The 102,810-nt window shown below is 40.0% G+C and overlaps 2 protein-coding genes across 4 annotated transcripts in view; one reads left to right on the top strand and one right to left on the bottom strand.

The window, feature by feature from the left end:
* The first annotated feature begins 386 nt into the window (after nucleotides 1–386).
* ccdc88ab (coiled-coil domain containing 88Ab) lies at nucleotides 387–63,629 on the top strand. The gene is made up of 36 exons (XM_053332727.1): nucleotides 387–449; nucleotides 583–683; nucleotides 10,909–11,017; nucleotides 27,138–27,207; nucleotides 33,734–33,792; nucleotides 34,639–34,722; nucleotides 34,821–34,961; nucleotides 35,997–36,169; nucleotides 41,284–41,365; nucleotides 41,919–42,077; nucleotides 42,300–42,446; nucleotides 42,667–42,811; nucleotides 43,462–43,640; nucleotides 45,095–45,232; nucleotides 46,922–47,105; nucleotides 47,203–47,333; nucleotides 47,500–47,793; nucleotides 47,996–48,178; nucleotides 49,096–49,374; nucleotides 50,037–50,161; nucleotides 50,577–50,715; nucleotides 51,404–51,580; nucleotides 51,680–51,841; nucleotides 53,061–53,338; nucleotides 53,605–53,748; nucleotides 53,897–54,083; nucleotides 54,320–54,465; nucleotides 54,611–54,703; nucleotides 55,042–55,244; nucleotides 55,951–55,956; nucleotides 57,576–57,653; nucleotides 59,370–59,606; nucleotides 59,752–59,805; nucleotides 61,613–61,702; nucleotides 62,045–62,325; nucleotides 62,736–63,629. The coding sequence occupies exons 1-36, from the start codon at nucleotides 387–389 to the stop codon at nucleotides 63,627–63,629; spliced, it is 6,015 nt and encodes a 2,004-aa protein (XP_053188702.1).
* A 6,859-nt stretch (nucleotides 63,630–70,488) lies between these two features.
* camk2g2 (calcium/calmodulin-dependent protein kinase (CaM kinase) II gamma 2) overlaps nucleotides 70,489–102,810 on the bottom strand; it is a 73,237-nt gene continuing 40,915 nt past the window's right edge. Inside the window, exons 6-22 of one of the 3 annotated variants that reach the window (XM_053332740.1) lie at nucleotides 101,504–101,576; nucleotides 97,015–97,117; nucleotides 96,325–96,408; nucleotides 96,135–96,229; nucleotides 94,646–94,768; nucleotides 94,047–94,130; nucleotides 93,891–93,933; nucleotides 92,991–93,050; nucleotides 89,379–89,419; nucleotides 85,193–85,273; nucleotides 82,281–82,325; nucleotides 81,023–81,077; nucleotides 79,042–79,146; nucleotides 74,955–75,030; nucleotides 74,727–74,821; nucleotides 74,118–74,369; nucleotides 70,489–73,136 (exon numbers count right to left, since the gene is read on the bottom strand). In XM_053332740.1, the coding sequence (XP_053188715.1) occupies nucleotides 74,137–74,369; nucleotides 74,727–74,821; nucleotides 74,955–75,030; nucleotides 79,042–79,146; nucleotides 81,023–81,077; nucleotides 82,281–82,325; nucleotides 85,193–85,273; nucleotides 89,379–89,419; nucleotides 92,991–93,050; nucleotides 93,891–93,933; nucleotides 94,047–94,130; nucleotides 94,646–94,768; nucleotides 96,135–96,229; nucleotides 96,325–96,408; nucleotides 97,015–97,117; nucleotides 101,504–101,576 (1,396 nt within the window). In that variant the 3' untranslated portion in view covers nucleotides 70,489–73,136; nucleotides 74,118–74,136. The remainder of the gene's footprint in view (nucleotides 73,137–74,117; nucleotides 74,370–74,726; nucleotides 74,822–74,954; nucleotides 75,031–79,041; nucleotides 79,147–81,022; nucleotides 81,078–82,280; nucleotides 82,326–85,192; nucleotides 85,274–89,378; nucleotides 89,420–92,990; nucleotides 93,051–93,890; nucleotides 93,934–94,046; nucleotides 94,131–94,645; nucleotides 94,769–96,134; nucleotides 96,230–96,324; nucleotides 96,409–97,014; nucleotides 97,118–101,503; nucleotides 101,577–102,810) is intronic. The other 2 variants (XM_053332738.1, XM_053332739.1) reach the window with 2 other exon arrangements.

The following is a 102,810-nucleotide window of genomic DNA, read 5'->3' as shown; positions in this document are numbered from 1 at the left end:
CACCTGGTACAGGTCTCATGTAGCTAGTCTATCTTTGCTTATTTCTGTAGATAAATAGCCAAATCCGGAGGCTTAATTTAGAGGCTGCATTTTTAGCTTTAAGGCTTTTTTAAAACAAACAAAACAAAAAATGTGAATTCTTACCTCTCTCCATGAAGTAGCCAAAACTAGCCTTTGGAAACAGTTGCAGATTGTGGATTAAGGTTTTTTTTTCCCTCCTCTCTTGACGTCTTTCAGCGGCTGTTAGCCAAAATGAGCGTCGATTTAATTGAATCAGCCACATGAGTGGAGTCTAAACAAAACGCCATACTGTATTTCTCCCAAGGAGTGCGCATTTTTTTCACCATATTTGCTGAAATAAACGGCGCCAGTTGCCCTGGAAAAATATGGAAAGCGAGGTTTTCACCCCGTTGCTGGAGCAGTTTATGCTCACGCCTCTGGTCTGCTGGGTAAGAACCCTAATTAGCTATTCAAATGAATCTTAAGCTCACTAATTAAACACCCCAGCCCTTTGAAAGCATTCATTTGAAGTGATTATTGATTATTTTAACACCTATTTGCATTGTTCCCATGTATTTACAGGTGAAGACAGCCGGGCAGCCTAAAGTGACTGATGGCAACACATTATCGGAATATATTGAATTAGTGGATGGGATTTACCTGAATGAAATCATGCTTGAAATGTAAGTAACTTAACACAGATTCAGAAATGTTACAGACCAATCCATCTGTCCTCTGCATTGGCTACTATGGTACCACTTTCAACACTTAAATGGATACATGTGCAATCTGTTTGCTCAATGTACTGGGACTAGTGCTGTGGAGGAGGGCTCACAAATGATACCCACCCTAGGGCTTTTAGTAGGGGGTCATCCCCTCATGAGCAAATTAAGCAATCCTTCAGGATCCTGAACCTCTGTCCAGCACTTGAAATTGTCTGCTGACGTGAATGTAGGCTACACACAATGGGACTTTGTATTGGGGGCAATAATGGGCCACACAGTCAGAAATCTTCGCAGACAGTTATTGTCCGGATCCCTGTGCAGGTTGTCTGCAGCATGCATCCACAGTACAAGGAAGCAGCAAGCGCCTCCAAAAACCTCCAGTAGTTCTGTTTTTATAGTCACCCTAGACTATCATCTGCAGAGGACTGGAAGACACCCCGCCCCTGGAAGCTGCAGAGCTCACATTTCCTGCTGTGCCGTAGATTAAACTAGAAATAGAAGCCTTAAGCTGTGAGAAACACTGGTAGCCGTACAGAATGAAGCGGCTAACATATCAGGCCAGCGCAGACACCCATTTGTTTGTTTTTAATAAGGTGTTTTGGCTGATCTCTTGATTGAGAGAAAGAGGAGGAGGCTGGAGGATGCTGATGCATGAGTTGTCACTTCTGTCATCTCCTAATGTGTGTGTGTGTGTGTGTATAAATAGCATGATAGAGGACAGGTTTCCATTCCTTTGTCTGGCTCCAGACTGCCCCTTCCCGCTTGCAGGCCAGTTTTTTTTCATATTTTTCCATTAATGCCAAACTCCACACTGTCAGCATTTACTCCTCGTGCTCGCCTGTCGAAGGATTGTTCAACAGAGCCGGCTCCCGGTGGGACTGATTTCCTCTTGCCAAGAGATTATAATGTGTTGCAGTTTCATTGAGCAACTTCTCATCACCTCGATTGTATGCTTAAGGGAAAGTTGTTGCACAAATCTCTCTCTGTATTTGTGCAGAGTTTGACCTAATAACCAGTGTGAACTGCTATTTAGGAGGGTTAAGCTGTAGCTCTACAGCATGAGGAGCAGATTAAACCAAACTAGCCTTTTCCTGTCTCTGGATGGTGTCCCGTTCTTCCTGCTCTGCCCTCTTCCACTGACCTCAACCTCCTGCTGCTCAACTGTGTCACTCTACTAAACCGCCTACCTTCAAGTTTCACTTCTCTTTCCCATGCTTGCCCCCCCCCTCCCCGCACCTCCAGGCTACTTCTACACACTAACAGGTATCCTTCAGAACAGAAAGGTGTTCAGTGAGTAATTTGCAAGTTCAGTTGGACCAGGGCATCTTTCCTCCTCCGCACTCAGCCTCTTCAAAATGGTGAACAATTCAGCAGTATTTTTAGAGTAATTTCCCATATGGGACATTGTATCATGGAGAGCAACCGGAAGGATATGTGGGGGGAAGGGAAGGAATGAGTGAGACAGCAAAGAATTCGCCAAAATGGTTAAAAACCATTTAACGAGCCAGGGGAAAAAAGCGAGAGGGTGTCACGCAAAATGCAAATTGAAGCTCTGGTTTCCCGAAGCTACACGGGAACACTACAGTTCCACTGAGATGTTCATCCTCAGTAGGATTTATGTCTGCAAATAAATTGAATGAGCTGGATGAGAATTTTCTATGGTTGGTCGAGTGCTGCTGTAGAGAACAGCCATCGTTGAGCTGAAATGAACTGTGACTGGCTTAGTGATCGCCTGACAGGATGTCGGGGATTGCCAGTCACAGCCAACTCTGTGTGTTAATATGTGTGTGTTTGTGTGTGCTCTCTTACATTCAGGGCCTCTGTGTCTGTGTGGGAGTATGTCTATCTGTGGGTGTTTTTTTGTGTGTATGTGCGCGCCTACATTTGGGTTCTGGAGTCGGGCAGCTGTTGTTAGTCGTCTTGCCCAGCCATCCTCCCACACAGAGGGCCTACAGTAATGGTCAGATGTTGTGTTAGTGTTGAGCAGTGAGTCTGCTCTTTGTCTGCCGCTCCCACTTTACCAGCGTTATGTGGTAACCTCCAGCAGACTCTGTGAGCTGAAATAGACTCAAGCAAAAGTGCATGTTTACAGCTCATGCATCTAAAATCTGCAGCAACTGTTGGGAGGGGTGTTTTATAGTTTGACAGCACCCATCAAAGACATATCTTCATTTAGTTTTTTTTACTTAACGTGGGATAATTCAGACACTGAAATGTCATTGAAACATGCTACATGATCCAATGTTGACTGAAATGACCACTTGGATGTTTTGTAATCCCTCCTTCCCTACCTCCATCTTTGCATTGGGTTTTTTCTCTCATTAAAAATAGCTTAAAAACCACAGGTGAGTTTCCAGGCTTCTTTGAAGAACCGTAGGTGATAATTAACAGGGATTGCATTTATTCCAAAACACACACACACTCTCACTTTCACATTTTGTTTCCGCCTCACCCCCCCTGTTGTGACATATATATTTGAGTGTTATTTGGCTCTCCACTGCTTGCGATTGATCCAGTCATGCTAAAAAGGGCTCCGCTGGTGCTCGCCTCCAGCTAGTAGCTGCTGTTTACACACACACCAAAGAAAAAAAGAAAAAAAAAAAACCCGCTGGAGTTTACTACACTGGTGATAGCACAGCCAAGAACCACACTTGCCTCCCACGATGGATGATACAATATTAAAAGATATGCACACATTAATAAGCGTTAAAATATTTTAGTCTCATGAATAATTATACTAATCTGACTTATGAAACCTGCTTTAAACATTTTAACTGGTGATTTCAGCTGTTGTATAATCTGCAGCATTGCTTTGTTGAGTGTCTGCGTCTTGCACCAAGCAAGAGACATGGCAGACAGGTTGGCAGCAGTTGTCATTGAGACACCATGGGAGAGAAGTGTTGGGAGACCCTGGGATTATCTAACGGTTTGCTGACACCCAGATGGCACCAAGCCTCCCCCCCTCCATTACTCCTGCCCCCACTGCCCTCTTCTGACTGACATTGCCTAGCCAATTACATTGCCTCCTCACTGCTGTCAAACCAATTAGTTTTTCCCGCTCAGCAAGTGGGAGCCAATTAAATTTTTGTCCGAGTGACGACTGTCCAGTTGAATTCTTTGCTTTCCTGCCAAATATTGTAGACCCGTGCTGGCTCGTTGGCCCTTTTTTTTCTTCTTCTTCTTTTTTTCGGTCAAGCAGTCAGTCTGTCCTCTGCCAGCTGTTGGAACGAAATGATGTGAGTGAGATGGACAGTTGCAGTAATAAAAAAGGAGATTTAAATGTGTCTAAATTGATTTTCTTCCAGTCGCACATTTCATCATTTTTACTGGTGCAGTGGGTTATAGTGTCTTTTCAAACCACATAGTGCATTGCATGCTAGTCTGACCCTATTTCACCCTGAAAATTCGTCGACTAACTTTTTTCTGTGCGTAGAGAGTTAAAACGTGGATTTTGAAAAGAATGCTGTTCGTCTTGTTCTTCACTTTAATATTTCCTTTGGCTGGAGTATTCAGACAGATCCATGCATGCCTGTACTGTAAATCTGTCTGAAAGGCTGCACACATGAAGATGAGAGTATAAATAACATGAAGGTAGCCTTAACCTTCCAGCATTTTCATCTGCATGTTTCGTGTCCTTACCAGTGGTTTTTCTATCAAAGAGTCAGTGAGTATGGATCTGTTAATGCTCAATGCAGATTTGAAACACTGCACGGCCCCTATTTTCTCTCAAGGCCACATTACAGTAAGTGCAGTGTGTAGGCTCATATACACATAATGTAGTCCTCACTAAGCATGTCAACACTTCTTTTCATAACAGAATTTGCTTTTCGACACGTCGTGTATAAACAAACACACTCAGAATTTAGCCAATGAGCTTTTAGGAGAGGGAGCAACACTGAATGACATCTATGTGGTTCCATTTGGTCTTTTGTTGAACATGACTTTCCTTTTCTGTACTGTAGACGGTCAGATGCACCATTTGATTTTCTGGTAACTGTTATACTAACATATGGAAGCTACATTATGTGTATGCTATGCTTTTTTATGGCTTTGTTTGTTCTAGTCGAATACTTTGAGGTTAGACAGCCATCTGGCAACATTTTATTATTACAGACTGAATGTAGAGGAGGCTGCGTACAAAGAGACACATGAGTCAGCTCTGCCTCAGTTGACATCCATGACATCCATTTTTCTTGACTGTCTTTGAATGAGAGCTCTTCGCTGTTTGAGAGACTTAAGTTATAAGAGAAACGGAGGCAGTCTAATGTAGAAATGAAGAGTTAACTGTTTTAATGTATGAATTATCAGAACTTTAGCTAGCTTCAGCTTCTCAATTGTGATTATTCCATGCTTTTCATTGGCAAACATGATAGGAACAAAATTCATGTTAATGGAGACCGTTTTTATCGAATCAAGCACAAGACACAGTTGATCTTAGTATGTGGAGTTCATGAAATATTTCTAAAATGTCATTTTGAATTAAATAGATTATTCCTGAATCACCCTGCTTCTCTTTTATCACCTGGTTTTGTGTCTTCCTTCTATCATTTGTTCTACACTTCTCAGCTCTTGTCATCCCTCTCCTTTTAAAATCATGTCTCAACACCTACTGCGGCCTCTCACTCTTTCCATCTTTTGTCTTTCTCCTTCACTTCTGTGTCTCCTGCTCTGTTCGTGCCTCACCTCTCCCACCCCACCTTTTCTCTCCTCTGTTTTCTTTGAGCAGCATGCAGAAGCCTTTGTTGGCGTTCTCCTGGGCTGGTTACAGCAGACATAGTTGGGATTCCAGCTGGACTAGAGAAAACGAGACAGGCAGATCTGCTGCTGGGATTGTCAGTCTATTCAGTTCTGCCCTCAACAGCCCTCTGCATCAAAGTGTAGAATCGGACATAAATGCGACCATTCCTTGTAATCATCTTTGTGTCATGCCATCCTCTCTGTGTGTGTCCGGGGATGTGTATCAAGTCAGACAGGAAACGGCAGCTGTGACCTTGACAGGACAAAACTTTAACAAGGTTGTGTTAATGTGAGGCACTTGAAACCCCAGAGCCAAGGAAACGTTAAACCCCGCAGGGACCATTCTAGGGCTTTAGACACAGGTTTGCCATCAGTTTTAATATCTGTGATTTATACAGTGGTCGACATTTAATGTAATCAATTCTTGAGATTAGTTGGAATTTCTGAGCTGCTCTAGCTTGTTTCAGGAAATAGCAGAGATGCTATTTAACTGGTCACATGTGCTGCATTTCGTTTGAGCACGAGTTGGCCACAACTGTTGAACATTGTGTTTTTGTATGTAATGATGCATGCGCCATTTATGCAACTGAATAGAGAACCAGGTCTTTATTTGAGACTTGCCATATTGTTAGAGACAGGTGTTTATTTCCAGTTTCCCATTTCACCCTGCGTTATATTTGACTTATTGGCCGATCTGTTCCCTTTTTTCCTGTGTTAATTTGCTGTTGTGCTCATTTGCTGTTAATGCAAACTCAACACTTCCTCAATCCGTTTCATGTTACAGGCCCTTCAGCGGCTCGGGGGGCAGAATCCCCTCTGTTCCCTGGAAGCCCTTCCCTCTGAAACATCTGCAGGAAGTATTGCGTTTCATTAATAGAAGCTTAACATTGAGAATTAGAAACAGTAGAATTATAGTAGAATTAATTAGTGACCAAGTAAAATATTTCTGTTAAGAGGTGAAACTTGGCATGAATAGGTTGACCTATTGAAGGAACTGTGCACCATTTTGACTTTTATTTGAGACATTGAATTTTGTTTCAATGCTTTATAGCTTTGAAGTGTTTGTTCTGCACAAAGTAATGCATCCAGTGGCTTCCATACGTGTAGCTGCAGTACCTATGGATACAGTGGCGGAGGAATGGGAAGAGGCCCAGTGGAAACAGAAAGACAAAAAACGGCAGAGAAACGGGCCCATGAAAATCCAAGACAAGGAAATGGGGTACAGAGAACCACATACCAGTGGTCAGATTCTCACTGGTCTGTTTATATACTACAGTTCCCAGGGGAAGAGGGTGGGGGGGTGGGGGTGAGAGAAGAGGATACAGTTATTTTCAAACATCTCAGCATTACAAACTGATAGTTGATGCTGTGTGTCCTATCCAGTGTAATACTTGGTATATTTGGATATATCATACTAAGATTAGTTGTATGATTGCAATATATGTTGCTTTGAGGTCATTACTGTCAACTGTATTTGTAAAAGTAGCGGTTTACATGTCTGTCTGTGCTCACTGTACTTGAAAGGTTCTTCTTAGAAAGGCGGTCAGTGTGTTTACATGAACTCTAGAAATGTGTCTGTTGGGTAAACACTTAAGCAGGGTTATCTTGCTTGCAACAAGGTTGTACTCGGATCACTCGAGATCTGATTTACAGAGCCAGATTACTCTTGAACTACTCTGACATGTATTCACCGTTGTCACTCAGTAAAAAAAAGAGTGGCATCAGTTATATTCTGTGAAATCCAGCATAAATATCATATAAATCTGTTGCATATGTGAATACATTTTCACATTATTATTTTTTTCCTCATTATTGACAGCCAACAAATCAAAGAAAAATATTGCCATCTTTATTTGTTATTTGATTAGTTGTGTTTCTACAAGGCAAGTTAATGGTTTAGCTGAAGTATTACTTTGATTTGGTTGAAGGAGTCTGGTGTTGTATCGTGTCATATTAGAACATAATGGTTAATATTTTGCTGTTTTAAGTGGATGTAAGCGTCAAACCCCCAAAGAATTAACCTGAACTGAACTGTTAACCTGAGCATGACTGCTTATCCTCTTTGCTGTTTGGCTATCTGTGTGTGTGTGTGTGTGTGTGTGTGTGTGTGTGTGTGTGTGTGTTCCTCTCAAATACACACAGACACAAACACACACTCCCCTGCTATGTTTGGACTGTTCAGCTCATAGGCTCTATCCCAAACACGTGGCCAAATGTAGCCTGCATTTTCTCTTTGTGTGTGTGCATTTACACTGCTTTCCGTGTGTGTGTGTATGTGCATGTGCCTGGCTGCCCATACTGACTGTAATGTAGCCTGTCATATATAGGTTAACACTACTCCCTAACCTACCCAGCCAATCAAAGCCAGAGGATGAGAGGAGAAAGGCCAGTGTCCCCAGGCTTTGCATAAGGCTGCAGTGCCTATCGACAGCACCAATAGTCCATCTTATTGATTGGCTGTCTGGCTGACTTGCTGACTAGTTGTCTGCCTTGCTGGCCATTCAGCCGGCCTTCTGGCTGTCTATCCCTAATCTATTTGTCTATTTAAAGTCTTAGGTTTACTGTATCAGCAGGAACAGGGAGGGAGGTAATATCTGGGATTTTGACCCCCATTAGGGTTCTAAGTCCTGGTATTTATTCGCTTGCTGATTCACAGAGAGAGGGGGGCGGGGTCGCCTGTCGCGTGCTTATATGTGTGACATCAGAGAGGGAGCCAACGAGGCGAGGGGTGGTTTGAATTGGATTGTGTGGCGTTGCTATGGTCTTGTTGCTGTGGCCGCCATGTTCTTGGCTGCCTCCCTGGTGATGAAGGAACGTGTGAATGGGAAACCCTTTTTCTGCTGTCTATCTATGTCTTTTTTCACTCTTCTTTTTCTCTCTCACACACAACTCATTCGCCGCATCACCCTCCTCGCCCTGACAGGATTACAGCCTCCTCTGTGCTTTTTAATTAAGGGGTTAAATAGACCCCCTACTATGGACCCTGAAAGGGGTGTGTGTGTGTGTGTGTGTGTGTGTGTGTGTGTGTGTGGCGGGGAGAGATGGGGAGGTCACATGACTGTTCATTTAGAGCAGTATTAAAGAGAACCCTGTGTCCTTCTGATTAGCATGAGTGTGTGTGTGTGTGTATCAGGGTGGAGGCTGATCAAAAGGCTAATTAACACATCCACATTGTGGACTCGGTTGACTCGAGAGACGAGGCTTTTAAATTTGAAACTACAAATTCTGCCCTTTTCTCTGTGTGACATAACATGTATTGTGCCTTTTTTATTTATTAAAAGTTGTATATAGGATGGTGTAGCAATAAAAACCTCACCCTAAAAGACCTTTCCCACTTTTTAAAATGAGTAAAGAGCAAATTCATAGTTGGGAATTTTAGACATTTTTCTTTATATGTGAGAGGCAGGTTTTAATAGTTTTTGTGAATTTGATGTAGGTTTTATTGATCTTAATAGAATAGTAACAGGGCTGCAGTGTGATTTATTGATGAGGAAGATACTGTTCAACTGGAAATCCTCTGTGACTGCAAGCATCCACATTGCTGAATGTCCTTGAGAAAAATGAAAAATCCTCCACCTTCAACCTCCCCTCTCAAGCAGAGCAATGCAAATAATATGCATAAGAATCTATGTTCTGTTTTTGTGGTAATAAGCTTTATTACAGACACAGACATGGTGGTGCAATCCTCAAGAGCACAGATGCACAGACATGCGCACACACACACACACATGCATGACTACACACGTGCTGCACACTACAAGCATGCATGTATGCATACATTCACAAGCAGCCATGACTCTCCTCCCCCACACTTAGTGGATGTTGACCTCCATATATAGGTCATGAGATGCACATGCTTTGAAGTCTGAAGTAAATATCGTGGAGAAAAAAAGAGAGCTGCTCTAACAGTGTTGATGTTAGACTGAAATTTCAGCCTCATGACTAGTGTTGTTTTCCTACACAGTCTCGTGGCAAATGTATCAAGCTAATTACAGGGATAATGGTTTTTTGGGAGACTGGGAGGAATTTTATTATTTTTTCCTTCTTGGGGTTGATGGATGGTGGACAAACAATGATATTTTTCAAATACATTTTCCATAGCATGTATAAAAGTTTTCGTTCTTTAAAAATAGTCTATGCATCGTTCATCAAGTGTGTTATTAGTGTTATTCTTCTACTGTGGAGTTGCCATCTATATCCAAAATTCATAGTTCATGGTGAGGTCCTCAACAGTCCACGACCCAAAATATATTCAATTTACCATCATGTTTGACATAAAATCCTCACATTCACAGCATTGTTGCTTTAAAATGACTGAAAGGATTATTCAGCTATCAACATATTTTTAAAGAATGTATTCATTGACTTATTGTTGCAGCTCTACTTTTAATGATTACTACTCATGCTGTCAAAGGAAGGAGTTAAGAAGCCATGTTAACTTCACTACAGTTAACACAAGTGATTAGATAACAAACACATGAATGGCTGCTTAGTACTGACCATGTTACTGACAGACACTTGACATGTCAGGCATTTCCAAAGAGACTCCGCTGACAAATGATCAGATAACTCTTGTTTTTTTTGCATTAGGCAACAAGGTAACAACAACTATCTTGTCAGTAAATTTACTGACGTGGTTTGAAAAAAGAGGGTTTGAGATGAAATGCGGTTCTGTATTGTAAAGGTAATTCCCATAGATGTGCAAATGGTAGTTAGGATCGGTTTAGATGGTGCTGTGTGTGTGTGTGTGTGTGTTTGTGGAATGTCTGCGGCTCACTAAAACATGTTGACACCCGCGATAACATCAGTCTTCATGCACGCTCCTTCTTTAAAGTCCCCTGGGGGACTCTCACTCAGATAAACACACAGCCTCTCTATTCTGGAAGCACTATGAAGACACCTCTTCTCTTTGATTCAGACAGATGGGAGGAAATAGGGAACATGGTTAAAGGTCAGAGAATTACTGAAATACGTCATTGTGTGTTGGAGCTCTGATGAATGATAATTCCTTTGAATTTACTCCATGAAATCGGCTCATATGCAACGTGAATCCTGCTCAGTTTAAGTCACTCCTGTTTTACCTATACAGCAGGTCTCTTGTAGAATTAGATGTCTGTGTCTATCTAGTGTGTGGATTTAAGGATTTAAAGGCCTCACAGATAGGATTTAACTCGCCAAATAATCTGATTTGGAGGTGGCCGAAAAACACTGTCTGAAACACTGGTGCCATCAGATTTATGGAGGCAGCCTTTTAAATGTGACTGTGGCTTCTTTAACATGTTTATGGCACTGACCCTACTCAAACAAGGGTCCTTTGTCACTACACTGCAAACAAAGCAACATGGTGTCAAACTAAAACACACACATACATTTTTGGTCCTTGTCTTTTCATGATATGGTTTGACTTTTTGTGCTGTCGTTAAATATTATGCTTATTTTTCTACAGAAATCCCAAGGCCACGGTGCAAAGGACCAATAAGAAAGTGAACAATGACCCCACACTGCGCATACAGAACCTTTCAATTCTCATCAGGCAGATTAAAGCCTACTACCAGGTAAGACATTAATTAATGCTTCACAAGATGCACAGTCAGGTATCTTGTTCCTTTTCTTGCTTCAGAAGTTAAGATTATTCAACAGTGTCCACGTTGAGGTGAATATCTTTTGCTGTTAAGTAGATCTACCGATGTGGGTAACTTGTGAATAACAAGTTCATTTGTAGCTTGGGTGGAAGTTAAGCCACAAATTAAGATGTACTTGTTCTCCTGTGTCTGTGTTGAGGTGGATTTCATTCAAGTGGTGGGTTAAGGTTAAGTTAAAGTGGAAAAGATATAATCAGACAGCAAAGTTGTCTCTTGCATACACACAGAACTGACTCCACACAAACACATACCACGTACAGACTTGTCAGTATAAACAGAGATATATGTATATACACTAAAAATGTGAAATACATGCAGACACGCAGGCACTGATGTGGCTCTCTGCTTCTCCCGCATACTCTGATCAGGTTTTGGTATTTATTTTTTGCTTCATTTACTTATCTCTTTTTTTCCCTCAAAATTTAGCCTGTGCAGCATTTTTCCTCTTCAGATTATGATCATCAGGCCAACATATCAGCCTTATTTTGGATTCAGTTTGTCTCCAGTGTCCCTGGAAGCAAACCAGACCACAAAATGCAGCTCACACAGCGTCAAATTCGTGCCTCTAAGACAGACTTGGAGAGTCAGAGAGATAGGAGGGCGATAGGAGCTTGCAGAGTCATATTGTGAAGTCTTATGTTATCTCAGCAGTGTTGTTTATTGCTTAGCTATCAGATAATCAAGCCCGACGCATGTCAATTTGCATTCTCACCACTTTTAATCATTACACAAGTTTCCTAATGACCTAATGTGCTGTAGAGAAAGTGGGGGAGAAGTAGGTGCTCCTTGATAGCAACATATCAGAATATCATCTGGTGGTAGTGATGCATTGATATACAATCAGCTAAGCCACATTCAGAGGAGGTCCGGGATGTATTTCCCTTTGCAGTACATGCATAGAGAACGCTACTGTTGATTGTCCAGGTCACAAAACCTGGATGAGGGTTTGCAGCCCGTATTGAAGCCTGGTGTCAGATAGTCTATGTAATCCTTGTCTGTTATCTTTCTCTGTCTGTACGACGAAGAGCTTTTGTCTTTTTTTCAGCAGAGCTCACAAGTTCTCTCAAGTGAGGGATCAGATGTGAGAGGGGCGAGCAATACCTGGTGTCTGCTGCACATTTGGACACAATCTTTATATCTATACAGTATACTGAGGCTGAGCATGAGCTGTTATCATGGTAACAGACCCAGTGAATCATGGGAAAATGGCTCAATCTGGCCTGACCAAGCTTTATAACAGCATGGTACTAGTTTCTCTGCGTTGGGCAAATTCATCTCTCAGACCGTACATAACCATGACATTATCATGTCGTATTATGTCACTCATCCTCACTGTCAGGTCATTTTGAAATGTCAGCTAAGAATAACAACATGTGGTAGTTTCTTCTGGTATCTTGCACAGCTCAACAATATGATTTCTGTCACAGTTGATCTGTTCTGTGGCTGTACTTGAGACGTTTAATGTTACTTTTTCAGTTTTTTTCACTCTGCTGTTATACAGTATTTCTTAAATGCAGTGTCACTACCCATACTGTGTATTTTTTGTGAAATCTATGAGCTTAACAAAATGAAACAATTCAAGAGAGAATATGATTCAGTACTTTTTTCTGCAGCAGTGTCTCAACTGTGTTTGTGATAACCCGGACTTGAGCGTGACCCAGCACGCTGTTGCGACAGTACAGTGAGTTTAGGAATGTTATCATGGCCAATCGGTCGCACTGACAGAGATACAGCTTTCCCACACTTCAGACTTTGGACTGGGACATATCCTTTTGTAGCTTTGCAAAGGCTGCATAAAGGCACGTTCTTATCAAGCAAAGTAAAGAATTGTAAGGAATTGTGAATGGAAAGACAATACATTTTAAGGCTTACTGTAGCTTTTAGTTGGATTGCATTATCTCCGTAACTGGATAGTGCTGAACTATAACCAAACAGATGTTAAGGATTTTGTTTTAATTTAATTCATTTAGATTCTGTATAATTCTACTGTTGTTTATAGTGCAAATTCTGTATTTTTTCATAGTTTTGCTCAGAAGTGAAGCAAGGAGTGTCACTGATTTGTAAATTGCTTTGTTAGATCTGCTTTGTTAACATCCTGTTAATCACTCCCAGGTCATCTTCTTTAAACAATCAGTCTATTGTGTAGATGTTATAAGTCCACTAAAGCTGCCCTAGGCTGCTCAAATAGCTACCAGAATTAGTTATCTGTCAGTGGTTGTCAGTGGCTGCTGGTGGATTAAGTAGTGACCAGAAGAGTCTGTGGATGATGAGATGACGGGCAACGTTAAGGACATTACCCAGGGCGTCTCAGTGACTTCGTTAGTGGCAGGCCTGCATCTTTACTGACCTGGATTCACCACGCTTATGTAACACTAAACTATGTAATACTTGCTGAAAAGAAAACCATGTAGAAAATATGAAATTATATATGCATTTGCCATTGAAAGCAGGTGTACATATACAAAGGAAGTGTAAACTTAACCATGTCCTTGTCCGTTATTTCCTGTTTTCTCACAGTTGCATTTTTAGCAATGATTTCATGAAACTGTACTTAAACTGGATTGAATCATTGTTTTAGATTAAGGTTTGTACTTCGGGTTCACTGAGTTAAACGTTTCTGATTTAACGTAGTTATTTAGGGATAATAATTACTTGATGGATCCTGACTGCTTTTATTAGTGTATTTTGTGGCTTTTTAAGTCTTTATTACAGCAGTGATGACAAACTCTACGAAAGACACTGGCACAGTGTGACTAGACAGGTGTTGTTTTCAAGACCTAGATGCAGGACAAGAATTGCAGTGTTTATTTAACACAGAAAACGAGGTAATCTAATTAAGTTGTTTCAGCTTTAGGAGGACAATGTAAACTGACAATGAAACTTGTTCGTCCACGGTGTCTCAGTAATCTTCTCTGTTCATCCCATGCCTTGCTCTGTTGACCCCCTGGTAACACTATTGTTCAGCCACTTGTGTCTGCAAACAGCCTCACAGAGACCACCTACAGGTTAAAACCGCCTTTTATTCCCCACTGTCCTCGCTGTGTGTCAGTCTGCCCCCCTTGACGGCCTTTTGGGGACTAACCAGCCACTGAATGTCAGTCAGTGAGCTGGTAATGAGATGGACCTGCCTGTTAAAGTGGACATTTCAGTGCACACTTAAGACAAAAACCAAGCTGTGTCATAGTGTGGTTTTACGGTCAGTTCTTTATACCAAAGATTTTAAGCAGAATGAAGACACTGACACAGGTTATTTAAAGTCAGAAGATGTCTGGTGAGATAAAACACTACCAAGGAAGAGACCAACTATGAGATAAGCATGTTTGACTGAGAGAGAGAGAGTGTCATCCTTTGCTCAGTTAGCCAGAAACAAGTAGACAGTCAAACACAGAGGTGGTATGAAGCAGACCTGTCCAGTCAAATAAATAAAGTGAGAGTCCTGATCATAATGTGGTCTGCCTGGCTGCTGTCAGCTGAAAAGTCCATCATGTTTGACATCAGTAGAAGAGGTTGTACCTTCTGCATTTCTCTATCTCTGTCAGTTTTATAGATTGTTACTTTTGAGACAAGACTCGGTTTGTAAAAATATGACATGTCATAATCAGGGGCCTCTCCACTGATGATTGTATCCATCTTTAGTTTCAGGGGAAGCCCTCGTCTTGCTCTGTCATGTACGCATAAAGTGTCCCACCTACACATGTACAGTAACATATTGTTTGTTTTTTGGCTCTGTACTTCAGCACGTTGGAGTAAAAAAGCAACAAAGACTTTGAGATTTAAGCACTGACTGTCAGCTTTAATCTGAGGGTGTTTTCTGCTGTGCTGTTCAAAAACTGGAGTGCCAGTGTCTAAAAAGGAGCTACATTTCCTACACTGTTCAGCCAAAAGCCAAAGTCTTAACACCCCTTGGACTGAAAACTCCTTAACCTATGTCATTTGTTCAATACAAATTGAGTGTAGAGCAAAAAACAACATTAAATGTGTCAATGTCTTATGGATCAGCCTGTACTTAACCACACACAGTTACTGATCTAAAGTCAATAAGAACTGGTTCTTATTGGGGAAATCAGTATGAAAATTGGCTTTAATACGTGCTTCTGTGGTGGCTCTCCTTTTCCTGTGCTTGTTTTGTAGCTTATCGGTTTCAGATTTCTAGAGCCATATGGATGGAGACAGAACCATTCAGGTCTGAGGCTAATGGACTTAACAGGTTTTCAATTTACTCTACCACTCAGCAATTTGGAAGAGAGCATGGGTCTAGTGGAGGCTTTGTATGGTTGGTTGCTTTCTGTGATTCAATAAATAGATTTCACATAAGTCTCTTTTTAATTAAATGTTCCCTGTAATCGTAGATCAGAATAAGTTAGAAACCACTCTCATTAAAGCATTTGGCTAGTGTTTTTTCTTTATTGAAGCTCGATTGAAAAGACCTAAAAGTAATGCAGCAACATGAGCTGGATTTATGTATGTGAAAATCAAAGTAATGCAGTGATGTGTGACCACTGGTGCCCACAGATGTGTTGTCTCGTCTACAAAAGCTTTAGATTTAATTCAGAGTGCAGGAGGTGAGGACTTTAAATTGAATTTAAGCTCTTGCTGACTCATCAAAGGATCTTCGGCTGTCAAGAGAAAACTAATTCATTAACCTTTTCGAACCATTAGAGGCACAGTTGTGGACCTTTCCTCTGACTTTCTTCGTCTCTCTCCTCCCCCGATGCCTTCCCACCACTGCTCTACTCAGCTCCTACTTTTCCACTACTCATTTCTGCCCCTTCACTCAAGTACAAAATGTAATCCTAGCAGCATGTGTATGCACGAGTGTGTGTCTGTGTGTCATTTTCCACATGGGAAACTCAAGGAGATCGACTTTGGATAGTTGTGAAAAGGGAATTGGTGCAAGGCAAGAAATTCAATAATAATAGTTTTCATTTTATGGTGTCAGCTCTCTTGGGCTGAGCTTGCATGTAAGGAGTGAGTGATTGAGTGTGTGTGTGTGTGTGTATGTGTGTGTCTGTCTGTTCAAAGTCTCAGTTACTGCTCTGGTAAAGTAGAGTGTGTTGGAGGAGTTCAATGTCTAGACTTTGATTTCAGAATATGGTGAAGAGATCAAGGTTAAACAGCTGTAAACCTGTGTGTGCTTGTCCATAATGAAAGTACGCTGTATTTTAACGTTACAGCACAAATAATGATTGCAGCGTCATTATTTTTGAACAGCAAGTGACACTAAATCTGCATGTTAGTAATTGTCTCATTTCTGCTTCCTGAGTTGTGATATCAACTTTTACGGTTACTTGCTCATTTCTGTTTTGTAGAGTCAAGTCCACTGAAGGTTTCATTTCTCTGCTGGTCAGTCCAAATATACTCTGGGCCTCTTTTTAATTTAGTGGCCTTGGTTTGGCATTCTTAAGGGGGGTGTAATATGGAGCTTCAGCCAGCTGAACTAAATTCTTTGTGCTTTTAGTGGATTTTCTCAAAGCTCGCTAAGTGATTCCTTTTGTCCTGGTTTATGAAAATCAGGTTTGGAGAGCATCTGTTGCCATTCAGTGTCAAAAATACTTGATGCCTTTTCCTCAATAAATAACATGGCTACTTTATACGTTTTACAAAGGTATGTAAGCTTCAGTCAGTTTTGTTGTGTTTTTTGCAGTGCTACACAGTTAAAAGTAACATTCTCTATGATCCCATGCTTAAAAAAAGAAAAAGCATTCAACATTAGTTTTGGAAATAAGAGCTGCTCTGTCCTTTCTGTGCCACTGCTTTGGTTTGGGGTGTGGCGTAAAGGCTGGTAGCTCTGTTTTGACTGTTCAAAGGCTAACAGAGGCCACCATTCATACTGAGGGTGTCTGGCTCAAAACTTTTGCAAGACTCTTTGGCAAAGCAATGAGAGAAGGTTGTTGTAGGATAAGTAATCAGGACTTTCTTAGCTGTTATCTGGTATCTTCTGTAGGCTACATTAATCAGAGACAAGCCTGAGAATACTTTGATGGCCCTGGGCACATTCAAGTCCAGTTTCAGAAACCATGTCAGGAAGTTTCACCGACCTTTCCAGGGTGTTTCCTGGCTCAGATTGGGCCTTTGGGGGGTGGTGACGCATGGTAAGCATGATCTGTCCATATACAGTAACAGCTGTGTCCAAAATCACTCCCTTATTCACGCATTCACTACTATACGCTAAATACTAGCTGTATGTTAGTTTTCACATCTTTAATATGTGGAGCATTATATTGTGAGATTGTTAGCAGAAAGTAGTGTACATGCCACATACACTGTTTTTTTGTTCCATTGTGGTAAATGCAGTGCACTATATAGTAAACAGGGACACCAATGAGTCTGTGTTACCTTATTTGACAGAAATCTGCGCATTTTCCTGTTATGTCTGACCATTTGATAAACAACAATATCTATTATGCTTGAGTAAATCCAATAAATAGAAGTGGTTAAAAAATATAATGTTATTACAACATCAAAGGGGAGAAGCAGTTAATTGCAGTGGTCACATATTGCTTCAAAACATCTCACACTCATATTTTTATTGACTGGATGAAAGGATCTCATAAGGCCATGGTCCGCCAGTGGCTGCCCTGCAGTACACGTTAAGGTGGTCATCCTTGAGCTGGTTCCTCCATGGTGTTTTCACCCGTTGACTAAATGGAGAGTGCAATTATTGTGCTATCAACAAATCATATTGACAATCATTTAACATTTTGGAGTGGGGCATACACTGTATATGATAGATTACACAACATGTTGTCTTTATTAACCAGCTTGAGGGCAGAGAAAAACGCTCAATGTGTTTGGTCTGAACAGGAGCAGTGAGGGCAACAATGGGTGCCAAGCTGATGGAGGGATAAATGACCGAGGCCTCGGGAGATAACAGCCAGAGGAGAAACTCCTTCAGTGATTTAGACTCCCAGCAAATAGTTTGGAAGTTAAACTTATGGCAGAGATGTTGTGTTGGATTGCATTAGAGTGCACATTCCTAATGAAGTGGCCGGTGTGTATTATATTTTTCTACAAACGTTCTTCCCAAGAAAGAATTTGTTATGGTGAAGAAGAATTCAGGAATCCAGCGACCTAACTTGTACCTCCTGTGGGGGATAAGGGAGTCTGGCTTCTTGGCTTGTTGACATAAAGCCTCACAAAGATGCTCTGTTACTGGGCCAGAGTGACACACACACACACACACACACACACACACACACACACACACTCACATGCATACATGCATACATGCACACACAATCTGCCGCGACATACTGTAGCTATTAATGCTTGTTTTTGTTTTTGACATGGACACCATCAAAAACAGTGAAAAAAGAATTTTCCAGCCTTCTTATTACAGCTTTTGCTTGAAGCCAGAGGTTATTTTTTATTGCCTTCAACTGGAGCTCTGTCAAAGTACACACATTTATTTTCTATATATCTTTTTTTATAAGTCTGGAATTCCCCATTGACTCCTTGTCTTGCTGCTTCTTTCAGCATCAGCCATGAGCAAATCAGTTTATTAGGGCATGTGCTCATAGCTTCAGGCCAAATGTGTGTTATCATGCAGACTCACATGCTAGCTAGTCTGAATGTCCTGTTGATGACGCGGCTAGCTAGTTACAATAGCTAGGTCTTTATGTATTTATCACAAAGCCACTCACACAACTTTTATTTGAGTTGAATAAGGGGATATAACTCGCATTTCAGGTATAAAAATGGTGCGACCATATCAGTGCTTAGTTCTAAGTAGCTTTGAGTACTTTCCTTCACAGCAAAATATATAAAATGCAAAAAATAGAAAAGAAATTATGATGAATGTCCCTAAATTCATGATTATATTTAAAAGGATTATTAATACAGGAGTGTTTATGTTACTGTCATTTAGATGTTATACTTGGTTTATTGTTAAATTCATGATTTGTCAAAACCTCAAGTTAGCTTGAAAACACTTTAAAATGTTCAGCACAATTGTATTAATAAATCCTATTCAGGGGTAATTGATTCATTAAAATCAAAGATAACTATGTCCTCTCATGCACTTAGGCGATTTTTCTATTTTTTCTCTTATATTGACATCATTCATTCAGAGTACATCATACATTATACATTATATAGCCTACCTAGTTCTCAAACAAGGGAAGTATTCTAGTACGTCATCCAAGTGTCATTTATAGCCACCCGCTTTCTAATCAGCCTCTTACTGTAAAACAAACCCTCACTTATTATCAGACATATTTGTTAAGTTATCCCCACTGTAACTTTAATATTTGAGTTTTTGTTTGTGAATTCAACCAAAAGTATTGTGTATGTAAAGTTGACTTTTTTACGATCATAAAGTTAGAAAAAGCAAACAAAAGCAAACAAAGTTAACATGGAACAAAAACAAAGCAGCCATGGTTAAAAATGTCCAGTATAATCAAAGGGTGTATACAAATCTAATATCTATAGTTAATCATAAGTGATTTCCACTGTATCATAAACCTGCCATTTATTAACAAACATTTTCCCACACACTTTTTTCCACATTATAAACCTCTATCATCTATGTATAGTAAGCGGTTCAGTATTATACCAGTTTCCTTTTATAACTGTCTCACTGTTTTTTGAGCTTTCAAGGCCTTCATGTTGAGTGGTGTCCCCGTTTACCCACCAGTCACATCATATAATCACAGCCTTGACTGGGAAATGAACATCGGCTCACCAAAATAACACAGTATGCCCGTATGTGTGCATAGATTTCTGTAAGGACTTACTTTGTGTGTTTTCTGCATGTCTCTAGCAAGAGAGAAAGTACATGTGAAGAGGAATTAGTGGCGGCTGTGATGTAGAGTAGGTTCCCATATGTTAAAAATGGGTGGTATTTTTAGGCACTGCTAGCAGACCAGCTTTATGAAGCGGAAGCTCAAAGCCAGGTTCTTCTTTTCCATCACTGATCTACAGAAAAACATCTCAGTTGTGTCAATATGATTCACAGCTCTGTAATAATAAAATAAAGAAAATGTAGGCCAAAAGAAATCTGCCAAAATTCAAATTTTTATCATGTCTTCATTCAGAAGACACATCCTTTAGTATACACAGTGTGGACAAGTTACAGTACCGAACCACATGACCTATCGTAGATTTAAAATGTATTTATTCTGAAGAGCACTTCATGTTTTTAATGCTACAAATTAGCAAATTCAATTAGCAAATTGAAAACAGTAGATTAGAGTTCAAGAGAACAATCAAGCTTCATTTAAATGATGCCCTTTAAAAAGAGAAATAATTACAATGACTTCAATTGTAAAGAATGACGTGTGTGTGATTGTGTGAACTTCTCTAGTTAGTGTGAAGCACCGCCCTGGGGTGGTGGTGATGGAGGGGGTGGTGGGTGTAGTGGTTCCCTGGCTCACCTGCCTCCACCTCTGAGACGAGCAGCAGGATGAACCCGTCCTGCCTCGGGCTCTGTTGTAAAAAGCACTCTAGCTGATAGATAACAGCAGAGAACAAAAGAGACAGGGGCACTAATGGCTCGTTTTCTCCTCCTCCTCACACAAGAGATGATCTGTCCATCTGGCTAACAGTAGACCCTGGCTGCTCTTCTCAGCTGAGTTTTACTGTTGAGCCGAGAGCAACTGTTGGAGTTTCTTCAGCTTGTACCACCTTATCTTTATTTCTTTTATTTAAAATGGTAATATAACCAGGAATTGCATGAAGAGTTGAACAATGTCCACAGGTTAATGCTTAATTCTCCATAATTCACTTCATGTGTGCTGCTGTGAGGCTTTTGTCATTTTGCAATAATTTGAACAGTAATTCAAAAGGAATTGTCCGAATAAAAAGATGAATACCCACTTTATCATTATTGATCTTTTTTAATGTTGTTCACACCAATAATAAGAGACTATAAATTAAAAAATCTAAATTGGTTTTATAAACAAGAGAGATGATGCTTGTTGATTAACGGCCTAATTCAGCTGCAGGTGGGCTCCTTGCATCCACAGACAATCACTCTTTAGATCAGTGATGTTGGCTTGTTAACATGCCAGTCCCTGAGCTTGAATAAAAATGAAATACAGAGCATCAGGCAGACAGATGAAAGCTTTTATTTATCCATCTAGGAACATTACTAGAGGGGTGTTGCTTTGCTCATTGAACAGCAGTGCACAAACCTCAGTTTTGAACAGCAGGAGAACTGTGTTTGCATTGATTCCGTTCATGAGGATGCAGTGAGGTCTGGTGTTAAGTGGTTTCTGTGTGTGTGTGTGTGTGTGTGTGTTAATAGTGACAAAAGGAGGAAGTGTTCTCCTTCCCATTGTTGGTGGTAATAACCTTTTCAAGTTCATAATCTCTGCAGTTTTTTCAGCAGGAGAGAAGTCCGCAATGCCTTACCCATGAGAGGGCGTGGGCGTGTGCTTGTGCGTGTGCGTGTGTGTGTGTGTGTGTGTGTGTGTGTGTGTGTGTGTGTGTACTGTACTATGTGTGTCAGACTCACTAGCATGGGGAGAATAAACCCATCTCCTCGTTTCTATGGTAACGCTCCATGGCTGCAGAATGGGTGTGATTCAGGATTTCAGAGTTCAGGCAGGATTTGTAGGCACATGCACTGATGCAGACACACACTCTCTCTCACACACGCACACACACACACACACACACACACTCACTCAGTAGCAGTACAATTAGTCCCCTGTTAAAGCTGTGCTGGTAGCGGAACTTGCGCTTGGTTGGATAGGTGGGAAGGAGTTGCAGGGAGGTGTGTGTGTTTGTGTGATGAGGAGGGCGGATTTAACACACGGAGCCCCTGTGAGATAGAAACACAGCAGCAGCGTTATAACCCTTTTCACTGACACCAATTTAAAACAGACTTCCACACATGCAGTCTTACCTGCTGTAGGTGCACACACACACACTACTTACCGATCTTCCGACCTTTACTGTCTGGATGAATGTGTGTTAGCACGTACTCGGCTGCTGTCTCAGTCAGCAGAATATTATCTCCAATGTCAGCAGACATCTATTCAGCCCACATTTGATTTAAGACAATAGAGCAGACTCCTTTCAGTGTGATAGTGCTCTAATTTTCTCTTTAGATATGCTATTTATTAAATTACCAGTCAGACGTTTCGACACACTTCATAATTCAAATGAAGGTGAAAGTGTGTCCATACCTTTGACTGGTACAGTTTATATTTGACTTAGGTTTGAATGTAGTTTACCAGAAATGGAATTTCCAGAAGGAGAATGAGACACATCAAGATGTTAAAGTATATCAGCTCTTAATATACTTTCAAATCTAACTATAAGATACTGTTCTGCTCACATATACATAATTACACATGTTAAACTTGTCAATGTACACAGTGTGCAATCTATTGAGTGAGTAAATTATGTTATGTTTGGCAAGCTCCCCTTTAACCAACACCCCATTCTATCAATCTGTCTAAATATCTCTGTGGGATGGAAGATGAGCTGTGAAACCTACTGGAATCAATAATACAGCAATATAGAGGCAAGAGCGGGTGGGGGTGGGGGAAGGGGAAGGAAAGATGTTGAGGGTAGAAGGAGTGGAGGAGGAGGCTCACCCCTGCGTGCCTCGACTGAGAAGTGATAGAATCAAAGCTGCATCACTCTCTTTCTGTCAATCTTCCCCTTCCCCCTCTATTTGTCTTTTTTTTCTCTCCATCCACTCACTCACTCCCTCTCTGTCTGAGTCTGGCCTCCTTTTGAAATTTTAAATGACTGCCCATTGCCCATTCCCCATGTGTGAAATGGACATTAGGTAATGAATATTGGAGAATGACATAGCGACTGAACCAAGGACGTTTGTGCTGTCACAGCTACAGTGAGGCGGGGAAAGCTTTTCCATTTGAAAGCAGCATGTGTGTGCGTGTGTGCATGCCTCTCAGTGTTTGTAGCACATTGCCATGATGTGCTCAGTGTGGCGGCTGGTCTCTCTCCTGCAGTGTCCATCATGTTTTATGTATGAGAGCTAAGCCTGCACTAGCTAATCCAAGAGGCATATTAGTCTACTGTAGTTTAGCTTTGTTATTAGCCTGCTGCTAATCCTCAAAGCATGTTATTCCCCTGCATCCTTAAAAAATTCAGTCCATTTGAGTAGCAATATACTTAAAAAGTACAGGAATTATCCACTTTTATTAACATGAATATAGATGGAGCTGGTTGGACCAGTATGCTTTTGCTTTGAGTATTGCCAAGATGTTGTACTGTGCACTATTGTGTACCATTAGTTAGCATTAGTCCTGTAATGCTGCATTGTCTTTTAACAGTTATAAAGTCAGATACAGAATAGAGATTGAAAATATGAGAAAATGCATCAGAATCTCATGATGTCCAAGGGTTTTATTTTATTTTTTATAGTAAACTCCAAACTAACGCCTAGGAAGATCAGAGAAACACAACAACAACAACAGACTAACAAGAGCAGCTCAATAGACCCTTGAGAAGGGAAGGAAAAAGGAATGAAAAGTCAGACTGAATAGCACAGTGTTGCACAAAGCTCAGGACTCTGCACAGTGCAGATAATTCCACTGAAAAACTCTATAAGCAGAAAGAGAGGAAACCAGTTGAAATGAATCATTTGGGAGTGGAACAAAAGTACAAAAGGCACAGTATTGTTCAGTCAAGTGTCAGTGTTATCATTATAGTTGGGTGGCAAGAAAAAGTATGACAGCCTGAAATGTTCTGCTTGCACAGCAAACACATGCTGCCATTGAAAGGGACAGGTGATGGGGAACAGTGGTTCAGAGCGGGACAGGTGGTCATTGGAAGAGAAAAGTGTGTGTGTGTGTGTGTGTGTGTGTGTGTTGTCACCAAACAGATCTAGTATGAGTTTTCTATGTATTCTCTGTAAAGTCAAGAAGCATACCTAGCAGTTTGTACAAGCTAGCAGAGATACAGTATGTAACAACATTGCTCTTCTTTGTATGAAAACAAAATGACCCTCATATCTCTCACTGTCTGGTTAAATTTAGTCTGTTCAACGAGTAACAAGCCAGCCTTTTTTTCTGGGCTTGGTCCTGGTCCTGCAGTATTGTATTACAACAAAGGTGGGTGATTGATATGGGATTGTTTCTCCCCATGTATTGATTAAAGGCTTGTTGTTTTTTTCTAATTTAGTTTTCTTTGCCCTTTAAAGTCTGGTGGTTGGTTTCTGCCCAGAGCTGTTGTCCTCATATCTACATGGAGCTTTGTTTGGCTGTCGGGCAAACCAAATGTCTCTCCCTGTGTGAGACACCAACTGTGGCTGTCTGATGATTCTGTCTGACGCTTGTTGAGTCAATCTGTCTCAGTCATCAGACAGTATGGCTGTTTGCTTGTTTCTAACTGGGACTTCCTGATATTAGTCACCATCGCTGTCATAGTCACTCTATATATCATCATTATTATTAGTGCTGTTATTGCCATCACTTTGCCATTTTGTTGAGTTCAGCTATTCTCAATGCATTTCTAAACATTTGGTTGCTTTACTTGTAAAACTGATAACAGTTATTAGAGGCTGAAAAAACTGTTATTAATGTTCTGTTGCAGGTTTGGAGATGCACAGCTTCTTTTGATCATAACACAATATAATCCGTCTCCCTGCATGCCCTAAACATCAGTGTAGACAGGGAGATGGACAGACAGGGCAATCGGGGTCATTGCTCTTATCACCACTGTCAAAAAACCATGGCAACCATGCTGCTAACCTAATACTGTGACTGTCCATCACTGTGACCCAAAATTTGACCTCTGCTCAAAGAAGCTTCCCCGTCTGTGTGTTAATGCTTTCCCCTCCTGAATATATTTAGTCAGCAGCTACAAAAGCTGCAGAGAAACGTTTTCTATGTGAAACATTGATAATAGTGTCAGTCCTTCTGAATTGAGACAATCTGGATTCATCCCAGTACAGATATTTTACAAACACACTGGTCACTAACTGCAAAACTCGACCCACCATCAGTGTTGACCAAAATTATAAAACATTTACAATTATGAGCCAGCTCCTTGTTTGTTTATTTATCAGACTATAGTACTACATGTGAGTGATCTGCACCGAGCATCTGTCACCCTATTCTCCACATCTTCTTATGTTGGCCATTCGTTTTCTGTCTCTGCATCAAATCAAACAGTCAACAAAGGTTTAGACCACAATGGGTGTCACAGGCCTCTGCTGCAAGCCCCTGATAAGGAGGGTATAGCTGAAGTTTTGCTTGCAACTGAACTGAATACATTTCCTTTGACGTTAAGAAACAATGTCGGTTCAACAACGTGCATTGTACACAACACAGGTAAAGGAGAAACTGATCATGAAGTAAACCTTAGCAAAAAGAAAATGCTATTTGAAGATGTAAACTTAAAACACATTTTCAAATATTTGCATTGAATTATATACTCCAGTATTGTAATACTTACCATATGGTCATAGTAATCATGTTAGGGGCCCGTCACGCTACTCAGAAGCTCATTTGTCATTCAAAGTTAGGTGCTAAATCTCAGACAATAATACCTGTGCTTCTTTCTACAGGTTAGTGAGAAAGATTTAAAAAAGTGTCATTTAGTAGATAAGTCTGTTACATGTAAAGAATATCTTAGTAAGTAAAGTGTTATCCTTCTGACTTGGTATTAGCCGTGGCAGATAACAGTGATTTACCTTTTTTGTTATTATCCCTCCAGCGTCTAGTTGAGGTAATTTAGAAATGTGTAGTATATTAGCTATACAAATTTGAATACATCAGTTCGTGTGTGTGTGTGTGTGTGTGTGTGTGTGTGTGTGTGTGTGTGTGTGTGTGTGTGTGTGTGTGTGTGTGTGTGTGTGTGTGTGTGTGTGTGTGTGTGTGTGTGTGTGTGTGTGTGTGTGTGTGTATGTGCCTAATCAAAACCACCAAATGATGTCAGATTTCCTACCCCCCTTTTACCTCCACCATGAAGTAATGCAATATGTATAAGACAGATGGTTACTGCAGGAGGACTTATACTTTACTTATATAAGCCTCTTTGTGATGACATCAGCAGTAACTTGCACAGAATAGACCAACCGTTGGGTCACATGAGTTCAGATTGCTCTCTGCCATCAGGTAGATATGAAATATTCAAGTTAGCTGACCCTCTTTGGGTTTGGAATTGGTTTAGAACTCCTTTTATAGGTTTGTATTTGTGGTATATAATACATCACAATATTCAATGACTATCATGGACCTTTTTTAAGCGAAAACATTTTATATCATATTAGTTAGGCCAGAGATTAGGCAGTATCATTATTTTAAAGGAATTTAAATTAAGGATTTTGTTGTTGGTACGTTAATGTATTGTGATATGAGTCCTGCCATCCATACTGGAGGTCTGTGTGTATGCGTGTGTACAAATGTACAGTGCATGTTTCAGTATGAGAGTCACAAATTACAGCTTATGGTTTCATTTTGGTTGCTATGATTGACATGTGAATGGGGGGGGACCCTGTGGCAAAAAACCACACCAACAGTGTAACCCACATAAATACCACTGTCATTTGCATCATATCACACACACACACACACACACACACACACACACACACACACACACACACACACACACACACACACTGGATGACCTCGCTAGTGCACGTTAGACCACCACTCCTGTGTACTGTAGGAGATTGATGCTGTTAATTTTGGTGTCCCTCGGCTGTCTTGATAATCTTTTGAAGTCTACACCTCACCCACACTTGAAACTTCTAACACTGTTAAAACGTACACCTCAGGCCTGGCATTCACAGTTACTTTCCTTGATAAGGGATTATGTTACTGTATTGATACCATTGGCCTTCCAATCCCAAAACCTTAAAGCCCCAAGGATTTTGGTTATAGTTGTGTTCCTATTACAATGCTGAAAATGATCTCAGATGAGAACCTTTGCTCTCTTGGTTAAATGTGAGAGGCTAATTTTATAGTCAAATATCACCCATACCTTAAATGTTTGAATCTTTGATTGAAATGTTGACCCAAAAAAAAAGCCAATATTCAAAGTTCTCATTTTTATATCTAATTCATAACTCTTCTTGACCATTATTTTTTCTTTGTTTGTAAAACAGGAGAATCTCCAGCAGCTGGTGATGATGCCTTTACCAAACGTGTTGGTTCTGGGTCGAAACCCTCTCTCTGGTAAGTGTCAATATACAATAATATGATATGTTTGAGTGATCCTGGCCACTGAGGATCAAATCAACCAGAATGGAAACCAAAAAAAGAAAATTTATACCTTCTCTAAGACCGCCCTATGTTTGAATCACATGGTTAACAAGCGTGGGTACAGTTCACAAAGAGGACACATGAAATCTTACTGTGTTACTTCATTAGGTTTCAACAATAGACTTGTTTTAATTATCCATTGCTTTGATGTTTAAAATTAAAAATTACTCCCTCTCTCTCTCTGGCTGTAAATTACATTTTTTCTTGCTACTTTCATTCTTTGTTTTAATGAGCTGTCATTCATAACCCACTCCATTGAAAATTAGAGATGATGTCAGAATTAAAGGGGACTTAAAAAAAGAAATAGGTTGGATTTAAGGACAAAATTAAAGTTTTTAATTTCTTCCAAGGCGTCATTGTCGCCTTGGCCAGAGTTCACTTGTGCTTTTATAAATCCTCATGTTCACCAAAGCGATGCGTTAAGACAAATCTGTAGACTTCTATTATCTAAAGTGCTAAATTAATTAAACCATTTTGCAGCGAAGCCTTAACCTACTGAACCCAGCCGTGCTATTCGATACGTCTGTGCGGCCTCAAAGCAACAGTAGTGCAGAGTTAAGTGTTTGAATTTCATGAAAACATTATTGAGAGTGCCCAGATCAGTTTGACCTATGCAGCCCAAAGTGCTACTTGATATTCCAGAGTAACCTTGATGAAGCCGCAGAAGAGAGAAGATTACTAGATGCAGGCTATCATTTAAGATCACAGTGCACTGGTTGTGGAAATAAGAGCTTTGAACATATAAAATGAGAAAAACTGCTTGCCCAGCTAGTTCAATTATTGCCTCTTACTGCAATATCTTTGCTCTAAAAACCAGTGTAAGGTCATTGGATTGGTTTGGAAAATTGTGTCCAAACAAAGGTTCATAGCCTTTGTGTACATCTCTGTGCAAACACAATCATCAGCTCTTCAAAGTGAATTATTTCCAGGCACGGCTCACAGACCCTGTTGAAGGATATCTGCGCCTTTTTAAACAGACAAAACAGCTTCTAAATCCTCATCCTCATTCAACTGCCTTTATCACGCTTTCACCACAACTATTGCTGTTATTTCTGTTTTCAATAGTCACAGTCGCACCTTTCACTTTTCATGCCTCTCGACTGGCATAAAGGGGTAAATAAATGAACAATAAGAGGCTGCTGTGAGTACACACATACACACACACACTGATGTTGACTGTTTCTGTGTCATGCACGGGTAACTTAGTTGATGGTTTACTGCATGGGACAAGAAAATATGTCAAAGTTTTGCCAAAGTCACAGTTAAAACAAGCTTTCATCTTTTTTAAGACTAAGACAAATAATCACCATGATCCTTGTTTATAGTTTATTGCAGAAGAAAACTATCTAATGGGTTATTTTAAGTATTTGTTCAACTACTGGTGATAACAACCATCTGCTCCACATTTCAGATCTCTTTTAAAAATCTTTCTTTTGGTATTTTATCCACTTCTGCTTCTTATAATAACACAGTCCAGTCATTGTGAAGCCTAGACGGATTCTTTCATAAACATAACTCCCAAAATAATGTCTGTTTGAATGTGCCCGTCTTTTTAAAAATCTTCCAGATCTATAGTATTATACAAGGGCTTCACACACGACCGAAATTAATATTGAGTGAATACTGAAGTTGACCTAATGCAGACAAGAGTGAAGGGCAGCTCCGAGCAAGTGGACTAGAGCAGGCAGAAAGCATTAGTCTGCATTCCTCAGGGTTTCTTTTGCCCTTTACCCTCCAGCTTGTCAGATAATCAGTCAGTCAGCGAGTCAGTCCGACCAGCAGTGGCTGTAGAGTCTGGATCTCTGGATCTCTGGATCTGTGGCTCTGTGGCGGCTGCCAGCTGAAAGTCATTGGCCATGTGGCTTTTATTATGCTCTCATTAGGGGGCAGGGGACGCCTCTGTGTATGTGTGAGTGCACGCACGTGTGTGTGTTTAGTTGGTGGTTGGGGGAGGGGTGTCTTCACAACAGTGAACAGTGGGAACGCACTGTTGCACCCCCAGGCACTGATTTACCCAAGACTGCCTTGTATACACGCACAGTGAGATGCACAGACACACACTGAGCTGTGCATGCAAGTAGTGTGTTAAGTGAGTATGCCTGCATACAGATGTCAGCACAGACACAGACACAAACACACACACACATGATCTGGTCTGATCTTCTAGAAACTGTTTTTTTTTTTCGTGATGAACTGACGGGTCTGTAGCTGCAGAAGCACGGTCTGCAATAAATATACAGCCAGTGACCAAAAGAAACATCGTATTCTCTTCACTTCCCCTGTGGAAGGAAAACACTGCACTGTTGACAGAGTGAGCCATATGAAGACCAGAGGCAGTCTGGATCTATTAATCTTTTCATAAATATAAATACATTTCATGAATAAATATGACCGAACATATGAATGACAAAAATAAAACATGATTTTGGATGAATGCACCTGTCAAAGAACAAAAATCCCTTTCAAGAGTAGCAACAGGAAAGACAGCTGTTTTTCACTGACAGCTGACAGAAAGCATAAACTGAGGCCGTGTGTGTGTGTGTGTGTGTGTGTGTGTGTGTGTGTGTGTGTGTGTGTGTGTGTTTTAAGAGTTCACCAAAAAAAATGAGGCCTTCTACTTTACTACTTCTGGAAAAGTTAATCTGTGTGTGTGTAGGCGAGTGGTCTGTGACTGTGGGTCTCTGCAGTCTGTTTTCTTGTGTCGAGAACAGACACAGAAACTGTAATTGTTTGTGTGTGAAAGGAGAATGATCTTCAGCACATAACCTCCTATAAAAAGGCTATTTGTTGATTTTACACTTTAGCTTCTGTACTGATTAAACAAAAGAGATACAAAATGTTATTTAGTTAGTGGTGTTAGCGTTAGTGGTGCTGGTAGGCAGAGCCCAGCTAGCTGTTTCCCTCTTCCCAGTTTCTGTGCTCAATTACGTTATTTACTGTAGCTTCATTTACTGTACAATAAATCATGCAATCTTCTCATCTGACTCGCAAATAAGCACATTCATAAAATGTGAACCTTTTCCATTGAGTGCTGGATTAGGCTGTAAAAGTTGAGACTGAGAAAATGAAGCTAAACTGGAGAAAACGCCAATATTATTTTTTCTTTTCTTTGCAATATGACCAAAACCTCATTTATCTATGAGGTAATATATATGATATACTCTAACCTGAGTTCAGTGTTCCTTGTGGAAAGGCCGACTGGGTTGCGTGCAGTGTTGCTCATGACACTGACCTAAGCTCCAGGCTGGCTGTCTTTGTTGTCACTCGACACCGGATCCTTACTTATAAAGCGCAAATGCCCTAAAATGAATTCAGGCAACTCTGTCCTCTGCTTCTGTGAGAGGGGTTGAATACACCCTGGCGTGCTGTCAAAGCAATATCAGACTGCTTGTACCAGTTTCATAACTGGCTCGCAAGTCATCGGGTTCAAAGTGACATTCAAACAAAACATGTATTTTTTTTAATGGACATACATGATTTACTTGGTCAAATGTTCAGGTTATTCTGGATTAATCTGGGGAAAAAATCACATCCTTAAAGAAAAGAGGGTGGTAGCTATCTCATGCGCACACACACAAACACACATTTTGTCCTCTTATTCACTCACATCCTCACATACAGATTAACAATGGCAGTGCAGGATGAGGGGTTAGTCACTGTCCCCCTGACCTCTTATTTCCTGCCAAGAGGATGAAGCTGGGAGGGAGGAAAAGAGGTGAAAAAGGAAGCCAAGATGAGTGAATGATTTGTAACAATATTTAAGGAAGGAAGGATGGATGGATGGGTGGATGTGTGGGTGGGTGGGTCTGGCAGAGAATAAATGGATAGATGAAGTGTGTGTTTGTAAGAAGGGAGGAAGAGAGGGATGGAGAAAAGAGGAGGCGACTGCTAGCAGAGAGATGGGAAGCGCCTCTTTGCTGCTGCTGCTGGAAGGAGATTTGTCTATTCTCAGCCCCTCTCTCTCTCTCTCTCTCTCTCTCTCTCTCTCTCTCTCTCTCTCTCTCTCTCTCTCTCTCTCTCTCTCTCTCTCTCTCTCTCTCTCTCTGTCTCTCTGTCTCTCTCTTTTTATTTATTTCTACAGTATTTCCCTCCCTTTGTGTTTATGTTGCTCTGCGGTGCTTTCCCTCTTTTGTGCTTTCTGCTTTCATCTCTCCCTCTTACCGTTTCTTCCTCTTGTTCTCCCTCTCTAGCTGTATAAATTATTTATCCTGTGAGGTTCCTTATCTTTCCTACCTAGCTCCACTGGATCCGCTGAGCTAAATCCTTTCCCTGACTAGAATAGGTTTCTGTGGCTCTAATAGAGTGCAGTTAAGCCTTGCAGCTATGAGAATTAAGTTTTTATCAGTCGTCTTCTAGGCTCAAATTCGCTCATATTTTCTGTAATTTTTATTTGATATCATGAATGAGGAATTAATGTTTTTCTTATATTGATTGAAGACAGACTGAGCTAACATCACCTTGATTGACACACCATGAAAAGTATTTAAAAGTACATGGTACATAACTGGTTATTTGTTGGACAAAATGATGACGTATGTTATATGTTGAATTGACTTTTAAAATGTGTTAAATTCAGCAAACCTTTGCCCAGATTTCTGATCATCAGCAGGCTGCAGTACAGCACTCGTCTAGACTGTATATGTTTTCTTTACATTCATTTAGCTATGGTGTCTGATCCAAGAGCTTGAAAGTTTCCTTAATAGCCAAAAAAATAAAATTCACCACTTTTCCTTGGCTGTAGTACAATACAAATCCAATTACAACTGAATTTTCATACCACAATAGAAATATTCGAAAATTAGCCAGTCCTAAGCAGTAAATCAACAGTGAAGTCACATACAGAAGAAAATAACCACTGCAGAGCTTCATTTTTCCACCAGCTGTAAGACAAAATAACCTGTATTACTGAACAATACAGCACAGCAAGTTTCTGTCCCGTAATCAGTATGTGTTCATCAAACCCTTAAATAATACAGATTCTGGACCAAGGTTGCAGTATGAGTATAACCTTGGTTTAAAATTGAAAAGATACCACATTAGGACCACAGGGAGGTCTCAGTTGCTCAGCAACACATTGACATGTGTCTCTATTGATTCAAGCGGAATGAGAGAAGGAGGATTGATTTGATTGTTAGGAGGACTCGGTAAAATTGATTGAGAGAACGTGTCAATTTTATATACTTTCTGTTTTGGCATTTCAAGCCCTCCCAAAGGAACTATGGGGTCGTCTTCCTGTTGCTCTTTAATTAGGTACTTTAAACAAACAATATAAAGTTATTCTATAGTTGACTGTAATATTGAGAAGTAGTTTTACTTTACTCAAACTTGGTTTTCATTTAAATCTTTTAGAAAGCTCCACAATGGGTAAAGTCATAGATATAAAATGGTCGGCTTCAGAGAGTTGTCTGTTGCCTTGTCTATGAATGTTATTTAACTGCTCCTGCTGTGAAGATTGCCCCATTAAACTGGCAGGCAAACAGACCACCCTGCACAGAAAACATGTTGGCTGTCAGTAATCTGGATTTATTATTATTAGACCCGGAAAGTGTTAGCACTAGCTGCCCCGCGGGTCACATGATGAGCTGGCTTATCAGACACACACACACGCACGCACACACTTTGCTCCAAATAGGGAAATCGCACGGTCCTAGTACAGACATAGACTCAGATGCATATACCATACCACTTAGTCAGTGTAACACACACATGTACCACCTGGTTTACTGTTGTTCAGCCCCAAATCCCACAGATGAGCTCAGGCCTGTTGAGCATGCTAGCAGCTGTTTGTGGGTTTCAGCAAGTTCTGACAATATGTCCTGACATGTGGAAGAGTACTGGAAGTTCATCCTGCCAAACTGCTGCTACACTGTGGAAAAGATTGTGGGCCTGTAACTAGAAGAGGAAATAATAACAGCCTGAGAATTTTAGCTAATTAGAGCATCCCGAGTGAATGTGGTTGAGGAAAGGTAGCACTTCAACCATGACGTAAATAACTTTAAATTTAAACATGTGCCCCAGGCAGATGCAAAAGATGCTGTAAGACTCCATCTGGACACTCTGCAGAGGAAACATTGGCTATGACCTATGACCTAATTTTATAAACATAATTGTTACAATGACTGTTTTGTAACACAGAGCTTTTTTAAAGTATTGTTTCACAAATAAATAATCATTGTCAGTTATCAATCACCGGATCTCTGTTTGCGGTCAAGTGCCCGAGGCAAACACTGCTATCAACAGCATGTTTGTACTCCTTCCTAACCCACAAAAAGTGACTGAACCAAATGTCAGACAAGATGAAATTGGAAACAAGACAGAATGAGAGTGGTTCCAAATTAGATGTTTGTTTGGTTTTCAGTCATTTTGTTTATTTCATGAAATATATTTTTTAGAGGGGTTTGGCAGTAGTCCTAATACTCGTGTTTTTTTTGTGTTTTAGAGCATGGTCTGGATGAGATGAAGAAACTATTGCTGCTACTGCTAGGCTGTGCTGTTCAGGTAAGAACATTGTGCAGTCCACTTCAACACACTTCACATGAGGGCGTGTAATCGATGTTTCGAAGAGCAGTGAACAAGTATGAAACCAGACTGCAGTCAGATTTTGAGCCTGTGATTCACAATTCAGAACATTAATACTATCATCACAATATCCCATCATCTTTTGTATTTTTGAAGGTTTCCAGCTAAGCGAGATGCTTAAACGTTCATTCCTTTCAGTGGTTTTCTTGTAGCACAATTTCAGTGCCAGAAATCTAGTTTATAAAGAAATGTCTGTTTGATTGAAATGACCTTGATTACTGCCATTTGCGCCCTCTAAATAAATGAATTAACTAACTTAATTATGATACAGTAAATGCTGTGTAATGAATGGCAGAGCATACTGTTTCCTGTGTTGTGAAAAAGCCCCTATTCAGCTTCTTCTTAATCACCGTGTATCAAACAAGAGCATTGACCTTTCACCAACTCTCTTGTTTCAGGAAAAAGAGAGCATGGGTACATTAAGTGTCCCTGACTTTAATATTCTGTCTACAAGCTTTCATTGAGCACAGGGGCATCTGTTGCTGAATTAGTATTGGCATACAGTAAAAAGAGCGAACATTTTTAGAGAACCCTGCTCTAATCTCAATTTATGACTGTAAGGGAGATAAAAAAGAAAGACCAGCAGCTGAAGACTACACTACATTCCTACATACAACTACTACCTCCTGGAAACCTGTATATGAGATTAGCATTATCTCTTGTGTCTGCAGTATTGGTCTATTAAACTCCACTTGACTTTCAGCCCATTCACATCTCTCTCTTTTCTCTCCTCAACTCTCCTCAACTCTGCTCTCCCCTCTACAGTGTGAGAAGAAGGAAGAGTACATCGATCGTATCCAGACTCTGGACTTTGACACCAAAGCTGCCATAGCATCCCACATTCAAGAGGTATTTCTCCTCTGTAATAAACAAGATATTTGTAATAAACAAGATATTTGTTTACATATTTTTTTACTGTTATTAATGTTGTAACCTGGTGATTGTAGGTGACTCATAACCAGGAGAACGTAGTGGACATGCAGTGGTTTGAAAGTGGAGAAATGCCTCCTGAGGACTTGGACAACCTCTCCAGGAACCTGGCTTTTCACCTCAAACGCTTAGTGGATGAAAGGGACACACAGCTGGAGGTAATTAGAAATAACTTGCATGTAACATATAAAGTAAAATATAAAGTATAGTTATGTTAAAGTCTTTTATCAGTAAAATGACAAAAAAAAACCCCAAAAAACCCAAACAAACTAAAATAAAGAAGGCAGAGTAAGTCACATCTAGAGGAAGTGTTTCTCTTTTATTTTCATTATGGTGTTGGGGGAGGTTGTTGTACTCAGATGGTATTTGTGGATATCTGTTGTACTGTAGTTCTACAAACAGAATTTTTGTAATGAAAATGGTGGGCTGCTTTTTGTGGTGTTATGTGGAAACTTTTCCCTTTTTTGCTGTCACCACAAGTGAGCTGCCTCAGGAAGGAAGGGTTGAAACTGTTAACTGTCTCGTGGATGAAGGGGGTGTGGGTGTGTGTGTGCGTGTGCGTGTGTGTGTGTATATTAGGTGTATATGCGTCATTGAATAAGTTTCCAACCCATAGGGTGCAGATGCCCACAACTGATATAGTTAATCTTTTTGTGTGTGTTTCTCTGTATGTGTGTCAGGGGTTCTAATAGCCTCCAGATTATCACTGTGTTGTCCAGCCGCTCTCAATTAAAATCCCATTTCCTGTCATGGGCACTAGATCAAAATGGGCTGTGTGTGGGACTGTCAGTATGTTTTTTGCCCTAATGCCTGTGTTCTACTTTAGGGGTGGAAGTGCTTTGTGTGAATCCATGGATTTGGTTTCCTCTTTGCCTTTAAGTCAATTCCAGTGACATTTTTAAATCCCAGCCTGCTTTTGTTGAGTATTCTACTTCTACAACAACTGCAGTCTTAGAAAGTAGCTATATTGGCTAGTTCTGTACAAATTCTCCTTAAATACAGATTTTAAGTTGTTTTTCTATTCAACACTTGTGACTATTTTCCCTCCAAATACATCTTTTTTTTTTTTAGCTTTGAGGTGTAAAATATGAACCCACAAAGCCTGACTTAAAATTATTTAAAAAAGGCCTTTACACACATTCTCTTAACAGATTCAACCTCACTGCCTTCTCTGTTTTCCTCCTTCTTTTCAGACTATAGTGGAGTTAACACAGGAGAGAGACTGTGTGCAGCTGTCTCCAATGGCTCCCTATCCAGTCCAGTCTCCCAACGACTCCCCCAGCATGAGGAGGACCGAAAGCCGGCAGCACCTCTCTGTGGAGTTGGCTGATGCCAAGGCCAAGATCAGACGCCTTCGGCAGGAATTGTGAGTGCGGCTGCCTTATCCACTAGATAAGTAATTATGTAAATTGGGCAAAGGGGATTGAAATGGAGAAGAAACAGGAAATGGACTGGCTTCAAACAAAAAAAACTAGGACTATATAAGTCCGATAACGAGATATGAAAAGATCACTGGCTGGAGTCACACATCACCTTATCAACCTTAATCTTGTTTACTACTTTAGTTCCAATTTTGTTATCGCTGCAGCTTCTCGTATTTTCAGACGCTTGGTTTGAAGAAGCAATCGTCCTTGGCTAGTTCCTGGAGATAAAATGATGAGAGGTCATCACTTATTGTCAGTGTGCAGTTTATTTACTGTTCTTGTCCTTCTTAAAAAATGAATATTTATCCAAAAGCTTTTCTGGTACAGTTATTTGCATTAGATGTTGGTTTTAATCTATTTAATGACCAGATTGGTTACATCATTTAATTAAAGAAATGTTGACAAATCTTGAAGAAATCATCATTTTTAGGTAATGGACAGTCTCAAATGTAAAAACATAGGCTGTGTCCAAAATCACTCCCTATTTACTATATAGTGCAAGAATACCCAGTGGTGCGTAAGGGTTAAATGTCGGTCATTTTTATTTGAGTGACTGATTTCTAAGTGTCACATTTAGCCCAAGAGATATTACCTCATGGGCCTGACGGGAACTCATTACGAGCCCATAATTCATAATATGATACTGGAAGAATAACGATGATGAGGCAGAGATGAATAATCGTGGAGACCCAGCGGTCCATTTCCTCTCTGCATCTCTTATTAGTCACATGAGAGCAGGATGCTGTGATGTCACATTTCCCAACACTAACACACATGAGAGTAAACAAGCCTTTTGAGAGGCCTTTTAAATTCTGTCTATGAATAATAGAGCTTCCTTTTTAAAGTGCTGTAATCCTTTGCAAGACAAAGGCTTAATGGTGAAGTCAGATCAGTTGGAAGAAAAGGTCCTTTGTTTCAAGGGGGAAGTATTTTGACATAGCACAAACATAATAATGTCTCATTTAAAAGACTGCCTGGCGTCTTGAGGTCGATGATGATACTGAAGCAAGAGACTGAGCTGCTTTTAATGGGATTGTTTTGTTGTTGGGTTAATTTAAATGCTGTATACTATGTGTAATTTGTTCTTTTTCACAACGTTTTCAAGATTGAGTCATTACTGAAACTTTTCTTTGATTAGATTTCAATGACAGTTTGAGTCAGGCAGAAGACATGTAGTTTCTTCTTCCAAGAATTATTTACTTCATCTGATTAGGTCTGCTTTTCAAAACAGTCCATCCATCATTTTTGCTTTTTACTTCTTTAAAACTTATATCAAAGAGTTTTGTCAGAACTGCTGTCATTTATCAAAAAGAAATGTATTCATCGTAGCCAGACCTGTCTGACATTTAAAGCTATTTACAAATACATTTTAATGAAACTCTATTGATAGAGACTGATTGCTGGCTTAGTCGTGCAATGCTCTCTGCTGTCCTCTACTTGTCTTTAGTGTAATAAAAAAAAAGTTGGAGTTAGCTAGTTAGCTAGTTAGCTAGTTAGCTAGTTAGCTAGTTAGTTAGTTAAACGATCAACCTAATGCACATCTTCGCTGTGGACCATCATGATTTGGATCTTTTTTTTTGGTCAAATAGACAATGGCATGTGTGAGGGCCAAATGCAAACCAAAATTATGGTTCTTTAACAATAGGTTGTAACTCAGACTGGAGTGCAGGTCACCCTCTGAAAAGCAAATCTCCTTGAGCAACCCTAAAGTCACTTATTGTGGTTATTGTGCTGAAATGGTCTGACATTCATCACTGTAGGCATCTCCCATACACTTACTTGACCTACATAATGACAGTTTATTCAGTAGACCTAAATAGGAGTGCGTAAGAGCAGTGGACAAGCTAATGAGTTATGATGTTTGCTGGTTGCTATGGTATTGTTTACTTGTTGCTGTGGTGTGTGATAGAAAGGTAGTGTCATGTGATGGACTCGATGAGGTCTTTGAGTCCATCCTTTTTTACCAAAGAAGACATGCTGATGTAGTTTGGTCACATGATTGCAGTTTCTTTTCTGGGGAGAGGAGGAGTGTGTTTATTGTGTGTGTGGCAGCACACATTCATATGCACAGAGTATTGTCTTTGAATACAAATGTGGATGTGTGTGTCTACTGTGTGGTCTCAGCGTGTGTCTGAAGGAGACCAGGTCAGAGCCAGAGGGCGTGCTTCAGTGTTCCCACAGTGGTCTGTTTGTTAATGTTTCTATTAAACCAAATGTGGCTTGGCTGCTTTTCCTCCTCCTGTTCAAGCTCAGACTATTCAAGCTGAGTTTATACGTATCAGGGGTGTACTGGGAAAGAAAGTCAGCCTTGGACTTAACCGCTGAGCCTGGCCTGGGTGGTTGTGACAGTCCAGTGACGCACACAGCATGCTCTCTTGCACATGGCAAATGACAGGCACACAGAGAAGGCTGGTGAATAGACAGACATGACTGATAAAAACTGATTTTTTTTTTTTTACAGTCCACTGGCCCACCAGGATTTGTCCTCATATGCCTGATGGCCAGTACACCAGTGATACATATGAAACACATTTTGAGTCAAATTTAGAACCGCTATTCCACAGTGAGTCTTTACCTTATCCCCAGGACAAAAATCTATTGTACTATTTCTTTTTGTGCCTTATTAGCCTTAAACATATATTTATTGTACCTGTTCTTTTTCAGGCAAGTCAGGGTTATTCCAAGACAAATCAAAACACCTTCTAATGAATAATATAAATGTACCATTTGAAAGAAAATGCATTTATAGGTTTGCGTTCTCTGGATCTGAAACATGGCGGTATTTATTGCAAAACAATGACCCAACAAGTCAACCAAACCTGAAACATATTTGTAAGCATGATATCCTTTTCACAGTGCAGGTATAAATAGATAAGAAACTGATAAACTGTAGCAATAGCAAAACATCACCCATTCACTGTTACTCATGCGGGGGTCAACCAGTTAACACACGCTTTGAATGTCAGCTGATCATTAACTACAACAGATTCTCCTCACATGCCTCATGCTGCACAGATCAGTAGCTGAGACAGATGTAAGGCAGGAATGTTCTGTTTTGCTAGAATGAGTAACAAACAAACTTAATGGTGCACATTTCACTCTAGATTGATTGCAAATTGATATCATTACCTGCAGGACTCATTCATTGAATACATTATCCATTTATTGTTGAACTGAATACTGAATGTCAGTTAAGTTAATTTTACATTCGGTATGTCTTATAATGTTTAGCACTATATATATAAAAATTAGTTGTGAGAGAAAGGAGAAGATATATACACATATGTGGGTCTCTGTGTGTATGGTGCTATGTGCAGACGTTCAGCTTTGTGTTTGCAGTTTAGGGGATATACTATATTTTTGCATATATTATTGGGGATGGGGGGTGCATTGTATGCCATTTATTAGAGTGAGATACAACCAAGGTCCTTGGCCAAATGTGAAGTGGAGACGTTGTAATTCATGTTTGGGGTCTTTACCCCTTGGCGCCAGGGTGCCCCTTCTGTAGAAATATTAAAAAAGCTTTTTTATTGGATCTCAGAAAGACATTAGACATTATTATAGACATTATTGGTTCTCTCAAAGATATTAGTTTTTAGATGAGGAATACAAGTTGCCGATGGAAGCTTTTCAAATATAGGAGTGCCTACAAGTGTCTTCTCTCACGCAGATGCTATGTGTTAAACCATTAACATAAGCAGCAGAGCCAGCTGCATCCATAATTTGAGCCCAAAGCTAATCTGCCATGCTGGAGTTGACAGGTGTTTGTGATTTGGGAAGGGCTGTCTTGGGGGACAGGGAGGGGCAGCAGGAGGTGGAGGAGGTTAAACTGATGAAACAAAAACAGGAATGGATAAAAGAACATCCTGCCTTCATATATAAATCAACAACAATTTCTCAAATAATGTTAGTTGTGAGAGGAAGGAGAAGATAAATGAAAGAACAAGGAGAGAAGGGTGCCTTTTCCTTATTGAGATGTACCCCGAGACTCCAGAGAGCTGTAATCAAATAGGCCATCAGATGTTCAGTGGAGCGGTTTCATGCACACACGCAGACACAAACACAGAACAGCATCTCAGGAATGCAGCCGTTTCCCTTCAAAGCAGTGTGACACATACTCCCTCTATGGTAGGATCCTGGGGGATTTGCACTCGCACACAAACTCACATAGACAGCAAATGTCAGACTGCCATATTTTGCTGTCACTTAAATGATAGAGAGCACAAGATGGCAAGAACCTCCTGTTGTGTGTCAAATAATGAGAAATTAAACTCTCTGTTCTGTACTATTTTCACAACTTTATTGATATTTCTCTCCACTGTTTGTGCCTCCTTGTGTCTCCTTATCTGTTGTTGTAGAATAAAAGAGAGATGAATTTGAGCCCCAGGGGCAGATTTGCATATGTTTACCCCTGAAGTGGTCACAGGGTGGTATGTGTTTTTCAGTTGTTTGTTATTACAGTAAATGTGTGTTATGATGTCCAGCAGAAGAAGGTTGTTTATCAGTAGTTGAATTCAGGGCAAGACACAGGAAAGGCATTGTGTCTTGACCACCAGGGCTCAAACACACGAGACACAAAAGGCTGTTTAACTTTGGAAACTGGGTCAGTGGATTAATGGATGTCTTAAAATCAACATGTGAGTTGCTGATGTTTGTGCTGATGATTGATTGGAAAGTGTTTTAAATTAAGAGGCTTCTATATCAAAATGTTGTAATACAATAGGTGTCAAAAGTCAATAGGTGACCACCATTAAATGATTTAGCTGCAAGCTTTGAAATGGAAACAGCCCCAAAGGAATGTCCTTGTTAGTACTCTGAATTGATAAACACATGCAAGCACAATTTAAAAAATAAATACATAAAAAGATGGCACATGATTTTTGGTGTAGGGGTTAATGTTGATAATAATACAAAAAAGGATCATATTTCTCTTGGTTTCTTTACTTCATTTTTCAAAGTGTCTTTCTTTACTTTGCTTATGTTCCTTGTCTTAAATCTGTACTTCAGCTGCATTTTCTCCTTGTTTACCTCCTCTACCTCCGTGTGTCTTTTCTAGGGAGGAGAAGAGCGAGCACCTTTTAGATACCAGGCAGGAACTTGAGAACATGGAGGTGGAGCTCAAGAGGCTTCAGCAAGAGGTAACACCACAAGTCAGAGTGACACTAACACCACACACACTTTCGTACTACTTCATCTCCTGCCACCTGCTCCTCCCTCCTCTTTCTAAGCACTTTGTTTCTGCAGTGCTGCCAGGCTTTAATCAGCCAGCTAGTGACTTAGCTCATTATGGGCTATTAGAGCTATCTTTAGTCTAGCAACAGCCTCATATGGCTTTTGATTTGGAGGGGGTAGCAGGTCGGCTTCTTGCAAACTGACTGGATGCTGTAAACAAGGTGGATGAGTTCAGGATAAGGAGGACAGTTTGTGTGTGTTTGTAATAATTGATAGTGTGGAAAGTTTGTTCTGTTCTTCATCTGTTTATGTAAAGATTTAAGCGGTTAGTCACTCAGATATATTCTACTAATCATATAAGAGTCAATGAATCCACTGACTTGTTAAAATGTTTTCAATTTTTATACATTATTGCATATCTGTTTACCACTTTGTTCACACGATGCTGCAAGTATTTATTCTTTTTTTTTTTTTTTTTGCACAAATTTATGTTCTGTATTCTGGTGTAAACTCCTGCAGAGCTACCAGCTGCTGTCAGATGCTCGGTCAGCTCGGGCTTACCGTGATGAGCTTGATGCTATTAGAGAGAAAGCCATCCGTGTCGACAAACTGGAGAGCGAGCTGAGCCGATACAAGGACCGACTTCACGACATTGAGTTTTACAAGGCCAGAATCGAGGTACACAACTGCACACAGAGCATTGTAATTTTACTCCAATAAAAGTACATAAAACATTGTACTTTTGAGAAAAAATCAAGCAATTTTGGCTACTCATTTTAGTAATACTGACATTAAAAGAAATAATAAAGATGATATCTCTGAAAAGATTTTTCATACTACCTACAGTGTTGTTGTCTTATGTGTAACGTGTATTTTCTGTTGATGTAATGGATTCTTTAGGAGCTGAAGGAGGACAACCAGGTCCTGCTGGAGACTAAATCCATGCTGGAGGAGCAGCTGGATGTGAGCAGGACCCGCTCTGACAAACTGCACCTACTGGAGAAGGAGAATCTGCAGCTCAAATCCAAGATGCATGACCTGGAGATGGTAAGGCGATGGATGTTTGAACCAGTATTTTCAGTGTGAAATGTAAATTGATTTTTAGAGTGCAGAGAGAGATGGGTGTTATAGTCGGATCAAAGATCCAGAACATAGAATAGTAGTAGAGTTATACAAGAGTGGAAAACATGAGTAAAAGTCATTTTAGCAATTGTGTGTTCACCATTTGTTTGTCTCAACACACCTCCAATCTATTTGTTATCTCCAGGAGCGGGACATGGACCGTAAGCGTATGGAAGAACTATTGGAGGAGAACCTGGTGCTAGAGATGGCCCAGAAACAGAGCATGGATGAGTCCCTACACTTAGGCTGGGAGCTGGAACAACTATCCAAGACACCAGACCCGACCGAAGGTAACAGGCTGAACCTAAAATTCCTTTTAGTGCCAGAGGAAACGTTTCCTTATGTAAACTGACTGAATTAATAAACAGAACACACAAAAATAGGATTTTTTACGAGAGCAGGAGATGGGGAAAAATGTTTCACAGTGCTGACAGTCACCTGAGTTTAGAAAGTACACAAGAAGGTTGTGTTGGTTGCTTCAGATTGCCAACAGACCAGGATTTGGTCATTGGCTCTTGGTCCTGGCATCATCCCCATGGCCCTTCAGTGTTTGCCAGTCTCCACTGGGTTTTCTTTCCACTTGGTTAAGACCTGTAATTAATATTCAGTGGCTCCTGAAGGATAAGCTGTGCGTTTGGACTATTAAAGCTGTTAAGAGGTTTAACTAGCCAGGGATCTGGATAAAGACTTTGTGTGGTGGGTAGTTTGTTAAAATGGCACTTAAAAGCTTTAAGACCATAAAGTTAGACCACAGGGCTTTGCATTCATTCATTTTTGATTGACTTATTGTAATCCTCATGACTTTTATAGTAATTTGTGTCTCTTCATTTTTGGTTTTTGACTTGGAACACCAAAAATATGAACAGAATTGTGGATTGTTTGTTTATATTTGATAAAACATTGATGTGTAATCCACGTGTTCTTGTTGTCATTGTCCCAGTCCCTCAGAAGTCTCTGGGTGAGGAGGTGAACGAGCTCACTTCCAGCCGCCTGTTGAAGTTGGAGAAAGACAACCAGACCTTGCTGAAGACAGTGGAGGAGCTCAGAGGAGCAGCCAGTCAGGACGTTGCGACAAAACTGAGCAAAGCCAGTCAGGAAAACCAGAAACTGAACCAGAAAGTAAGTAACTGTTTTTGGTTGGGTAAGAATTGAGGGCAAGTTTACAGTTCTAAGTAATTGCTTGTTTGTTGTAATGACTGAACTCAAACAACAAATATACTTCTACATCTCTTAAAAGCTTTTGACACAGTTTATCATGACTTCATGCCTGTCAAATCATCTAGATATGGTCAACAAGATAATGTTTTCAAATAATTTGATTAAATATCATGGATAGCAGGGATGGAACAGGCCAAAAGAATGTTCCGAATACCATACCTTGTGGGGTACGTAAGGGCTCCATTCTTGGTCCAATGCTCTAATTTACTTTTGATGATCTCCCAATTACTTCTTACAAATGCTGCCTGTTATCATTGCAAATCAATAGTATAAATTAAATCACAACTTTATAAACTTGATAACTCTTCTCTGGCTCTTTGTTGTATACATATTTATAGACTGTCTGAAGTTGTGCGCCATGAGAAGTTACTTAATTTACTAAGGAAGCCATTAGATAATAGAATAATAAGGAATGTTGTGTGGATGAATATTTTTGATAGTTTCCATCTGTAGGCTAGAACATTCCTGTAGTACGTAAAGTGACCAAAGTTCTGTGACTGATGGAAATAACATTCAGACAGATTAACTGAGCTGTATCTGTTTCAGAACACTCCGCAACTTCTCAGTTTCTGCCCCTCAGCAGGGTCAGTACAAGATTAGCATATTGAAACAGCGCTACACAATATATCACCCTAACACTTGCCTTAGACCCTTTCACACAGTGACAACTAGAAATAAAAAGGGAAAGAAAGAGAGAGTTTTGAAAGAGGGTTGGATAGCAGGATGAAAGAAAAGTTGTAAATCCAGGCAGGCCTACATTGCCTTTTCTTTCCCTGTCTTTGACACTTAAATGCCCTTTGCTAAGAGATGTCTCAGAGCTATTTTCAGAAACATAAGCCTCTTTCTGTGCCCCCTGAATAAAAAGCATGAAATTGTGTTTTTCTGCCACAAAGAGTGAGAAATTTATTTCTGGGCAACTTGGAACCAAAACACATTAAAATGTGAATGCATCTGCTGGTAGACTCAAACAACAGAAATAGTCTCATTAATTGTGTTTGTCTTTGTGTATATATTAAATTGTGTGTGTCCATGAGTTGCGACAGGATGAGGTGATGTTTGTATCATGGATAAATTACAGCACCAAATTCTGTGTGATTGAGAATCACAGGGTGACTCACAGAATTATACACTGGCCTTGATAGTAAAGCTATCAAAATACAGGTGATCCTGCAACATAGAGTGTATTCATCTCCAATTCAACATATTGGTGTAACTGAAGGGGAAAACGGTTCTATAATTGTTTATCATTTCAACCATTATATTTCCACCATCAAAGACACCTCACTAGAAACCCAGTCAAAATTGTTTTGAAAATGTTAATTTAGCCATATTTTCACATGTATGTTTGTGTGCAGTTGGGGCAGCTGGAGAGTGAACTGACTGCAGACAGAGAGTCACTCCGCAGTGCTGAATCTCTCAGTACTGACCTGATGAAAGAGAAGGCTTTACTGGAGAAGACTCTTGAATCACTCAGAGAAAACTCTGAGAGACAGGTACACACACACACACACACACACACACACACACACACACACACACACACACACACACACACACACACACGCAATTCAATTTGTAAAGTGTATCCCAAAACCAGATAGTCATCATTTTAAACAATATTTACGTGTATCACAGTGTTTAAGTATTACATATTAAATACTCCCTTCAAATTTTCATCTTGTCAACTAGTTCATGTGGTGTTTTTCAACTGCTAGACATATCAGTAGTGAAATAAATGGTTAACGCCATGGTTGAGCATTTCCGCTTTGAAACTACAGTATACCAAGGACAGTCTCAAAAACACTGATTCAGTCAGGTAGGATTTCCTACATCACAAATCTAAAACACCAATCGTTTATAATCAGAGATAATTATATGCAGCATATTGTCCAGCATATTATGCTGTTTAACCAAGTGTCCATCATGGGAAAAAAACACCAGTTCTTCATCTCTTGATGAATGCTAAGCCTCAGCCGATCCATTTTGTTATCCAGTGAGCGAACATTGACCAGAAAGAGTGATGTAGTGGCTAGCTTGGTCTGACTTAGCATGTAGCTTGGCTAACAGACTAGCCCACTAACCCATTTTCTGCCTCCACACTGCTTTCTCTTTCCTCTGAGCTGTTGTAGTCTGCTACACCAGTCTGCTCTGAGCTTTTGTGGAGGTGAGGTGGGAAATTTGTTGACAGTGTTTAGAAGTTTGGTCGGGCTGTACGCTCTTGGCTAGTTGCACTGGGTGTGTTATCTGCACACTTACTCACGTTAAGAGACGAGTCCCTAACAGTCTTAACACCATAACCAGGAGCCAGACAAGCTGCTGCATTGCTGTGCCACCATGCATATATTTACATATTCATAGAGTACTGCATTTTTAATGAGGATGAAGGAGTAGATGTCATTTTAAGGATTTTAAAGTGGTTTACACTTTTTTGTTGAAAAAATGTATCAGACACACATTATTGTTCAAATTAGAATATCTTTATAATTCTAAGTACATGTCCTCAGGGGATCTTTAAGTATAAATGAGTGACAATTGCTTGCATGCCATTTTTCCTGAATTCTACATTACAGACAACTCACAACAAGTTTTCATGTGATTTAACATACAGGTAACATTGCAAGCATATAGTCAGAATCACCAACACTCTCAGACAAACTAAGCTTTGAGACTGTGCGTCATACAGGCTGCTCTCCACAAAAGCCATCATTGATTCCAGGAAGCTCTGACAAAATAACACAACTAAGCTGTGTAATTTACTAAAGTCTATATTGAGTTTTCTTGAGAGTAATTTTTGTGCAATTGATTTGCATTTGGCTCAAAAAAACTATTAAGTAGAACTACCGCTATGTTTTATTGACTACGGAGATTTCTGGCACTCTGTGGCCCAGATGCAGTCGGGCATGAGTCGAGCATGAGCTCATACAACCAATTTCACTTTAATCACAGCAAGTTTGGATCCTTTCATATTAAGTCACAGAACAAATAATTATGGAACATTAAACTCTTTTTCATCAGTCCAGATGATCAATGAATTCTTTGGGAAATGGCCTACCTGAGTAATACTGGTGCAGACTTTATTTAATAAAATCAACCTATGAAGTGCCATGTGGCTTACTGCTTTAAAGTTAAATCATTTAGATTCAACATGAATTGAATGCATTGAAACTCTGTCTGTTCTACAGCTGAAGGGTCTGGAGCAGGAGAACAAACACCTAGGTCAGACTGTGTCGTCCCTGCGTCAGCGCTGCCAGGTGGGAGCCGAGGCCCGGGTCAAGGATGTGGAGAAAGAGAATCGTGTTCTCCACGAATCTATCTGTGAGACAACTGCCAAACTCAATAAGATGGAGTTTGAAAGGAAACAACTACGTGAGTAGTGTATTAAACAGTGAAACAGTATTTTGATGTCTTTACAAACTAGTTGTTTGTAAGCATGCTTTGTTTTTGTTTTGTTTTTTTAATGTAGGTAAGGAGCTTGAGGTGATGAAGGAGAAAGGTGAGAGAGCAGAGGAGTTGGAAATTCTGATGCAGAAGCTGGAGAGGGACAACGAGAGTCTGCAGAAGAAAGTTGCCAGTCTAGGAATCACGTGTGAAAAGGTGCTGTAAATTTTGTTTTCTGCCTGAGAGAAAGAGAGAGATTTTCACTGCAAGTAGTTTGGGATCAGATATGACGACAGTATATGTAATGATTAAGTGTATTTAGTAATGAATGCATTTTCTAATAATACTTTTTTTTGACCCCATCAACCATCACTCTGTGTAGGTGTCTTCGTTAGAGAAGGAGAACACTGATCTGGAGACAGAGGGCCGTCGTCTGAAGAAGAAGCTAGACAGTCTAAAGAACATGGCCTTCCAGCTGGAGGCTCTGGAAAAGGAAAATGCTCAGTTGGAGCAGGAGAACCTGGACCTCCGGCGCTCGGCTGAGAGCCTCCGATCAGCTGGGGCCAAGGCCATTCAGCTGGAAGTCGAGAACAGGGAGCTGGAGAGTGAAAGGAGCCAGCTGAAGCGCAGCCTGGAGCTCCTCAAGGCCTCCTCCAAGAAAACTGAGAGATTAGAAGTAAGACTTTAGGAATGCTGGTCATATGATGAGACACAGCTAAAATGTATTATACAGTTTTATTAGTGTCATGGGGCTTATCAGTGAGTTACTTGGTCCTTAATAGAGACAACTAGGGGATCTAGCATATAATGGCATCAGGGAGCAGCACAACTAGTTCATGGATGCTTTTAATATCCTAATCTTGCTATTCCTCTCCCAGGTGAGTTACCAGGGCCTAGATACGGAGAACCAGCGCTTGCAGAAGGCTTTAGAGAACAGCAGCAAGAAGATCCAGCAGTTAGAGGCAGAGCTGCAAGAGGTGGAGACTGAGAATCAAACCCTCCAACGCAACCTGGAGGAGCTCAAGATCTCCAGTAAACGCTTGGAACAGCTGGAGCAGGAGGTAGGCAAAAGGAATCCTCAGTTTCTCATACATTCATTCAGAGGCAATAATCACCTGTGCTGCTGAAAAAAATACCCTGAAGAATCTGATGACTGAGACAATGTTTAGAAATTGGAGCAATTTTTGGCTCAAAATCTCCTGGGTGACATTGCTTTAGGTGTACGACTGACACAGCATCAGTGGCTTTTGGGGAATGGACTGATTCAGAAGTCTCTTAGGGAGAAAAGTAAAAGATTGATTCTGCTCTAACAGTACCATCACATACCACTGTCATATTACTGGATTTATTTTATGTATCCTCCTAAGGGCTGCTATGAACGATTACTTTCATTATCGAATTAATCTGCAAATATTTTCTGGATTAAAGTTAGGTCCATAAATCATTGACTGTTTCCCATTACAATATGCTAGAGCACAAGGTGGTCTTCTTCTCTGACGAACCACTGAAGTTACTATAATAATCAAGAAAAGCAGCAATGTCTTACATTTGAGAACCCAGAACTATCAGATGTTTGACTAATTATCAAAAGAGTTGCTGAGTTAATTTCAGTCAATTTATCAATTAAGCACCTGATCATTGCAGCTCTAATCCACATGAAGTTCTCTTGAATCAAGCGCAGATTTCTCTTCTACACAGATTTCTTGGTTGTACTTTATGTCAGACCTGCCCTGTTGCTACTGGATACTGGAGTAGCATGGCCATTTTTAGTTGATGCTGATAAAATTACAGCATTTTTCCCAGCAGAGTTGGATTATCCAAGATTATTTATCAAAAGTGATTTTTTTTTTTTGGTCCTTTGAGTTAATCTGTGTCCACTTTTAGCCAAACATGTATTTACAGGGCATTTAGACTAAAAGTAATCTCATCAAATGCTGTTTTACCCATCTGCTCTCCATTATGCCCTGTTATCCCTCAGAACAAGACTTTGGAGCAGGAAAGCTCCCAACTGGAGAAAGACAAGAAGCTTCTGGAGAAGGAGAACAAGCGTCTGAGGCAGCAGGCCGAGATCCGCGACTCCAAGCTGGAGGACAGCAACCAGCGGATCACCTGCTTGGAGAAAGAGAATCGGACCATGGGCAAGGAGATGATCTTCTTCAGGGACTCCTGCACCAGAGTAAAAGACTTGGAGAGAGAAAACAAGGAGCTGGTTAAACTGGCCAACATTGATAAGAAGACCCTCATCACACTCAGAGAGGTAAGCACACTGTCAGAGTTTTACCTGCTTCCAGATGAAACTATTGTAATCCTTTGTAATTGCTGGAAGTGTGGAACATGTGTTATTTAAGTTATTTAAAAAAAACTGACTAGAAAGAAATGCTGTCAGCTTTTTATAACACTGTTGTACAAAATTCAGTTTTAGTGGGATTTTATTGAAATCATCCTGTGTATGGTGTTTAATGAGTCTCAAAACCCAGGCACATAAAAACCAAATGTATGCAGAGAACAAAAGGAAACATGAATAAAAAGAATATTAGTGGCTGATTCTGTTTTTTGTTTTTCACCACTTACACTTACAAAAAGTTACACTGTAGCAAAAGTCTGTTTAACCCTACTTTCTTTATTTTGCTTATGAAATCAGAAAAAGGGATTATTTCACTGATACCTCTGACAGAAGTACATTATTCTGTGTTGATGTTTTTCATTAAAATGGATTGGATCTGAAGGTCTGTCATCTTGGATCTGAAGGTCTGTCATCCACCAGTAACCTATAGCGGTTACTGGTGGATGACTAAATGAGTGTCTCAGAGTTACTCAAAGTGTGTGTGTGTGTGTGTGTGTGTGTGTGTGTGTGTGTGTGTGTGTGTGTGTGTGTGTGTGTGTGTGTGTGTGTGTGTGTGTGTGTGTGTGTGTGTGTAGGAACTGGTAAGCGAGAAGCTGCGGACTCAGCAGATGAATAACGATCTGGAGAAACTGACCCACGAGTTGGAGAAGATTGGACTGAATAAGGAAAGACTCCTGCATGACGAGGGCTCAGACGACAGGTATCACCTCACAAAAACAAAACAAACAGTCGCACACAAGCCAGAATATTTACTATTCCGTTATTGCTCTTAAAAGTGTTTCATCCTGGGACCCAAATAAGAACTTAATATATCATCTTGGGATCACAATAATTTAAAATGATAATTACAATTGGGAATCAAATAAATCAGGCCTGTGGCTCAAATTAGATTAGGTGCTGTTTTAATTAATTAGAGTTTACTACAAAATCATCCCTGTGTGAGATTTCTGAGCCAAAATCTCCCCACCTACCTACGCTCTTAGCAAGAAGTCATTTGGCTTTGTTATACTGTGGCTATGATGATAATAATTTATCTGTACTTGTTATATATGTGTGATCACACTCTAGACTGGACACACACACACACACACAGTGCTAACTTGACTTAATTTCAGGTTTAGGCTCCTGGAAACCAAATTGGAGTCGACTCTGAAGTCCTCTTTGGAGATTAAGGAGGAGAAGATCGCCGCCCTAGAGGCCAGGCTGCAGGAGTCCTCTAACCTCAACCAACAACTTCGCCAGGAGCTCAAGACGGTCAGTAACACACACATGCAGAAATCCATACTTAAAAACATCGAAATACACAAACAAACAATTATTTTTGGCTGTGTTACATACAGATGCTTAGCCACAACCACAACACAGAAGCCTGATATAAAAACACATCCCATGAAGCCAAAACACCAGTCTGCCAGGTCATTGAGAACACTTGAGAACAATCTGTCCTGAAATCTTCCCTCTGTAGTCTAAAACATGAGAAACACTCTAAATACTGAGGGCAACTCAGGGCCAATACATTATTTATTCAGCCACTCTTCCACTTCTATCAGCAGTTTATCTATTCATGAGGCAGCAGGAGTCTGTGAGAGAGTGGAGGAGAAGATTTCAGCTTCCCTTTTGAAGGGTGTTTTTGTTTTGAACTTGCTGACCAAAATCTGATCTAAAGCTCTTCACTGGGGAAAAATGAGGCATCTGTTAATGCTTTGAGTTTCAGCTGTGAACTATAATGGAATCTGTCAGCTATTATTTAACCATTTCTTATGTTACCATCTAGTACAGTAGTCTGCTTTTTTAATTTTGAAATTTTCCAGTATCTTACTCTCAGCTGCAGCATTTTATTCTTAGCATTGACATGATATTTATGTTGGAGGAAGTCACTTAAATGTACTGAAAGAGCAGCACTTATTTCACTGTGTTGATTTGTCTGTCTCTCTCTCTCTAGGTGAAGAAAAACTATGAGGGGCTGCGTCAGAGGGAGGAGGAGGAGAGGATGGTGCAGAGCTCGCCCCCTAGAGGAGGGGAAGACCCTCAGGCTGTCAGTAAATGGGAAAAGGAGAGTCATGAAGCCACCAGGGAACTGCTGAAAGTCAAAGACAGACTCATTGAGGTGGAGAGGAATGTAAGTTAACACACTGTCAGGAATGTAAGAGGACTTCTATGACTTTCTCAGGACAATTATGCAATTGTCTGAATTTATTTGTGTATGTCTGACATCCAGAATGCCACACTCCAAGCTGAGAAGGCAGCCTTGAGGAGCCAGCTCAAACAACTGGAAACTCAGAGCTCCAACCTGCAGGCTCAGATAGTGGCTGTGCAGAGACAGACTGCTTCTTTACAGGAGAACAATACAACCCTACAGACGCAGAACGCCAAACTGCAGGTAATCCCCTGCACATCCTAAACTATCGAGCAGAGCTACCAGTCCAGTGATGTACACCTGAAACATGGGCATGCAGGGGTTGTCGGATAATCAGTGCAATTAAGTGTCTCGCTTAAATACATTTCAGCAAGTTTATATTATCACAATAATTATCTGCAACACACTAGAAACTAGACAGAGTCTGTGCGAGACACATTCAGACACGGCAACAAACTGAAGGTAAAGCAGACCAAGATATCACACACATCATTTCTTATTTCACTGCAAAGGACCTGATCAACTTACGTTTCATTTGATAAAACAATCTTATCTCAAAGTCCATTTCTGTTGTTGTTGTTTCAATCATATTGCAGGACTTTCATGAGCGAATAGAAATGTCATTTTTATAGATAATATATAATAGATAATAGACTAATATCAGTATTATCAACTTTAATTCTAATTATTAAATGAAAAGATGGAAAAAGGTTTATGTATCATGTATGTGGGAGAAATAAAGACAATATATATTTAGGAAATATATTGTTATACCAGGGATATTATAGTACCTAATAAAATCATGTAGTGGAAAAGATAAAATGCCTCCTCAAGTATGACTTTACAATACAACATATACTTCTACATCTAAAACAGAAGAAGAAGCCATCCCCCTTCTCTCCCCCTTCAGTCCTGTTTGCACAGTTGCCTTGCCAGCCTGCTTTGCTCCCCGCTATGGATTTAGACTTGTACTCCCTGTTTGGCAGCGATTCAAAACCAGCTTATAGGCTATAGGATTTACACTGACCATACAGTAGCTTCTGGCTGTTTCTGGGTGTGTACATAGATGTCTCTTGATGTGATAAGTAGGTTGTTTGTATGTGAGAGCACATGTTGGCAGGTGTTTATATGTCTGTGTTTGTACTGGAGGTAAAAAGCTGCTTCTGTTTAAAGGTACAGAAAGTGTGTCTGCACCTGGACAGAATGTGTTTGTGTGTGTCAGAGTATGAGTTCACAGGAATTTGTGACTAGGAAACCAATTCGACCACAAAGGAAACATGAAAAGAAACGAGTTCCTGCCAGTGTGGATGGAGAATAAAGCAAAGGCATAACAAACCACATGAATACACAGTGCCCCCTATAGACTGAAATGGCAACTACCATTTCCTCTGCTAAATTATTCCACAAACCTTTTCTTCTTTTCAATCTATCTCCATCCTTTATCCTCTGTTTCCTCCTTTAGGTGGAGAACTCCACCCTTAGCTCGCAGAGTGCAGCCCTCATGGCCCAGAACGCCCAGCTGCAGACCCAGCAGAGCAGCGTGGAGGGCGAGAGGGAGGGAGCACTGAAGGAGAAAGATGAGCTGAGGGCTACCTATGAGTTGCTCCTCCGTGATCATGAGAAGCTGGCGGCGCTCCATGAGAGGCAAGCGGTCGAATATGAAGCCCTGATCGGGAAACATGGGGGCCTGAAGAGCTCCCACAAGAGTCTGGAGCAGCAGCACAGGGACCTGGAGGACAAGTGAGTTGGGGTGCAGGAGCATGGGATGAGCACATGCTTAATACAGTTCACATCTCACTCATGACTTGACTCACTCTTGTGACCTTTTGTATACTGTTTTATGAGGGTGACATTAAAGCTCTCAAAAGAAACCATGCCGAGTAATTAAGAGGAAATGGTAGATCCCTTGGGATAAATAGAATATGTATGCTGTATTATTTCCTGTCAAGCTGAATATTACTCATGGAACTGGTCTGCAATGTGTTTGTGTGTTTGTATGCGTGCAGATACAAGCAGCTTCTGCAGAGGAAGGGCGAGCTGGAGGAGCTGGAGAAAAATCTGAAGCAGCAGCAGGAAAAAATGGCATTGGAGAACGAAACTCATCAAGCCACAGCTGACAATTGCAAACAGCTCAAAGAGGAAAATGATAGGTCAGATATACTTACTTATACTATCAGTATTGTTTTCTTAAACACTATGCAAACACATAAACTGTTAATTCTCCTTAAATATAAACTTAAGTGTATTTTTAATTTAGAAAATCACATTTTACAAACACATGTTCTGCTCCATCTTTAGACTGAACACTACATATCGTCAGCTGGTAAAGGACAATGAAAATCTCCAGCTGGAGCATAAAAACATAAAGAGCCAGCTGAACAGTGCCACGCTGGAGCAGACCAAGCTGGAGGCCGAGTTCTCCAAACTGAAGGAGCAGTACCAGCAGCTGGACATCACCTCCACCAAGCTGACCAACCAGTGTGAGGTGAGGAGGCTTGGCTTCTCTTCTCTTCTCTTCTCTTCTCTTCTCTTCTCTTCTCTTCTCTTCTCTTCTCTTCTCTCTTGGGGATTTCCACATCATATGGTTTCAGAGCCAACTGTCTTTTGGCTGACTTATTCCTTTAATGTAAGACAGCTGTGTTTTGGATGTATCATATTTGTTGTTGAGCCAGGTGTCTCAGCATGTCTCTAATATACTGTATCTGTATTTGTGTGCGTCAGTTGTTGAGCCAGCTGAAAGGAAACCTGGAGGAGGAGAATCGACACCTGTTGGACCAGATCCAGACTCTGATGCTACAGAACCGCACACTGCTGGAGCAGACCATGGAGAGCAAAGACCTCTTCCATGTAGAACAGAGACAATACATGTAACCAACTTTCTCAGCATACACTACACCTCACTTCCGAGAATGTGTATACTTAAAACAGCCAGCAAACACATCCACAAGTATTACATATAGACTTGTCTCTCTTCTTTTCTCCCTTTCCCCCCCCCCTTTTTCTGCCTATCAGAGACAAGCTGAATGAGCTGAGGAGACAGAAGGAGAAGCTGGAGGAGAAGATCATGGACCAGTATAAGTTCTATGACCCCTCACCTCCACGCAGGTAAAGAGCAAATTCATCTCCACGTGAATCAGAGTGACTCAGACAAATCAGTTTAGCAAACATGACATTAAAAATTCTGTTTGCTTGTTGACTCTTATCTGACTGAGGCGAGGGAAATGGCAGAAAACACTCACACTGCTGCATCAGGAAGGGATCCATTAAATATTTATGGTCTGCAGAGCTTTAAACAGCTGTATACTGCAACATTTTATCTTGAGTGTCATCAGTGTGGAGGGTAACATGAAGCCTTCAAGAAAATTATGGAACAAATCAGTTCAAAATATTTCTATTTCTGTTGTCTTCTTGTTCCTAATGGTTTCTCTGCGTTGTCTGTGTAGACGTGGCAACTGGATCACTCTGAAGATGAGGAAGTTGATCAAGCCAAAGAGTCGGGAGAGGATGCGTTCACTCACGCTGACTCCATCTCGTTCAGAGATTGGAGACGGATTCCTGATCTTTCCCCAAGACAGTCAGGACAGCTCTTCTGTAGGCTCTGGCTCCAACTCGCTAGATGACACCCTCAACCAAAAGAGGAGCAGCAGTGAGTACAGAAGAAACACGTATACACACAAACACACACAGAGGAAAAAACTTGTGCCAATATATACTTACAATCCAAGAAATATACAGATACAGCAGGCTTGATCACATACTTAAACATTGTTTCATACAGAAATGAAGATGTAAAATTGAGCAAAAGGGTTGCGAGCGTGTTCCATTTAATGCTGAATACTCATATAATCAAATTCAGACACATAATCATACACTTGAATACCCACAATGTCACAAAACACACTTCTACCTGGTGTGTGTGTGTGTGTGTGTGTGGTTGAATGCCCCCCCCCTCCCCCAAACTAACTGCTCCTGTGTGTGTGTGGTTGTATGCCCCACCCCCCTAACTGCTCCTGTGCTTCTTCATCTCTCTCTCTCTCTTTCTGCGGAAGGGAGGAGAGGGCAGCAGCCCCATGCCCAAGCCCAAGGGCAGGGTTCCACCAATGGTATGCTGCGGATGGGTAGGGTGGGCGGGGTTTATGACCCGACTATCGTGTGTCTCAGGGCATGTTTTCGTGAGTCCATTGTCTGTGTCAATCAGCTGTCTTAGAGGTTACGGTTGAGTTGCGCAGCACCATAAGGTTGACTCTCCACCTCTGACCTGGCTCAAAAAGTAGACGCATCTCTTGTGTTTGAAACAACTAAGGAGGCGCTTGATTTTTAACCCTAAGAACAATATCTGTTTGTGGGTTTAGTGATTTGTAACAGTGTTAAGGTGTCAACCTGAATCAAGTGCATCTCATGTGGTTCAAATATTGCTTCAAGTATATTTTGTCCTAGGTCTGTTTGACTGTAAACGTCTGCCTCGAACGGGTCCATAGCTTTACCTCTCAGTCATGTCAACCTGCTGATCTGTGCAGTTCACCTGTAAATAAGTAACACACACCCTCTAATGTAGTTGTATAACTATTAAAAGGTGCAATGCATCATGACTCGCCTCCAGTCAATGTAAGGAGTGTTAAAATCCTGGTTGTCTGAATTTGGTAGGAAGACTAAAGGATGGTATTATACCTATTTTATTTGATAGTTTGGATTTATATTGATGGTTGGTATACATCTTTAAATGATAAGTAGGTTTGCTGTTTGCTTTAAGATGATGAGTATTTAAAGTATTTTGTAAAATCAAGAAGCTACAGCCAGTATAAGCAAGCTGGTATATTTTTCACGCCAGATCATATAAGGACTGCAATAATGTCCATTACAAGTAAACTTTAAAAGTTACTTAAAATAGAAGTACTGTATTTCTTCAAATAAAAGACAGTAGTCAATTAAAAGCCTTTTCTCCAATGATGGCCAGGTGCGTGGTCGACATGAACAAAGAAAGGCCAGCCCCAAAAACTATTACAGGAAATACAGTGAAAGAGAAAGGTCTTTTAACAACCAAATAACTAACATAATTATAAAACATAAATAGAGGCCTTACACAGTCAAGTATGCAATAATAAATGATAACGTTCTTGGTTATGTCTCTGAAAACACTGTAGTCCTTCCTGATACCATTAATCTGCCCTTTGACCTTTTCACCCTTTTGATTGCACCCTTTAATATTTTCATCCTGTGTGTTTCATGTAGGTGTGCTAATGTGTCGACACTTACGTTGTCGTGTACAGAATGTAATGCTCTAAAATCAGCTAGAAATGTAGAATACAACGTTCATGACCATGTACATACAGTAAGCGTGTTTGTGTGTGTGCAGGAAGAGTGCGTGTGAGAATTTACATTATGTGTTTTATGTTTTCATAATGTGTCTTATTGTACAAAAGCCTGCCCTTAAAATTTAGGTATGTCTGTCTGTCTTATCAGTGAGGACAAAAAAACCCACTTTTTTCATGAACTGCTAGCATTTCTTGAAAATGCTCCTAGAAATCATTGGAGCTGAACACTATCTCTCTGGGGAAATTAAAGACCCTCTTACCAAAAATCTGTGTTTTTGTGTTTCCAGCTCCTTTAACTTGTGCTAGCATTGCTAATCTATTTCTAACAGTATATTCAGTGTATTTTTATACTTTGAAATAGCTCAGATTTTATGATAAACCCAATAGGCTTCATAATAACATGATTCATCTGTCTTAAGTGATATATTGTAGCGGATTTGTCTTTTGCATTTGTTGTCTGTTGTCCAGTTGAGTGTCCAGGGGCTCAGCTCTCTCTCTCTCTGCATCTCTCCCCTGGCTCTCTTTGTGACAATGTTAACCACATCCCTCTGTTCTGCCCTCCTTTTTCTTTTGTTTTTCTTTTCCTCCACCTGCCTTGGGCTTTTTCTGTCGCTCTCCCTCTCCCCTGTCTGTCTGTCTGTCTGTCTCTGGCTGCGCTCTGACAGCTATAAAAAGGTTGCCTTTCATGAGGAACAGATCCAAGGACAAAGACAAGGCCAAGGCCATCTACCGGCGCTCCATGTGTAAGACCTCCGATAGCCGCCACGCTAGCCTTCCTCCGCCTCCTCCTCTCCCTCTCATCGCCACACTAGGAGAAACAAAGAGGAACGGTCACAGATGTTGGGGGGAGGGGGGAGGAGGGGGGGGTGTGACAGTATGAGATTTTAGGTTTCAGCTGCAGCTCTTAAACCTGCTCAGGTGTAAAGTCTTTGATTTGGGATTCTTTTCCATTTAATTTTAAGACAGAGTTGGAATAAATTTAAGACATCTGCACAACGATTTAACAAAGCTTCAAGTTTAAACTTTGTCACATTGTTAACAAACCTCCATGCTACATCTGGTGACATCGGTGACCGGTCCTTGTAAGTTTTTCCTAGTAAACCTCCCATCACCTCCTCCGCCCTATGTCTGCCGCCTCCACTCCCTCTTGTAGAGTATCTACTCTTAGCTTTTTTTCAGCTCTCACCAGTCTAGTGATCACTTTGTTCACACTATTAGTAGATGAATGACTGAAATTAGAACTAACCTCATGAAAAAAAAGTTCTCTCTCTCTGTAGATCTGCCTCTTGTAGTTGATTTTCATCTCTTTTGGTTTTGTCACCTACCAATGCTTATCTTTCAATGTAGTCATTGTGGGAATCAGTATGCAATGGGCAACTTATCGGGCAGCTTTGTCATGTGCTCTGTGGTTTCATTTTGTTTGTGTATACTGAATGAAAGGCTCGGTGTGTGTGTGTGTGTGTGTGTGTGTGTGTGTGTGTGTTAAAGTGAGCATTTGGGAGAGACTGCGGGCTTGCCTTTCATGCGCCTGTGGTGTGTTTGCTCCCATCTTTGATTACAGCATGAAAAAAAAAAGAAATCACTGCCACCCGCATTCACCATGGAGGACTTGAAATGGAGCCTTTATTCTCCGTCTGTCTCTTCCTCCCTCTCTCTTTCTCTCTCTTTTTCTCTCTCTGTCTTTCATCGTGCTGCATTTCAGATCTTATTCTGCTGACATGGACTTGCCTCGCTCTGATTCTGGCTCTAATCTTTTGTGCACCGTACAGCTGCTGCAGCTTGGTGCAGCTCTGCATGCCGTCATGCTTCTTCTACCGTCGCATACAGCTCAATAGACGAAGTGCATAAAGACAGTGGCATCTTAGGGTGATGATCACCTGTTTAAAAATACCTGGCTAAGATGAACCACAGGGGACTGAAACATGAAAAACTATGCTGCTGCCATCTTTATGCACTTTAGAGAATATATTTTTTATATTTTTCGGTATGACTGCATGTGCCTTGACTTGTATAAATATTAGATTTTTCTGTGTTCTACAAGATTAATTTATAATTGAATGATGAGATCGATAATAATTATGATCCAAGTCCTTATCAAAAACTCTTTCCATGCATACTGTGGGAGTTGAGCGTAGCTCTTTATGAGGCTGTTAGATTGAAGCACTGTAGACAAGAAACAGTTGGAAAATAATAGATTACAATTGATTGCTGGTGTTTCAGACATTAGCAATCTTTAGAAACTTGAGCTCCGCAGGACCTAAATTCTTGCTTTCATCTGAGCCTTTTGTCTTAAAGGGATACAAACAGTCTCTGACATAAAGTTAAAGAAAACAGTTTTGTTATCTGTAGTCATTTGAATTCAAATCTGGGCCATTACATGAAGTGAGGTGAGATGTAATAAAATCTGCAAGGTTTTAATTTTCTTTTCTTCATTTCCCTCCCTCTATCCGTCCATCCAGCCATGAACGACCTGCTGCAGACCATGGCAGTGGTGGGGGGTCCTGGGGCTCAGTGGGCGGGCAGCATTGAGAACCTAGATGGTGCTGAGGGCGGAGATGCCAGGATGACAGGTGGCAGCAGGCACAGAGGGCAGCGCATGAAGGAGCTCGCTTTGTCCACAAACGCAATCGACTGTGCCGCCCTCACCCTGCCCACTGCAGGCCACAGCAGGGCCAAGCTTCGGCTTCAGGTCAAAGGTCAGGGTGCTGCTTTTATTTGTGTGAATTTAATGTTATCATTTTCTCTTTTTTCAGTTGGTGTTTTACTTACCATATATTTAAGTGTGTTCAGATCAGAGCGAAAAAAGCAGCTGTAGCATCACCCTCTTCTTTGTCTCCACAGAAAATGTGTCCTGTGAAGACGTTGCTGGCTCATCAGATGACCCCAAGAGTCAAGGTAAGATGAGACATGTCATCAGATTGAAATGCATCAAATGAAAAAGGCAGGTAGTTGCAGCAGCCTCTCAGAACCAGCTTGGAATCTGAAGGCCTTTTTTAAAGGAAAAAAAAAAAGGAATGGAAAATGTTTGAATAGCCCCCCAAAAAAGCAGGTCATGTCCTTATCAGCTCCACTGCTAATCTTTGGGCTGCCTTCCTGCACTTCGATTAAGCCTGATCTACAGCTGGAAAAGCAATTTTAGTGGAGAGCAAGAGACAAATCAGCCTCTGTCAAAAGTAGGATTGACTCTATTCCAGGCTTTAGGACGTTATCCAGGGCAGTTAATCTGTGGCCAGGCATCTATTCATCAGTTCTGTGCTGCCTCTAATGTAGATGACCCAGTTGTTAAACAGCCACCAAACTACTGACACACATTCCTAGTACTTGAGCTCAGTCTGCACCCTGTTGCCATCACTTATAACACTCCTTAAAAACTTTTTTTATTAGTTTAAATGCATTTGTACCTTAAGTCAGGTAGCACTTATACTTAAGCGAATGCATTATGTTTTACTACTCACTATGACTTTGCATCAAAATATGTAACCTATCGTCTCAGTAGGTCATTAAATTGGTTTTCCAGGATATTGGCTCGCGTTAGTGCCCAACCTGGATTCTACTTAGCTGCCGAATTCCCAGAATGCACTCATAAATGCAAGCCAATACACCTTTGTGAGTGTTCAATCCATCAGACGCATTTCACAGCGCTTCCTCTGTAATGTCTGTAGGAAACTGCTCTCCACTCTCACTCACACACCGGACATTACTTAAAATGTAGAAGCCATTAGGCCATCTACTCTTAGAGAGATTACTTTGTGTAAAGTCATTAATGAAAGTTTCAGATATCTATTGATTTTTTTTTTCGCTGCCATGACATTTTTTTGTTCCATTTTAGGTATCTAACCATTAAATAACACAAAACTTTGCATGAGTTACACAGCGAGAGTAATATGATGTAACCTTCAAACATGTGATGTGTTACAATTAGGGTGTGCCGCATTGTGTGTGTGTTTCATCAGGCCTGCAGGTGTATAGCAGCTCTTTGGCTCAATATCCTTCTCCTGTTGAGCTGAGCGCTCTGTGCAGAGTGCCCTGTAGCATCTGTAGTAAGTGACTACAACTCTGCACTGAACCCCATTCTGGTCCACAAAGATCTGGTTTCCTGGACATGACAAAATTTTTGATCTAATAAGTGATGTAAAGGTTAATTTTAAATTCTAATTTGGTGGCACCAGTCTGAAAACCAGATTGAATTGATTTCACGGTGCCCAGCTGAAACTGTCCATACAAACACAAGCAAGAGCAAGATCACGTTGTCACCAATCTTTCCCTTTCTTTTCTTCCCTCTCACTTACTTTCTCCTCTTTTAACACAAGGCATCCCATTTATTCTTTCAATTTCTAATTTACTCCATCATCCTGTTATTCAGTGTTGCATCTGTCAGTTCTTCCTTTTTCTCTAAGGTGGATTGGTCCTTAGATTTAGGTATCCCTGCTGCTCTTTATTGGTAGTTTCTTTGTTTTCTGACTGGACATATTGGGGCTCCAGCCTGGCACTGATCCACCCTTCCTAACCCTCTGCCTGGCATGTGCCATCTGCTGCCCCAGCAGGGGACGTGCTGTCAAACTGTTAGCGTGTGCCTACGTGTCACTCCTTGTGTTAGTGCATGTTGGTGTGGATAGACATAAGTGTATGTTAATCCTAACTGTGAGTGCTTGTGTGTGTGTGTGTGTGTATGTGTGTGTTTTCCCTCTTGTCCCTTACCCAGCCTCGAGACCCACCAGTCTCCATAGCAACAGGACCACCAGTAGTAATAGTAACAATAACTCCCACCTCACTTCTCCTCTGGAGGGCAAAGGTATGCTCCACCATCCTGTAACCCCATCTTCCCTTCCCTTCTCCTCCTCTCAACTAACCACTCCAGATTCTTCTTCTCTTCTCTTTATCTTTTGTTCTATACCTTGTCTGATACCTGCTTTAATGTGTCCTCCTGTGAGAATTTGTTCAAGAGGGTTTCTTCTGATTTAAATGTTAAGGGTTAACTTGCTGCTGTCATTTTTTCATGAACAAACATTTTATCCGTTTAAATTGACCTAATTTGATTAATGTAGGAGAAGAGATTTTTGATCAATACTAATGCTGTTTCTAATAATAACAGGAAACTTGGCCTACGATCTAATAATCTGCCCCCCTCCCTCAGGCACATTGAACGGCAGTCTCAGCAGGCCTCACAGTGAGAGCAGCGGAGAGTTCAGTCTGAGTTTGGACCAGGAGGTGTGGTCCAGCAGCGGCAGCAGCCCCGTCCAGCAGCCCACCTCCTCACGCTCCTCCCATCAGAGCCCCCTGCAGCTGCGCAGGTCCCTGGACCCGTCCACCAGCGCAGGCAGCCCCAGCCAGACCCAGATCAGGAAGACAGAATCCCTGGGCAACGAGGTGCTGTCCCTGCAGCAGTTTCTGGATGAGGGTATTGATCCTGCAGAGGTGAGCACTCAGTTATCAGTGATGTTTTATGTGTTGTTGATTTAAACCCTGCAGATGCAGTAGATACTTTTATGGATATTAACCCAGTTCCCAAAAAAAAAATTATAAAAGGAAACTTTTGATGATGAATCACTTTTAAAGATTTTCAATGTTAAACCAATAAAGGTGGAATAAAAATGCTATCTTCTGTTAATATATGGACAGGTGGATGGATAGATTTACTTTATTAATCCCCAAAGGGAAATTTAAAATGTCAGAGCAGCAATACCACAATACATGGCACAAAGACAACAAACATAGAAATCACACAAAATACCTAAGAATACATAAAAACACACCCTCCCTCCCAAAAGAATGATGTTTTTAGTTGTCCTCTACTTGATTCTTGTTGTTTGCTCTCTCTTCTGTAGTCTGGTAGTCAGGAGAACCTCACAGTAGACTCTCCTCGCCTCTCCACTTCTTCTGAGCATGTGCAGAAAGAACGCACTTCCACGAGGGGGCGGGGCATATTACGCTCAGCCAGTGGGAAAGCAACATCGGTGTCTGATCGGCCGCCGAGATCTTCAGGACAACCAGGGCGCCCCACCCTGAGGAAGGCGGAGAGCACCCGTGTGAAAGGCTCCGTCCCGATGCGCTCGAGCCTGTCCGCGCAGGGCAAAGCCACATCTGTCTGTGAACGCCTGGATTCAGCTTCCTCCACACTGCCCCGGGCCAGCAGCGTCATCTCCACCGCAGAGGGCACCACACGGCGCACCAGCATCCATGACCTGCTGTCGAAGGACAACCGGCAGCCTGTGTCCGTCGATGCCTCCCCTCCCGTCGCGGCCACCAAGGCTGCACCCAGTGAGTACCACCCCAACAGCACCAACCTAAAGGGACCCCTTACCACAACCATCCCCATGCCCAAGTCACTCAGCTTACCTTGCCATAGCTTCGAGGACCCTGAGCTCTCCACCCTCGAGTCTTTCCTTGGCCCCTCCTTCACTGTAGAGTCGGTGTTCATGGACTCCATCTTTAGTGAGTCAGCGGGCAAAAACCTCCCCTTCCTGTCTCTTAACCCCACCCTTGTCAGCAACATCAGTGGGCCCCCTGTTACAAATAAAGCACACCCTCCTACGACCCCGAACCACATTTCCACCCAAAACCAGACCCCTCACAGCCAATCAAACGGCCAAACGAGATCCAGTCCCGCCTGTGTGAAAGAGCATAACGAGGGCGTTGATCCCAACTGTGTGAATGATTCGGACCAGTCTCTCAACCCAGAGGACAACCAGTCCCTGTGGTACGAGTACGGGTGTGTGTGAATGACAGGGAGGTTCTGGTTTGCTGATCTATTTTACCAGACGTGACTTAAGAGACGATAGAGAAATGAATCCTCCTCCTCCTCTGCATGTATTTATCAGAGCACTATCTATCAGTGTGGTGGTTTTGTTTCATTCTTTTCTGTTTGCCATGGTGCTGAATGGTGGATTTTTTTTTTTTTTTGTTACCTCCACTTCTGATCTTTTTTTTCTGTCTTGTTCTGTTCTCTAAAGTGGGATTTTGATGAATGTTCTTCCGTCCAAAAGCCTTTTTGCCATCATTGTTTTACCATCGAATCTGTTTCTCTGGCTAACACTGTACCAGACTATTATCTGCAGTATTGGGTTCATGCATCACAGTTGAGACTTAATGTTTCTGTTTATAGCTTCAGTCTTAAATTAACAGTAAGATTTATATAATACTGAAATTCACATGCTGCTGAAATGCACCGAGTCACAGCAGAGTCGGTGAATCTGCAGCAGAATGTCTTTAATCTCAGACATAGCTGCATCAGTTTGTTCATTTCAAACCCAAATTAAAGTTTGTCAATGTGTCAGATAATAGATCGGCTTTCCGCCTGCTGTTTATTTTGATGTTTCAATGTATTGGTGAGAGTCTTTTTCACTGCTTTTAACTCAGTTGCATTATCCACTAAACTGCATGGCTTGGAAACGCTCATTTTGATTGCTGTGATCAAAATGGATATCATTTGTATCCTCTTTTTGTTTCTATGGATGATGTGTACTTTTTTGTACATTTGACACTTTTTTCTGTATTTTCTTTTATTTTTATTAACTGGAGCATTTGCTCTGTTGATGATGGGTTTTGATCTGGTGGATCTGATCTGACTTCATGGGCTGGTGACAAAATGATGAAGCTTCATTCCCAAAATGGGCTGAAAGGATGGGTATAGTTGGTGCAGTGAAAGTGGAATATGATGATTGGGGGTGGGGGGTTGGGGGGGTTGGTAGAGTTGGTGAAACAGTGAGTAACTATAGTAAGTAGAAAAGAGTTTGCAGAGGTCAGATTGTTTTGTGAATGAAGCTTACATCATTTCATGTGGGATTTTGAAACTTTACATGCCAACACACGACAACTTGAGAATGGATATTTAATAATGTATTTTGGACTGACAGGATCTTGTACAGATTGTTGTAATCATTATTAAGTTATAATCAAAGACGAGCACTGCTTATTGTGCCAATACTAGTCGACCTGTCCACCTCTAGACCCTTATTTATTTCTGCTTTTGTACTCAGTAGTTGCTGTTTTGAGGTTTCCTCATTATATTTATATTAATCTACATTATATGCAGGTATGAACTTTCTTGTCGCTGTCTGCAGATGTAACATAAACATTGCCTTTGTCCTACAGATGTGGAGGGCAGAAAGTCAAAAAGCAGGAGTGGGGAGCCGCAGCAAAGCTGCTAAAGCCCCCTCCCACCCTCGTCTGTCTGCTACCATGCTGTGAACGCGTGGTGAGTGAGCGCTGCTCAAGTGGGAGGAAGAGGGGTGGAGGGGATGGGGTTTGGTCTTGTCTCCATGGGAACCTAAAACATGGTGTAACAGATGTCGTCCATCCTGCCGTGCACTTGCTTCTCCCTGCTTCTCTAAGCTGTTACCCCAAAGCCCCCCACCCCCTCACTGTCCTGTCCGTCGCCCCGCTGTCCCTGTGGTGCCAAAGGTCTGTTCAGAGCCTGATGAGACCCCGGTCTGCATGGCGTACGGGTTGATTTTACCACCAGTGGTTGAATGCTTTGCCTGCTTGAGTCCTACAACTCCAGCACCTCGTCTCTCCCTCCACGACGCTCCTCGTGTTGTTCGTAAAGGTGACTGCTGAGTGGTGAAAAAACATGGCCGTTTCCAGGCTTCATACTGTTGCCGTAATACTGCATGGCTTCGGTGTAGCGCTGAAATCCTTCCCCCTTCTCCTTCCCTTGACAATGCATGTAGATCCAGGCTGGCTGCTTCCCTCTGTCTCCTGTCATTCATGACTGTCTTAAATTATACAATTTCTGACTTTTAATCTTGTTTCTCTCTTTTTTCCCCTCCTTTTTTCCTTTTGTGTTTTTATGTTATTTTTCTAATCTGTTTTTCTTTCTTTTCTTAATCTTTCTACTCTTCTTTGCTTGCCTGGGACTCAGAGAGAAAGGTGGCCTTGGAGCTGTGTGTCTGAAGCCTAGTAGAGTTACTCTGCTGAGACCGTCTACAGTGAGAAAAGATTGTATATCCCAATTTCCCTTACTTCCCCTCTTTTGTTTTTAAATCCAGGACACTTCAGTAGAGAAAAGTGGCTTCCTTCTCTGTTTTGTTTTTCTTCCTTGAATCAAGGAAATGACAAAAGAATACTCTAAAAAATGTTGCAGTGATCGCTTTTTTTTTTCTATAAAGACTGCTGTGGCAGATTGCACTGCCATTTGTCCTTCAGTGTGACGGACTGCTAGATGTGCACTAGTCTCTACAGATTAAGATTAAAGTGCCAACGTTCACACAACAGCCAAAAGGGCGGTCTTAAACCAGACTCTGATGACTCCACTTTGGGTCTTTCTGTGCAACTTTTAAGAAGTCAGCTGGACCTTCTTCTGCCCGAAGGATGAATCTTTTTCTCACGGGGCAGCAAGCACAAGCAAAGACTATGTACAGTCCGGCTCGCACAGAACATTTTCAAAGCATGACGACTCAAACATCTCCAACTCAACCTGCTATCAGCCTGATGAATCACAATCTGCATGGAGCAATCAATCAGCCAATCAGTCAATCACCCCCACTCCCTCTATCCAATCAAAGAGGAGGACACTGCTTTGTGGGGATTTTACTTGCCAAAATGACTTGGACGGGAAGCCATGATAGCTGTGTGATTGGCTGCCAATCATGAGTGAAGGTTGTATGATCTGAGAGAGAGAGAGAGAAAGATAGAGAGAGAGACTGATGACTGGAGTGTTCCAGGTCACCTATATGACAGTTGGCAGCCATGGCTCATGCCACCACAGAGACACCCTGAAACCAACCCTACATACAGTACTGTACATCTTAGCTTGAATCATATATCATCATAGATCATACCAAATCATCTCATTTATCACTTCCCATCCTGCTCAGTAATGGCACTCTTTCTGTATATGAACTATCTGGAGTATAGGTGACCTGTAACCTGTCCGGTGAATGCAGAACATGTGCAGATATCTGTTGCTGTGATGATGAGACCCAGTGTTTTCCTCCTTTTCCACTTTTACATAAATCCATTTGATGTAATTAAAATTCATCAAGAGAACTGTGTGGTCCTTTTTCTTGTGTTTGGTGAAATCAAACAAAACAATACACAAACACAAAACATCCAAAAAAGACAGTGAAAATTGAGGATCATTTGAAAATTAAAATTTGTGTAAAAAAGCAAAAAACTGTTGTTGCACTTCATGTCATTTCAAGCTCTTTTTAGAGCCGTGCATATGCAGAATTTGCTTTAAAACAAGTTTTATTTTAGTCTGAACCATTATAATTACTTAGCTGCAATGGATCAAATTGTATTAACTGAAATATACTAAATGAAGCTCTAATGTACATACAGTAGCCTGTATAACCCCTGCATACCCGAGGCTAACCTACCGTTGTTATCACTTAATGTGACTGACTGGTCTTCATAGATCTCTGCTTCAGTCTCCTGTGATATTCCTGTGAGGGTGGAAGAACTAATAATGTATCAATTTATCAAAACGGATTTATAACAGTTTATGCCATCACTATCCATAGTTGAAGGTAATTAAACCTGATATTATTTACAAATAAAACTAAAAACAGTTCAATCCAGCCACAAACATGACTCATTTAGGCTACAAAATATTTTAACTGTTATTAGATGTGACAGCTGAGACTGTGTGCAATGTAAACTATGAACTCCGAGCTGTCAATTATATATGATTTTAATTGTGTAGGTCATTTTTTAAAATGTTAAATTACAAACTAACATACAAAAACTATGACATCTCAGCTTGAAAACCCCCCCGAGAAATTTAGATTTAAAGATGAGCTACTACACATGGTAAACTTTACCATATGATATGCAGGCATTAGTATGGAGCAGAAGTCGACATCGACAAGTAAAAACACCTGTGAGGTTTTGTTTGTAACAATCCTCGTGTTTGGAGGATTTAATTTCCACTGGCATGCCTAATGTGAGTCACCACAGGAGAAACCATGTCCTACCTGAATGATGGAGAGAAGAGGTCATCATAAATCACAGGTATGAAAACACTCATTCAAAAGCTGAAACCTTTACCTCCTTTTAAGCCAAAAAAAAAAGATAGCCTGGCTGCTAACCCTAACCCTGTTTGACTGAGAAATGCTGCCTGCGGCTCAGCTTTGGCTGAATTTGTCTTTGGCGCCTCGTCGTGGTGAGAGGCAGAACTGCAGCAACAACAAAAGAATGTTCTACGGTAGATAAAATGAAAAGGATAACTAACTTTCAACTGCAAACAAATATTTTCAGTATAAAATATTTTTCTACCTCTGATATGTAATATCTTTTCTAAATAGGGCTGGAAAACATGGTTGAAAATGAAGATTTGTTTTCTCTCTTGGTAAAAAAACAAACAAAATATGTAAAATAGGTTAAACACTCAATGCATTGGACATAGGGCAACTTTGTGTGAGTAAAACAAAACCAATAATTTGTTTTTCATTGCAATTAGTCAATATTCAGAATGTTGTTAAAATATATGAAAATGTAGTGATATTGAAATGCAGTAGATTATAAAACAATACCTCAGCAAATAAATCCCCATTTCCCCAGCAAAATATAATAAAGCACAGCATTTGAGTATTAGACTATTTAATATTTTATTGCCCCACACAAGAATATTTAAAATTGCAATGAGAGAAAACAGAGCAGTATTGAAATGCTATTTTTATTAAATACTCTTTCATTTTACAGTAATAACAAAGCTATGAAGAACAACCATCCAAACAAACAGTTTTAAATGTATGATTTTTATTAACTGTATGGTCATGCAAAAAATCCAGCATCCAATTGAAACTCAGAGTATAGACATATGTAGCCCCTTTATTATAAGGTTACAATGCAATAAATGTACTTACAAAGGGGTACATACAAGCTAAGGCTTTTGCTAATCTTTTATGCATTTTAATGTGAGATAACATCACTTTTTGATTTTGATATCTCAGAGCTGTTTCATTACCTTGAGGATGCAAGTAACATAGATTTCCATTTTCTTCATCAAGTAAACAGTGAAAAATTACCAGAAAGTAGACATGCATATTTCTTCCATTTGTAAAACTGCATATATAGTGTTGCCGTTAAAGATTGTGGTTTTTAAATGATTCTTTTCCAACATTTTTGTTTTTAAGCATTTCAAGGATCTTTCTGCCGCTCAGTTCATTTGGGTACTGTTGCCAAAGTATTTGAACATTTCCACCTCAAAGATTCATATGAAGCAAAACTGATTATTACTTTGTAGGTAGTTGGTGCAATAAACCCCAGATTACTCAGTGTAGAGTTTATATTTGGTCACGTCTCCTATATACAAAAGTTAGAATCACACATGCATAATAAATACCCTGTTAATGTTAAAAAGCTATGTGCTGGATATCTATGATATTTCAGCTGAAGCAGGAAGTTGCAGGACTTCGACAGTAGTGTGCAAAAATATTTGTCTTTTGCCACCGTTTCTGGTGTTAAAACTGCTGGAAATATGACCTATGGGGTTTTTTTTAAAGGGCCAATTCACCCAAAATTACAGAAGAAAAAAAACTATTTCATGGAGATATTTTTGGTTTTATGTGCACACATTTTGAGACATCCATCTCAGTCCTCTGTTGATACTAATACAATGGAAATGAATGGAATTTAGTCTGGGGTGCTCTGTCGTATACCTGTGGCAGAAATTTCTGATACGAATAGCTTGAGATGCATGAGGAAAAAACAAAAGTCTAAATTAATGTTTTAAGACTCAAATGCATGGTCATGTTGGTGGTTTAGCTGTATAACAATGATTCCCAACCTGTAGTTAGGACCCCTCTGAGGGGTCACAAGATGATTAACAGGACAAACTCACACTTTTTTGTTGTTGTTGCACAAATTACATTTTCTCCAGATTCTTCTCAAAAAATGGATTGTTTTATCTCTTCAGGCCATAATATTATCTGAACTAAAGAGGATGAGAGGAGAAAATGACTTATGAGATGTGTGACAAAGGGTTACTACCTCATTATGCAACCTTGTCCCCTAGAAATGATGTCCATATACTGTACAGCAAAACAGTTTTCTCACAGAAAGGAGGTAGATGGTGGGTGTGCTAGACACAGGACTCTGACACTGGAGACGGGGGTTCACATCCACATGGTTAGGTTTAGGCAACAAAGAATTGTGGGTAGTGAAAGATCATTGTTTAAACAAGATAAAAAGGTTGGGAAACACTGCTTTACAACTAACTTTTAAAAAAAGGTGAAAGTGTGAGTGGGCTCACTTCACCAGCTGCCTATTTCTAAGACTTCAGAAAGATTAAGAACTGACACATTTATATTAGTCATAGCAGGAAAGGTCTAGGTGTGACTATCTGTGACTCAAGTCCAGAACGCTGAAACTGGCAAAGTGCAGTTTTTATTGTCATTTTTTAACACCTGTGGTTTTCCTGCTGTAACACGTCAGAATGTCTGTTGTTTTGTCTTCATATTAATCCATTAAAAAATGAACATTTGAACTTCATCCAACTGTCCAAATACTTTGGCAAACTGACTTTTTTTAAAAATATAACTTGTAACTCAAACAGCATTGTAATCTTTCATCTAAACTCTCCCATGACTGTGTGGAAGTACACACACACATACACGCGCACACACACACACACACACACACACACACAATGAAAAGCATCTTGTCAGGTTGGTGACATCAACAGACAACTGGGCCAGCACCCACAGCACAAACAGAACTACTTAGAGCCATAAAAAACATCACATAGTTTCAGTACTGGTTTTACAACGCATTGTCGTCATGGTGCAAAAAGTGGAGAAGGGACACAGTTTTCATGGCATGTCAGATATGTCACAGCACTCAGAAGCACAGGCGGTCGATACAGTAGGTTTGGGCTCACATATGATTCACAATGTGTGTGTTTTTTCCCATCTTTTCAACTGTTTTGGTGTTTCTACACAGACATGATATGTGATGATTTAGTATCATCATGATTTTAGCTTTTAGGCGACCACCAGCAACAGCCCAAGTAGTGCATGAGTCACTATGGAGCAGCATAGCACAGAAAGACAGGACAGACGGTAAGCCTCACCCCTCCGCTGGTACAAAGTCACACACTCACAAAGTTTCTACGACACGGTGAAAAAAACCAAACAGTTAAACCACTGACACAGAGATATGCTTGTCCTCTTTTTAAAGGGAGAATATTTGATCTCATGTGCTTATATGATGTTGTGAATTCCAATATTTGTGTCAAGATTTCAGCATTCAGTGTCTGTGTTCGTCTGTGTGTGAGGGGATAACAGTAAAAAAAGGTTGGGGCAGTTTCAGCCTCCTTTTAATTTCAACCTGTTTTTTTTCTTTTTAAACAGCTCTGGCTAAAACAACTGATAAAAATATCAACATCAAAACACTAACAACTACAACGTTTACAACAGAAACTGTGACAAAAGGGACCAAATCTATTGATTGCCATCAGCAAAGGTCCCACAGCCCTCGAGCCCACATAGCCCTCTTCTCTTTCCATCATGCCTTTTTTTTTTTTTTTTTAATTTTTATCCAATCCTTGGCCAGCAGTCAGTCCCTTCCCTCTGCTGCATTCTCTTTTTTAACATGCTTTTTTTAGTGCCAGGACTTCACACAGAAGTACAGCGAGCCAAGACGGAGAAGATACACATTTTAAGAACACAATCAGAACAAGAGACAGGCATAAGGGTGACATCATCATCACTTTTTATCGTTGTCGTCGTCATCACACGGTGTGGTGCTATTAAGACAATAATGGGGGCTGGTTAGCGAGGGTCACAGGAGTAACAGCTGTGGAGAGTATAAGAGGCAGGAATGATGGAAGTCAGGGTGGAAGGGAAGGATTTGGCAAGCGTAACCTGAAGTTGCAGAAAGGTTCACTCCCCCTCAGAAGAGCGAATACAACAGCATTGAGTCTTAAGTGTCTGTGCGAAAAACAGTACAGGCCATTAGATATTTCAAATAAATCATGCTTCACGTCAAAAATACACAAAAACAGAAGAACAGAACTAGAAGTTTGGCGTGAGTGTGTCCGTGCTTTCAGATTACGTAGTTCAGAGATGTTAGGAGCTTTAGACATTGACCAATAGCGCCTTCTAGTGTTCGACTCTGAACACTGTAGGGGCAGAAAGATGGAGGCCTTCTGCAACTTCAGGATGAGCTGGCCTGGACGTTGTGTCTAAAGCTCGAGAGAGAGAGAGGCTCGGCCCTAAAGGCTAGAGCACAAGGACGCTGAATGTGCATGTATGTGTGCATGCATGGTGTGAGTATATTTGTGTTTGTATTTACACCAAGGGACATCAAACAGGAAAAAAAAACACCCACACACTCATGCTTAAAACTCCCCTCCCTTCACACTGAAAGAAAATCCCCTTTTTCTCCTATATAAATATCTATTTATTCACAATTCTATTAAATAAAATCCCTCTTTTGATTAAAAATTATGTTTTCAAACACAAAATACTTGAAAATACATCATTCAGAAGATAAAAACCAACAGCTTGATAACACATAAGAATACAAAAAGACAAAATAAAAATAAAGGTCCCTTCAGTAACATATCACAACGCCTAAAACCGCTTTCAAACATTGTGTACATATGTTCAAACCCGACACTTAAAATGGGTATTAAATTCTGATAATTATTAGTAGCTCCCCCTTCCCATAAACCCCACCCACATATATTAATAATAAACCAAACAATACTTCTATTAAAGCAGACTTTCTGCTGTTCTCTCAAGACAAAACAAAATAAAAAAAATCACATTTTCTTGAGATTTTATAGTTGCTGCCCCAGTTCTATTCACTATGTGTGTGAAATGTATTATTTCTTTTTCTGTTATATATATTTGTATTTTATTTTTTTTACATGTTAATACTTTTCCAGACAGCAGACAAAACAAAGACAGGGAAATAAAGGCCATGGGAGAAAAGGACCAGGACAGCATCACCCCTGTGTCGCCACCAGAAGCATGCACCACCTGCAGGAAGGGACTGACATCACAAGCTGCCGGGCCCCAACATCACCTAGCTATGGTTGGACTGGATTGGTGTTGGTCGGTGTAGTCGGTCATTCAGTCAAGCTTTTGAATTTTTTTTTTTGTTTATTTTTATTTCCTACATTGTAATGATACATTTTTTCCCCCACTCGTGTTTTTTGTTTTTTTTTGTTTGTTTTTTTTTACAACTTGCCAAGCCGCCTCTTCCCAGCCCGGATCCAGGAACCAATCCGACCATGGAGAATAAATGCTCCAAACAGCTTTAGAATTCAGGCAAAGCTGAGGAAGGAAGAATGCAACAGTTAGAGTGAACATTGTCTTTAAAGGGGAACTATTATGCTCATATCCAGCTCTACACTTTTATTCTGGGACTCCACTAGAGTAGCTTTGCATGATTCATAGTTCAAAAATGTCTTATTTATCTTATACTGGCCCTTTATGTAGCCCCTCAGCTCAGCCTCTGTCTCTTAACTGGCAGTTTAAGCTTAGTCTTTTCTGATTGGCCAGTTTTCCAGAAGCTTAGCGAGGGGCAGGTGTATCCAAGTTTATTTTGAAGAATTTGCAGGATATTATATGTATTACCTCACTGAATTAGGAGAGCTTCCTTAGCAGGGTTAAAAACTGGTTGACACAACATACTGTATGGAGATATTTGGAGCTATTTGCTCAGTGGATCAGTCAGAAATAATGCAGAGAGGAATAGTACAAACAAACAGCTACAGAAGTACTGGCCAAGAAATAGTTAGACCATGTAAACACCCAACTAAAATCACAAATGTAATTTTGTTTGTACAAATCTGAAACATACTACATGTTACTTACTGAGCTTTAATGGTATTTTTGTCTTTTAAAAAGCATCACTCCCTCCATTCCCATCAAATTAAGCTAATAAATATGCAATATGCAAACATATATATATATATATTTGTGAGAAATGTGTCTTTTCATTACAGATTATCAACATACTCTGTATGTTTTGTAAGTGCCTCCAGTAAACTTAACAGATGCTTGTTGCCTTAGTTTCAAGGCAGACTAATTCATCAGGATGACCTCTGTGGCAGGGTGTTTCCCAGCTGAGTGACAGACTAATACAATGTTGCTGCCTCAAGGCTACAAGCTGCATATTGTAGCTTTAAGTATTTGTGCACAGTAAAACCCCTCAGAATATCCACACAACCTCTCATCATAATCCTTGCATGCAGGATAAAATTATAACTGCAGCCTTCATACAGTCTTGATAGTGTGGTTTCATGAGTGTACCTGGGCCTGGGTTCTCAGTTCACTGCAGGGGTGCAGCCGGTGCTCCTGAGCAGTGGAAGTGCACATTGAGCCATTTGGCATCGCGGCGATGCCACACTCGTGTCTCCTCCGACTGGCAGGAGCGTGGCCGGCCTTGGGTGTCCATGTACTGTGTCAGGCGGATGTAGGCAATGCAGGCAGCGTCCTCCCCGATCAGATGTACGTGGGGGTTGAGGATGGTTGTGTGCACTGGCTTGCTGTTTTTACTCAGCACTGTGGAGATGAAAATATGTAGTTCAGCAATTTGTAAGTGGACATTTCAGGTGTCAATGTTAAGCTAAGTACCCAAATTTGAGAATATTTAGCATATTACAGCTGCCCTTGACAACATGTGTTGGCAGTTTTAAATCATACATTCCTAAATATGAAGGTAAAGGGAGTGCCGTACACTAATGTAGATTTTACATTATACTTTTATTGTACATTAATAAATAATCACAAAATGGTTATTTCAAACTAAACTCTTGTTAAGAGGTCTGCTGCTGGGAGCCTGAAGATTAAACAGGAACAATCAAACGATAAAATGATACAGGACTGAGCCACAAATCTGCACAAAACTGAACAACGTACAGTTCTCAAAGTAGAACTTGTGAAAGTCCATGCCCTCCACCAGGTTTCCGAGAGCCTCGGGTTCAAAAGAGGTCAGACCCGGGTCACAGATTCTCCTGTTAGAGGAAAACACAATCATAAATAAAACCTGCAGATAAGAGATGCGGAACAGATAACATAACTTTTAAAGCTTTAGTAAGATCAAGGTTTAGCACTGAGCCCAGGCGTTTTCTGCATATGCAAACTTACGTGTAAGCCTCAAAATCTCCATTGTTGATGGCTTCAATCAACTGCTCTGTCATCTTTATTATCTCTTGTTTACGAGCTGAAACCAGAAAGATGGGGAGAGGAGGGGAGGGAAAAGAAAACCAAAGGAGGTTAAACACAGTCAGAAAATCATTTGGAGGTTGAACATGCACAGCCCACTCCATGCTCTCCCTTACAAGGCTGAAACCTCTGACATTTAAAATAAGTTCATCACTTGGGCACCACCTCTGGTAAGGATCACTGTGGCATTTGAAGTTACCCTGTACAAAACATGCTGTCCACTCTCCATATTACACACAGCATCAAGAGTATTTGATGTTGTATGCAATGTTTAAGAGTCCATTTAAACACAAACTTCAACTGAGACAACTGATATAGCTCAAAATCTTTCACTGTGCACACAAACCCACACAAATGAAATGCACTGCAATTTTCTAATTGAAATACAGCAGAAAGTCACATTCTGCATGCACTCTCTGAATAAACTGTACTGAGAAGAGTGACATGCTATAAATCCCTTTTTAACTAGCATACAACTAACATCTGCTGAGCCAGAAGAATCATCTAGAAACTCCTCTACACATGCATGTCACACTCTGTTCATAAAGTCTTAAAAAATAAGGATCAAAAAGATCAGTTAATTTCCTCAAGCACTACAACTTTCTGCCAACAAGTGGCACAGAGAGTCGGAATAGACAGTCTGAACACTGCTTTCAGAGCCTTTGTACAACCTGCCTGGCACTTACTCTGCTGCAGGTTGCAGCTGCTACCAGCAGGGGCCGACAGAGCGGACTCAGGTTCAGGACAGGAACTCTTAGTTGGACTGCTCTGAACTACAGGAGCACTGCAACTACAACCAGTCTCCTGCACAGGACCAGCTGAAGGCAGGTACAGTCATTCCAGTAAGATAAAATAAGTGATAGTGAAGCTGTTAAGCCATGTATGCAACTATTTACATGGCATTTATACTGAACAAATATATCAAGCAGTGATTACAGGAGATTAAACTCATGCAGAGGAGGAGCAGCAGGTTGCAGTTAGACCTGAGAGCCAGTAGATGGTACAGTAGCACAGGAGGACAGAGGAGAGCAAGTTTAGAGAGGTTGGTAGGAAGAGTGGAAAAGAGACTGTCAACAGTTTAATTCATGTGGATCCATGAATACCACAATGTGTTTTAATTTTCAAACTAGGCTCTTTCGGTTGAATGATGTAGTGGAAAGACATGTAGTGTTTTCCGTCTGTACAATTTTTGAAACTATCGTTAATTATATCTATTTTCAGTGCACACGTTTATTTTAATAACGATACTTTGCATTTACACAGGAATTAATAAATAAATCAACTCAAGCAGGCAGAGACAGTCAGGCACAACAGACTTCTCTTGCCTATGGAGGAAAAGTTAGCAAGATGGCGACCCTACCTTCTCCTCTCAAGATTAACAGTACTGAGTGAACTTCACACTCTTTATTATTGGACATTTTAAAATCTATATTATGAAGAGGGATTATTTAATAAAGCACACATCTGGCCGAGAAGAATAAAAAAAATACCAAGAGCTGATTGATGCAATTATCCTCATAGATTATTCCAACTCTCCCAGCCTAGACCTGTACACCAAAAGGGTTAAACTACAATCTGAATTTGACTTGCTCTCTACTGGTAAAGCAGAGAGAACATAATGAATATGGTGATAAAGCCAGTTCCACTTTTAACATCGATCTGCCTGTCACTTTATACCTCAAGTCTATTGCTCCTAACTACTGATCCAACTAAAATAAGCTCTGTCTTAACTTCCTTTTACTCTAATCTCTAGAAATCGAACCCAATGTAAACAAGAATACAATAGATAATATTTTACCTTAGATATTCCTACTATGGAGTCAAATGGCAAGAAGGACTTGGACAAACCTATACAGTTTGTGGAAATAGCCACTTTTAATTTAGTTTTCCTGCCTACTATCCCTTTTATTATTAGACATAAACATGTGTAATGATTAATTGAAACAAGAATCCCCCTTTCAAACTTTCAAAGCCTCAATTTTGCTTGTTCTCAAGAAAGACAATAACCCTGAAGATTACAGCAGCTGGAGACCATTAAGTTTGTTGAATTGAGATCTAAAGCTACTCGCCGTGGTCTTGGCATGCTGTTTGGATCCTTGTCTGCCCAACATAATTTCTAAAGAACAAACAGGGTTTGTTATAGAACAGCAATTACTGTCTAATATTAGAAGACTCCTGACACCTCTCAAACAAGGGCACATTGTTAGATGCGGTCAAAGCCTCTGATTGGGTAGGGTGGGATTATTATTTTTTTCTTCTGGGGATATTTCACATCTAAATTAATTTCTTGGATACAACTCTTCCTGCTGCTTGTGAGGCAAATTAAAAGACATTAAAAGAAAGGTCTGACTACTTCCCTCTAAAAGATTAACCAGGCATAGTTGCCCCCAAATCCTTCCCATTCTTCACTGGTATTTATAGACTTTGACAGGAACATAGAGTATATCTCTATGTTGATGACATTTTGCTTTATATATTACAGACTTGGGTATTTGTTTGTATTTGTGTGCAATATTTTACGAATCTTAACAGCCTTTGGGTCATTTTCAGGCTATAACTTAAACATCAGTTATTAATCAGGCAGCTAAGCAGTTGCTGTAAGGTACCCTACTATCCTGATTGGCCAACGCTAGTTTCTGTCATTTGAGAGTCAATATTGCTCACTCACTGCCCTCTCTCCATGAGAATATTTTTACCAAGTTAGTTACTGAGATTGAACCTGATCTTAAGTGCTGACACTCTCTCCCCCTCTCTATTAATGGCAGAATCAGTTCTAAGAGACATTTTTTTTATAAAAATATATTTGCTACAATAATCACTATATCATAAGGAAGCAAACAGGACGGGAGGTCTTGCCTTGCCTAACCTTTTATTTTATTATTGGGCTGCCAATCTTTAAAAAAAATTATGTCTGGTGTCACTCTTATAACCTTGATTGGTGTTTAATGGAGGACAAGTCAGTCCACTCATCATATATGGCAGCTCTGGTCTATGCCCCTGTGACTTCTTGTTAACCCAAATACAATAGAAATACAGTTGTACTCTTTTTTTTAATGTGAAATATTCAGGCAACAATTCAAACTTTCTGCTCCCATCCCATGCAGCCCCATTTGTAATAACCACTTGTTTCCTCCCTGTAATTTAGATACAGATTTCACTTTGCGGACAGAGAGAGGCCAAGCTCGTTTCTCAGATTTATATTTAGAGGGCTCATTTGCCACTTTTAATGATCTCTGTGTCAAGTATAATTTACCCCAATCTCATTTGTTCTGGTATTTTCAAGCTCGTAATTATGCTCACACATATTTTACACCCTTCCCTCAGCTTTCAGCGGGTTCTCTTGTCATTGAGGTGCTTTCTATCCCCAAGGCACGTGATATGATCTCAATTTTGTATGACCTTATATCATCCTTGGGTGTAGGTTAGGGGTAATTGGGAAATTGAGCTTGAATAGTGGGAAAAGGCACTAGTCAGGGTCAACTCAATATCTTCATGGGCCCATCTAAATTTAATTCAGTTTAAGGTCCTTCAGCTCAAATCCATCTATTAAATCCTGGCTAAATGATTTAATCTCTTTTCTGTCGTTAGAAGAGGTGAAATATTCCTTAAGAGGTTCAACTGCCAAGTTTTACAAAAGATGGCAGCCTATTATCTCGTATATGACCATCCTTCTTATTGTACACCCCTCCACTATTTTAAGAAAGAAAGTTTTCATGTGTCTGTCTCCTTCTGAGAGTTTGAGATGGGTGGTGGGTCAGAGAACGATGCTGTTTTATTTCTTTGTTTCAACACACCAAAAAAAGGGGGGGGGGGGGGGCAATTTTGGAAGAGAGAGAGAGATTTACACTTTCTATTGAGCATTTGAATAATACTGGTTTCCAATAATAAATAATGGGCAAAAATAATTTTCAAATGAGGCCACAGTTGCTGCTGATATTGGATGTTGGAGGAGGAAGAAACACAAAGGTCAGAGCTGAGAATTTGATGAGGTGAACTGCTGCTGAATTACAGGTGGGCGGTGGGCAGTGAGGAGAAGGAGTCTGGGTCTGTTCCTCAATGGTGCTGCACTGGCTTAATGCCAAACTGTCTGTACTAGTAGACTCACAGGCAGTGACTACCCCCATCACAAGACAAACACACATATAAACATGAAGCACATTGACAGGGAGTCTTAGTGGATGTTTCTACATTATGGTGAGTGAACAAATCAATATTTTTAAATAAAATTATTTTATTTATCTACACACTGACACAGGACAGTGGTGTAGAAAACAGACCCTGGTAGAAACAAACTACTGTACACACAAAGATAATCACAGTCATCAGACAGTAAGAAATAAGCTGGACAAGCTGCCCTGGTCAACCAATCCTATCAGGTATTTTGTACTCTGAAATGAGTAACCTTTAAGCATTAAGGCCACATGGAGATCAGAAGGTTGTAAAGTTGCATCTGATTTTGAGAATGAAAGATTTGAGGTATCCTAGCAACTGTTTCTGTGACTGAGTCTCAGAGTAGATGAGAGAATGACATGACATTCATTTACCTTTCTTCCACAGCAACTTACAATAAGTGAATTCAACCTCAGACAAAGACAGAAGAAAGAGCAGGAACAACAGCCTCTCGATTGCATGTCAGTGATGATCCACTATAAGATTGAGTGCTAGTAAACCCACCGAAAGCTGCCTTAAGTGGATTAACTCTCTCAAAAGCTCTGGTCCGGGTCATTCACACGTAAACTTTAAAAAGGTTCATCCCTGGACTGAAGACGACTAATTAAAGGCTTAAGTGTCATGTGATGCCAGCATGTACACACTCACGCACACCAGCTCACAAAATGAGACTCAGGTACACACATAATAGGCAATAGTAACAGCTGCTAATCTCTCTGCATAGTTTCTCCCACAGATTCTCTAGCTGTCACCTCCTACAGCTCTGATGTAGAGCCAATATGTATAGATTGTTTATTAATTACAGAGCTTTTAAATCATTATAAATAAAGTTTTTATTGGGGGAGTTGTAGAAAAATGAAACAATCCTGATGAAAAAAACTAAAAAGGAGTGAAAATGAGTAGCTTTCAGCTTATTCACCTCTGTGTTTCCAGGTCAGATCTGTTGAGGGAGGAGGTCACAGCAGCAGATTTTATTACTACAAAGTTCCTTAAAAATGCTTTAATTGATTTTTTCTGGCCACTTTGGGTAAGATCATTTCACAACAAGCTGAAATCAGATCTTTGATGTATTTAACAAGGGCTCAGACTTAATTTTTCAATGTTTTTTTAATTAAACTGCAGGTTATTTTTTCAATTAATGAATTAATTGCTTGGATTAAAAAAGAAAATCGTGTCCTAAAAGAAAAAATGTGCATCACATTTTCTCAGAGAAATATAAGAATATAAGAAGGGCAACGTACTTATAACGAGTGAGTAGAAAGGGAGAGACTTCATTCTCAAGTGCAGTTTAACAGAATGGACAAAGCTGCGGTGACCTCCTTTTTGGTTAGGAGAGACTTAAACAAAATAACTCGCGTGATCAACTCACAGTGATGCCAACCCAAAAAAATCATAAAAGATAACAAATGGAGTCATCAGCACTCCCAAATAAGCGTATGTCACTTCTTTAATGATGCACAGCAGCAAAAAAGTGGATGTGTTTCAGCCCTAATCGCTGAGGAAACCCCAGGCCTGAACAACAGGTTACGAGCATCTGTCACCTCATACATACACTGTCTTTATATCCAAGCGATTACATCACATGTATCACCTGTAACACTCAAGGCATCTGTCCTCTAACTACAAAACTCACAGGCTTTCCTACCCTGACTGAAAACTTTACCCAGAATACCTGCATTACTGCAAATATAGACAGAAAAAATATAAGGTATTGTATTATTTCTCTTCCTGATCTAGAGTCCAACAGAGTGACAAAATACCTGGATGTGATAAAGTGAACTGAAGGAAGCATGCAGAGTAGGTGAAAGTTGGACAAGTACCTTTCCTACCTTTCATCTCCTCCTCTTCTGTGTTATTGCAGCTCTCTGTGGATCCCTGCCAAAAAGAAAGAGTCGGGACAAAAGAGAGATGGAAAGAGGAATGGATGGAAAGAGAAAAAAAGATGGATAAAGGAGGGAAAAAAGAGAAATAGCAAGACAAATCATTTTTAATGTGTAAGTGAGGCAACGGTTAGGAGGCTTTGGACAATTTGCCATTACGGAGACATATACAACCTGACGGACAGATGGATGAATGGACAACTCCCTCCCAGGAGCACAAACCAGCCAGGACAGCAGTGAGGGTAAGCGCAGACAGCCACACATATAAAAACAGACCATGTGTGCAAAGAAAGTGTGTGAGAAAGGAGTGTGCGAGTGCATATTAGTGAGAAGAAAAGTGTCAATGTAAAGAAAAGTGCGTAATAGCATTTGAATATCTAGTGGTATTAGTATTTTGCAAGCTTGTACACTAACATGACAGTGCAAGCAGAGTTGCAGTTGGTTCCTATTTTCCTAAAAAAGTCTCAAAGACATATTTGTCGTTTGCTGCCGTTATAAAAGGTTCGTGTAGGATTTTCTCTTTAAATTACGTGTGATCATGTATCAATTCTGAAGTGGACGACAGGAATAATTACAGTTTTTCACAATATTTGATTACATCACAAAATGTATTGATAAATGTGAAAAAGGGTTTAGAAATGACTTACTGATTGTGCATCTAGATTATGTATTAATAATGAATTTTGCTCTCTCTCGCCTCTATATCCTTACACAATCAATACCCACTCACACAAAAATCTTAGAGCCAGTTCTGTGTGTGTGTGGTCCTGCTTTTAAAATATTAATAATCATTTAAAGACAGAATAATGAAATAAAATTATTAATTGGCAATTTTAAATATCTTTTAGTGATTATTTTTACATTAAGTTTAGTAATACACCATGAACATTCACATTTAATTAATCCATTTCTAATAGCTTTTTTTAAATTTATCAACTGCAGAGGTCTATAATTATTCCAGGGTCCACACTGGTGCACCTTTACATCTGTTGAAATGCTTTGCTTTTGGTGATCAGAAGTGAAATGATGAAATATACTGACAGAGGTCAGCTCACATTAGGTGCATTAGGTTGTTTTAGAGTTTATTTAGAGAAACTCCTCCACAAGTGAAGTGCGAGTGTTAGTGTTAGTGGTGGCTGGTGGCTGGTGGCTGGTGGCTGGTGGCTAGTGGCTAGTGGTGGGAGAAGGAGCGGCTTACCTTGGTGCCGTCAGCTGGGTTGTGTACAACAGTTGTCTGGGCTTCCTGGGGGGAGGTAGGAAACACTTTACCATGCGGGGAGGGGATGGGTGGTTGGGGGTTCACCAGGGAAGATGTCAGGGAATACCAACATATTCCATGACTAAACACATACAAAACAGACGCATGTGCGCACACCAAAACAAAGCATGGTAGCCACAGAACAGAGGCTGTGGAGGATCTGGGTGATTACTGTAGATAGATGACTGGAGACGTCAAGTCAATCTGTGCTCATCAAGCCCATGTTTCAAGTAGCAAAAAGCATTGTGGCCTAAAGGATCTTTTTATTTTTTTTATTTTTTTGAGAGCCTCAATAATGCACGAAAACAGCCATAAACACATATTCACTTACCAGGGCCTCGACTGAGGAGGAGGGTTTGTGATTATACTGTATGTGCATGTAAGTGTGCGTGTTGGTGACATATTAATTTTTTCTGAAATGTGTAGTATATTTCATTGTTGAGCTGCAATGATAAGTTGATTAATCAATTAGTCATTTGATATAAAATGAATCTGCAACTATTTGAGTAGTAGTTTCTTTTGTCCTCTATGATAATAAACTTAACATCTTTATGTTGTCGACGGTACAAAAGACATTTTAGGTTGCATCTTGGGCTTCATGAGACATTTTTCACCATTTTCTGACATTTTATGGACCAAACGACTAATTGATTAATAGAGAAAATATCTGTTAGTTGCAGGCCTTTTTCTGTAGGCACTGAATAATTACATAAGTATTTGGAATGTCCTAATTTATAACAATGTGGTGAGGGATCACTATTTTCCTCTGCCAGATCATATCAGTGCAGCTCAATGCTTGATGGTTATCTTCCTGGTTACTTTTGCTCAATTGCTGAACGAACACTGTTTGCACTTCTCAAACTTATACCCCGTTTTTCTCACAATGTTTTCTGTGTTCCTTGAGATGTATAAATATCTTCAAATGAACCAATAATGCATTGAGTTAGCCTCAGTGAGCAAAAAATAGATTTTCTGTTGGACTGAATTAAGCTCAAATGCATTTATAAATATTTTAGTGTCTTCTTGTTCCTTAGACGTTTGACTTGAACCAGGTTGAGGGACACTTAATGTTTTGAGAAGTGCCCAAGTGTTCCAGAAAGAATCATCTAAAGGTTTGGAAGTTATGACCATGCAAATGTCTCCCATCACATCTCCCACCATGGCATGATTTTGCAGGGTGACTGTGAGTTTGTGTATGGATTATATGCCCACTCCTCATCCTCAACCTTGACCCCGCCATAGAAACATTCTGCGCAAAGCAATTCAAGAGCTTCAAGTACTGCATTTGTTTGGAAAACAAACCCATAGTGTACTCATTTAGTCAGTCAGTCACACACTCAGGTTCTTCTGATCCTCATCAGCACAGGACCCAACACCCACTAAATACAACCTTAGAACATGCAGCCCCGTCAATGACACATGGGATTATGGGTAATTTTAAGTGTTTTTATTCTTCTGTTTATTGTTAGTGGAATAGTTCATAGTATAGATAGTGGGTACATACAGTATGAGTTTATTACTGCCATAACCCACAGCTAGCAGAAGGAAAATGTTAGAAGCAAATAGAGGTGCAGCGATTAATAGATGAATGATTAGTTAATAGGAAGAAATTCATGTAAACTTCTCATTTAGATGTACACTTCAGTGCCCGTTTATTCACACACTAAAAGCAACACCAAAAAATGTAATTGTACCACTGCAGTTACCATGGTCACACTTCAACCTCTTAAAGGAAGAGATACAGCATTAAGTGTATACAATGTGAGAAGCTCACCATACCACGTCACGTAACCCAACATTTAATGCTGTGAATCTAAAATACCTGAATGTATACGGACTGCTATCCTTCTTTAGATCTGTAAGTATTACTCAATATGAGTCCAAACTTTCTACTGAGAGGCTGACTAAAGGAGCTTAGTTAAGTTTTATTTGCCCCCAGCATACTGTAGCTGTAAGCTGTAAGTCAATGGCTCCTGATTTTATGTTCCTACCTTTACAGATTGTCATTTTTACAGTTTTTAATTTGCATCTCAAGAGCGTATCAATCTCTGAATGGGCCCACAGGCATGATTGTCCCCTTTCATTTTAGGTTTAATAAAGCAACTTGCTACACAATGGGCTGGTGAGACGAGAGGTTCATATTCCATATTTCAATTCAGGGCGCTATTGTTTTTTTTAAAATGTATGGTTCAATCCCATAAAATATATGAACACAGTGGGGCTGCATCCTCACACAATAGTGATCTCTCTACTACTCCTGCTCCTGTTTTACCCAGAAGTCCTAAGCATGTACATAGCACATATCAAAGAGCAACTTACAAAAAGATGTACTAAAGGTTCAACCTTTGTGTTTTCAAGCTCTGCTTTCTACAAAAATACAATAACCATGTCGCACTTCAAAGGTAAACCATCAACAAAGCCCAGGTGACACAGTTGAATACACAAAGGAGTCACCAGGTTGTGGCTGAACTGAACCCTATTCAAGTGTCTGCTGCCATGCCACAAAATGAAAGTCATTTGTCTACCTGTCAGTGTTGTGCACTGTGTAAATATATGTATGCATGTATGTATGTTGGAGTGTCCACAGGAGATCTGGGTAAAACACAAGCCAGGAGACGCACTCAAAGCCACAAACCAGTCGTTCAATTTTAAAGTGTCAAATCCACCGCCAACATCACAGTTTGTGTTCAAAACGGAAGCAAAGAGGCAGCGGATGGAAGGACGAGAGAGAGAGGACAAATCACAGAAAAGAGAGGATTTCACTTAATATGGGGTGTGACAAAAAGATGAGGAGGAGACAGAACTTAACACTGAAAAGATGGAAACAATGAAACCAAATAGAGATGAGGTACCATTGGTGCTGACGATGACATGCTGCTGTCTTTGGTGCTGCTGCTGCTTACTACACTGTTTTTACTGTTGTTTCCCTGCGACTGGGGCAAAGAAACACAACACAGAATGACTCCTACTGCTCCAACTAGATCTAAATCATCAGCTACCGCCATTACACGGCCGGTATAGATATTCCACATGAGGTAGGTGAGCAGGATTTAAAGCTGCACAAACTGGGATCGGTGCATGTGTGCAGGAGTTTGCAGATAAACAGATTTATCTGAATCTGCACCCTGTTGCCTCATACATTTTAAAGGGCAGATGTTGTTGTTGTTGTTGTATTATCTTGTATATCTAGTGTGGACATTGCTTCAAATAATATTTCTAATCCATAACAGATAACAAATAATGTCCTACTCCAACAACAATGTGAATATACTAATCCTCTTTACTTACTTACGTTTATTTCTAGTATCAAGTCTAATGTCTACTATATAATAAATGTCTACAACTTTTGCAGACATTGCACAACATTAAAAAGAGTAAAAAAAAACAAAAAAACAGAACAGTTAGTCAGCACATGCATTTTAAAATGACAAACATATTTCCAGACTGGATTTTAAGTACTTTCCCAGCACTTTAACAAATATATAAATCAACATCTGCTGGGATTAAAAAGAGAAATCACAAGTTTGTAATCTAAAACAAGCATCAGCGATTGGCGCCCCATTTTTGAAAGCAACACAGCCAAAATACTGTATGTGTGACCAATTCAGAAAATAAGCTGATACTAATGGTTACCAGTCCAGGTCTGTGCATGCAGTGAAAGGCCTTGATGAAAGGTTTTTCTGTGGAGAATAGAGTGCGTGTGTGTATGCGTGGAGGTATGTACTGCATGTTGGTATTTCCCACTTTTAGCTCATGCAAAGTCAGCTGGAAGTCCATTTATTTTAGAGCCTGTTCGTCACTTTGACTTTGACAACTAAAGCCTCAGGTATTCATGCAAATCAAAGGATTTAGCTTGAGCAAAAACTAAAAGTTATTCTGAAGACAAAAAAATTACAATTTTTAAGCAAAGCATGATTACAAGGCTGATATTAACTAAGCACGTCCAGCAACATTTGCACTATAGGTTGAAGGAAATCATTTTAACCATTTTAACCTATCCCTGAACAGAAAATATAGTTTTGAAGAAATGAACACTTCTCTCTGTACGTGTAGTGTATTAATGGCCTCTTTGTTGAATCCTGAAAGCTGGGGTAGAGTTGCAGCCGCATAACAGAAGTGTATAAATTACAGCTAAAGATTACAGATGGAACGTGTAAGGTGAACAGGAAAACAAAGTTTGACCCGGACTCTCCCTTCAGCCTCAGGCTTACTGGAGGGGAACCAGAAAGAGATGCTTCTTGAATGCACATCAGTATTCACACAAGTGAGTTAAGAGGTGTGGAGGAATGGATTACATCAATAAAAGGTTGAGGGCAAAGTGCTAGGAGGTTTTCAGCTGTTTCCCTTACAACTCCTGCGATGAGTGAATGACCCAGTGTGATTTTATTAAGTATTTTGGCATTCTCCCCGGACTACCAGGTACATCTCATACAGAAAGACTAATGTGTGATGTTGAGAGCAACATGTTTTCCCAAGTGTCACTGTAATTCTGGGACTGGAAGAGAAATTAGGGTTTCAACTTAAAGTATAAACTCACAATTTTTCAAGTAATCTTAAAACAACAGTCATCTGCCTATTCCTCCTGTACTGACTAAGCCCTAAAATGTGTTTGCAATGTAAGTAATGGGGCCAAAATAATACACAGACCTCTTTTGAGCAAAGCTTATGAAGATATATGAGACTTCAGCCATCTGAATTAGTCAAATATAGTGGATATCTTCCACAGTTACAGTCTTTTTGTGTCTCAACAGTGTTTTCCTGTTCAGCAGCAGTGAAAGGGTCATGACAAAGAGTCTTCATTTAGGTACCAGGCTGTTGTTTTAGGGCAGACTTGATTTTTTTTAACCTTAAAGAAGTATAACTATGGAGACTAGATTTCACTAACAGGACTATTATTTATTATGAACGTCAGCATTATGAAGACTACTGGAAATCTTCTATTAGTTAGAATTCAAGTAGTTATCTCCCTCTAGATTTAGTTCTCATCTTTTATAATATTTATTGGCTCAGGAAAGGTTAGTACCACAAATAGTGACACATTCATACATGATAACTACCGAGTACAATTTCAGTGCTGTTGAAATAACTGGGGCACAGTGCTCAATGAACACTTATTTAGAGAAGAGCTGATAATTCACTTCCCTTGCACAGATTTCCCCAAATCCAAGGATCCAAGCTGCCTGTTTTTCTGTACATCACAAGATCTGTCTGAGTTTATCTTGTTTCCCTACAGCTACAAAAAAGGATGTTTACTAGACTTGAAATGTTCAGAACAGTGTGTTTGTTTACTAACTACTGTTTAATACGGCCGCGTATCAGACCCCAAACCCTTTTTTTTTGTACTGGTTGAATAATCAAATGTCAGGTCATATTTTTACTTGCTGTTATTTATTCTTTCATCCGACAATTTCTGATTTAAATCATAATATTAACATTTTTAGCCAATTTTAACCAGAAGCTTGTGTACTGTACATAGATAATAAGATTAGGGTTAGGTTATTAATGGTGTCATACATTGCACCAGATATCCAGCCCTACTGTTTTTAATGTTTTGTTGTTTGTTAGCAAGCAACAAACAGTATATGTATCATTTTTGTTGTAAAAATGCATGTAAATGAAAATAAAATATATACTAAAATATGACATATGCTATCTTCAATCTGTCATGCCTGAACTGTCTCTAATCCAACAGTGGTGATTATCTGCAGATGACCAAGACAGCCATTATAATTACAGAAAGAGGGGGAGAAAAAAAAAGAGGTCAGTCAAATGAAAAATAATGAGGATACAATAAATATGTAAAAATTGAAACAGGGAAAATGATCGTGTATTGATGTTTTACAGTGATTCGAATGCCCCTCACTCCGCTGATGGTCAGGGATGTTGGCAGGTGAGCTAAAAAGCTCTGATCTTATCCATACGCAGATGGATCAGAAAGTGGCAGAATATAACTGGGAGAGGTTTTGTGTGTGTGTGTGTGTGTGTGTGTGTCCGTCTGTGATCTGTCAGGAGCTGAAATGGTTTTGGTGGCACTCATGGCTGAAGGGGATGCAGGGATGTTGGATGAAGTTTGGAAATCCAACAGAAATCGGACAAGACGACAACTGTCATAGACAATGCCTCGAGCATCTCTGCCCCAAAAGCCAAAAATAAAAATAAAACAGACGAAGGGGAGGGGAGGACCCGGAGGCGTATATAAAGAGAGACAAAGAATGAAAAATGAATGAAAACGACATAGCCGATCTCACCATCAAACAAACACTCGAGCTGGACTTCCTTTTCTGACAGACAGCAATGGAGAGGAGGAGGAAAAAAAAAAGGGTCATCGGGAAACAAGGAACTAATTAAAATAGTAAAAAAGTGAAGCTGCCAAATTGATCCCAGTAAGAGAGAAAAACAAAACAGCTGCACAAGAACAAAGATGACACAAGGGGATACTTAAAAAAAAAAAAAAAAAAAAAAAAAAAGTCTTGAAAGCTTTAAATCATCAGTCGTGCAGTTTGTCTGTAGAATGTATTAGAGGTTATTTTGTTAAGGTATTGGTTTAGTAACTGTATGTAATTGGGATTTTGTTTTGGCCCTTGTTGATCATGGCGCTTCACTGCATGCACTGACGCTGACCGTCGATCAAAACAAAAGGAGCACATAAAGTTTGCTCGAATCGCTGTGAATCAGAGAACAAGCTGGTGATGAGAAAACAAGCATCTAAATGACATCCCTTATTTTTGAAATCTCAAAAAGAAAACGTGTATTAATCTGTGCCCCGCCTTTAACTTCTAGCACATAAACATGTTCAATTTTATCTTTACGATCATCAATCCTTTTCTCTAAGCCACCAAATATCTTATCACCTTTTAAAAAATCTAACAAAGGAGCACCAAAGCATAAATGTAATAGCACTTAAAGAACATACTGCTGTTATATCAAAGAAACATGTTATTAGTTTTGGTGAAGAAACCAAAAGAGAGACAACAGAAGGAGGGAAGAGTAAGTCAGACAGTCAGTCAGTTAAACCCTCATGAGTGTCAGAAAACTCACCTTCACGCCATCCGACTTTTTGTTTAGTAAGGTCTTGCATGCTGAAAAAAAAGAGAAATCATGGTAAGAAGTGGACACAGTTCGGGGAGTAATTGTCCAACAAACTGAACAGTTTACTGAGCCGACTGAACAAAATTAGCAAAAGAAACTCTGATAACAGTTTCTCAAGTCTTAAGTGTTGATTTCATTAATATCTCTAATATTGGAACTGTTGTTATATGAGAGATAATCCCACTCAAATGCTGCTGTAAATGAAATATTCTCACATTAACAGCACAGAAAAAGCAAACTGAAAATGAAAAGTGAAATTCTAAATGAAATTAAGTCCGTAAATAAAATTTTAACTTTTTTTTTTTTTTTTTAACTTTGTGCAGTGTTGAAGGAGGTCTTCATTCTTTCTACATTATTCATCTAAATATATAGTCACTGATACTGTTACACACCTGAGTGTTTCTGTCCAATTTTTTATTTTACTTTTAATTTGTTCAAATAGCAGTTACATTTTCTTGGTCCAATCACTTATTCATTCATACCCCAAGTTGTAAAGCAACAAATAAGTCGACCATTTCTATTTTCAATGCTCTGTTTGATGTTTTGGGTAAAATAATCCTCCACACTGAAAGAAAATTAACAGCACTAACATTTAGTGTCATAAAGCACACGACACACTTCAGTAGTTACAAACGGAGCCTGGTTCACTGCTCAGTGTGATCTCTAGACTATTTTCCTCCTTCCTGAGGGCCACAAGGGAGCAAATATGAATGATGAGAGAAAAAGAAATGAATGAGTATCTGAATTAGAGACTCTCTAGATCTATCATTCCTTGTTTAAATTATTCTCTGAAATCAATGAGTCACAAAAGAAAATATAAGTTGTTTCAGGGAAAGATAATTTATCATTGATCAGTTCATTTATTAACTGAACTGCCAGCACTGTAAAGACTTCTAAAAATGTACCAGAAATGAAGACTGTGGACTTCTCTCCAACACCATCTACTGTAATCTAACCACTTGGTGCTAAATCAAACAGTTGGTTAGCCACCTTTGGACGACATTGACATAGTATCATGTGCATGCATCTGAAAAAAAAAAACATCCATACAGCTACAGTATGACCTGCCTTACCTAGAAATGACAAAAAAACACACAACAAACAGGGAGCTAAATAAATGTCAACAACATGCATGCACACACACAAAACAGACCAAGAAACAACAACACACACATATATTTACACCAAATTTGTGTTAAAGTCATGTTCCAATGATCCTCCCTTACCTTCCATTTTAAAAGGAGGAAGGAGCAATGAAGAAGGTGAGAAAACAGTTATGTATTTAATATCTGCATCTTAACATCTGAACACAAGCCAAAATTGAAAACTGCAGAGTTGTACTGTGTTAAAGGGAACTCTTTAGTCATTTTCACACAGGTGGTGGGATTCATGCGATGACGGTGGCTTATCAACATGTCTGGCATGCAGCATCCACTTCAAAGTCTTTATCTCAAAAAGTGCCAAGGAGTGCAACAGTTCAACAGTTAGTAAGTAGTATTTAAGTTTCAGGACATCATCTGTGCAAACCCAAAATCAAATTCACACTGCATGTAACAACACTCAATCTTACTCAATGGGTGAAGAAATTCAAGGCAAGTCCATTATTAACAGCTTGGTTAAACATCCACTTGTCAATTAAATCGTGATTTCGGCCTTTAAGCAAGCAGCTCGTCCTGTCGCGTGAATGACGATCACCATTAAAGGGTCAGTATGCTTCAAACCAATTAGTTGCTACGACATCTGAAGGCCCGCTATTGTAACAGGGTCTGTATAGTGTTTGATTTTAGAAAGTTTATAGCTAGTGTACAAAACATAACTTTTGTTACAGTTACTTAAATTGTAGATCTATGAATAAGCTTTTCAGGATTGTCCTAATAGCCAGCAGAATAGTTTGCAAACCCCAAAAGTCCTTGATTCAAGTCTTGTATGAAAGGGAAGAGGAAGACAATTAAAAGCATCCTCACAGAGAGCTATTCGGCCACCTCTGGAAACAAAAAATATTGTTATTCAGAGTGCCAGAATTCTTTACTCTGTAAAGTGACTGATGAGATTCAAGCCACAGACATGACATAAATGATTGTGTAAATGTGTAGTGTGACCTTGTCTTGTGTATGTTTGTTATACTGATTGCTTTATTATCTCTTTCTTACAAGAATCAAATGTAGTGTTCTGTATGTTTTAGTGAGCCAAAGACAATTTTCCACAACCCTGCTGGACAATATAGATTATTCTATTCTATTCCACTTGTAATGTATCCAGTTCATTAAAGATGTACCTGAGGTATGTTCTTATGATGTGCCATGTGCTCTTTATTAAATTACTACCTTTGTAAAAGTATTTAAATGCTACTATAAAGTGTAACAACTGTGCTTGATGGTTCAATTTATGTGAAATAGAAAGCTAGCTAACCATTGTGTAAAAATAACTTGTTGAACCTTTATAGTCTGGTGGATTTGAGTTGACAGCAGTGAGGTAACTGCATGACTAAACAGCACAGATATTCTGCTCATATCTCATCCATCATTTCTCTACCCAACACAACACAGAGCCAAGAGGTTGTTTCACTAGCCAAATTCAGTGGTGTCTGGCTGAGCCAACGTACATCAAGTTAGACTAACATGGAGAATGGCTAAACATGACAAACTGTACATATGTGGATAACACATACAAACTTTTAGACAGTGGGACATGAATATGCTTGTTTAAATTCTTAGTTTCTGGAAGTTAGATGTCGGAAACGTGTGAAAGGTGCGTTTTTCATTTGACACTAAGTTAGTTTGAAACATACTGATGCCTTGAGGTTTCTTGTGGTTTTGTCTATTCACACAAAAACAACGCAGCAGGCAGGAGAAGGGAGGAGACAAAGAGATAGAGTTAACAGAAGACACTGTGCATTCTGTTTATCCAACTTCCCATGCAGGTTGGCATCCTAAACTGTACGCTTATACACATGCTTGGCTGGCTTTTAAGTGCCAGAGCCATGCAGAGGGAATGTTGCAGCGAGCACAGGCAGGCATCGACTGGGCATCGGCCAAGTACTGTAGATACAAACTGATTCAGAGGAGGCAAAAATGAGTATTACGGATTTGAATGTTAGCGTGTCTATTTGTATTTGGGGAATAAAGGATTAATATGGTTATGATGCAGAAGAAAAGATAAGCAGTATGCACCAGTTGTGTTAATGCAGAGATGTGTAAACAGAGCTTGGCCAGGGAAGAGCTGCAGTCGTTAGAAGGAGGTCAGAGGGTCATGCTGAGTGTCAGTTAAATGGCTGTTATGTTCGACACAGGAAATTAAATAGCCAGTCCTGGAGAGGAGCTCTGCTCATCAGAACATCAAGACACGCAGTGATACTAAAAGGACCAGAGCTGAGCTTCGTTTGTGGTTTCTATTTATAAGTTTGTGTGTTTGAGGTTGTGTAAGATGCCCCGGTGCAAAAACGACCATTCAAAAGTTGTCCATCAGTGTGCAGGCAGCAGGCAGCAGGTGGAGGGGTACATGCCAATAGCCTGAGTAAAAATTTGGCAGTGCCCAACTCAACTCCCCCTCTAGCAGACGTACCTTCCTGTGCCATTGCGGCTGTGCTGGTGGTAGCGGCAGGGCTCGTATGCTGCCGTCCCACTATTGGACAGAGAGGGATTCAATGTGGAGGCACAGGTGGGACAATAGCCTCACTAAAGCCTGACAGCCTTTGGATTTCTTGACGTTGAATAAAATCCAGAGTGACAAAACATGTCCTCTAATACAAACTCCTTTATTATAAGGATGAAGGGAAGCATCAAACAGGAAATTCTCTGCGCACCAAAATACCTGTGCCCCCCCAAAATCATCAATCTTATTTCCGAGGACATTCATTTGAGAAACCTGCCAACAGTTACGTAACAAAGCAATTCAGAGGTCTGGCCCGTCTGCTTTCAGTTTCTCAGTCTAGATCAATCTTAACCAGAAAGCAGTTGGCTGTAATGCACAGGAGCTGCTTTACTTACATGAAAGCATATCAACACAAGGCCAGTAGCATCAATGCATTAGCTTGCTAGGCCATCATCCAGCCCACATATTGGGTGTTCAATCAAGAGTGCACTGTGTCTCAATGATCAAACTGCTTACAATGAGGAAATCTGAGCCAAACCCCTGAAGTGCGAAATCAAAACTGCAGACAAAGTAAATGTGAACAAGAATGAAAATGTGTGGTTAAGGGAATCAGACTCAGGCTAATAAAAAGATAGATCACAGACAAGAAGTACAGCAATCATGAGTATCATTCAGCTTCTTTGAGATATCTAATCAGAAGGAGTACTACAGATATGATTAGATTATAATTATAATGACAGAAAATGTGTTTTTTTCCTGATCATCTTTATTCAAATATTATCTACATCATTGGGCCCTATTTGAAACCTATGGGGCACATCAAATTGACTTTTCATAAGCAGTAAATATCATTGCCAAAGTCATCCTCACCTGAGAAGTTCCTGGACACCAGCATCGTTGTGAGGATAGCTCCCTAAAGAGACACGAAAATCAATATTATAACGATTTCAGTAGCAGTAACAGTGGGTCAGTGTGTGTGTATGTGTGCTTGTGTGTGTGTGTGTGACTGTGTCTGTCTGCACTCACTTTGAGTTTCCTCCTGGCATTGAACTTGCGCAGGCATTCGACAGTCTCTTGACGGTGCATCATGGAGGCCACAGTGGAGCGTTGCTGCATGTAGAGGAGAGGAAACAGCAATTAATACACATTGTTTAAGGGTAACAGTTAACCATGTCAGACACTGCAGCAATAACGTTTGTCTTGCAATAAGATTTTAATTGACACCTGGCTCCACATACTTTTTGTGTCTTACATCTGAACTCTGAAGCGCGTATGAAACAATTAACTGAGAGCTTTGAATGTGCTTTAGTCTATCCAGAAGTATCAACTTTGTTCAAGTATACAATGTAGGTCTCTCTGTCCAGCAGTCTATGGTTTTAAAAGTAGACTACTGGATGTGACTGTCATGCCAAAAATGAAACTCTTAAGATATTTTACAAGTATCATGGTGCCTTTTGGTTTTCCTAAACTGAGTGAATATATGACTTTACATTGCTTAATAATAAGGTAAGTCATGCAAAAAATGTGACAGTTGTATTTGAAGTTGGTAGCAACACCCACACCAGTATTTTACATGCTGGAAAATATCGATTTTGAAACCAAATAAGAAGAATGGTGTCACTTACGCAGACCCAAGGATGCTTGATGGCCTGGTCGGCGGTGATCCTTTTGGCAGGGTTAATCGTTAACATCTGATTGATCAGATTCTTGGCCTCGGGGGTCACTGTGTCCCACTCTGGAGATGGGAACTGAAAGAAAGAGATTGTGATGACGAAAAGTTAAGAATGCATATCACACTTATTATGCTTTTAATTAATATTTTATCACAAATAACTGAAGAAGCTCCGTGGTTTTCAAACTGTGGTGGATAATTTAACATGAAGCACTTCAATAGTAACAGGTGGAGTTTTCAAAGTCAGTGTAGTTTGTCTCACTTCAGTCATCCATCCGCACATCTTTTCAAGTAGCATGAAAATATGTTTACTACTGAATATCAAAGCATGTTTTCACAAGACATTTACTGAAAATGTCTTGTGAAAACATGTGTCAGTTGTCAGTTACTAACAAAATAAAAATACAAGACTCAAGGTATCTGCATGACAGTGATGCTATTCAAGAACTGCACAGTATTACAAGTGCTTGTCACCATCATTACATATCAATGGTCATATTATGCACATTCATTAGAAGTGGTTGCTTCCAATTATGGAAATGAATACGGATAATACATTCCTATCTCCCAAAGGGATATGACAAGATCTGACAAATAAACCTATTGCTCTCATATTGTATCTTTTTTCTGTTGTGAAGATGGAAATTATGCAATATCAAGTAGCAAGCAATTAAAAACTAAATGTAATTTCAGAATTACTTGTGCGACAGAGATTGATGTTTGTTATTTGACTTGAACTGAGCTTTTCAAGAAAGGTGTCTTGCAAGGCTCATGAGGAGATGCTGTGTTTGTTTTTCACATTCATGTAAATAATATTTTAAACAGGAAACCAAAATTTGGATGAATTCTGTGAATAATTAAATGAAAGCAGGCCACAAGGATCCACACGCTTAAGAATGTCAAAATGTCAAAAGACACACTAAGTCGGCCTATCTGGGATGAGCCTGTGAATACTGTTCATTAAAGCTGCATTAATCAGCAGTAAATGAGCAACTGTTTACTGACAAGTTTGCCAAACCAACTTTATAAAAGCCATAATATGTAAATGTCTGTTCAGTTTCTACAGTTGCCCCAGAGTGGTCACTTAAAGAGCTTTGATTGTGTTCACAGACTTGGAATTACAGTACAAATATATATATATATATATTTCCTGTGTGATTCAACATCTAAACATAGGTTATAAGTTTAGGGAGTGAAGTTTGAAGCATGCAGAGACTGATGTTCAAGTGTGAATGATAACAGTTGATTGTGTCCTTATGGAAAATAAGCGTGCAATCGTGTCCATGGCTCAGTTATGTTGCAGTCTATAATTATTAAGATTTATTCCACGTCATCATCATATCATGTCAACTTTTTCCAGACAAACTGTTGCACTGCTGCACATGAAAACACACATGTAGGTGTGGAGGGAGGAAATAAGAATATATGAGAGAGGTACTCACATCGTATGCACCGGCCTTGATTTGTTGGTACAGTTTGTGTTGGTCCTCGTCCCAGAAGGGAGGGTAGCCAACCAACAAGATGTACAGGATCACCCCTGACACACACACACACATACACATTCGACATTAATACATTGTATATACATATTTATAAAACATGCATGTAAAAGGTGAGGTCTGACTAACTGACCGCATGCCCATATGTCCACAGGCTTGCCGTACGGGTCCTTTCTCAATACTTCTGGGGATAGATAACCAGGAGTTCCTGCGAAACCTGTGAAATCAAAAACATACTTAATGTGAAATTTGTCTTGAACTCTTTTTTTTTTTAATGACAAAACAATATTGATATCCACCATTTATAAGATTTATAAGCCTGTCTGACATTTGTACCAGACATTACAAAAAGTGTAACGGTTTCTGTTTTTAGGACAGACAAATGAGCACAATTATCTCCACATTTCTCCTTCACTTTACCCTCTTCATCTTCCTCTTGTTCTGTTCCTCTTCGATCTTTTTTCACAAGACACACAAACTCAATACTGTCCTATTTATACCTGTGTTAAATGTAAAACTAATATTTACAACAATAATACCTTAATATAACTTCAAATGTGCAACAATTTTTCAAGAGGTTATTTACCAACAGTTCTTTAAAAACAGCATGGCCTACATTTGTTTCCCACAGAGAGATTTTTTTTCATAATATGCATTATGTATTACTGTTCTCTTATACAATAACAAAAACGTAGGTTATGATAATCATTATTTACTGAAACACATACTGATTCAGTACAGCAGTGAGGCTGGTTTTCTTGTGGCTGAATGCAGAGTAAAAACAGAGAATAAGGTTTGAGGTTTAAATAATGTTTTTTCTTACCAAACCATGCCTGTTGGTCCCCCTGCACTTCAATGGCCAAGCCGAAGTCTGCAAGCTTCACCGCTGCTCCCTTCATCTTGCTGGCCAGGAGCAGGTTCTCTGGCTGCAGCGCACACACACACACAAATTAATTAATTAATTATGAAATACATTCACGAGCCCTGCAACTAGGGACTGCCTCCAATATGTACTTATTAATTTTCTAATGATGATCTATACATGTGCAAAATGTCAAAAATAAAGACATCCCACAATACATAACCACAGATCAAAGTGATGTAACATTTCAGATTTTGTCCGACCAACACAAAAAAAACCAAATGTTTTAAATTTCCAATGAAATAAAAAAAAAAACCCACTCAAACCATCACATTAGAAAGGCTACAATTAAATGTTTGTGTCTACACTTTCAGACATAAAAAAGTCAGAATCAGTTGTTATTATCAAAACAAAAGTCAAATATATCCTCATATAAACTATAAAGCTTTGTATGGCACAAGCTAAATCACAGGACTGTTGTAAGCGACTAGATTAGAAAACCACATTCAGTCAGGAAATGTTGTGTCTGTCTGCATGACTGGATGAGCTGCAGGAGCATGATGACATCTACAGTAGTAATGAGGCATGATTTGGTCAAGCAGGCGACAAAGGCATCCCCCAAAGGAAAGACCATTGCAATATTTAACAGCATTTTGACACTGTCCTCCTGTTCACACAGTCATGCAAAACTGTCAGCGCTTGACAGAGATGAGGATATATTATTTTAGCTGTCTATCTTGCCTCCCTTATTTGTGTCTCTTAACTTTGAAGTTCCTCTCACTTAACGAATAGAGGAGAAGAAGAAACATGTCAGGTCAAGCCTAATCTGATGTGAGGTCAGTGTGCTGATTATAACTGCACAGCTGTTTTAGCTTTACTTGTTTTAGGTCTTTATTTCTTCATAATATAAAGTTTGTTTTTCTTTGCCTGGTGGCTCAGTGGTTAGGGCTCTTTCTTCATAACAAAAGATCCAAGATTTGATTTTAACAGTCAGCTTTAACCTTTCTTGGTCAAATCGAATATTTTCATTCACGTCACCCGGAAACCCAAACACCAAAACCTTCTCAGACTTTAAATAAAGTCTCATGTATCATAAGTTAAATAATAAAGGGCTCTGTATGCTGTGTAAGGACAAGACTCAGTGGGCTAAACACAGTGTCTATGTGATTGTTCACTTTTTCTTGGCAGCTCTGTCTTTTTTTTCTTCTTTGACTGCGTTTTTATAATTGCGGATTTCCCCGTCGTCATTTTAGTATGAATTCCCCAAAGTGTATTTGCAGAATTTCTGAATAAACCCCTACACGTCAGATTTGACCAGTTTTTCACATTTGAGAGCAGTAAAAAAAAAACACCCTAAAAACCATTCTTTTAAACTTGTGAATTGAGGTCAATAGTTTTCTCAGTAGTTTCTCCTCGCGGCCTCCTTGGATAGATGGATGGATTTCTGACACTTGTACCTGTCTTTGTGCTGCAAAACTGTTCTTTTCATCTGTCAGTCTCTCTTGCCCTCTCTCCACTGACTTATATATCCTTCCATCCCTCCCTCCTTCTATCATTTCTCCCCTCTATCGAGCAAAGCTGAAACAATGGCAGAGAGAGAGAGTAAAAGGGGGAACTGCACAGGGACAGAGTGCTGGAGTGAAGGCAACAGACGAACACAGACAGATAGAGATAGATAGATGGGAGGTGGCATAATGAGTCCCTACGCTGGCGCTGCAGCAGCCGGGTGACCTCACCCCACAGTTACCATGGCAACCCAGTCTGCCACCAGCCAACAGCTCTCAACTCTTTCTCTCCAATTCTTGTTTTCCCTTCAGCAAGTGGCCCTCCCAAGATGACAGGGAGGCAAAAATATGATGTGTGTGTGTGTGTGTGTGTGTGTGTGTGTGTGTGTGTGTGTGTGTGTGTGTGTGTGTGTGTGTGCACGCGAGGTCACACCTCTCCACGGCACACTTCGTTGGTAATATTAATATTTTTATGTGTCCAATACAGATGTCGCTTCTGGCAGTTTCATCCTCTGGAGTTCTTTGGAAAACATAAAATAAAAACAGATGTAACCTCCTTTTTAGTTGTCTAGTGAGGAAACTGAATTTTTAACATCTTACAGCAGTATGAATTGATTGATTGGTTAGGGGCGACTGTGGCTCAGGAGGCTGAGTGGGTTGTCCCTTAACAGCAGGGCTGGAGGTTTGATCCTCGGCTCTTCCTGTCTGTCTTTTGAAGTTTGCTTGAACAAGACACTGAACCCCAGGTTGCTCCTCAAGGTAAAGCCAGCTGTCTCGCCATAGCAGCTCCACCACCATTATGTGTGGGTGAGTGAATGGGAGGCAAAAATTATTAAGCACTTTGTCTGTTATGGTAGAAAGGCGCAATGCAACTGCAGTCCATGTACCATGATGTTTCTGGCCACTTGCAGTGCTGACATAACATCACCTTGTAAAGTTGTGGTGGCGTGTCTGGACACCTGACAAATGCCAATCCAATATATTTTCGACTTTCAGGTCTGAGTTGGTCTTTAACAACTCCTCAGGGAAATAAATATCCAGCTATTCAGTTGCTGAACGCTTCACTACAGTTTGTTCACCAGCTTGTCTGCTGTTTGGTGCTGGGCAGAAAGTGCACAGTGGGTTTATTACAGCTTTTTCACAGTCAAACTGGCTGCCTGCTGTTCTGGAGACGAGGTTATGAGATGCTAAAAGACACAAAACACTCCGTAGATCAGAGTGGAACTGCAGTCAGGTGATAATTTTCTGCAGGTTCATCACTATAAATGACATCTTTCACATTACATATAGTTATTTGATCCATTGTTAATATAAAAAATTGATTAGTGAAGCTTTAATCGCTTTAAGGTTGGAAACATCATTTTATTGCAAGCTATCTGACATAGAGCTGCAATGATTAGTCAGTTATTGTATAGCCAAATCGATAGAATTAAAGAATCTATTCCCAACTATTTTGATATATTTTATCAATTGTTGAGAGTCATTTTCCAAATTCTCTGATTCCAGCTTCTCAAATGTGAATATTTTCAGTTTTTTCAAGTCTTCTTTGACAGTACATTAAATATTCTTGGGTTGTGGACTGTTCGTCAGGACAAAAAACCAAACAACAATTGATGAAATTCAAGAAAATAATAGATTAATCAATAATGACAATAATCACTTGTTGCAGGCCTTGCCTGACTATACCGATATACTGTATATTCTGTATCAGCTTGCTTCAGCTCTTTATTTGACTTATTATGGGGATAATGCCAAATACATGCAATGTTATGCAATCACAAATATCCATTGGCCAAGTCACCATGTTTGGCTGAAAGAGTCCACAAAATGGAAAGAATCCAGATTAAATAATACACAATTCCCCAAACATCAGTCTGACATATCGGTATGGTATCTTTGGAAACTCTGATCCCCTCTAAAATTTAAAATAAACTTCTGTGGGTTTAACACTGTTTGGCTGAGCAGAATGAGTTTGTAATGGCTGTCTCATCAGCCAGTCAAAGAGATTTAAAATGTGAACTCTAAATATATTGATTAGTGGTTCATTATAACATTTAAGTGTTATGTAGCACAGAGCGAGCACTGTACATTAACTACTCATTTAATTTATTTCTATTCTATCATCTATTATTTTAATACTCTTTACTCTTAAAGTTCATTTGATACTGCAATCCATACTGTACTGTGTGCAAGCTGAAAATCAATGAAAAGTAACACAAGTTGATTTACACCACTCTCACACCAAGACAGATTGTTAATTTTCCAATTATTTGATTGTCTTCTTATGCTAGAGTAATGCTTTAATGTTGCTCTATCACATATAAATAGATTATTTAGTAAACTATTAAAGTTCAGGACTCTGACCTTGGTATTGGAAGAAAAAAAAAGTGGTACAATTATCCAGGTGTTCAAATTTCAGCTATATTATTAACATTTAATGATACAGCTGATGAGGTCACAGTGCTGTTGGTTTTCTACCAGGGGTGCACAATTTTGCTGCAAGGGAAATCGTCACTGGCCGTCATCTCACCCACCGACCTGCTATTAATAGCAGCTGGTCTGCTTTCGTCACTCCGCAGCAGTGCGGGAGGCAGAGAGGAGGGAGGGGAGAAAAGAGGGAGAGGGAAAGAGAGTAAAAAAAAAAGGAGAGGAAAAGGGGGGTAGATGAAAATGGGTAGGGGGGTGCAAATATAGATGGAGATGGGAATAGCAAAATAAGGGGTGGAGGGAAGCAGGTGAATAAAGGGAATGATGACGCTCATCCTTTAAGTTGTTCTTAACGTCACTGCATGACGTCTGCGCAAATGTGTGCATGTGATTGCAGACCTGTTGTGAATTTCCATGCATCCTTTTCATCTCCACTCACAACACAGACCAAAATAGATTCCTGCACAACTGGTATGTTAGACGGTACAGACGTTCACCACCGATACATAATATCTCACCTTAAGGTCCCTGTGCACGATGTCATGCTGGTGGATGTGACTGACGCTCTCCAGGATCTGATTGATGCAGTGGCTGGAAGAGACAGAGGAGGAGGAGAAATAGAGGACACATCTGTCAATCCACAGCAGCTAGATGACAATGGAGTGCAGACTGAAATGTGGACAAAGGAAAACACTCAACATAATGTCCTTTGAATCAATTATATTCGAGCTTGAATTTGTACAACATGAAAGGTGAAGCAAAAGACACGTTCGGAAATCCGATCAAATCAATACAAGTCAACTTGTGCCCAACAAGGTCAAACCTGAGAGGAATAATGAACTGGGAAAACAGGAGAAGTGCTGAGATAAGACGAGGAGAAAGAGTGAAAGACAAGATATAGAGAAGTTTAAGATGTCAAAATAAAACAAAAGGTTGGTTAAAGTTTCCACCCTGCAACACTGATCAATAACGGCCAGCTCTTCAATAGACCACAAAATGATGAACAATTTAAAGATTAGCTACCACAGTCTATAACCAAATGACTGTGGTCACTGAGAGCATTGACCTCAACCCTAACGAGCACCTTTGGGATGAACTGGTACATTGACTGTGACATCAGTGACCGACCTCACTAATGCTCTTGTGGCTTAATGGCAGCAAATCACTGCAACCAGGGACCTGTCTCACTAAAATGCACCATGAGATCGATTACTCTCACTCTTTTTTTATCACGTTGCAGTAATTAAAATAATGGCCACGTTTGAGCCCAGTAGTAGGACTGACAAATTAAAAGCATTTGATGAAGATGCTTTTGGTAGTTTTGTCCCCAAACTGAAACATTTGAGGTCACCTGTTAAAAAGCTTTTATCTAGAATCTGTGGTTATTACCCCAGTGCCATTTCTTAATCATGTACATTACTGCTCAATGTTACAGGAACATATTATTATTTGGGTCCTTCCTCTTTTTAAATGTCATATAATATTTTAACTGTTTAAATTATCTGCTCTTCTCTTGTTGCTGTATTTTGTGCATGAAAGGTGCAACATAAATAAAGTTAATTATAATTGTTACTTATTAAGAACATTATGATTTAAGTATAATTCATTATTATTCATGAAATGTCATACTTACAGAATTAGCAAAATGCATGTAAGAGACCTCGTAGAAGAGAGGAGGCTGTTACAGCAACACATAATGCCAATGGTTTAGGAATGATGTAGAGCAGCAACAATTAGTCAATTAATTGATTAGTCAATTGACAGAAAATTAATTGCCAATATCTTGATAATCAATTAATTGTTTTGAGTCCATTTTTAAGAGAAA

The sequence above is a fragment of the Scomber japonicus genome, chromosome 14 (assembly GCF_027409825.1).
Source record: "Scomber japonicus isolate fScoJap1 chromosome 14, fScoJap1.pri, whole genome shotgun sequence".
Classification (NCBI taxonomy): Eukaryota; Metazoa; Chordata; class Actinopteri; order Scombriformes; family Scombridae; genus Scomber; species Scomber japonicus.
Note: the sequence above shows the minus strand (reverse complement) of the source record. Positions and strands in the feature narration are given on the sequence as shown.

Excerpts from the sequence above, each read along its gene's own strand:
- ccdc88ab (XM_053332727.1), top strand. The coding sequence starts at position 387 with ATGGAAAGCGAGGTTTTCACCCCGTTGCTGGAGCAGTTTATGCTCACG. Across the intron at positions 54,704-55,041 it reads GACCCCTCACCTCCACGCAG|ACGTGGCAACTGGATCACTC; the intron begins GTAAAGAGCAAA and ends TTGTCTGTGTAG. Across the intron at positions 61,703-62,044 it reads TTCTCCTCTGGAGGGCAAAG|GCACATTGAACGGCAGTCTC; the intron begins GTATGCTCCACC and ends CCCCTCCCTCAG.